Raw genomic sequence first — 144,179 nt, forward strand, 5'->3', positions numbered from 1 at the left:
TTACATATACGATGTCCCTAGACTTTTTGAATATTCTTTACATATTTTATGTGATCGGCTGCCTGGCCGATCGATCAATCAGTCAGTCAATCAATCAATCAATCAATCAATCCACAGCTTGCCACCCCACCTCCTCTAATAGCTGCGCAAGCCCGAGCTGACGCCGCGCGCCTGTTGTATATAAGCGCGCTGTCAGTGACGTCATATTCACCACGTGCTCCCCATACTGGGTTTGTTGCAGGAAGTGAAGATGGCGGCGTTAGCTACTGCGTCCTCGTTTTATTCCGAGAGTATCCTCGGGTGGTCAGTTTTCGGAATTGTGCTACTGGTAGGTGTTTGTCTCTTCGCGTTTCAAGTCGCTAATTATAGCAAACGTCTCTTTATAAGTGGACAAGTGGTTTATACGTAGAGGGCAACTTTTACGATGCCGTAACTGACTTCAAAAGCTGCGCGTCTTATTTAATAGTTCTGTGATAGATTTCAAATAATTCTCGGGTAGTAAAGCGTTCAGGAGGTGGTGTATGCATTTTCATTACCCAGAGTGTTGTGTTGTTGTCTTCGTTTTATAGTTGGAGAATGTAAAATGTAAAGTTTTTAAACGCCGCCTTTTGTTTACTGGTTCAAATTAATTTTGGTGTTCAAGAGGCCGCGAATTGCTTAGCACAATGATAGTAGACCTGGCGACAACATGGGTCTCTTTGCAATTTTCTTGAGCTTCAAGTTGTCTAGAATTGTCCTTTAAACGTGTCATGAGGCTTGATGACAGGTAACAAGTGACGCGGTGGTGTCTTGTGTTTTAGGGGTTTCTTGCAAGTGTCCTTGCAATCGGGAGACTCATGTCAAAGCATGAAGAAGTAACAAGTTAGAAGTGGCGTAACATTCAGGTGCTTTCGGGTGTATTTTACATTTTTTGTTACTATATCAAAGAGTCAGTTGTCACATTTTTGTTTAATAAAATATTTAACCGTAATTCATACTGAAAAGTAACGGATAATGTAATTTACATATGCTAAACTACATTAAATCGCTGCATTTTAACAGCACTTTACAATGTAATGTAGTTAAAAGTGAAGCACTGATAGACTTATGGTGGTTCAATAGCTTTCAAACACAGAAGATTTGACTTCAAGTGAAGTGAAAAATGGCATTAGTTGATGTGATGTTAATAGCTGTGGAAGGTCTGTGACTAATGGTACTTTTTTTATTACAAAAAGGTGCCCCCCCTCCAAAAAATAACCAGATTAACCACCCAACAAATATTTAGTACAGTGAATGCAATCCCTAGTAATACCACACCACTCAGTTACCTACTAAAAACAAACTTGTAATGTATCAGCAGTAAAATGATATTACCAAAACAAAAATAAATCTAAGAAAACGAGCAATACAAGTTTAAAATTAGATTACTCCATGAAAGAAAAGCACATGCAATAAGTTCCCAGTCTAATTATTATTAGTTAAAACACAGTAATTTATTAAAACTAAATAATAACTAAGAAATTGAAAAGGAACTGATTTATACATTAACAGGAATACCAAAAGTGACACTCATGTAAAAGATTTGAATTTAAGCCTTGAAATACACAGAAGGGGGAAAAAGCAGCTTTTCAGGCCATAGCACCCGCTCAGTTCGGAACAGTCTGTTCTGGGTCTGCTTTAAGACAGACGGAGGGTTTTTAAGTAATCAGTAGATGTTGGGACAATACCTGTGCAAATTATTTGCTTCAACTTGCAAGACTTAATTTACTTTAATTGCTGCAGAACATCTGTAGGTTGTAACATAGTAGTTTTTCCTTGAAGAAGGCATATTTGTAATATTCTGAAATTTCCTTTTTTCAGTTTTTGCTAACCTAAACTTTTAATTTAAACCTCTGGCAATTTACTGCTTCCCTTTTCACCATTTTAGGTCATTCATTGCATTTCAACTGATTTAAATTTGAAGAAAAACAGAGTGTTATAAAACTGTTGACCGGTAGTGTAAATATTTGCAAGTGCATTTGTATTCTGACCAAGAGAGAAAAGCGCTATATAAATGTAATGAATTATTATTATTAAGAGGCAAATAGATTTTAGCAGAATATACTGTATAATATACAGAAATTTAAAGATGATCTGGTGTGATAACCCCTAACTGGAGCAGCCAAAAGAAGAAGAAGATATACAGAAATGTCCTTTTTTTCAGTTTTTGTTAACTTACACTTTTAAATTTAAACCTGGCAGTTTTTAGTTCATTCATTGCATTTCAATGGATTCAATTTGAATAAAACTGGAAAAAACTGAGGTGTTTTAAAACTTTTGACCAGTAGTGTATCATGTGGATGTTTAAATAGTAGAGTAGGTGGGATTTCCACAGTCCTGCACAGAGGTCCAGACCCTGAATTAAACAGAATATTATTTGCCAAATAATTTTCTGGGAACTCAAAGTCATTAAATAATTCTTTTTTAGGTTTCATGCCCTTTTAATTTATCTTCAAGAGTAACAAAGCATTATTCAGGAGTCATTGAGTTTTTAATTGTTATATACACGTCCTACAGCTAAAGGCTACAAGATGGGGATGTATATTTGGAGGAGGAATGCTATGATGATTCCAGACCATTTAGAACTTGCGTACCTCTTTAAATTTGACTTTAAATGTAAAGCTTTTCTGGATGATGATGATAATACCACTTTTAATGATATGCTTGTGGAACTTAGCTGGGCATCTGTTGAAATGTTCAATCTGCCAGTAAGATTGGAGTTGCCTCTTTCTCATCCAGATTAACATCCATCTTTTCATTTGTGAAGCAAAGTATTGCTTAAACTTACACCTTAATACAGTAAATATGTAATTTTACTCAGAATGAGAGTTAAATGGCTATTCTGCTATTTAAAAATCCTGCAGATATGGGTTTCTGTGCACACATGCTTCCTATGCCAAATTTATCACAAAATGTATGTTTTAAAAAAAAAAATTAACTGTCAAAAGTATAGAAGTGCATCCATTTAGTTTTTAAACCAGCTTATACCAAGATTTAAGATTGCAAGGAACCAAAGCCTATTTTGGCAGCAGGTTCAATACAGGAACTAAGACTTAATGGAACAATAGACCACCGCTGAGCAAACTCATTTATAGTGGGCCAAATTAATACTTGAATAGTGTACACATCCTTGAGATTTGGTAGGTAAACTGAAGTATAAAATGGAAAGTGTCAAACAGATATGTGTGGCATATGCAAACTCTGAGTTGACAGAGTTGCTGGGTTATGAACTGACAACAGGATCTTGGGTCTATGAAGAAGCAGCTTTGAACCTTATGGAGTTTTTGACATTCTTTATGTCTTTGCATAGATTTTCTTACCACATTCCCAAAGACATGTAGGTTTTGTTTATGCTTCGACTAGACTTTGCCCCCAATACCCCCATACTGGGAGATTCTAAATTAAATATATGTAGATGGAATAGATTTTTTTTGCTACTTAAGTTAAAAAAAAAAAAACCCCTAAAAACTAAGAGGATGACTCTGGTTTCATGCCACTGTTGACAGATAATGCTGTCCAGCACCTTAGTGACACAGGAAGTTTACTCTATGTACTGAGGTCAGATCTGCAGTGGACCAGAATCCTGTTCATGGTTGAGTTGGGCCTTCTACATCTCAGTTCCAGGATATTATTATTCAACAGTAAAAAAAGTAAACAGTTTTAATTAGAGCAAACTGCAGCACCTGCTGCTGTCAGGGTAAGCAATTTTAAGGCATAATAACTTATACAAGTGGTACTTCTTAAAGTGTACTCTCTGAGAGACAAATTTAAATGATATTAGTTCTTTTCAGGGCTCAAAAGGCACTCCCTTAAAAGTCTCACTGTAGTAAGAAACAATCTAACCCCACTACCCCTAGGGTCCAAATTTTGGGTACAAAAGTAGTTTGTCTCTCTGTGATAAATTGAGGTATGTGTTGAATCTTTTGTTGAGGTTCGATCAAGAGTGTGTAATTTGTATAAAGAACAAACAAAACATTGAGCTTTATATATTGGACGTAATGTGTTTTTCTGGGACCGTGAAAGTGGTATCTGTCTGCCCTGTATGTATTGCATTCCCTGTCTGTTTCTCCCTTTCTCTGTTTAGGAGTGGGAAATGCCAAAGATACAATATTATAACTCCAATATTTGTACCTCGTATACTATAAATTGTTTTATTGATAAATTATGGAAGGGACAGATGGAGAGACTGACTTCTGTTGTTAATGACTGGTTTTAATGAGTGTTTTCTGGTAGATGGGATTTTGTTGAGGCTAAGTGAATCCAAAATTAAACCAATTAGTTGAGAGCCAAAGGGTACAGGCCAGTAACCTATAGAATATCTATAGCTGAAGAATGTGAATAATGTGTTGGAATTTTAAAACTGTGTTGACCATCAAAGTAATAGTATTTGTATTAAATAAATGACTGATTTGCTTCATTGATAATTGTTTTATGCATTGGAACATATTTTGTCACAAACCTTTTTAAAATGCAATTTTTACAGTATAGTGACTTTTAGTTTAGTGCATCTTTGTGAACAGTTTGTTTAATGATATCGGAAGCTCTTATTATTTTTCTGGATACCTGTGTATGCCTTCATACAGCCTACAACTGATACATATCTTTTTAATTTTCAGGTAATTTTAGCATTTTGTTGGATTTATATCCGCAAGTATCAGAGTCGTCAAGAAAGTGAAGTGGTTTCCACTATTACAGCCATATGTGCATTGGCTATTGCCTTGATAACTTCCGCTCTTCTTCCAGTGGATATTTTTTTAGTGTCCTACATGAAAAATCCAAATGGAACTTATAAGGTATGAAATAAATATATTGATTTTGAAGTGTTAGGTCAGTTTTTCAAGTATGTGTTATAGAAAAGTATTTTACATTTAATATGTTACAAAGACCAAGCATATATTCATTCTTTTTTGGCTGAAGTTGGTTGCCCTGCTCTGACAGGTTCACACAGAGCAGGAAGAATCAATGAGTTAAGAGTTTTTTGAGAATTTGCCAAAAGCTAGTGCTGGGCGGTATGACCAAAATTCTATATCACGGTATTTTTCAAAATTATACCGGTTTCACGGTATTGGACGGTATTTTTTTTTCCATGCATGAGTGGATGTTAACCACATTTTCCACTGCAATTACTGGCTAAGAATAACCTATTCCACTGTCATGAGAATTGTACATTGTACAAAAAAACATTTTAATGTGCACACAGGTATTAATACAGGTTTGCATGGCCCCATAAGGTGATAGTTTTCAAGGGGGTGGCACTAATGAAGAGAAGAAATCACATTGCATGACAGATGCAGTCAAAAATATAGAGCCTTTTTATTGAACAAAGTTTGCAAGCAACCTAAACTATAATTTTGACAACATATTTTCAACCATCCAAAGAGGCATTTAGACTTAGTAAAATATCCAGAGGTGCTTGTCAAAAGTTGTATTTTTGAACATATCTTAGAAAAGGAATAAATTTAGTAAATATGTTTTGTAAACCAACTAAACTTTAATGGTAACAATCTCTGTCCTCTGACACGTTAAAGTGACTTTTTAAACAACTTTACCATCACTAAACTACATAATATTTAAACTAATAAATAATAACAATACAATAAATAATAGTGCAGCTTCCAGTAATAATACTATTACTTCCAAGACTTCAAAGCCCAGGTGCATTACACAGTGTTCACCAAAATAAAATAAAACAAGTGCAACTTGGTGATGACATCTTTACCAACTGAACCATCATTAAGGCAAACTGCATTAATATGGACCTTGCTTCAAGCTAAGCTATATACATAAATAATTAAACTGCAACTTGCATTTGTAATGCTATTTGTGGTATAGCCCTACGGAATCATATTAAGGCCACGGTGAAGAAGAAAAAAACAAACTATATGTCGAGATTAAAGTCAACATTTCCACATTATTCTCATAGTTTATTTTGTCATTAAAGTAGAATGTCATAAACTAAACTTCATCCTAAAATCAATGTTTACTAGATTTTCTCAAATCCCGTCATAAGTTAACGTAGCACATTAAATGCTTTGTGTTAAGTGTTCCCCGACCCAGTTGTTAATCTATGTAAACTGCCTTCCTCTGCACTAAGTGGAGGCGCCGGCAGCGATTGCTGCACAGAATACATTCACTTCATGATATTCCTGCTTTCTGAAAATGTAGAATGCTAAGATAAATTTTCATGATGAAATGCATTAAAACCGGTATTAAACATGCACGGTAGTGCTGCTCCCTCACAGTAAAGGGTCCCCAGGTGTCCGTTCAGTGTAGAGAACTTTATGGCAGGTGTGACGAGGCTCCAGAAAACTGTATGTATGAATGGGTATCACACAGGTTTAACTTAAATATTGTGTAAATATTGGGTTTGTGATCTGGTGGTCGGAGACAAGAACACAGAATTCAGTGGATGTTCTTCTGAGCGGGCTTTCTTTATTGCATGCGTGCCGACTCTGTCTGATGTACCAAACCCGCAGTTCCTATCTTTCCTTTTTCTTTCTCCACATAACCAATCACCACACGATAAACGTCTTTGTGAAATTAAACATAGTTATAAACTTAGACCACGGAGTGCTCAGATCTTAACAAAAATCTTCGTTATACATGTTTAATTATGCCATCCATTCAGGGTTGCACCCATCCCAGTAAGCATTGTGGGCGAGGCAGGAGCAAATCCTGAACGTGGCACCAGCACATCGCAGGGTGAAAACGAGCAATACATACACTAGCAGCGTTAATATAGCATAACAAAACCCCACATCCTACATAACTTTGAAAGGAAACTGAAGCACGCCGAGTAAACTCGCCAGAAAAACATGCAAATTCAAAGCGGGGAACAACCGGGACCCCATTGCTCCAAGGCAGCAGTGCAACCTCCACGCTACCTGAGTAATACATGCTTTAATGCATTTCATCATGAAAATTATATCAAGTATTTATCTTAGGATTCTAAATGTTCAGGGAGCAGGAATATCATGAAATTAATGTATTCTGTGTGCTGCCTGCACCTCCTCTTAGTGCAAGAGGAAGTCAGTTTAAGAAGCACACAGCGATTAACATGGCTCTGGGAGCACTTAACACAAAGCATTTAATGTGCTACATAACTTATGATGGGGTTTGAGAATTTCTAGTAAATTATTCATTTTAAGATGAAGTTTAGTTTATAATGCTCTACTTTAATAACAAATTACTAGAATAAAGTCAACATGTCGACTTTAATCTCTACAAATGGCAAGAATAAAGTAGAAATGTCGAATAAAGTCGACATGTTGTCACACTATTACACAGTACCCAGGTACATTACACAGTATTGAAAAAAATAAAAAAGTACAACTTGGCTTGCAGTATTATCCAGTAGTATAGAAACAGTATTCACACATTTGAACATAATGGTCCACATCCGACCTTTTAAATCCAAAGTATCTCCAGACAACAGATGGTGTTTTCTAGCAAAAGTTCTTCTGTGTCATTATTTTCAACTTTATCATCTGCTACAGCTTCAGGTTCGGAATGTTCTGTCTATTTTCACCATGCAATACCTCCACTACCCCATGTACTCCATTGCATGCCTGTTTAGTGGTGTAGCAGTGAAAAGAGCCCCTGCGCAACACCGGTGTAGCAGTGAAAAAGGTCCCCCTTAAACAGTTTCCCACAGCGCCACATTCCGAACGTTTAGGCAGTTTAAACCGGTGTTGCGGTATAAGAAAAATCCATATCATAACAAAAATAAAAAATGTTTTTCGGTATGAACCGGTATACCGCCCAGCACTACCAAAGGCCATTCCAGCTTTCTGTCTGACCAGCATGTATTTTGGTAATTATAGACTTTTGGACATGTACTTGAAAAGCAGATGCATGACAGAAGGGAGTTGTAATAGAAATATTTTTAAGAATTAAGTAGTGATGGGCACCTTCATTTGTGACATTTGCTCAGAATTGTATCCTTTATGCTAGTTCCTGATTTTGCACAGATGCCTTTTTATTCAGTAACTTTTCAATGAAGGAGAAATGCAATATTTAGATTTCTTACAACTAAACATTTAATAAGTAATGTGGTAATTACTGATAAAATATTAATAACCATAAACTGATGCAAACTGTCTGTTCCTGAAATAGTATTTATTTTTTAAAGAAAATGTACAGAACAAAGTATAAATGTTATGCATTTTGTTTAATTTGACTTACAGGTAAATGTCTCTCAAATGCTTGACTATTTAAAAATTTAGAACACCCTAAATGCACATTTAAAAAAAAAAAAAAAAAAAAAAAAAAAAAAGTCAGTTTTTAGGCGCTGCAGTAGTTTGTGCAACTGCCTCCTGGACTGGAATCCTATGTCCTAGCATTATCCGTTATGGACATAGGCTTTAGAACCGTGCAACCCTGAACTCTGTTACAAGGATTTGACAAAGTTATTGGAAGATTGTAAATGGTGATTAAAATGTGAAGGAGTATTAAGTACCTGCCTTGGGTGGAAAAAAAACAAGTGCCCTCATTGAGTGAAAAACTAACTAGTTATACATTTTTAACTGCAAGTGCTGTAGACAGTGACAATATTTTTTTCTATATCACGCTTTCATGCAAAGAAGTTGTCATGGCAGCATAGTAGTCGTGCTGCTGCCTTGCAATAAGGAGATCAAACCTCAAGTCCTGAGTTTGCCGTGTGTCAGCAAGCGTTTTGTCCAGGTGTTCTGGTTTCCTCCAAAAATGTGCAAAATAGGTGGATTAGTAATGTTTGATTATCCCTTGGGGTGGGTGGTTGGGTGTGTGTGTGTGTGTATATATATATTCACCCTTCGATGCACTGATGCCCTGTTCACCTGCCTTGTGCTTTCTGGGATAGGCTTCAGCTTCCCCATTACCTTCCTCTGGATGAGCAAATTTGTAGTATACAGTCATGGCCGAAATTATCGGCACCCCTGGAATTTTCCCAGATAATGCACCATTTCTCCCAGAAAATTATTGCAATTATAAATGTTTTTGTATATACATGTTTATTTCCTTTATGTGCATTGGAACAACACAAAAAACCAGAGGAAAAAAAGCCAAATCTGACATCATGTCACACAGAACTCCAAAAATGGGCCGGACAAAATTATTGGCACCCTTTCAAAATTGTGGGAAAATAGTTTTATTTCAAGCATATGATGCTCGTTTGAACTCACCTGTGGCAAGAAACAGGTGCTGGCAATATAGCAATCACACCTGAAGCCAGTTAAAATGGAGAAAAGTTGACTCAACCTTTCTGTTGTGTGTCTGAGTGTGCCACACTAAGCATGGAGAACAGACAATTCTCTGCTCTTCTTTCTGAAGACTTGAGAACAGAAATTGTGGAAAAATATCAACATATGACTGTGTGCAAGGCATCATGAAATCTGAAGACTACCAAAAGATATTGGGGCTCAATGTAGGGCCCAGTGTCAGAATGCTGGGTCTGCGTCAGAGGTCATGGGCGTTCCAGCAGGACAATGACCCCAAACATACCTCTAAAAGCACTCGGAAATGGTTGAAGACAAAGCGCTGGAGAGTTCTGAAGTGGCCAGCAATGAGTCTGGATCTAAATCCGACTGAACACTTATGGAGAGATCTCAAAATTGCTGTTGGGAGAAGGCGCCCTTCAAATCTGAGAAACCTTGAGCAGTTTGCAAAAGAAGAGTGATTGGAAATTCCAGTTGAGAGGTGTAACAAGCTTGTTGATGGTTATAGGAAGCGCTTGATCTCAGTTATTTTTTCCAAAGGACGTGCAACCATATACTAAGTAGAGGGTGCCAAGTAGATGTGTTACAAGATAGGGCAAAAAAAATCTGTATATATGTACAGTATATTTAATGTTCAGTACTCCTTGCTTGACTTATCTCTGTTGATAAAATATTACAGATTCTTGGTGATTAAAATGCAAAGGCCACCTCACCAGATCTTTATGCTTCATTCTAGGAACATTGAGTAAACCAGTGATTACAGATATGAGATTACGGTGAGTGATGTAGGTGGATAGGCATTCCAAAATATAGAAAGGTGCAAGATTGATCAAATCCTTATAGACAGAGTATTTTAAAATCTATAACAAAGGACAAACGCAGTCTAGTTAACTACACTAATATTTATGAAATGTCTTCAGATTTTATCATTTTGTTTAAGGTTCTTGCTGCTGCGTGTTGTACAAGCTGCTGTTGATTTTATATCTTGACAGGAATGCAGCATAGTAGTTTAGTCAGCTAAAAACAAAAGCATGCATTCATTGTTCAGCATCTTGCAACAGTATAAAGACTGATGTTGTATTGTTTTTAAATGGCAAAAGTAGTCTTTGTAATATGGTTAATATGCAATTTTACGTTTGATCTCCACCGAGAGCCAGATTTCTTTACTTCTGACTTAATTTGCAAGGCAAGATGATCAAGGTTCCCCTAAGATCCTTTTTTTATTTAACCTGCTTCCAGTAATTGGTTTCTGTTTTTTCATTGTTTAGGTTAAAGGGAATTACTGCTCATACATTCTATAATACTTGAAAGGCAGTGAATCCGAAGGTTGAGAGCCTTGGGTTCATCTCTTGTGATAGATTTATATAGTTGTGTCATCCGTATTGCTTTGGTAATTTACCTTTTATGTTTAGAAATCATCAGTCCTGAAGGGAGTATATAAAATGGGAATAGTAAAGGGCTTAGAATTTATCCCTGAGACATACTAAATTTATTATTTTCTGTTTGTTAATGTGCAGTCACCAAGGTTTTCAAAGAACTTTCTTCCTATTTTGTATGATTTTAAAGCGGCTTAGCACAGCATTTGGAAAGCCAGCCCAGTAAAGCAGTTAATGAGCTATACTGGATATCATAGATCTCAAGTATAGGACAGATAACATTTTTCGCGTCAGTTTTAAGCAACAAGTCATTAATTACTTTCAGCAAAGCAGTTTCAGTGCTATGATTTTATCTGAAATCTGATGGTTCTTTTCAAGATTTTTTCTTAAAATAGTAGCTTAGAGAGCAGTGTGAATTTACCCAAAATGGAACAATAAAGGTTATTTTTCTTCAGCAAAGTTTATACTACTGTAGTTTTAGAAGGATTTATGGGAAAAATGTCAGAATCTGTTAAATAGTTAAGTTTGTCTGACACTTCAGTCAGGTACTACTTTGAAAAAGCCTGGATCAAGAATACAGGGTGGACAGTTTAAGATGAAAAATTATGCTAAGTTTTAGTACATTTACATTGATCAGCCACAGCATTAGAATCGCTGTCTGATAAAGTGAATAACATTGATTATCTTATTACAGTGGCACCTGTCAAAGGGTGGGATATATTAGGCAGCAAGTGAACAGTCAGTTCTTGAAGGTGATGTGTTGGAAGCAGGAAAAATAGTTCAGCGACTTTGACAAGGACCAGATTGTGATAGCTAGACAACTGGTTCAGATTTTCTCCAAAACGGCTAGTCTTCTGGGTCGCTTCCAGTATGCGGTGGTTAGTACCTACCAAAAGTGCTCGACACTGCATCACAGAGGGGCTGTGTAGTCGCAGATTGGTCTGAGTGCCCATGCTGACCCCTATCCTCTGCTGAAAGTACCTACAATGGGCATACAAATATCGGAACTCGACCATGGATCAAGGTGGCCTGGTTTGATGAATCGTGTTTTCTTTTAGATCACGTGGATGACTGGGTGCATGTGTATCATTTACATAGGGAAGAAATGGCAGCAAAATACACTATAAAAAGGCAAACTGGAAGAGGCAGTGTGATGCCCTGGGCATCGCTCCTTCAAAGCAATTGTATACATTGATGGCAGTGGCCCTTTTCAGGAGAATAATGCACCCTATCACACTACAAAAACTGTTTAGGATTGGCTTGAGGAACATGACAGAGTTCAAGGTGTTGACTTGGTCTCCAAATTACCAAGATCTCCGTCTGATCAAGCAGCTGTGTTTGTGCTAGAAAATGAGGTCTGATGCATGGGGGTCCCACCTCTCCACTTACAGGACTTAAAGGATCTGCTGCTAATGTAATGGTGCCAGATACATCAGAACACCTTCAGAGGTCTTGTGGAGTATATGCATCAGCATGTCGGTGCTGCATTGGTAGCAAAGGAGAACCTACATAATGTTAGACCAGTGGTTTTCATGTTATGGCTGATTGGTGTATTTTGCTGAAGAGGTTTAAGTTGATGTGTTGAAAAAAAGGTCGGTAAAATAACTCCATTCTAGTGGGCTTCAATATTTAATTACATTTTATTTATTTATTTATATATATATATATATATATATATATATATATAGACCTACTTAAAGCACTTTACATAGACAGTGCCACTTTAATTTCCACTAATATGTAGCATACACCTGGCCATTTTTGCAAAAGTACACTCACCACACATCAACTATTACTTGGTGAAGGGGTGAAAGAGAAAGTCAGTCAGTGAGGAATAGGGAATGATAAGGGAGCCAGAATGACCAGGTGATGGTGGCCAGTTTAGCCAGGACATTGGAAACCCTGTGCTCTTTTCGAAAGATGCCAGGAATCATAGTGTAAGGGCCTGGCTAATATATCTCATCCAAAGGATGGTGCCACTTTTTAAGAATACAGTGTCCCTATCGCTGCACTTGGGCATTGATTTCTACAAACGGCCCGTAGGATAAGTGACCTCTACTGGTCACACCAACACCTCTTCCAGCAGCAACCTAAACTTTTCCTAGATGGTCTCCCATCCAAGTGCTGGCCAGGCCTATATGTACGTTGCTTCAGGTGGATTATCTATTCCGAAGTGCTGGTAGTGTGATTGTGGGCTTTAGTTTCAATTACTTTTTTACTGTTTAAAAAGCAATGCTGTACCATCACTTGAAGTTTTAGAGAAATAAAGCTGTCTGTCACATTACACTGCTGTATTTTTTTCCCACCTATTTAAAGAATGGTGTAGGTGGCTGGTTAAACTACTCATTTCGGGTTCTGTTGCAGCAAAGGTTTAAGTGGTGACTTCAAGAAGATTTTTTTTTTTCCAATAATCTATATTTCTCTAACTTTTCTAATGTTAGCTTTCATTTGTGTTTTGAGTTACTGTGTTTGTGCATGAGCTAAACTTGTTCTGTGCATAATGACAAGTTGTCATAGTCCTGCCTTAATGAAGACTTTCATAACCAAACTATTAATGCTGACATAATTGACTGGTGATCTGCTATTGTTATATTTTAATAGTGTATTTAGCTTTTTTTCCCCGGAAATAGAGCAGAGCACACATTTGTCTAAAAATTTCACTTTTTACTCATTTTAGAGTACTTTGCTCCAGAAATCTTGAAGATCATCCATATAAATCTTGGCATACTTAAGACATGCTGTTAATTACATTAAAGAGAAATGGTTTCCCTGCCCAGTGACTTCTATGATAATGAAGTCATGAAGGAGTGAGGTCTACATAATAGTATGTTATTCTACGGTTCTTTGCAACTTAATGAACAGTTTTACACTTTGCACTTAAGAGAGATTTTGGCAGGACAACTACAGTATTGATTACTGTCTGAGATTTTAGTCAGTATGGCTTTTATTGTGGTTTATTAGTGACTTAGAGCTATAAAAGTTATTTTAAATCCCTTTTCAGATTGACAGACATTGACTAAGTTTATCCAGGGTTTTCAGAGTTTTTTTGTTGTTCATTACACCATGACAAGTCTAACCTTGAGCTGATATGTATTTTTACTCAGATAGCATTGGTCATCAGTTTGGTCTGTAGGGGGCTGGCATGAAAAAGGCCTGATTGTCAGCATAAAGGTTTACAAATGATGTTTTAAAAGGCATTCTTGATTAATTTTTAAATGGCTTACCTTAATTACTTCTGTGATTTTTAGTTAGTTTAATTAAAGAGAGTAATAGTGTTTTTTTTTTTTTTTATATATAAATATAAACTTCTGGAGACTAAATGTTTGATAACATAACTGAACCTGTAAATAAGTTTAAAGAGGTACCAAACTCTCATTTATTTATTTATTTTTTAATTTTTTATTTATTAGTTTTATTGTAATCATTCCATACATATAGATTAATTTATAACAAAAAAGAACTGAAGACAAATCAGACCCCACCCCTGTAGAAGGAGAGCATTCACATTTTGCAGAAATCAAAATTGCTTTTGAACAGTGTAATATTTTGTTTGGGGTTGCTCATTATTCTTGAACCTGGGCTGTTTGCTGCCAAGAAGTCAACAGGCCATTGATCTATAATGCTTAGAGACAGCCTCACCATAATGCTCAAAACAAAAAAAAAATAGAGTTTTTGTAACGTAGGTGTCAAATCTGTAGGACTTGGCAGTTAAATCATTCCCAAACCCTGGACCTTGGATCCTTTCAGGGAACAATGAACCAGACACAACCACTGCAATCAAAATCTTATATTATGCAGTGCATTCTGACACATTTTGTTAAGGATCTAAATCAGAGGTCTACAAAGTTGGTCCTGTAGGTCCTGGTCCTGTAGTGGCTTAGGGTTTTTGATCCAACCCGGTTGCTTAATTCGAAACCAGTCCTTGCCAATAACAGATCTTATTTAATTGTATGGCTTATTGGTATTTTAATTATGTTCTATCAAGTCATTGTTCTATTTTTTTTCCTTTCCAAGAATATCATCCAAATAATGTATAGCCGAAGCAGATTCTTCACTTTTTTCTGTACATTTTTCTTCTAAATGTTTTATTAAACCAGATAATTCACGATTCACACAGTTAGATGGTGAACTACTGGTTCTTTGTCATTTGCATCTTATTTATAATAAGCTATTAAAACAGTGAATGTATCTGTTTAAAACTAAAATAAGCAATTAAGGGTCGGGAATCGTAATAAGTGAGACAACTGAAATGACGTAAACAATGCTGCTTGAGTAGTAAGTGCTTCAACAGCAATAATTGACTTCTCATTAAGAACTTTGGTTAAAACAAAAACCTGCAGCCACTATGACCCACCATGACCCTCCAGGACTGACTTTACAGACATCTGGTCAAAGGCAGTGTACAAATAATTTTTGAAAAATATATGTTTAAGCAAAAACATTGAGGGAGATACTGCAGTTTAGAACAGGAAGGTTCAGTTCCTATATTAGATTCTCTTCTAAGACAGTAATCTATAATTGGAGACATCTGCATGGTTAAAGTGTAATGCAATGTTTTCTAGTCATTCAGGTGACCTTCTGAGAAGCAGTTTTCACAGAAATCCTTAGGGGCAAAAAAACAGATACTGGTTAACAGTGATAATTTTTTGTTACAAGAAATGAGATTTGCAAAAGCCTAACAATTCTAAAATTGAATTCTTATTGAAATGCTTGAAGGTGGGAAGGATTTCAAAAAATTATTAATTAATACAAAGCTGTAGTACTTTTTATAGTGAAATGAGAAGATCGTTTGTCTGTGTAAGCTGCCAATGGTGTGATTTAAGTGATTTAAGTCAGCTTTGTGATACTAGAGAATAGGAAATTGAGTGTATAATTTTATATTGAAAATGCGCAATAATTGCAAAATGAAATATATTTTAGGATTATTACTTGGATGGGGTGTAGTGAGAAGTCCATCAAAATTACATCTTTTAGTGGCTAACTAAAAAGATTACAATATGCAAGCTTTCGAGAAGGGGCCTGAGTTGCCTTGAAAGCTTGCATATTATAATCTTTTTAGTTAGCTAATAAAAGATGTCATTTTGCTTGACTGTGTAATGGCTAACACAGTACAACACCATAGTACTACTTGGATTGGGATAATTTAAACAATACAATGATGGCTGGATTTCTTTATGCATGCAAAATAAAAACTTGTGAGATCTTTATACTTATGCAGACAACATATTTCAGATTTTGATAGTAAGTCTCATTTATTTCTTGAGCTTGTGAATTTTCTATAACATTTCAGACTGGAGCAAGATATAGAAGTATTGTTTGTAATCCAGTAATGTGTCAGAGGGTATGAGTACTTGTATAAGGCACTGAATGTTTCAAAGGGGTGTGCTTACAGTTGCTTTTTTTATAGGACTGTACACAGACTTGGTTAAGTCGTCATCTTTTTCATGATGATGTTTTCCTTCTTTCCAGGAATGGGCATCTAATAATATGACGAGACTGGCAGTTGAAGACTCAGTGCTACATGCATATTACAGTAAGTATCTGAATGTTTTAAATCTGTTATTAAAAGATATGTTTTTTAATAACAAATATTTTACAAAATCCGTGTCATTTAGAAAATTTGCTGGTTTAATACAAAGAACGTCTTAAGTGATATTGATATCTCTTGGGGATTTTTTTCCTGAATTATTAGGAATACTTTAATCTGTTACACTTTCTGTGTATTTGTCTGCATATCAGTGAGACAATCCACACTCTTGGCACATATACAAGGCCCGGTGTGTTATTTATAGGCCTACTAGTCTCTGGACCACTTTCTGCTGTTTCTGAAGAGAAGACGATGATTCGGATGGTGCTAGTAATATTTGTGTTTATGTAGAAACTTTCACAGAGACGTTGCAAGTAATGTGACATACATGCAAATGTGTGGTTAAGGGATGTTACAACTGCTATTACCGACGCTATTGGAAATAATGCTTTTATTTTTTCCATAATTTACTGTAAATGCAGCATTATTATAACAGAATATACCATCTACAGTGCTATTTTTATCATGTATGTGATTTTCGTGTCAGTTTGCTGACGCTGAAGTTTTTGATTAAAAATTGCAATGCATTTGCTAGGTTAAAAGCAATGTGATCTTTCCTCTAGATGCTGGATTTAGGGAATTTGTTAGTTTATATGCCTTCATGCTGTTTTTGTGTATTTCTTTTGTGCAGAGTATTTAACTGTTGAAGAATTCAAGAACTTTACATATTTACATTGTTTAGAGATAATATAAAAGATAAATGAGATTTACCATAAATCATGTTAGGCTAATGCTGTTTAACAGAACATTCTTGAGTACTGTATAGTATCATACTTGGCACTCAACTTAGGTAACCTCCCTTTTAATTTCACACAATACTATGTTTTTCTCTTGTATGTCAGTCTTCACTAAGTGTGGGTTTTAATTTTTTACCCATATATGCAATTTCAATATACAGTAAAGTACAAAACATGACATTTTGACATATACAGTAAACAGTGCATCAGAAATTAATATTAAAAATGGTTACATTTAAACAAAAGTCATAGTAGTACAAATTCCTGTTAAGGCTAGGTCACATTACGTGACTTTCCAGCTGTAAAAGATGACACCGACCAAGATAAACAATTGTGGCACCACCGTGGTGATCCCATATAACTGAATGAACGACAACAAGAAATGGCACCCAACGATTGCGAAGATGTCTTCTCAGATGTGAGTTTGTTATTGAACTTGAAACAAGATGGCTGGTTACTAGGATAAGTGGTCATGTGGCAGGAAGGAATGCATTCAAGGGATGGACAAGTGGATGTCAGTCTTCATTTCTGAGAAGGGAGCAGAAGAGAAGGCATTAGAACATAGTGCCAGCCACTGGGTAATTACCATCACCAAAGCAGTTAAGATGTCTCTCATGTGCATGTGCTTGACAAGCAATATTCAGTTGTAGCCTTCATTTACATAATCCTAATGTGTCAGAGGCAGTTGGCGATGGGCATCTGTGAAGCTGGTTTCGTAATGTGACATCCCAATTGACTTAGTCCAACTAGTCACTGACTGACTCTGGTGAAATTAAATAGGTTTGATTTCGTCTTTAGTTTTAGGGATGGGCTGTCTTTGTGTGAGAGCTAACAACCAATGTATGCTTATCCGGAAATGCAATTCATGTAATGCAGTGACAAAGAATTGGGTGTGCTATCTCATGTTTTATGTACCACCACAGAATGGATAAAGGGAAAAAAAGCAGACACTGACTGAACACACTGTGAATGTTAACCCTTCATACAGCTTTAGGCCTACCAGGCAGGATGCTACTGACTGTCTCAAAAAAGGAGTGAGCTGGAAGGTCAGCACTCAATTGGTAAAATGGATATGGGCAACTACTTTCATTTGTTTAAATTGACCTGGTCCAGCGATGAGATCAGCAACTACCGTTAGCAAATCTGACATACACAATGACAAGAAGTTGCCTCATGTGACATTTCTTTTAACATACGAATGTAGGTATGACCAGTACACAGAAGTATAACAGTTTATTCCAGTTAACAGCATTTCTGTTGAAAAATAAACCACTTCGGTGTGAAGTTTGTGGTCCATGATTATTGATAACAAACAAAATAATAGTTTTGCTGATCTAGTCCAACAACTTATTCTAAATTACCCCTAGAAACTGCATAGCTGGTACACAACCAAGGTTACAGCTTTGTGCTTGGTTAATTTTCTTAACCTTGTGCTTTCAATATTGGAAAATATTACCTTTTTGTATTCAGAGTTTTATACATGTTTCAAATGCTGATTTATAATTGCTTTTGTCTCTCTAAGAGGTTCTTCGCTTCTTCTATTTTATACTGCCCAGCCATAACGCGGTGCTTTATTTCTATGTATACTACTTTAATCTACATGTATAGTGGATGTCATGCCTGCACTTGCAGATAAAGCCCACATAGGAGAAAATTAAGCAGCTGTAAACACATTGTGTTGCTTTTCAGTTATTATAATAACATTGAGAAGGGCATAACTGAACAACAAAACATTGCATGTACAGCATCTTATGTGGGGTTCTGCATTCCCTGTGTCTGCATGGGCTTTTTTTTCTGTGAAGTCCATCTTACTTTCTCCTTCCCAAAGACCTAAGGTTTAGTTACAAATTAACCTAATACAGTCCAGAATGGGTTTGTACATGAGTGTGCCATGCAATGTTCTGGTACTCTGTGTAAGATTGGTTTCCCAAATTGTGTCCAGTGCTTTTGGGATAGACACCTTTACTCTTAGCTGGATAAGCAGATTATACATTGGATGGAGGATTTATCTTTCTAAGAAGATTTATGAGGATGGGCACAGGTGTTGGCTTCATGTCTCCACAAGAGTTTTAAAAGCAGCGGACTGTGACTTCACAAAGGAAACGAGCGATAATATGCCTAACCAGCAATTGGTTTATCATTGTTTTCAGAAAAAAACAGGTTTAAAATTGTATGTTCGCAAAATGCTTTTCCTCCGTTTCCAATATTGCAGTCAGCATACTATGATAAGATGAACGATTTTTCCAACCCATTAAGCTATTAATGTGTTATATTAAAATGTTGTTAAAAATACATTGTCTTTTAATTTGTTCTAATTTTATGTGGTCATTATACGTATTTCTCTATTTGTTGGAATTCTTTGTTAGTTTATAAACAATTTAAAAAGCAAAGTGAATAAAAATCAGATTTTCAATTCATGAACCTTTAATTTACAGTGTGACAATTGTACCTTTGCCAACAGCACCAAGCCTAGAGCAGAAATCCGTACCGGGTGACACTTCAGTCCATTGCAGGGCAAGTGTATGCACATAGGGTTTCCTGTAAATCTGACAGGTCTTTGGAATGTGTGATGAAATCAGAGTTCCTGGAGAAAAGCAACACAAAATATCTGAGATTTTCAGGTTAGGAAGGCAAAAATCCAGAGGTTTCAAGGTAAGGTTCACATTTGACTACTAATACTTGCCAGTCGTGATGATACTAGACCATGTACACGTGACATTTATAAACTTGAGCTTGGTGAAACAGGTGGCAAAATGTAAATTGTACACAGAGTACATTCTTACCAAGAATTACTCAGGGTGATACGAGATGCACTATGCCACACTGACAATACTTTTTTTTCATTTATAAATATTCTCCTACAGAAACATTTAAAAGCATTTCAAACTTCTGCTGTTTATGTAATAGTCGCAACATCCTGAAGAATCTAAATGAAAAATCCAACAAGAAGTTTATTGTTTTGCGTAAGGTATGTGTGAAAAGAGCATCATGGAGTTATCTTGAATGTTATTTGTAAAGCACAAGCTTGCTGTAAAACCCTATGATGTTTTGCATTATAAACCTAAGCAAGTCATTAAATGTCTGTCCCACAGTTGTTGGAATTGGGAAAAGTTTGTGTTTTACACTTGTGACCAGAAAGTTCCTGTAGATAAAGGGTTCAAAGAAAAAGTAAAAATTATTCTTGTTTGATTGTTCAATTTGTGTTTTTACTAGTTATTCATTGAACTTCTGTGAAAACCAAAATTTCAGTCTTGGGACAAATGTAATGCTGTCTGATTTAATTGTTTTAGAGACTAGTGTATGATTTTGTGTTTTCATGACTTATTGCTTTTTTGGCCAGTAGAGGGAAGCAATGTACTTCCGTACTTTCTAAATAGAAGCAAATAAGACTAATACATTTAAATGTTTTTTCTTCAAACTTTTTTTTTTTCTTTTAATATTACAGGGTTATGTCTTTACAATTTCAGTCACCCTTAAGAATTCTTTGTAGACACAGTGGTTAACCGTGCTGCCTCACTGCTTGAAGTGATTGGGGTTTGAAACCCAGCTCTGTTAGTGGCTATATGGCATTTGAATATGCTGTCTTATCTATATGGGTTTTTCTCTGGGTGGTCTGGATTTCCTCCCAAATCTGACAGGCTTGTGCTTGTTTAATTGAATTGCATTGAATTGAACTTAATGTAGTTTAATGTACAGTATGTTTTGTATAAGTGTGCCTTGCATTTTAGCACAGTTACTCCTTCATGTTCTGTGACTCATGTTGCAGTGATAGATTCAAGTACAATACAATACAGTACAGTTTATTTTTGTATAGCCCAAAATCACACAGGAAGTGCCGCAATGGGCTTTAACAGGCCCTGCCTCTTGACATCCCCCCAGCCTTGACTCTCTAAGAAGACAAGGAAAAACTCCCAAAAAAAACCTAGTAGGGAAAAATGGAAGAAACCTTGGGAAAGGCAGTTCAGAGAGAGACCCCATTGCGTGAAAAATTTAAACAGGGGTGACACATGTGAGATTCAGTGCATCTCGCAGCACAGGTCGGTCTTCCAGCAAACACAAAGTGGAGTAGAGAAATTTACATTCCATTTTATTTCAAATGTTAAATACCTCTTGAAAATAAATTAATATTGACTTCAAATTTATATGTGACAGTTGTAGTTGAAATAAACTTTCTATGTGGAATAACGCTGCATGATCTCAAAGGTCAAACACCTAAGTTAAATCCTACATGAGCACATTGTGATTAACGGGAATTATTTTACACATCTAGGGCCTCATGTATAAATGGTGTGTCCACACAAAAATGCTGCATACACCCGTTTATACAAATACTTCGAGATGTATAAAAGCTAAACTTGACTTAAAGCCACGCACATTTCCATGCAGCCTCACACTGTATGTACGTAAGTTTCTGCTCGGTTTTGCAAACCGACGGCACCTGGCTTCAAAGCAGTGCTACTGTTTCAGTGTTGTCTCCTTTTTTTCAGAATTGTATCAATGGCACTGGATTTATAAAATACACCGAAATTGATTGCATATTATTTACAAATTCACTTGATTGTAATCATTCTGTAAGAATATAATGGTGCACGGAATGGCTAAACTATTCCAAACACCATAGCTGCTTTAGTGTTGTTGGAAGACATCGCGAATGGAAGAATTCAAAGAGAGAGCATGTTTATAGGTGAGGGTGACTGGTGTCTAAGTCGATTTTGATTTCCAAGTGCTATCATCTTGGAGCAGTTTGTTGAACTGGCGCTGGCTTTAGAAAGGCAGAATTTGAGGAATTGTGCTCTACCTGCTCCTTTTCAAGTTCTGTCCACTCAGTTTTTAGCCACTTGAGCTTTTCAGTGTGCCCTTACTGACCGATCGGGTATTTCACAAGCATCACTGACTTGTGCCATGCCAGCTGTATATTGTGGTATTATCTGCTTGTCATCTAGATATTAGAGTTCCTTACACTGTGGTTCAACTGGCAAACACGAAAGTGCAATTTGCAGCAGCATCTGGTTTTCCAAAGGTAATTGGAGCGGTCAGCTGCACGTGCATTGGTATTGCAATGACGCTGGACAAATTACATCAGTCAGGGATGAATCGCTAAAAGAATGAGCTGGCATTACATCAACTATAGCAGGAGAGCTTCTAAAAACCATAACTCCACACAGTCAGAGGTGCTTTTTCTAACTAGTGCAGCAAAAGGCAAGCAGTCCTTTTAAGGATAGTGTGTCACCTCAGAGAGCCATGAAAAGAGCAGAGAATCTATCCATTATGGTGCTTGATGCCAACGCTACACTATAACAACACCTTCAGAGAATGAATTTGCTTATCTGAATAGAAAGCATTTCCACACAATTAATGTGTGGCTCTATAGTCCACAGAAAGTGTGTCGCATTGTGCAAGCAAGTAGCGTACCGCATAATGTGGTACACCAGGGGTAGGCAACGTCGGTCCTGGAGTGCCACAGTATGTGCAGGTTTTTGTTCCAACCCAGTTCCTTAACGAGAACTCAATTATTGCTGATGAAGCACATATTGCTTAAGTGACATTTTAATGCTTCATTTTAGTGGTCTCGCTTGTTAAGGTTCTCCAACCTTAATTGCTTATTTCAATCTTAAACTGCTGCATTCAGTGTTTTAATTGCTCCTTATTAGCAATAAGATGTAAAACACAAAGCCAACAGTTCTCCAGCTAGCTTTTTTCCAATTACATCTGTGTGTGTTCATTATGCACGGTTTGATTTAATAAAACACTTAATAGAAAAATGTGACAGACTGAAAATGATCTGTTTTAGGCTTCAAATCATTTGGATGATATCCTTGGAAAGGAAAAAAATCTACGATATAAAAGCCTTACATTGCACAGACTAACAAGCCATAAAATTAAATAAGGTCTGAGATTGGCAATGATTGGTTTCTAATTAAGCAATTGGGTTGAATGAAAACCTGTAGCCACTGCGGCTCACCAGGACCGACATTGCCTACCCCTGTTTTACATCTTATTGCTAATAAGGAGCAATTAAAACACTGAATGCAGCAGTTTAAGATTGAAATAAGCAATTAAGGTTGGAGAACCTTAACAAGCGAGACCCCTAAAATGAAGCATTAAAATGTCACTTAAGCAATATGTGCTTCATCAGCAATAATTGAGTTCTCGTTAAGGAACTGGGTTGGAACAAAAACCTGCACATACTGTGGCACTCCAGGACCGACGTTGCCTACCCCTGTGGTACACAATAGTGACTTGCCCCTACCTGAAGAGATGCGGAATGATGAACCTGACCCAACAAATGATCAGCCAAATCGGACAGTGTTAAAACACTGTTTGAATGTAATTAGCAGAATGTGAGAATAGGTAATCAGCATTTATTTTTTTAACCAATTCATTTAATTTGTGATTAATATCACATAGTATGGCCCTCATTTTGTGACTCCAGAGCAGCATCCGTCTGGAGCACCATCACTGCATGGATTTGCGTCCTTGGCATGGAGGTCCACTTTTGTAATATCGTCTGAAACAGAATAAACAGACTGTAGGCTGTGACTCACCTTTTCACGTCCACTTTTATATCAGGCCAATTCTTTCTTTCTTTTTTTTTTCTTTTTTTTTTTTTTGTTTATTTCGGGCACTGTACGACTTTCTGAACTTTAACTTTTGAGTGTCTTCACTACACTGTATCACTCCATAATTTCCTTATGTTGCTTCTACCACTGCTTATGCCAACAAATAGTATGTTTTTTCCTTGCCTCCACTTCGCATTTGCTGAAATTTTTTTTCTTTATGTTTTTGCCATTGTCTTTTGCACAAATGCTGAACAGAAGGGGCTATTTATATTGCAAATTCAAATATGCAGAATTTTGGGAGGAGTCAGGGTGGAGCTGTAGGTACGTGCATGTGCGTTAAATTTCATGTTCATTGTGATTTATAAAGGGAAAGTGTGTGGTACATGCCTACGAACAGTTTTATGCATTTGGATTTTTTTGTGCCTATGCACATTTCCAGTTTTGTCCGTACGCTGTGTTTTAGTGTGAATTCCACACACGATGTTATACACAAGGTCCCTGGTGTCCTCATTTTTCCGGGGGGAAAAAAATTCTTATTTTTCTACTATTCCATGCTCTTCCCTTTTTTGTATGAGTGGAAGATTCTTTTATTTACTGATATACTTCTAGCCAACTTAGTTTTGCATCATTTTGTATTTTTACATCACACTCTGCACACCCTGTGCCTATTTAACTTTTTTTCTGCCTCACCTTTGAGTCCAATAGTGTTTTTGGTAAGTTAGACTGAATTAGCATAGAGGTCATTAATATTATGAACTAAAGATCTCTGTGCTGTGGTGGTTGTGAAATTCAGACTAAAAGCAGTTAGAGATATAATTGATAGGTACTGTTATCAGTTAAAATACAGTAATCCCTCCTCGATCGCAAGGGTTGCGTTCCAGAACCCCCTGCGAAAGGTGAAAATCTGTGAAGTAAAAACCATATGTTCATATGGTTATTTTTATATATTTTAAGCCCTTATAAACTCACCCACACTCTTATAAACATTTCCCGCACAATTATACAGCATAAACCCTTTGTATTCTCTTAGATATTAGGTAAGATGCATTGAAATTATGTATGTAAACACACTGTTTATATACAGTAAAACCTAAATATTATTTTAAAGATCTCGAGCGTCTCTGATATCCCACATGTTACAGCCATTACGACAGGCAGGCCACCAGCAATAAATACGTACAATGCAAGAAAAATTGTATACTGTACAGTAAAATGTGTGTGCAGTGATACTAAACTATGTACATGTAATAAGTACTGTACGTAGAAAATTGTTACCAACAATGACACGGCGACTTGTCCGATAACGATGAGTTTAATTTTACTGCACAACAAAGGAGAGTGTTACAGCTCTTCTAAAGGAGCCTCTTCAGGCGACTGTGTAGCACCGCAGTTGTTGTTCTTCTGGCAGTCTTCAATCCAGATCCCTAAAGCAGTTTCCATCCGGACTATCGCCTTATTACATCCACTTACAACTCGTTTTGCGCCCTGGTTAAAGGACACTGCGGCCATAGATCTTGTATTCTTTTCCTCCTTTTTTTAAATAAAAAAGAATCGTGGACTCATTGATTCCGTAATGGCGTCCTGCAGCGGTGTAGCTGTTCCCTTCCTTCAACATATCAAAAACATTTACCTTTTCGGAAATCGTTAGCATCTTCCGTTGGCGCTTGGGCACGGCCCCTGAAGCAGTAGCAGGAACACGTTGATGCTGAATGAGCGAGACGAGACTTCCTGGTTAATGCAGCGGAATTGAATTCTGTGCTCCGTCGCTGAGCCAATCAGCACACAGGAACTTAACTACATGCTCTGATTGGGTAGCTTCTCAGCCATCCGCCAATAGTGTCCCTTGTATGAAATCAACTGGGCAAACCAACTGAAGAAGCGTGTATCAGAAGTAAAAAGACCCATTGTCCGCAGAATCCCGCGAAGCAGAGAAAAATCCGTGATATGTATTTAAATATGCTTACATATAAAATCCGCGATAGAGTGAAGCCGCGAAAGTCGAAGCGCGATATAGCGAGGGATTACTGTACTTGACACACCTAAAAATATATAATTTTAGTGAGTTATGTGGACCGTAAGTATTCGTTTGTGAAACACTACAAAAAATTAGAGCAGTGTTTGTTTATGTAGCACATTTTTGTACAAAAAGTAATTGCAAAATAAAAATCACAATACAAATAAGCAAACAAATTATATACAAGCAAAGATAAGCATAACTTGACAGTACTATTGCTGTAGCTAGTTTAAGTATTCGTGCAAGACAGAGTTCAATGATCTGCTCTGTTGGCAAAGGTGGAGAGAACAACAAACTAGCTGACAATGCTAGAGAAAATAAAAGTGTAGAGGTTTTAAAAACAAAAGACCAACTAGCCATCTCTGGGCATTTTACAACATTTAAACATGATATTTACTCATTACTGTAACGATAGACTCTCAAATTAGATTTAATATAGCAGGACTCCTCGTCAGTTGGGGTAAATTCAAATATGCACTGATATAAAATAGTTAAAAGAATTTCTCATGTTTTCCAAAAATGTCTTTATCTTGTGAGATGGCTAAGAATATGTCAGGCTTGGTTTTAAAATCTCTCGTTGAGGAACCACAGCCATTCCATGTATTTGATAAGTTCCATCAATAGCCAAAATGATTAAAATTATTAAATTTGATAAACTTCATTAACCCCAAGGGTAAATTCACATACATGCAGCAGCTAAACATAAAAAAACAGGGATATAGACTCACAAGCCATATAATACAGCCAATCAATCAACAGATAACTAATTTATATGGTGCAGAATTCAAAGTGAACTTAATGAGTATGTTGGGAAGATGCATTGAATTACCTGATAGCAGTGGGCAGAAAAGATCCCTAGAGGTGCTTCTTTGCACAACATGGTTGAATGACCATGTGGCAAAAAGTGATCCAAGAGAATGCCTCCTGGAGGGGATGGAGGGCATCTTTTTAAAGACAACTTTCAATTTTGCCACCATCCTCTTTTTCACAACAGCTTCCAGTGCATCCAGGGTTTGCACTGTGATGGAGCTGGATTTCCTGATAAGTTTGTTTAGACATTCTGCTTCGTTTTGAGCTCAAGTTGCTTCCTCAGGTGATTGTTGCATAGAGCACCACACTGGCTACTATGGACTGGTAGAACATTTCCAGTAGCTAACCTAATGCATCAAAAGACCTTAGTCTCCTTAGGAAATACTGTCTGTTCTAGCCCTTCTTGTGTTGTCAGATCAGTCCAGTTTGTTGTTTATGTGAACCCCCAGGTACTTGTATCTCGGTACCACTTCATTGCCTTGTTAAAGTATCCCAACTTACCAAAAACACAGATGCACTGTAGCCATAAATGGATGCGCATGACGAGTGTGTGCTGTGGCATTTAAAATATGGTAAATTGGTTATAAATTGACCGTATAGGTGATAGTTTTCCCCACATCATTGCACTATCACCAGCAGCATTTACCATGGGCACCAGGCATTATGGACCTACCAATTCATGCTGTTTGCATCACACTCTGACCTTAACATTTACATTTTATAGCCAAAACTGATATTTTTGTGAGATCAGTTAACATTTTTTGTTATCAGGTTTTGATGACCCAGTGCCCATTCTGGCTTCAATGACTAATCCATTGTTATTTCAGAGATAACCATTCTGCACAAAAAATGCTGCAAAGAGATGTTAAAATTTGTGTATTTGTTGCTGGTCTTTCTATTAGATTGGCCGTTCTCTTTTGACCCATCTATTTATTAAAGTGCTTTCACCCAGAGGAATGCCACATTCCCGATTTTTTTTTTTTTTTTTTTTTTTTTTTTTTTTTTTTAAACAAATTATTTTGTCTAAATTACAAAAGACTTTATGGAATGGAAAATAATAGAGTAGCTGTTTGAAAGATGAAGGAAATTCCACATCTGGTATCAACAGTCATACCATGGTCAAAGCTGCTTAGATCTTGCCTTTGCATTAGACATATACTGTATGAATGAAAGACGTGTGTGTATGTATGGAGCAGTCCGCTTTGCTCACACTCAACCACAGCCACGGGAATAGGTGTGAATTCTACGGAAGATGTAGGAGCTTGTACAAGTGTGGCTTGCACTTGGTAAAACGGCACATGCACGCACCTCATTTCTCATTCAACCCAAGCAGACAAACTCTGCTTTGTGGTACATACACATTGTACAATCACACAACGATGTAGCGGTCCGGTGCCGCTAAGATTCACACTGTCAAGAAGACGGTTATTTATTTTTATGGAGGAGATCCAAGGGACCCGCTCACACTCGCAGAGACAAAATCATGCACACTGTAATCAAACAACAATTAAAGAATATAATGAAATTAAATGAAATAAATGAAAACAATACCACCCCTGTACCCCTATGGCGTTATTACATTAAACACACAAACAACCCCCCACAGCAAAGTCCATGGAAAACAGCACTGGATGTAATGAAATGATGAAGATAGTAAGTCCAGTGATCTATATGTTGAAAGGGAATGAAAAAACAGTCCTACCCGTAGTCCCTGAAAAAGGTTAAGACAGGTAGACGGTTCAAGAGCGCTCCTTTTCTTGTTGAAAGGCCATGAATCCACAATCAGTCCTCGGCACACAGGTAGACAGAAGACAATCCAGACCCCAACAACGAAACAATCCAGGACACAATGACCAAGTATGTTAAATCCTGTAAAAAAAACTTTTTTTTCCCTCTTTGGACACCTGCCCTCCTTTTTAAGAGCCACTCTAACCACCTTTGACCCCAACACCTCCTGCACCCCAGACAGAAGACCAATCCGAGCCTCTGCAGGGACTGCTGGGGGATGCGGTTTTACCTAATAGCAGCACTGCTACAACAAGCTACCATATGTTTGCATGAGACAGTTTCCAGCTGGTCCCACTCAGTTTGTGCCACAGCTGCACTCAGCTACATGTCAATCTCAGATAAGATGTGACCTGTCCCGGCCCACTTAGCTGACACCTCTGCAAGTTCACTACTGTGGTAAAACTGCTAGGGAGTCTTCGGGTTGTTTGTCCTGAAGACCATGTGCAGCTAGTATTCTAATATTTAACAGAAGAACAATTAAACCTCATATTTATCTCTGCAAGCTAACTACAAAGGTACCTAATTGATTTTTTGGGCATTAACTTATTTTGCAACAGAATAAATAATGTATCCATATTCTTCCACTTCCTATTTGACAGAATTCTTTCTGCTTATCAGATGCTTATAAAATCCTTTTTTACTTTCTTGTATACGAAGTATAGGGAAAATATTGTAATTGTCCAAAAATTCAACCTCGAGATCTTGATGATACCATTACCAATACCATTTTTGGAATTATGTCTCTGTATGTGTGTGTATGAAAACACGATTACTCGAGTTTGCTTTGAGTTACGTCAACCAAATTTTGTATACAAATAATAGGTATAAAACGTAGATTCCTATCGACTTTTGAGGTATTTCCGCTAAACAGAAGTGGTACTTTTTTATTCATGCAGCTGTAGAGTCCCAATTTAATCAACTTTTATAAAAATTGTTCAATATATTAGTAATTTGATTTGTTGTTGATGGTTCTTTAATGTACATATAATAAAAATATAATCATTGTATTACGGTTTACTCCTCAATTATCCATCCCCATATGAGTATATGGAAGACCACTTATGATCTTTTTTTAGTAGTCGTCATCCACTCTGTGCGTGAAGGATTTGTAACTTTTAATATGAAGTCATAATTACAAATTCTGCCTTAACATCCGATAAAAGGGATTTTATGTTCATGCAACCCTAGATTTTTGTAACCAGGCTCCGCTCATTTTTGATTGCATATCAGCTCCATGTTTTTGCGCTCAGCCATTTAATTCTACCCACATACACTGGGTTATGACTGCAAAAATTTATCCCCAAAGGTGAATACATAATGGCATTGCAGAACAAATAAATATATACAAGCCTGTTCTTTTTTTCACTCTTTTTATTTTTGCAAGGGTGTTAAATGAATGCAAATTATTATGAGTAATGATCACTCATAACATATGTCAATTTTCTTGTCCGGTAAAATTTGATCATTTTTATTTTACTATCAATTCTTAAGACCACTCTATATATCTAATGCATTATCAAAAACTGAATTAGAAATTACTAAATTAGTTAAGGTCTGTCACCTGTTACTATAAAGTTTAAAGCAATGAGTGTATATTTTTATTTCTGATGATTAGTCCATTTAACCTAAATAAAATTATACTCCTGGTTATTGTAGGCATTGTATCTAATTATGAGTTCAGTCAGATGTTTGTTTGTTTGTCAGCTTGGGTTCGTTTACAGCCCTTTGTCTCCTAACCAATGATGGAATTGGAGCATAGACAATTAATCTGACTCTAAATGTTTGCTCTGGAAATGATTGATTTTAGTCTAAAGTGCTCATTTTGTCTTAATGAGATGATTTAAGGTTTTCTCACACCTGCAGTATTTTTTTTTTTTTTTTTTTTTTTTTTTAGGTAGACTTGAACATATTAGTTGAATCCTGGTGCAGACCAAAACAGCCAGACTGAGACCATGCAAAAACGATAATCTTGGTGTAGTGCCAAACAAAACTTAAAGCTGTTTACCAGAAGAAATGTGATCCAACACGGAATCAGTCTAATTATGGGAAACACTATGCATTATGGGGAAATTTGTGTATGCTGTGGCAGTCCTGCTGCACCATTACTGTTGGTAATTTATGGTTTACATTTTAACACAATTCGTATAAAGTGGCTCACCCAAGTATATATCAATCAGAGCAAGCCAATCACCTGATCAAGGCATAGAACCTTTCTGTCCCTTATGTGACAGGATAGCAGTTTACCAAGTTAAAATAAATAACTAAAATTCAGTTGTGATTGGATCAATCACACCACTTACAGAGGAGAAAAGAAATGAATGGTAGTGCCCTATGTCACACAGTCAAACCCCCTACTCTGCGCTGCTGTCATTCTTCAGGTGCGATGTCTATATTAATATTAGTTCAGTGCATTTTGAAGAGGATTACACTTTAAAAAGTTAGGTAAAATTTAACAAAACGTTTTTACTTTGTTTTTTGTTATTTTGTTTTGCAGGTTTATACTCCATTATCCTATTTTGTGTCTTCCTTTGGATACCTTTTGTTTACTTCTATTATGAAGAAAAGGATGATGATAATCTCAATAAGTGCTCGGTAAGTTTATGAGAAAAGTGTCCTAATTACTTCAATCAGTTTTGTATCCCTTTATTGATGATCCAGTCAGTCTACCATAGTGAAATCCACTTGTGCTGACAGTTGTTTGCAGATGCTTCTGACCTACCTCTTGTGTGAAGGTTTTCCTGTCTTTGTTGTTATTAAATGCTCATGCTAGAAATACACATGTGAGTGTTCAGATGATCTAACCTGTGGCGTGATTTGGCAGCTACATCTGTTACTAATAATGATGGGTGTTGTACCCTGCCATGAAAATATGTTCATTTGTAAACACAAGGTGGAGCAACCTTCACACAAGCACAGAAATGTCTGCTTTGATAAATTGCTAATAATATTTTGCCACAGCATGTCTCTGTCGTTACTTCCATCAGGGAAATGCTTGCATAGTATTTCGGCCATGATAAACCCTGTTATGACCGGATTTCACCTTGAGAAGAAGCCATTAAAATATTAGGATGTTTCCCAATGGGAAGGACAGTTTTCAGTTTATACTTGACTGTCATTGCTTTCTGTAGATTATAAATATAATATATGCTTGTAATGTTAGTATTTTCTCATCTTAAAAAAAAAAAAAAAAAAAGTGTTTTTTTTGGTGGGGGGGAGTTGTATTCTGGTCAGCAAACAGCAAGATACGAGAAATTGCATACGTTAAAGAGCATATTATTCTGGAAGTACACTCCAGTAAAATCATTTTAAAAGATGCTGCTGTTTTAATTGTGAAAAGCAAAGACTATGCAGTGCTTAACAGCAAGCTGGACAAACATAGAGATTTTTATTTTATTGCCTTTCACTTAAGTACAGTACTGTGCAAAAGTTTTAGGCAGTTGTGAAAAAATGCTATAAACAAAATGCTTTCCAAAATGGAAGTGTTAATCATTTATTTTCATCAATCAACAAAATGCAGTGAATGAACAAAAGAGAAATCTAAATCAAATCAATATTTGGTGTGACCACCCTTTGCTTTCAAAACAGCATCAATTCTTCTAGGTACACTTGCACACAGTTTTTGAAGGAACTCGGCTGGTAGGTTGTTCCAAACATCTTGGAGAACTAACCACAGATCTTCTGTGGATGTAGGCTTCCTCACATCCTTCTGTCTCTTCATGTAATCCCAGACACACTCGATGATGTTGAGATCAGGGCTCTGTGGGGGCCATACCATCACTTCCAGGACTTCGTGCTCTTCTTTACGCTGAAGATAGTTCTTAATGACTTTGGCTGTATGTTTGGGGTTGTTGTCCTTCTGCAGAATAAATTTGGGGCCAATCATACGCCTCCCTGATGGTATTGCATGATGGATAAGTATCTGCCTGTATTTCTCAGCATTGAGAACACCATTAATCCTGACCAAATCTCCAACTCCATTTGCAGAAATTCAGCCTCAAACGTTCAAGGAACCTCCACCATGCTTCACTGTTGCCTGCAGACACTCATTATTGTACCGCTCTCCAGCCCTTCGACAAACAAACTGCCTTCTTTTACAGACAAATATTTCAAATTTTGACTCATCAGTCCAGAGCACCTGCTGCCATTTTTCTTCACCCCAGTTCCTATGTTTTCGTGCATACTTGAGTCGATTGGCCTTGTTTCCACGTCGGAGGTATGGCTTTTTGGCTGCAACTCTTCCATGAAGACCACCTCTAGCCAGACTTCTCCGGACAGTAGATGGGAGTACCTGGGTCCCACTGGTTTCTGCCAGTTCTGAGCTGATGGCACTGCTGGACATCTTCCGATTTCGAAGGGTAATAAGCTTGATGTGTCTTTCATCTGCTGCACTAAGTTTCCTTGGCCGACCACTGCGTCTATGATCCTCAACGTTGCCCGTTTCTCTGTGCTTCTTCAAAAGAGCTTGAACAGCACATCTTGAAACCCCAGTCTGCTTTGAAATCTTTGTCTGGGAGAGACCTTGCTGATGCAGTAGAACTACCTTGTGTCTTGTTGCTGTGCTCAATCTTGCCATGACATGAAACTGTCTTCCACAACCTCACCTTGGTAGCAGAGTTTGGCTGTTCCTCACCCAGTTTTAAGCCTCCTACACAGCTGTTTGTTTCAGTTAATGACTGTGTTTCAACCTACGTGTGACATTGATGATCATTAGCACCTGTTTGGTAGAATTGGTTGATCAGACACCTGACTAGAATCCTACAAAATCCCTGACTTTGTGCAAGTGGACCTATAAGAATTGATGCTGGTTTGAAGGCAAAAGGTAGTAACACCAAATATTGATTTGATTTAGATTTTTCTTTTGTTCGCTCACTTTGCATTTTGTAAATTGATACCAATAAACAATTTATTATATTTCTGAAAGCATTCTTTGTTTACAACATTTTTTGACACCTGCCTAAAACTTTTGCACAGTACTGTATGTGTTGGTTAAATACATACTGTTCTCTTGACTGTAAATGTTGACAAATAACTGGACCAAAATTTGGTCTGGTTATTGTGCCTCATCACAAGATGGCATTACATACTGTACTGCTGAATGATGGCATTACTCTGTGATGTCTATCTAATGTCAGTCATTGGCCCTTATTGCTTAAATGCGATCTTCCTCCTTTTATGCCAAATGTATTATAAAATTGTTCAAGGAAACTGCTCAGTGATATAGTTGTACACTTTACCTACAGTAATGTGTGATCCACCAAATGTGCAGGGTCTTTATAGTAGGAAAGGGCAATTCTAGCTCTCCAAATATCTATTTGTACTTTAATCTACCAGTGGGAAAGATGATTAATGCTGATTCTCTAACAACTGGTCCACTGGGTTCCCTTTTAAGAAAGTCAAGCACTATTGCTCTGTTCTACAGCTTTAGTGTCTCTTGCTGTCTCCCCAAGAAAGGTGATGATGCTGGACTTTCTTCTAGTAGTTCATGCTTTGAATAGCCTTGGCAGGAATTGCAATAGAAACTTTTCATTCAAAAATAGTTGCTTCACTCAGTACAGCATCTGTAGCAGCTTTATTCTTACACTGTTAATCTATCATTTCACAATTTGTGTACGAAATGGTGCATCCTTCATAGTTTGTCAACAGTTGCTTTCATTGCATGCTTTTTATGTTCCTATGTAGCTTATGTTTACTGAAAAGTGTCTTATTAGAGTCAGGGGGCACACACACACAGAAGTTTGCTGCTTGATGTTTTGCAGCTGTCCTATCCACAACAAAGGGTGGTCTCCTGTTGTTTAGTAAGATGCAGCAGCTTTTATATAACCCAAAAGTCTCAGCTTAATGATTGACCAGCAGTGCTTAGCTGCAACACCGCAGAGTGAATTCAGAGGCTGACACAGCCCTTTTCCCTCAAAGCATTTACAATATATTACAAAACATTTACTATTTTTTATATGCTTTGTTAATTCCCAAGGGTAAAATGTCTTCACATGACCTTTGGGGGTCTGACCTCAAGATCAGCCATTGTACAGCGCCCCAGGAGCAATTTTCAGGTTAAGGGCATTGCTCAAGGACAAAATGGAATAGGATTGCTCCTGGTGGTAACAGAATTTGAAATAGCCAACTTCTAGATACCAGCACAAATCCTTAGCCAAAGTGCTACCACTCTACCTTATTTAATGACCGTGAAGCTTCCTGGTGGCAAAGAAAAATAAAGGCCTTCTGTCAAAGCATCCCAATAAGCTAATTCAACTTAAATAAACAAAACAAAAATTGTATCTATATTAATTTTATTTATATGTCCTCTTTGAAAAAGCTAATTTAAATAATAAAAACATTTTTCATCAACTTGCAGCTTTATAATTAAGTTTCTTTGAAAATAATATATCAGAAGTAAAATTGATTTAATTTAGGTCTTGCACAATGGGCAAAAAGAAATGAGCCACAAATAACTGAAGAAACTTATTTGCCATTCAGTTTTCTGGTTTCTTGTATTCAATTTTGGCCAAGAATTTCCATTTTAATGCATCAGCAATATTTCAAATCAAACTTCAGTCAAATTGAATTCTATTTGTTATACACAAATTATAGACACAGTACAATATGTAGTTACATTCTTAGTTGCTTAACTATATTAAACCATATAGGTAAATAGACAAAGATATAAATATACAATAACACCTTAACTTGTGTGTGCTGGCATTGAAATATAAAATACAATAGAAAGAAGACAAATTAAAAACTGCGTATCATACACTTTTTCCTATAATCCTCTCGAAGTATGTCATACTCTTGGGCAGTCTCACTCACTATGATGTGCAGTGACACAGGAAAGGAGAAGTGTGTCTCCTGCATGCTTGCTTATGTCATCCACAGCGGTGTGAGAAGCAAGACATGTTCTTTACCATACTCCCCTTGTGCCCCACTCACCTGGTGATGAGAAAGAAAACCGCCTCTCAGACTCTTATTCTCTTACATTCACCACTGCTGAAGGTGGCGTTTGAGACCGAGTGAGATGTGATCTTCCCTTATTCTCAGTGTTCATGTACTGCCTGTGGGGAAAAAAATATTGGAAGTGTGCTTGCATTCTTCTGTTTGTTGGATTGAGGGGTTTTGAAGGATACTTAGGTTACATGTACAGTAGAGTGGTGCTTAAATGTTTGTGAACCCTTCGGAATTTTCCATATTCCTGCATAAATACAGTGCATCCGGAAAGTATTCACAGCGCATCACTTTTTCCACATTTTGTTACGTTACAGCCTTATTTAAAAATGGATTAAATTCATTTTTTTCCTCAGAATTCTACACACAACACCCCATAATGACAATGTGAAAAAAGTTTACTTGAGGTTTTTGCAAATTTATTAAAAATAAAAAAACTAAGAAATCCCATGTACATAAGTATTCACAGCCTTTGCCATGGAGCTCAAAGTTGAGCTCAGGTGCATCCTGTTTCCCCTGATCATCCTTGAGATGTTTCTGCAGCTTCATTGGAGTCCACCTGTGGTAAATTCAGTTGATTGGACATGATTTGGAAAGGCACACACCTGTCTATATAAGGTCCCACAGTTGACAGTTCATGTCGGAGCACAAACCAAGCATGAAGTCAAAGGAATTGTCTGTAGACCTCTGAGACAGGATTGTCTCGTGGCACAAATCTGGGGAAGGTTACAGAAAAATTTCTGCTGCTTTGAAGGTCCCAATGAGCGCAGTGGCCTCCATCATCCGTAAGTGGAAGAAGTTCGAAACCACCAGGACTCTTTCTAGAACTGGCCGGCCATCTAAACTGAGCGATTGGAGGAGAAGGACCCTTAGTCAGGGAGGTGACCAAGAACCCAATGGTCACTCTGTCAGAGCTCCAGAGGTCCTCTGTGGAGAGAGGAGAACCTTCCAGAAGGACAACCATCTCTGCAGCAATCCACCAATCAGGTCTGTATGGTAGAGTGGCCAGACGGAAGCCACTCCTTAGTAAAAGGCACATGGCAGCCCGCCTGGAGTTTGCCAAAAAGCACCTGAAGGACTCTCAGACCATGAGAAACAAAATTCTCTGGTCTGATGAGACAAAGATTGAACTCTTTGGCGTGAATGCCAGGCGTCACGTTTGGAGGAAACCTGGCACCGCTCATCACCAGGCCAATACCATCCCTACAGTGAAGCATGGTGGTGGCAGCATCATGCTGTGGGGATGTTTTTCAGCGGCAGGGACTGGGAGACTAGTCAGGATAAAGGGAAAGATGACTGCAGCAATGTACAGAGACATCCTGGATGAAAACCTGCTCCAGAGCGCTCTTGACCTCAGACTGGGGCGACGGTTCATCTTTCAGCAGGACAACGACCCTAAGCACACAGCCAAGATATCAAAGGAGTAGCTTCAGGACAACTCTGTGAATGTCCTTGAGTAGCCCAGCCAGAGCCCAGACTTCAATCCCATTTAACATCTCTGGAGAGATCTTAAAATGGCTGTGCACCTACGCTTCCCATCCAACCTGATGGAGCTTGAGAGGTGCTGCAAAGAGGAATGGGCGAAACTGGCCAAGGATAGGTGTGCCAAGCTTGTGGCATCATATTCAAAAAGACTTGAGGCTGGAATTGCTGCCAAAGGTGCATCGACAAAGTATTGAGCAAAGGCTGTGAATACTTATGTAGATGTGATTTCTCAGTTTATTTATTTTAAATTTGCAAAAAACCTCAAGTAAACTTTTTTCACGTCATTATGGGGTGTTGTGTGTAGAATTCTGAGGGAAAAAATGAATTTAATCCATTTTCAAATAAGGCTGTAACATAACAAAATGTGGAAAAAGTGATGCGCTGTGAATACTTTCTGGATGCACTGTATGACTTGCTGATTGACAACATCTGACTCTAATCTAACTGCAAACTACATGCTAGGTTCACATACATTTGCCACTGACAGATATGTAATACTGGGTGATATTTTTGTCATGAGTTTAGCTGGGTTCTCCATATCTACTTTTAGTACTTGTGTGAGAATCTGATGTTTTAAGTCAGATTTATGCAGGAATATGGAAATTTCTGAAGGGTTCAGTAACTGTGAAGCACCACTATAATTCAACATTCGTCTGGTTCAACTGTTTTTCAAACATTTACAGATATAGCACAACACTGTTGCTTTCTTCCTCAAAATTTTGCTGCATTTTTTTTTAAAGCCAGTTTTTTCTCGCAGATGTCCTATGATGCAATATGCATATAAAATAGAATACCTAAATAGTGATTTATGTATTTAAGAGCAGACACTTATAATGGTTCATAGGGTTACAGCCCTACATAGGCAATCCCGGAGAGATTCATTATTTTGGATTTTGGTCACTCCTGTCCAAAAATGGTTAATTTCAAGAGTAAATAATTAAACATTCATGAGAATTTATTTGCATGCTGTAGTTAGTAGTAGTAGTAGAATTATGACATGTACAGTGAAATTTATACTTGCATGTTCAAGAAACATGCAACACGTCATGTGCCAGATAAACAAGAATGCATTAAGAAACATAAGTGGATGTTATTTAGTAGAAATCACAAATGAACTTAAATAATGTATTCCTGTTTTAATGCATATATTTTTTCTTATGAAATAGCTTGATTTCTTTGTGTCGTATGGAATATATAGCTTCTTTTTTTCCATGCGGGCTTGAAGGCTGTATAAATATGTATACATACATATCCTTTTTTTTTTTTTTTTTTTTTTTCCTTTACAGCAAGTTAAAAATGCACTCAAGTACACTTTTGGTTTTATTGTGGTGTGTGCTGCGCTTCTTTTAGTAGGGTAAGTATTTTTAGTTTTTAAATAATGTTGCCAGTTTTCATTTGGATGTTGGGCTACACTAAGAATTTTGTTGACATATAAAGGCAAAAAATATCTTTCTTTTAGTTGTAGGTATTGAAAAGAATATTTTAAAAACAGATATGGTAACAACATAATTCATAAAAAAAAAATTGTTAGTCCTTACCTTGACAGATTGCTTGTTTTGTGGTCAAGAGAAACAGTCTAAAGTTGTTTAAGGGAGTGGTGTGAAAAGTGGAGGAGGGCTGGGAGAAAGGGCGTACTGTTCAGGTTAGAGACTACATAAACAATGGATAGAAAATAGAGACCTATATTAATTAATTGTTAAAAGGTAAATAGCAACATCAGAAATGTCAAGTTACAAAACCTATGCTTGGGGTAACATTCAGTTGTGTTTGGGAACTTATTTAACTAGTTGCAAAGTTGGAACATTTACATTTTTTTTCTTTAGTTGCTTCATCAAAGAGTCAGTTACCACACTTTTGTTTGTTAAACATTTTTGTAACAATGAGTCAAATTATATATTTAAAAAAAAAAAAAAAAAAAAAAAAAAAAGCTAAATTAGTTACATGCATCAGTAGACTACATTAAATGCATGAATTTTACCAGGGCTTTACAGTGTTAAACTCATCGTGGACCTTTCATAGACTGCAGATTCTAATTCATGTAATATACAAATGCTGCTCTTTGTGGAGGGTCTGTGACTAATTGAACTTTAAATTTCTTAAGCATAACATTTTTGAATTACCCCCCGATGCATAATTAACATCTCTTTTGAAATTGCAAGGTAAAATTGTTGGCTGCCCTAGCCCATGATGCAGAGCAGGTCTAGGGTTTTTGTTTCTGAACGGATTTAGTTTTTAAAATTGTTTCACTGGGATCTGAGTGTTCGTGAGCCTTACATGCAGGACAGAAACCACTCATACCTGTCCGATAACTGTCCATTACATTTCAGCATTACTTGTAATTTCTTTATTTAGGTAATAACATCTGTTATGTATGATATTTGTTTCTCCTGTTTCACTTTATATTGTTTTCATTAAATAAAGCATTGGGTCTCCCACCAAAGAATGCCTAGCGCCACAGAGAGTGAAGGAAACAGATTTGGGGGTCAGCTGGCTAACTTGAGTAGTAAACTTAGCCAATGTCTGTTAAACCAGTGATGATGTTTGTTTCCTTCTATAATCATCAGTTATATTGAATTTAATGACTTGGTGTTTTTGAGGTCTATACAAATTTAGGTGCAATATATTTTACATTTGAAAGATTTTCTTACTACAAATAACACATTTAGATTCTTAAATATTAATTTTAAAATACATAGATAGTTAGTTGCAGGTACTAAGTTCTATTTATATGCACTTCTTCAAACCATTTTCTCAAAAGACCAATTGCACAAAACGGCTTCATACATGTTTGGTTTTCTGCTGATTAGCTTCCTTAAGTGTAAACTCCATCCACTATGGCAGCTGTAAGCAGATAAGCAAACAAGAAATGTACTCTTACCTCAAGAAAAATGGATCCAAGAATCTGTGATAAAATAATTTCTGGTTTTCTTTATCTATCACATGGATGCCTCATAAACATGGAAGTCATGTTTTCTTAAATCTAAACCTTTGTCTCTTCAACATGGATGTATATTTTAAGGCTTTTTTCATTCACCTTTGAACCCTGGGGCTGTTCAGTCCCTTTGTAAGCTGGGTTCAATTTAGAAGACAATTTTATGTGATATAAATTAATATATACCATGATTGTGAAGAAAAAACTTGGAAAATTATTAACTTATCCTTTAAAACATTATTAAAATTCAACAAATTAGAACATTCTTCTCAGAAGTTGTTTCTCTGTATTTGTATATAATTTTAACCTGAAAAGCAATGACTTTTCATTCTTTGGTTTTTATTGTAGTTTATAATAATTATGATCTTTTCTCTAGACTGCCCTGCATATTTGCATATCATCAGGATAAAAAAATCAAAATATGTTTAAGATTTGTATAAGTTTTGTCTTCTACAAATTTAGTGTTATTAGGATGATCTATACATAAGTTAACTGTATTATTTTTTGGTCCAATTATCTGTAATTTGTAAAGTTTAAGTTAGTGAGAGGGTTAGTTCTTCTTTGCTTAACAATGAATGAAATACAGCAGTACACCAGTAGCTTTAAGTATATAGTTTTATAGTACAGGTATTGTCTTTTCTGGGCCAGGATTTTATTATATCCCAGTGTTGTAGTTTGCTCTAGAAGCATTTGCCTGGAAACAAGTCTGTAGATAATATTTGTTTTATTCCTCTCCCTAGTTAGAGCATCTCATAGAGGTAAAGAAGAGGTCAAGTTTTTGTTTTCAGCAAACATAAATTAAATTTTTCAGTGGTTGGTAGATTGACTGATTTAGCAGTTATAGGATGTTTTGTTTTGGTGATAGAGTATTCCTTCATGTTTACAACCAGGTTATTCAGTAGGTGAAAGTACAACATATAGGTCCTTTTTTTTTGAATGAGAACATTTAAGTGGCTAGTCAGTTGTGAGAGGAAGAAGCAAAAAAAAAAATGACATTAGATGGAATTGAAGAGTTAATTGCTTATTAGTGTGATAATGACTTGGTAATAATTGGTTTATAGTTCACATTTGATCAGTGTAAGTCCATGAGCACTTATTTGCTGTCTGTTTTAATGTTACTTTCACCACATTGCTCAATCTTGTAAGCAAATGTAAGAATTGTTTTTAGTGTAAATGAATTCATACACAAAATACATTTGAAATATTCCTCATCTAGATTTAAAAACCTGTGTTTGTGAGTCTGTAGAATATCCATTTCTGTACTACGTAATACTATTTTCCTAACCATATATATTAACAGGCCAGCCTAATTAAGAATTTTTTATGATACCTGGCAGGAAAAGTGATTTTTTTTCCCCCTTTTTTTCCCCCCTTTTACAGAGCATTTGTACCCTTGGCAGCACCAACTAATCAGAACACAACAGAGTGGGAGAAAATTAAACACTTGTTTGAAGAGTTTGGCACTAGTCGTAAGTACAGAGAAACAGGAAAAAAAAATTGTAAAAAGATGGTGCTGAAGTAAAAATAGTTGTTTAAGTCTAGCCTCCATATTTGAGTATTTCATTTCTCAAGTCTTTCGTGTTAATTACCAAAATAAGCATGCAGCTTTGCTGACTTGTGTGCACTCAATTAAAACCAGCTATCCTTGGATTTAGTTGTGAATTAAGCCAATTTTCAGGATATTAATTTTCAGGCAGGATGCTAACCCTAATGCTACTCAATATGTAGTGGAAAATTGTAAGGGTAGGGTATAAAGCCCAGGTGCTTAATCAAAACATGTGGTCATGACCAGTGAGAGCTAAAACACTTCTCTTCCAGGTAGCATCTATTCCAGAGTAGGTTTTGGCACTCTTTACTGAAGGAGATGTGTACACTTCAGTAACTTTGCTTTATGCTAAAAAAAACAAACATATTCTAAGCATGTGGTTTACAGTTTGATCAGCTTAACGTTTGTCACCGATTGCAAGGACAAAGACGGAAGCAAGGATCCACTTGGCTATTTCTACAACCCACCACCACTACCTGCTAAATTTAAAGATAGCTTACACAGGCAATAATCAAATACAATAAAGCCACATATGCTGATATTTAGGGTAAGTTCAAAAGGCTTAATAAGTTTGCAGACAGTTTCAGATCATATTGCTTAATTTCATTAGCACCCTTACATTTTTGCTAAAGTTGACGACACCTTGCATAACTGCTAGTGAGACGGGATGCCAAACTTGATGACTTCAGTTGCTGGTCTCATCGTCTTGAGGATGTCCGATGACACCACTATGAATTGTAGGGGGATGGCAAATTACATGATTCTGTGGCGATTTTCTATTGGAGTTTTAAATTTCTGCAGTGAGTTTGCTGACTGCCTATTAACCAGGTATGAACTTATTATAATTGCCATCTTTAAGTGCTTCCTATGTTTGTCTCATTGCTGTTTGAAATGACATTCAGTTGAAAAGTAACTCGACACTAGATTTATCTTTCTTTCATTTAGGTCATGATCTCTCAAATTGAGATTTAACAGTGATGTTTTTGTTATAAAACAATGCCACAGGGTAATATTTTTTTTGTCTTCGCTGTTCTTTATATGTTGTTATATTTTTCATATTGATTTATCTTCAGCTAAATTAAAAAAAAAAAAAAAATTTAGAGAAGAATCACAGATGGCCAAAGAAGTCAGACATTTTGGTCATCCTTATTTAGATATTGACATGTTTTATTACCATGCACATCAGTCTTCATTTATGGAATTATTACTACCCTGCTGGTGAACTCATCACATTAAAGGAATAAATTGGGTCTGTTATTAAGCTTTCTTTAATAATTCTGTGACACCAAACAGAGAAAGTTTATATATAAAAAAAAAAAAAAAAGTCTGTCTGCACAGGAGTGACCAGGTTGTGAAAATCTACTGTAACTGCATTCAAAAACCTAGAAGAATATCTTGGGAGCTACAAACCTCCTCGGCTATGATCAGTGTTGAAGACTTCTGCATCAGAGACTCTAAACAGTAGTGGTTTCCATGGCAAAAACAGTGAAGCAGAAACCAGTGTTCACTAATAAAAACGCTGAGTACTTGTCTCAGGTGTTTTTAAGACCTGAGTGATGCTCAGCACCTAGGTGATACCCAGCAGTTTTTTTTAACCATTTCCTGTTAGCCAAGGTCAAAATTGAAACTTATTGTTGGAAAAACTGCTGCTTACATGGTGTTTGCAAATAACTCATTTTACCCATTTTTTTCTGTTGCACGGCAATATTCACCTTGCAGTAATCGTGATGGGAGAGAACTGTGGAATAAAAAAAAGAACACTAAATGTTAAGTCAGGCTTGTAGCATTATACACTGCAGCCTTTGGACCCACGTTATCATACGTATGTAGGGAATTTGACATTGCCTTGTGCATTTTTATTAATTTAGATGTGCTCGTTTGACTGCTTGCTTGCATACTTTTGGGATTTAGACAATTAAGTGGTTTTTGTAATTTTTTTAAAAATCATACCTTTGTCAGACTATGAGTTATTATCACAGCTTTGCTCATTCTGATCTGCAAAGAAGTTTTGTTTGGTACTGACAGTACCCTTTCTGCTTATTACCTTCAGAGCTTGGTTGCTGTGCTGCAGAGTTGATTTAAGGTGGTAGTGCCAACCATTTCTCAGACTACAGTGCCTTTGTTATTAGTGAAAAAAGCTAATGTTTAATATAGGAAATGTTCAGGGCAGCATTTAAGCATTTGTGTGTTTGTTTTGCATTGTTGCATCAAGACATGTTGACCTTCTAACAGTGAAGAAACTTTTACTTTTGCTCTGCATCTGTGGATTATTCAAATGAAGAACCAGCTATCCGACCAACAATGAAACGAAAGAAAATCTCTTACAACGGCTTAGACAAATTCTAAACCTAACTCCTCTGTGGTGATATGGCAGAACTTTAAGCAGTCTGTTTCTGTTTGAAATTTCCAAAGTTGAAGTAGTTCTGCATGGATGAATAGGCCATTTGGTCTCCAGAGTCCCAGGAAAAAAAAATCAATAATTGAGAAAATAATATGACATATCCATCGGGCAAGGTGTCTAACTACTTAGTTCAAAGTGGCTTTTTACTTTTAAACATGAAACACTGGGTATAGTGTAACTTTATTAAATAAATAATAAAATACCAGGCTTTCAAGTTATTAGTTCCTTCTTTTCATTTTATATATTAGGTCTTTATTGAAGATCTTGTTGCACATTTTAGAGTGACTGTAAACTTAAAAAAAAAAAAAAAAAAAAAAAAAAAAATTCTCATTTAATATCAAATCTCTTAACAATATTGAAAGCCGTCAAGAAATATATAAACAACTGTATCATCAGCTTTACTTCTCATAATACACATAGAAAATCTAAAGCCTGCTAAGGTAACCTTTATGAACTTAAGCAATCATGCCACAATTCACATAAATCCCTCAAGACGAACAGTGAAATTGAAGAGGTCACATCAGAATTCACAAGTCCATTTCATAGATGGATTGAATTTTAGGTGTACTTTTTTATGGATTGACAGTAGTGTTCCTGTGAATCACAAAGCAAATGATTAGCCTGCCAACTAAGGAATTTTTTTTTCCACATACTTTTTTTTAATCCACTGAGTAATATGCATTTATGACCATCACAAAATAAGCTCTGAATTTCATAGTTGTTTTCTGAAGCTGTTTACAGATTTTAAATCCACTTCACAACCATCAGAGAGTAAAATCTTGCTTGCAACGATAAATTTGTTTCTTACTACCTTGGATTGAGCCTTGCATCAAAGTGCAGTTTCCATCTCTGAGCTAACTAAGAGGAGATTTGTAACAAACACACATCTTTAAACGTTACTCGTGTGTTGTGTTTTTTGCACCCTGTTTTCGTTCTATAGCCTCAGCTGCTATAGAGTATGCAGTATATGCTTTCTTTTTTATCTTTTTTTTTTTTTTTTTTCTAAAGGTAAGATGTCACTGTACTGGATACTCCAGTTTCTTTCGGATCTGACCTCTTTGTAAAAATGCAAAACTCTAGCCTGAATGACAGATTATCAGAATTTTGCAGTGTTTGACAATATTTTGCAGCTTATTTGTCAAATCAACCCCCCTATTTATATCGCACAGATCTCTCACCATCTAAGATGAAAATCTAAATTTGAAAATTTAAGATCTTTCATTTAATATTTCTGTCATGTTTTAGCCATAAGTTCATTCAGATGACTAACTTTTGTTCAGAGCATAACTAAACTATGGCTTCATCTGATTAAGATTACAGATTGTTCTTAAATTATCTTGTGTAGTTTTTAAAAAAAATAAGTATATAACTAAAATGTATGAATAACTTCTAAGTGAAACTTACTCTCTAAGTTCCGAGACTAAGAAAATAACATAGCCATAGTTTCTGTTCTAAATACATTCACTTAGTTTACGGTGATATGAGTATCATTTGTCTAAGTGTAAATAGTTTATTGCAGAGGTTCCCAAACTTTTTTAAGCCCAGGCCCTCCAATGCTACAAAGTAGAGCATGCTCTTGGATATAGTTACTGCTAACAGTAATAACTTGGCATGATTTGGGGATAACATTAGGCTTATCAAAAGCAAAGTAAATGCATAATTGACCACAGACCACAGACACTTGTGTGATCAAACATTGTTTGATATCTGTATGCCAAGGGTTCTCAACCTTTTTTCTTGGCATATCTTCTCCAGGAAGTGAATGTTTCAAAATTCCACAATTAAATTAAGTACTGAACCCTGATTAAGCACAAATAAATAAAGGTGATATTTTTTAAACCCCCCATCCTAATCTTGTATTTTAGGTTAGATTTTAACAAGTGATTTCTGATCATTTTTGCACATGTGTGTTTGTCTTTTAATTTTTCTTATGTAAGATGAATGATTTTTTTTTTTTAATTCACATTTATACAAGAACATTAGAGTGCTTTGAGATGAAGTAAAAAAAATTGAAAGTCTAAAATGTTCATTCTTTAAAAATACAAAAAATATACGATTACCGTATATACACACATATAATTCGGGTCTTGAAACCCAAAAAACTGATCATAAAATCGGATCCTGACTTACACACCCATTCAAAAATGCGACACTTAAAAAAAAAAAAAAAAAAAAAAAAAAAAAAAAAAAAAATGTAACATCTTACTTCCTCCAATCTCACATCAGTTTCTCAGACACATTGAATTTTGTTGCAGCAGTGCAGTTACCAATTTCTTTCGCCACTTCAACGACTTTTAATTTAAAACCAGCTTCATATTTTCATCTGATTGAATGCTCCATCATAGATAAGGGATGCTCTTACAATAAAGGTGTATGAGGGTGTGAGACGTACAAAACCGTGCAAACGTTGCTTCGGAATAGTTCGGCTATTACCGTGTGGTCACATGGGCACAATACACAGGAAAAAAAAAAAAAAGTAGTGTGCTCCGTGGTTACACTCTCAAGTGGGCGTTAGCATAATCTCTTGAACTAATAGCATGAGTTTTCCACATTTGACTTATACGATCAACATTATAAAATACCAGAAACTACATGTTAAAATCAAGTCCCAAATTATCTGTGGGAGAACTTATCCGCGAGTGTATACGGTACATGTGAATTTATATCAAAGTTAGTATTCACAACTTGCATACAACTTCAGGTTAAAAAAAGAGCAAAGTGACTCATGTGCAGGCTGAGTCTGCTTCTTGCCTATACTCTTTAGGTTCTCCCTGTTCCTGTATTTATTTTTAAGGAAGGATGAGGGCTTTTAACCATTTGCAATTCTGCCCAAAACAAACACTTTTTGTTGCTGATTAATTTTAAACACCACAATGTAATGTTGTTATACTGTATATGTTTAGTTTTATTAACAATTTTTAGCATTCATCTTTGATTCTCATTTTAATATTCCTGTGCATTAATCTATTTTTTAAAAATGTTATATAGTACAGTAGGTACAGTAAAATTTGATTACAAAACTAAACATATATAGTTACAGTAATTTTGCCGAATTGGGCCTGTGAAAGCGAGCGAGAGAGAATAACACTGCAAACTTCTTGGTTGAGAAAGGCAGTACTCGCCTGTTAAGATGCTCTTTTTTTCTGGTTGGTTTGAATGTGTGTTTTCCAGCTGGTCTAGAATCTGAGATAGTTGCAAAGAGGCATGGAACAAGTGAAATGGGTTACTTTGGACCCCAAGTAAACAGAGAGACTTCATGTTGGTGCATCTTTGGACATTAAAGAGCATGATAAAGTGGAGTAGCCAAGATGGGAATGATCTCATCCAGCAGGAGCACCATGAGATGATGCATAACTGCACTGTATTTTATAGTCCATCTCAGACAACTGGAATGGACATTAACAATGCAACATTTTTGTATCTGTCTTATGTTTATAACTTTACATGGACAGTTTTTTTCCCATTTGACTACTATTGGCTTGACATTTGTCTATCTCGAAATTCTTGCCACAATTAACAGCAGTCTTTTTACAGCTTTGTAATTGCTCATTCTAATGGAATAATTTTGTATCTTTCAGTATCAGTGGTGCTTTTTTCTTGTGAGTACATCAACCATGCATTTATCTTGAAAAATTTGGAATACAGTAGCCAGAATGAATGTTAGAAGAACTATTTAATGTAATTTTCTGTTATCAGTGAAACAAAGCATACATATTATTAATACATTTTATTTATATTATGCAAATAACTCCAAAAGACATAACAGTAGCCACTACACTGTCATTCTGTGTTCAGATAATATTGGAAAATTAGTCGACACAGCATTGTAGATCTTGCTAGGTGTGTATTCAATTTAAAATACAACTTTTGAATTGTTAAATGCAGGTAATTAATAATGCCATGTCAGCTGAAGGAGCACACCACGAACACTCACTGGTCAAGTGGTTATGTCTCCCTTGTAGAAAATTTGAGGTTTGGCTTGATTACATTTCTATGACCAATGTCTCTGTAAGATATGTCATAAAGTAAATGCAGTATTTTTAACTCACTTTCGATAGTTCCGCTGTAAATGATGACCTGCACCTTTAATCAGCACTGGATAAGAAGCCATTACTGGGGAACATGAAGCCAAACAGTCATTCAGCCAGTGAGATATCAACATGTCCTAATGCAGTAAAAGGAATTTGATTCTCTTCAAAGGACACTCGCACAAAAAACAGAGAGCAATTTCCTTCATGTCATTCAGAGAACTGAATCGAGTCCAAGGAAGATTTCATCATTTGAGCTGATTTCTGTCCACAATGGAACAAAGTTTTTATTTCTCAGCTGAATGCTACCTACCGTTTACTTTGTGCAAGTATTGTCAGAATAACTTTGATAATGCAAGTCCTCTATTTTGTATGGATCCTGTGGACTGTACCTCCGGCTTAATCATGGAATCAAGAAAACCAAAACAAAATCAAAAATAATTCTGTACTTCCTGCAGAAAAAGAGATCAGATCTTGGTCCTGGAATGGATACTTAAAATAGTTGTAGTTATTTGCTTTGAGGAGCACTGCTTTAGATTATGGTAGAAGAAAATGTAGTTAGTTATGTGGTCTAATACAGTGCATTTTTTCTGTGCTTTATACTGTATTGTCAATGTTTTACACCTCCTTGACCCAAAATATAATAGACAAATGTGTTTGAATGTGTGCAAAATATGTATTTTGCAGGTTTTCCTAAGGTAGATGAAGTGCTGTATTATCTATATAACTGCAGCTATGTATTGTACTGTTTGATTTAGTATGATGTTCTTAAGACAGTACAGTATAAGTGGGAAATGAGTTACTGTGCTATCAATTTGCACAACTTTCATCATTGAAGATTTCAGAATAAATGTGTACAGATGTACCTTCACCCAATAGTAGATGAAATTGTTAATTCTGTGCCATTTGAGGGGTAGCGTCAAAATGTATGCCAATTGGAAGCAGTAGACTGGGTATACAATATTTCCCAAAGATTGGGTCTAATGTTAAGTGATCCTGGAGTGGTGAATATGTTGTAAGATCTTAAATTGTTATAGTCTGTATCCAGAGCAGTCTTATTAGTAGATTTCTGCTTATCTGATAATGCCAACAAATTTTTTGTGAGAGCTATTGGTAATTAGTTTACTCTGAGATTATGTGGTAGTGTATTAAAAAAAACACACAAAGTAAATAAAGGTAAAAATTACATTTATTATAGCAATCAGGATATTTATTTTGGCTAGAAGTGGAAGATGTACTGTATTTTTGCAGGAGGTTATATAGTAGATACAGGAGAGTTATTGAAATGATGCCAAGGCAATGCCAATGTACTGTATAACATGAATAATCTAAAGATAAAGGAAAGACTACTTCAGTGCATGGATTAGATACACCAGATTCTCTGGAAGGTCTACCATAGTTCAGATGAGTTATGAAGAGTGTGTTAAAGGACATGTATCCCTTTCCCTTATAAACTTTGATTATAGATACGGCATGACACATTCTAAAATTATGTAACCCAAAATTTAATGTAGTAAACTAAATATTTGAGCATGTTTAATTTTTTTGGGGGAAAAAAACATTACAGTTTAGTCCCTGTTTAACTTTGGAAGAGAATCTCCTTACATTCTCTCACAATATGTTGCTCTCATGTGAATTTTGTTGTTTGGTTTGCAGGTGGATTATCTGCCTTGTCATTTTCCATTAGTTCCTTGACCTTGATTGGAATGCTGTCGGTGATCACCTATACTGTAAGTAACAGTAACTTGCATGTATTTAATTAAACTCTGTGTTTTAAAAAAGGTAGCCATAAATATAGAAATACTTAATGTTTGAATATTTAAAAATGTGTTCATTGGGTAATATTAAGGAATTCTTTGTCCTTTAGACTTGGCAATGCTTTACTACAAAACATTGTAGTGCCCACTTCAATTGAGTTTTAATTTGTTGGTAAAGGGTAGAAGGCTTATTTTTAATTTAACATTTTAGAAATTTAAGATATTTATACTGTATTTGTTTTAGAATCATTTTAAAAATATATTTTTAAATCAGAAATTTATTCCAGTGAATGTCAAAGGTAAATTTGCTTTTGGTAATATGCCAAAGTATGAAAGTATCCTATTTAAAATATACTTCATATATTTGTGTTTTTATGTGGGTTCTGTGGTGATTACATTTTGAAAGCTTACACTCCAACACTTTATTTCAAACTCAAGAGAGAGAAGTTAAAAAATGGGGGGAAAAAAGGAATAAAGATGCAACTTAGCAAAACCTAAAAGTGGCAATTTACATCACAAGAGTGCTCCCTCAGGCAGGCAGAACACTATATAATCACTTCTACCTCTTTTTTTCTAACCAGCTCTTTTAGCAGAGTTTCTGACAGCTTCCGTCCCGTGTGAACAGCAGAGCTATGCCAGGATAAGCCGTGTAATGAGAACAACTAAAGCCACTAGCAGAGGGATTTTTGCTGCACTTTTTTTTAGCTTCTCCACTCATGGCAATTGGTGCTTTGTTCACAATGCTATACATCATGATGGTGAACTCTTGTTATTAAAAAGTAGTTGGTGCTACAAAACCTGCAAGAGATGATTGTGTATCTAACCTAGTAAAGAGCAATAATGTACAGAAGAGAGTCTTCTGTGTCTGATATCTGCCGTTTTACACTAGAAATTACCTCGAGCTATCAAGTAACCAGCACTGAAAGTCAACCTGACTAATGTTTCCACTCACTGTAACAACGTAAAGTAAAATGAAGGCAAAGCCTTGTTCTCAATCCGAATCCTAAGTGATATACATAATCCTTAATGTCATTGTTTTTATATGTTAATATTGTTTGTGCATTTTTGATGTAATAAAATGCACATCTTTTTACTAGAAATGTATTTGTTTCTAATGTACACAATTCATATTACGTTAGGTCTTAAATATTTTCAGTATAGAAACAAGAAACTGATAGAAACAACAAGGCAAATATAATGCATCTACAAATTACCTAGTGACCTAGTGAACAATTAGCAAATCAGTAATTTTGCCTTTCTCTAATTATTTTTCTCTCCTGGGTAAACCAGTTTCGTGAGCTTTCATTGAAATTTTTTAAAAGTCGTTTGCGTTTTTTTTTTTTTTTTTTTTTGGCAAAAGAAATACATTTATCTGTCCTCTGGGGTACTTATCAGCAATTTGCATATGCTCCTGGGAGAAGTCATCTTGTTTAAGCCTCAAATGAGGTAAAATGTTCTATTCAAGAAGACCGATTTCTTCTAATCCTTGATAGTCTGGCTAATGTGCCCCTTGGCCTTTTCACATATTCTTACAAGCAGAGATATCTTTTTGGGTTATCAGTCAGATATTTTATTTTTAATAAATGATCATGAAATGACTCCTTCATTCCTGTAGTGTTTTATTAATTCCCCATTCCATTTATGGATTTGGCAAAAAAGGTCATTTTTTTTAAAACAAAACCTTGAGTAAAAGTAGAAATTATTTATTTATCTATGTTTACTAATTAAATGCATTTTACTTCAAAATAATTTTCATAGAGTACACATTTCATGTGTGTTGTAATTTTAATTTCAAATATATTTTGAAAGTATACTTTGTTGAAAGCTACATAATAGGAATATATTAATTGCAGAAGTAAACAGATGCAAAAATATATATTTCACCAATCTACATTTGATTGTTAATGCAACATGGAGATGGGATACTTGTAGACAAAGTCTCTGTGAAATGTGCTAGCTCTCAGAGTACAACACAAGATGGCAGCATTAGCCAATTATTCACATTTAATATACACCAGGGAATTATTTTTAAGATTTTTATTTTTATCTGTGCATTTTTGTCTTGCACTAAGCACATTATTTATGTTCAGGCTCAAAGTAAATGCTTTGTAATTTTTGAAATAATTTTTTTTTTAGGCCTATGGCATGTCAGTTTTGCCCCTCAATCTCATTAAGGGCACAAGAAATCTAGCATATGAGCGACTTGAGAACACAGAAGACCTTGAAGATGTTGAGAATCAGATTGAAAAGATTAAATCAAAGGTTTGTGCAAGTATATGCTGTTTGTTTAAAAGCACAATTTCAACATATATACCATTAAAATGTTTATTTTACTATACAGTATTTTTTACTACTACTGAAACCAATTATTCTGTTAATTTAAGGAAAACATTTTTAGTGTTAATTTTTAATAATATTCTCCCTCCTTTATCTCCCAATCTATATTCTAGTGTGCAGATGGAAGGCCGTTGTCCACAAGGGATAGGAGGTCACTGCACAAGTTAGAAGGAAAATTGCAAGTGCTTAAAAGAAGAGACCGACACCTTCAAAGTGCAGAAAAGAATGTTTGTTTAAAACTCTGCAGTATTTTACGTCCTTTAAAGGTGCTTAAAGTTTTTTGTGAAACTATTTTGTTACTTCTGTTAGTTACTACTGTTTCATTCATCTGGTTTGAGTTTTAGGAACTGTAGGAATTTTACTTTCATCCAAGTTGATTAGAGTTTCCACTTTTGGCTGCAGTTTGAAACTTGTGAAAATGTTTCAGTAGCTAAAGGAAAATGTTTGATTTTGTTATCTAGACAGTGCTGTGATTATAGCTGCGTGGAGAAGTAAAGACATGGGATGTGGTGGAGTTCTGGCTGCCTTTGGTAGAAATTTGCTCCTTTTATAATGCCATGTTGTCACATTTACCACTTTAGTAGACTTACAAAAGATTGAAGCATTTTATATTTTATATATAAATACTAGCATAGTGAAATGGCCATTTAAAAAATGGTAAGTCCATCTGTTTCAAACACATTGTTCTTTTAGGAACCTTCTTTTCACCAGGTATGCTAGCCCTTATTTCTGTCTTTCTTTGATTGTTTTGTTCATCACACATTCTAGCCCTTTAGTGGACGCCAAATGGTATAATGCTTGGGCACGGATGCTGAACACCTCTGTCATAATAATGTACACTCAATCCCTTTCCCTACTATATATATAATTGTGATGGACGTCTGGGGTGGATTCATGTCCTGGCTGAGATAAGCCCTATTCCCTTACCTGGCCTGTAGACCGATGTGATGGGTGGTTAGACACAAGGCATTCTCTGTTTCAGCCACGATGCTGGAATGGCTTGCCAGCATGGAAGGAGAAAAGGATGGACTGGCATCCTGGCGGAGTTGAAGATCCTTACCTGATCAGAAGGCCAGTGTAATGGATGGACATGGGGAGACAGGCTTTCCAAGACTGTATGCTACTGTCTACTGTGTCACTGTACACATGCCTGAAATATGTTTTGGGAATTGTCACATAGGGCAGCTCTGCTGTGTTCTGTTGGCATCATTGCATGGAAATACGGTGAATGGCTGTCCCTACTTTGTGGGGCTTCCATCTTACCTAGAAGTACTTCTCCATGCAGTGTCCCAACACTAGAAGTACTTCTGGGTCCTGCAAAAAGAAAGACTTCTCATGCAATTTGGGGAGTTGGAGTTGGGAGAAACAGGACAACACTTGCATAGAAGAGTGAAGGATTGAGGATAAGAAAAAGAACAGAAAGAAAGAAAGAGTTGGTTTTGTTGTGAGACCTGTAGAAAGGTATTTTGTTTAATAAAAACATTTATTTGCTCCTGGGACTGAAGTTGGTTCAAATGTCTAAGGTTTGGGGTTCTGTAACATCACATAGTAATCACTACATATGCATATATTTTTTTATATATATACTGTAGATTACATCTTGCCTGAAGAAGGGGCCTGAGTTGCCTCGAAAGCTTGCATATTGTAATCTTTCTAGTTAGCCAATAAAAGGTGTCATTTTGCTTGGCTTTTCTCTAGGTTATTGAGTGAAATTATCTACTTGCAAAATAAAAAATAATATTTAGAGTTAAAATAGTAGAGATTAAATTATTTGAAAGATTGGCTGATAACTATCTACTGAATATTTTATAAACTACCGTAAACATCTGGAGTGAGTTGTGACTTTAAAATTTGACTAAAATATTAATATCCAATTGCTTTTTAAATACTATCAGAAAACCCAAATAGAGTCTGAAATCCCCACTTGTTAAATTTTATAAATGTAAAAATTCAAATTAAATTCAGAAATGAATTTCAAGCCCTGATCATAAACAGCTGTAGGATGAATAGTGGCTCCCAGATTTTACATTTTTAATGGACATGACTGGCATGCTGAACAACCGCAGTTTAGAGCTGCAAGGCAAACAAAGGCAGGAATGTCATTGATATGACTCAAGTGAATGTTAGAATTACTGACTTCAAAGATAGAATATTATACAACGTCAAAGCTAGAAAATCGGGGAAAGGATTGGGCAGAAATTCACAGGGCAGTCTGTATAGTCCAATTTCTGAAAGTCTTGGTAAACTTTAGAAAAATTTCCAAGATTTTGCATTACTTATTGTAGCGTTCATTTGCTGGAGGAGCAGATGTTGATGCGCTGGTCTCCAAAATCATATTTTTATTCCACTTGGATACATCAGCACTGAAGGATGAAATTTTGTCACTGCACTTTGACATTTAGATGAAAGCAAGGGCCACTGCTAGACAGTTGTGGAACTTCTAACACCAGGAAAATTATCCAAATATGAGACTTGCTTGACAGTTTTTTTTTTTTTTTTTTTTTTGGCTTGACCTACTTATGTGAATCTTTTTTTTTTTCTTTTCTTTTTTTTTTAACCCACACGAAATTCGTCAGACCTTGACTTGTACCCACCTGCAAGTCTGTTTGTGGATTGCCACTAATAGCTATTTTCATTATTGCACAAGTGGTCAACTCTCTTCAGAATAAAGTTAGGGTGACCCATACTGCAATATAATTAATAAACATTTGTGTTAATTGTAATACACGCAAGGCTAAACATCAGTAGGTTTTTTTTTTTTTAAATAAACGTACTGTAAAATAGTACGATCTCCCCTGCCATTGTCTTGTCATTGGGACATAATGGGCATACAGTCACTGGTAGTAATTATTGCAGCAAAAGATGAATTAAAATATATATAGTGTAAAGCAGTCAGACTTTTAAGAACCATCTGAATGTTCTGATAATGGGCTTTTATCTATTTTTTAAATGGCTGTATTACCATTTAGAACTGTATAAAAGGTTTATTAGTACCTTTTGTAACCTAATTAGCAGCAGACTGTCAAAGATTTGAGTTTTGATTCCATGGTTTTTATTTTGCAGAATTAGCATGTTCTATGAATGCATCAGTTTTATTTTATTGCAAATAAAATGGTGGTCTTGACTTCATGTGTTTTTTCAAGTATGTGGCATCTACTAACACAAACGTGTAAGTTTTGCTGTTTTGAAAAAGTGCCACAAGTCTAAATATTCGAGTTTACTATCTTTAAGAGCACATCTTTAATGTATTAAGCTTTTGGGTATTTTGAAGTATATATCATCTAATAAAAAAAAAAAATATTTCAGAAAAATTCAACATCTGAATTTCTTAAACTAATTGCCTTTTATCATATATGCAGAATACTTTTTTAATTATGATGACGCTGTATTGGAGAATAAATACTAGAAAAATGAAAGTCAAGTATTTCAAGTTAATTTTTGTGACAGTTATTCGGGTGAGTCCATTAATGGTTAAATGTTTAACTATACTAATGTGCCTCTAGCTTGTTTTGACATTTAAAATGTTCATTATTATTGATGTCGCCGCTTTTCTTCCATTAATTCCTACCAATGTACATTCTTGGTTTGACTTGTACTTTTAATTTTGATTTTTATTGATTTTTGAAAACTTAGTCCTCATAATATTATCACTGCCTAAATTAAATCGCTCACAAAATAAATTGTGTTGTACCGCCTGAGATAAACTTTTTTTACAGAAAAGTACAGTACAACTTAGGGGATTGTTTGGAAGCACAAAGTTATAATAGTAGTATAGGTAGTATTTTCACTTATACAGAGCACAGTGAAATTCTTACTTGTCGGCCTGAACAACCAGTTGCCATGATAAGCTTAATTTTATTGGACCGAAAAACACACGTCATTTTGCCAGATGTTTAGTTATGCTCCCAGTTCATGTGGAAAAACCCCTAAGGAAAATGATGGTATAGCTTAGTGAAACTTTGAAGTAAAACACACACATGCATCTGAATATATGCTTATAGTATGTAGAAGCATATTGCGTTCCATTACTGAGAGGTTCTCTGTATTTGCTGTATTTTTGTTTGTACTTATAATTGTACTTCATAAATGATAAAACAGTGATCTGAAAATACAGTAATGATTTAATTACTACGTAATACAGCTATCTATTGCCTATTTTATTTTTAAACAGTATACTCCTTGTTTAAAATCTTTTACAAACTAAAATGTGCTAAACAATAAGGAGATTTCCATTTTAGTAAATATGCACAGTACAATCAATTTACCCTAAGTTCTTGTCTATAAGCCGGACTCATGTATTAGCCGGAGACCAAAAATCATACGAATTTTTAAAATAAAATCGTATCATAGATAAGCCGGACTCATGGATAAGCCGAACGTACTATAACCTATAACTAATAGAAGGGAGGGAGGTCAGTGGTCTCACTCGCGCCCATTTAATTTCTTTAAGGGGGGAGAGAGTGTGAGATATTGCCGTCTCTCTCACTCCCCGCATGGCGCGGTTGGAGCGGCCGGAGCGCGTTCTTTCTGCTCTGGGCGTCGCCGAGTCAACACGAGCGCGTAGCGGTCATTTAAATTGTGATTTTATATGTAAGCATATTTAAATATATATCGCGGATTTCTGCGGACAATGGGTCTTTTAATTTCTGGTACATGCTTCCTCAGTTGGTTTGCCCAGTTGATTTCATACAAGGGACGCTATTGGCAGATGGCTGAGAAGCTATCCAGCTTACTTTCTCTCTCTCTCTCTTTCTTGCGCTGACGTAGGGGGGTGTGAGCAGGGGGGCTGTGTGCAGCTGCTTCCTGAAAGAAATGCTGCACGGAGCTTCGCATACTTAAAAGCTCAAAGGGCACGTATTGATTTTTTTTATCTGTCTCTCTCTATTTCTCTCTATCTCTCTCTCTCTCTCTCTCTTCCTCTCTCTTCCTGCTCCTGACAGAGGGGGTGTGAGCTGCCGCCTTCAACAGCTTTGTACCGGCGGTGCTTCGCATACTTAAAAGCCAAAAAACCCTATTGATTTTTTTTTTGACTGCTTGCTTTGCACTCCTTTGAAAAGGAAGATATGTTTGCATTCTTTTAATTGTGAGACAGAACTGTCATCTCTGTCTTGTCATGGAGCACAGTTTAAACTTTTGAAAAAGAGACAAATGTTTGTTTGCAGTGTTTGAATAACGTTCCTGTCTCTCTACAACCTCCTGTGTTTCTGCGCAAATCTGTGACCCAAGCATGACAATATAAAAATAACCATATAAACATATGGTTTCTACTTCGCGGATATTCTTATTTCGCGGGTGGCTCTGGAACGCAACCCCCGCGATGGATGTATAAGCCGGACTTATGTATAAGCCGATATTCTATTTTTTCATTTTCACAACTTTTTTCCTTAGATAAGCCGCGGCTTATTGACAAGAACTTAGGGTATATGTGTATATATATTCTGTAGAATTTATCGATATTCATTTTAGTTAGAATATTATGACAAACTCTGGGATTAAGGACACTAAAAGCACTTAAAGTATCTTGTGTATAAAGCTCTGTGTGTGTGTGTGTTTGTTCTTTATACAATTCCACATCCTTGGTCCAATCTCAACAAAATATTGCAAAAATATCCCGCTTTGTCTACAAGAGACAGAAGTTTGCTTTTTGGACCCAAAATTTTGACTCTGGGAATACCTTTTAAAATTTTTAGTGAGTTTTAAGGACAGTGCCTTTTGACAGATTTTGAGGCCTGAAGTAAATTAAAGGACTGCAATGGCAAAGTGTTTTCTGCTGCCAAATAGAAGTTAGATCATTCTGCCTTAAAATTACTTACCCGGGCACCTCTGGGTGCTGCTACTAGCTAATTAATAACTTCCTACTCTGTCCTGCAGACCGTGACATTTTCCTCCACTCTCCTTCTGTTAGCACTACAGAAGACACAACCAAAATAATCTGGGTATCGATGATCTCCTTCTGGCTCTAACTGTGCTCTCCACATTGATTGGTATCAGTACTTTGGGCCTTGTACTCTGCCTACCCATCTGCCACTTTTATTCATTTACTGATATTATGTGTGCAGTGTATTAAAACACCTGCACTGGAGTGCTAGTACTCTGAACTTTTCTAGTTGTCATATTGCACTATAAATTTGTAAAGCTAAGGGCCAAGTTGCAACAAAAAGGAAATGTTTCAGTTTGTACAAATCAGAGAAAAAAATGATGTATTTAGTTCCCATAGATATTACCAAAATTAAAACTGATCTGTTTGACCGTTGCCTCTCACGGTGCACTGTGGTGTTGTCTAGTATATGTGATTTTGAGTGAGTACCACAGAAATTAGCTACTAGCGCCATTCTGTTCATGGGTCAATTAAAGTAAAACTGAACAATTTAGTTTAATTCAATTTTATTGCCCCAAGAGAGAAATTCGGCTTATCAGCAGGTTTTACAGAGAAACAACAGCATATCATTAAAACTCAACAAAGATGAACATGTAAATTAGTAATAAATAACCGACCACATCTTTATTTAAAAAAAAAAAAACAAAACAAAAACACGCAAGTCATCCATCTTTGTTAACACAAATTGGCAGTGCTTGTGGTTAAAGTTTCAATCCATATATTTAATAGCATTAGAATATGTACTGTGTTTCTTGTTTTTCTTCTGTTTATTATTATTTTTCTCACAGCTTATTTCTTCCTGTTGACATTCGAGTCCTTTATGATATGCAGCATCTGTAGCTAATGATGTTTGATTGACTGATGGAGACTCTGACAGCAGTTGAAGTCAACAGCTGTATAAATACATTTCGGTGTGAAACAGTGTGCACTCCAAGGACTTTGTTGTTTACCACCAAAGTGATAATTTACTGTTTTTTTTTTTTTTTTTATAAATATAGTACAATTGCCCCTTTCATTTGATTTTTGATTACCTCTTTGTATTTGTTCAGAAAGATAAAGAAATTGTATCTTACCTTGATTCTTTTCCTGATAGGGTAAAGTGAATTTAAAGTAAAATAATTATTTAAGTATGTTAAATTGGTTAAGAAATGCTTCAGTGAATATTTTATTCAAGTGGACACTATAAAAGTCTTTAATCTCTTTTTCTAGATTTTGTTTGGAATATGTTTTATCCTGGTGGCATTCCTGTTTACCATAGCACTATTTATTTCAAAGTAAGTAAAATCTGATACAGTAAGTGCTTATTATGTATATTTATTCTGTTAGTCAGTACAGAAGAGGGAAAAAAGGCAATTCAAGCTAGACTGTTTTGCATTTCTTAATATTTAATGGTTGCTTTTGTTACATATAAGGCTTATATGTTTTGGAAATATGTGCTTCTTATAAGCTTAATGTAAATTTCAAATTCTACTCTCTTCTCTGTATCAAGGATAAAATAACCATTTATATTTCTTTATTCCCAATCTAAATTTTATTGTATTGAAATGCGCTTTACTTAAAGTTATTGCCTTGTTTTTCCTTCTTTCGTTGTGTGTTTTTGCATAACAGACAACAAAATAAACTTTTTTATAAACAAACAGATATCGCTAGCTAAGCGGAGGCAAGGTGCACTCCAAAACATGGCGACAGGTAGACAGACTCAAATGAAGGCTGACTCATGAGTGGGTAGGGGCCTGCCCTGCTCCCCCACTCCTGACATCACGCTTCCCTTTCCCCTCGGCCCGCAGCCTCTGTCTCAGATTAGCGTGAATAAATCGCTCCTGCAAGCGAACTGATACTTAGCAAAATGAGAGTAGTCGCGAAAACAACCAGAATATTCAAGCAAATTATAGAAAAAAAACAGATCTAAATCCGTTAAGTAGTTCTCTTGTGAAAATCAGACAGACAGATGTTGGATTTTATATATATATATATATATATATAGATAGATAGATATAGATATATATATATATATATATAGATATAGATATATCTATAGATCTATAAGGCGGCACGGTGGCGCAGTGGTAGCGCTGCTGCCTCGCAGTTAGGAGACCCGGGTTCGCTTCCCGGGTCCTCCCTGCGTGGAGTTTGCATGTTCTCCCCGTGTCTGCGTGGGTTTCCTCCGGGCGCTCCGGTTTCCTCCCACAGTCCAAAGACATGCAGGTTAGGTGGATTGGTGATTCTAAATTGGCCCTAGTGTGTACTTGGTGTGTGGGTGTGTTTGTGTGTGTCCTGCGGTGGGTTGGCACCCTGCCCGGGATTGGTTCCCTGCCTGATTCCCTGTGTTGGCTGGGATTGGCTCCAGCAGACCCCCGTGACCCTGTGTTCGGATTCAGCGGGTTGGAAAATGGATGGATGGATATATATCTATATATAATCTTCATTTGGATCTTGATCTTTGTCCGCGAATGAATTAGAAGAAGAAGCACTAGTTGGCAGTAGAGAGACAGTTAAAACATAGGCATTACATTAAGAATCTCCTCCAGGCTTATACTACTGAAGACTGTAGTACTCCAGTCACACCTCAAAACACAGACATTCAAACTAAACAAATTGTTGTGCTTTAAATGAACTAGTCTTTATATATAATCTTCATTTGGATCTTGATCTTTGTTTGTCCGCGAATTCCACGCATGCGTAGACCACCTTCCAGTTTAGTAAGTTGTTGTTACTCACGGATGTCAACAGTGTGCCAGAATAACAAAAGGGGTGGTGGACAGTGTTACGCTGGTTAGCTCCTGAGGCCTGGTTAGAGAATGAGATTGCCGAAGATAAAAGGTATGTGCCTACGTAACATATGAATGAAAGAAAGACGGGTAAAATGAATGACAACGTAACAGCATGTTCCGGAAATTATTATTGTTACGTTGTAGCCGGCGAGTGCTGCGCGTCTCACAGTTGTACCCTGGCTTGCTCACATGTCAGTGAAGTGATCCCTATTTATGCTTTAAAGAGCCTGGATACCTATGTGTCCCCTTTTTATAACCATTGCTCCGTGTATATTGCCTTACTCTTTGGATTGCCACAAAGCAACCTGCGAGATTGGAGAAAGGTTGAGAAGAGATCGTGAGAGGAAACGACAGCGTCGTGAAAACGAGATGGACTGTGAACGGAGAGAAGCAGAAATGCTCCTACACCACCACATAATTACTATTCGGACAGTGATTCCGAGTAGGCCGTTCCTATCGAATCAATGTCCAAGGGTTTTCTTTTGTAATTTTGTTTCCCTTATAAAAAATCATAATGCTGTGCGACGAAGGGCCCAGTTCACGACTGGCAGCCGCGTTTAAACAGGGAGCCCTTCACAGACAACTTTAACACACGCAACGTAGTTGGGCGCACATGGCTAGTATTTATAATATATATTTATTTATATATATATATATATATATATATATATATATATAATTAGAGAGAGAGAGAGAGAGGAGGTATCTTGGAGATGCACATGATAAAGTAGGTAAATGCAACAAACTGGCTAAATGAAAACTCAGATGTATAATACTTCCTATCATTGAGTCATTATTTCATTGTGCATTGATGTGACGAACACATTAAACCTCAAAAGTGATGAATATGATGTACAAGACTGTATTTTTGCTCTCTTTCAAGAGGGCCAATGCTCTGTATTTGCCTCTAAGAGCTGTTTTGTTTTTTTGTCAGTTTATATAGGCTACCTGTTGTCACTTCTCAGGGAACTGACTGACAAGTTAGTAATATATCTGCCAATCTTCAATCCATTGTGCCTGCTGTGATGGAAGTCATTAATCAAGACTGACAGAGCGCTACATTGTTTTCATTTGTTGTGGTTGTACATGCATAAAACTTTTTTTTTTTCCCCCCCAACATTAAAGGGCAATTTGTAGCTGTTATTTATTTTCCCCTAACATTATTTGTGCACCTTACTGCACTCATATTGCAATAAGGGCACCTGCTGAGACAGAAGCTGCTTTTGTTAATCCTAAAATGTGACTTTCCACTAAGGCACAAGTCATCTGTGATGACAAGATGGGTTTTGAGAAGCATTCACATGCACACATTTACAAGATTATACATAAAGAAATTTGCAAACGCCAGGCTTTATAAATCCAAAGTTTTATAAATGAGTCCTTTTATATAGAACTTTGCAGTTGTGGCATTCTGTTTTGTGCCGTGGATTTTTGAACTGCCATGCAGGTATTATTGTTTCTCTTCCCCACACTGATAGGTGATCGAGTGATGGTTCTTTGTGCCTCACACTGGTTTACGGGGTACAATAAATGCACATATTTGGTGTTCTTAGTGAAGGGCTGCATTAGTGTATATTTGCAAAAGGAAAAAATAGGTAAAAGTAATTACACCATCGTTCTTCAAGTACTACAGTTATTTCCTAGCAAATAGTAAACTTCTAAAAATACACAATTTTTGCTTTTTGTGATTTTATTTGACAAATTGCGGTTTCAGCTGCTTCTTAGTAGATGTTACTGTTTAAATCTCATACAGAAGTACTTTTTTTTTGCTGTAGCAAGAATAGAGAGTGGTAGAGGAGATTATGCATATATTTTGAATGACAGATGATAGACAGGTCAACACCATGGGGTACAGCAGTACTCCATTCCTCTCCATTCCAGTTCTACCTTGCTTGTGAATTCAGAGAGTTTTGGGGTCTTATTTTAATTGCAGTTTTTTATTCCAATGAATAACTTGCTTTTAGAACACAACTAAGTACAAGAAAAGATATCAGTAATTTAAGTATTTCTTAACCTATTTTAACTGATGACTGTTGATCTTCTTTATTTATAAGCAGCAATCTGGTTTGATTTAGAATACTTAAGAGCCCAAGTCTGTTCCTTTGCTGTTACCTTTTCCAGAATTTCGACATTTTTGAATAGGTCTTGTGAATGTTTTGGAAAAACCATTAAATATTGTAAATGCAAGTGTAGAATTCTCCATTACTTTGGACTAACTGGTAAAATTATAGAAAAATCAGACATGTTGGGTGGTTTATGTTTTTTTTTTTTTCTCCCAACAAATTGTTGCAGGCAGCTCTGTGTATTTTTTTTATCAGAATTTTATGTCAAAGAGTGCGACATTCAAAGAATCCCATTTGTGGTGTTAAAATATCATCAAATCTTTGTTAATTGTAATTTCTTCTCTTATATTTGTGTAAGCTGAGGTATAATAACAAGAATTAATATACTGTATAGAAAAGGTGCTTGTCTCCAGTAAAGATACATTTTAAATTATGCTTGATATTAAAGATAACATGTTAAACAGACTGTTGAAGGAAGACCATTTTTCTCCAGTGCATGCATAAAAATTTTATTTTTTAATTTTTTTAATGCAGCCTTGATAAAGCTCTTCATTCTGCTGGGCTTAACTCTGGATTTATCATCTTTGGGACTAATATAACCAATCCACTAAATGAAATACTACTCCATTTGCAGCCCGTAAGTATTTATATAAAAAAAAATAAAAATTACAAAACTTTTTTTTTATATCAGATGTTTAATGAACCTTTAAAAAAATTTCTTTCATTCTAAATTCCTCCAGTTCATAATTGTAATATTTCACATATAGCATTATTGATCTGCCTTTTTATATGCTAGTAAATTTTACTGATTTTAATGATTTTGAAAAAAATGAATTTATCATAACATTTTGATACGATTTCAGTATTTAGTAGGATATAGACTTTTTTTATTCAATATTTAAACAAGTAAAACAAAAGTAATTTAAAATCGGCTCCTCTTCTGTTAATTATATTCCTCCAGAAAGGAGAATACTTATTGGAATATTTCATGTGCTGTATTTTAGGTGGCCATTAATTGCAAAGCAATTCTGCTTTACATACTGAGACTGGTTCTTGTCTGTGTCATAAAAACTATTTTAATGTACTAATAACTGTTTTAAAAGATATTAATAACTAATAATTGCAGAAGAATCTGCAGACATTGTGCACTTCATGTTAACTTCATTTTTTGGTTGAAACCAAACTGTTAAATAGTTATGGTTGAAGACGAGAAGCCTTGTTATTATTCCAAACAGGATCATCACTAATGAGCCTTGCAGCACATGCTCCAGAGCTTCTACCAATTAATGTTAACTTCAATAAAATGAATGATGACGTCAAGGCCGCTTCACATAGGTTACAAAGAAATGCTGATATCTGTTTGTATAATAAGTTCACAGCTGCAGTTTAAGGAAATCATCAAGCTTTATTTTAGATGGAAGTAATTGAAGATTTGTGCTTAAAAGTGTTTTGGCATTGCTTTTAAACTAAGCTATTTTAATTACATTTTCTCAGAGTTTCATTAACAAGATGATTTGCCCCAGCTCCTACCATTTGCTGTTTTTATCTTTTGTATATTTATTTTGCATGTGTGTGTGGTTATAAAGCAATGCATGAAGTATGAATTTGACTTCAGATTTGTCAGTCTTAGATGCATATTTGTATCATGTATTTGTTCATTGATCTAAGTGCAGAAGGGGCCCCTATTGCTACAGAGTTTTGTTCCACCTAACTTGTGTGTGTGTGTGTGTGTGTGTGTGTGTATATATATATATATATATATATATATATATATATATATATATATATATAATATACATTTTTTTTTCTTTATTTGAAAGAAATCTAAAGCTGAAGTAAGCTGTGGCCTTTCAGCATTCAGTGTCATGTGCCTGAGTTGCTGCTTAGCTTTTTGTTAATTGTCATTATTAAGATACAGATTAAGGGAGCAAATCCTACAGAAAAAAAAGTCAGTTTAATAGGAAAACAACAAAAGAAAGTTAAGCAGTTAAATATTTCTAACTGTCTTATAAATGTAGATGTCATACTGCTTTGCTTTTCTGAACACAGAATAAGAGAAGAAGAAAAAAGCCAATTAAATGAGACCATTTTGAGGTATAGTGACTTAATGATTTTGAAACTGGTTGGAGCAAAAACCTGCAGCCAGAGGAGTTCTTCAGGACTAAGCTTGAGGACCAATAATCCATAAATAGTTTTGGTTGTGACAGGCAGGAGTGTTGGGTAGCACCCCATGGGATACTGTAGTTTTGAAACACAATAAAAATACAAGTCTGTTAATTATCTCCGTACCATCCTTGCTAGTAGCTATAAATGCAAGATATTGCAATGAATAAGAAAAAGTCATAAATCATTAAAGATGCAGTTGATAGTATGACATAGAATTAAAATGTTTATGTTCATACCAAATTCTCAGTGAGTTTGAAACACATGCTGTGTATTTTTCTGTACCAGCAATAGTTTGTGAGTAATTTTGTATCCCAGAAAATGTGCAGAAAGGAAGACATACTATATTTCCTTTCCATTATAGGAAATTCTGATGTATACAGTCTCTTCCAAAAATATTGCAACAGCAATGTCAAATTAATTTGTGTTTGTTACACACTGAAGACTTTTTTGGGTTTGAGATTCAGTCATGAATATGAGAATAGAGTTCAGAATTTTAATTTTTAGATGATCACTAGATGTGTGTTGAAGATAGCACTGTTTGTAGAAGACCACCCAATTTAATTTGGGAAGCAAATGTATAAGAAAAGGTAGTCGTAAAGTAAATAACACTTAGTATTTGGTTGTGTATTCTTTGCTTGCAGTAACTGTATCAAGACTGTGACTCATTTGCATCACCAAATGGTTGACTTTTTATTGTTATTTTTCCTGGCTATAGCCACAGCCTCTCAGTTCCCCCTCCCATCATCAGTCTACTCTTCACAAGGTAAAAGACAAAGGTCTGGCGATTGACTTGGAAAGTCTAAAAACCCTTCACTTTTACACCCATGAAATTCTTTGTTGAGTTGGCAATGTGTTTGGATCATTGCCTTTCTGCATGATGAAGTTTCTCCTGATTATTTTGGATGCATTTCTCTGTAAATTTCAGCCAAAATGTTTTAGATTTCTGAGTTTGTTCTGCTGCTCCCATTATGAGTTATACAGTAGTGAGCCTGTTCCAGAAGCAGGCATACAAGCCCACGACGTGACACTACCTCCACTGTGCTTTACAGATGAGATGTTATGTTTTCAATTATGAGCAGATCCCATCCTTGTCCACACTTTAGTCTTTCTATCATTTTGGTTGAGGTAAATGTTGGTTTCATCAATCTGTAACACTTTGATCCAGAACTGCTGTGGCTAATTTGTGTGTTGTTTTTTTTGTTTTTTTGCAAATGCCATTCTGGCTTTCTGATTCTTACTGCTGGATAGTGGTTTGCATCTTGTGGTATGGCTTCTGTATTTTTGCTCTTAAAGTTTTTTTTGAGCAGTGGATCGTGATACCCTCACCCCGGCCCTGAGTATGTTTTTTGGGTTGTTCTTCACAGCTCTCGCAATATTTCTATAATCCATCAATCTTTTCTGTCCCATTCATTGTGTGTTGTTCAATACACCAGTGATTTCGTTTTTTTTTTTTTCTTCTTTATAACATTCCATATTGTTGTATTGGTTATGTCTAACGATTGTGCATTTCCTCTGAGTGATTTTTGCCCTCTTTTTTTCAGCTTCAAAATGACTTGCTTCTCGCTGGCCTTAAAGTTGGTTTATACTTTTTAACAACAAATGCGGTCTTCACATGGGACATACAAGACCTAATTATTGTTTACATAATCAGTTTAATAGGACACACCCGGGTAGCAAGAAATGCCTGTCAGTCGCATGTTCCTATATTTTTGCTTGCCTAAAAAATGGGATGGTCTTCTACAAAACATGCTATCTTCTGTATTGTTAAATGCATCTACCAGGATATAAAACCTGAAATTCTGAGCCCTTGTCTCATATTCATCTTTTAATCTCAAACCCAGATGTCTTTAGTGTTTAGCAAAAACAAATGATTTGACCTTGTTGTTCCAATACTTTAAGCAGGCTCACGAAATTTAAGTTCTATAATTTAAGCCAGAATCGACAACCCTGAGAACTAAAAGTGGATGTATTGCACTGCTAGTTCTCCCTCTTAATTTTCTGAAGCCTTATTTTCTAAGCTGATTATTCAGTTTGCATCACAGGGAGTTGGTGCCTTTCCAGACAGAGGTGGATGCAAAGCAGGAACCAACACTTGATGGGCTGCCACTCAATTGCAGGTTACTCACAAATGCACAATTAATCACATATAGACATGCTTATCTTTTGGGAAGAATGTGCAAACTCCACAAACAGTCAGACCCAGCACCCTAGAGCTGTTATGCAGCAATGCTAGGCACTGTGTCATTCATTTTTGAGGCAGTGAATCTTCACAAATCAGCATTTTTTTTTTTTTAAATTTTGAATTAAATAGAACTCTGTTAAAAAAAAGTTTAAACAAATACACTGAAAAATTGAGTAATGTTAGAAAAACGTTAATTTTAACTACAATGGAGAAACCAATTAGAAAGGACATAACACTCACTATTCTAAATAATGAACAAGGAGTGATATAGTTTCTGTTTTAATTAGCTGCTCTTCATCTGCATTCTACTTTTTGCTTTTTTTTTTTTTTTTTTGCCATATTAACTTTCCTTCCTACAGCAGCCTTTAATTTGAAATAAAGAGTTTGTTCTCTCTTCTACTTAGCCCCTTTTTGCTTTGCTTGGAAAATTACGGAGTATCTTAAGTCACAGAGTGGACCGTAAATTCTGCATGAGATTGATTTTTCGATCTCACTTCTGGATGTTCCTGTCCATGCAACACTTTACTTTTAAATGAATAAAGATGATAATTTTGCCCCCCATTCTACACTCAATAACCCATAACGACAAAGTAAAACATGTTTTTAGAAAGGTTTGCAAATTTCTCATTCATGTAAATATTTAGACACTTAATTCAGTACTTTGTACTGCAGATGCCCCTTTGGCTACAATTAGTTTCATGTGTTTTTGGGTAAGTCCCTACAAGCTTTGCACACCTTGATTTGAACATATCACATTCTTTCTGGCAGATTATGTTAAGCTCTGTCAGTTTAGATGGGAAGTATGTGGAAACTGCCATGTTCAGGTCTTTGGCCGGGCCACTCAAGGACAGTTAGAGACTTGTCCTGAAGCCACTCTAGCATTGTCTTGGCTGTATGCTTCGGTTCATTCTCATACTGAAAGGTAAACTGTCATTCCATTCTAAGGTTATATGCACTCTGGAGCAGGTTTTCTTCGAAGACTTCTCTGTATTTGACTGCATTTATCTCTTCTTCAATTCTGACCAATCTCCCTGTCCCTGCTGCTCAGGTGCATCCCATACCATGATGCCACCACTATGCCTCACCTTGCCAGATATGGATCTTAGAGTTCTGCCCAAAGTTAATTTTTTTGTCTCATCAGATCAACAAATCGTTTTCCTCAGGCTCATTTAAATGCTGTTTGTCTTTTACTAAAGAGTGGCTTTTATCTAGCCCCTCTGCCATAAACACCTGTTTAATGGATTGCTGCTGAGATGGTCATCCTTAATTATTTATTTATTTTTGAAGAAGTAATCTAGGCTCTGGACACCTGTTCCCAACCACACGAGTAAAGACTAACCACCCACATCCACATATAATGTACATTTTAATTCTGCACCACAAAACATCCAAGAGAAACTGTCAATTTTGAACACCTTCCCCTAGTGTGAGTATCTTTGTCAGTACAGTTTGTCAATTTTACTAAAATTTTAATATGAAATTAAAAGCCAGTCAGGTTAGCATGTGAGTATATCAGTGATGCATTCAAGTTCAGCTGAAGCGCTCGCATGAAATCAAATTAAGATGATCAGTATACGGTGTATAGGATTGATTAGTCTGTAATATGTTCGGCTAGGTCAGATTTTGCTTAATATTGAATTTTTTTTAGTGCATGATAGTGTTCTTTTATAGCATATGTTATTTGTCTATGTACTTTATTTTTCTTGAATGAGAACCTATTGCAATGATTTATATTAATATTGAGTTTACAGTGTTTTTGCTCATTTTGTTGTCATAAAGTTGTTTTGCAGATTCAATCTTTTTATCAGAATTCTAACAGCACTTCTTTTTTCTTTCTTTTAGGTTTTCCCTTTGGATTACATCTTGATTGCAGTCATTACTATGTATTTTGTCTTCACGTCTATGGCAGGAATACAGAATATGGGCATATGGTTCTTCTGGATAAGGGTAGGAATTTGTACCTATAATATGTCAGTAGCTGTAAGCTGAGCAAAGGAATAGTAAATTAGACCAGGCAGTTGGAATAATATTGTTTTTAGCTGGTGCATGACAACCTTCTCCTGCAGCTAGCAGCTTTAAGGGGGGAGGTGTGTGGTAAAAGGAGGTCCTGGCTGGTTGACAAGTTTTAGTTAAATAAGTAACAGTTGACACTTGTGTCTTTGAGTGGGGCATGGTAGGCATGGTCTGAGTGGCTTCAGCGAAACATGTGTGAGTGGATACGTGCAGGATCACCCGTGTCCTTTGTTAGAACTGGAACTGTGATAGCTGCACTTCGCCCTCGCTTTAAAAAGAAAAGTGCCAGGGTTAGAGGAAAGAAAGAAGATGGGGGAGAGAGAATAGAAATGGAGTGTGGAAAGAGGAGAGTGAGCATCAGATGGAGAGAAGACCTGCCAGCCAGCTAGTGGAGGAAAGGCAGCGAGATCAAAGGCCCTGCTAAGAAACAAAGGAGTGACATTCCAGGGGCTGGTTTGCCTCACTTACTATTTGTGTGGAGTAGGGGTGAGCACAATGGAGTCTTCCCCAGGAATCTGAGGTACGACTGCAGGAGCGCGAAGGATGATGGGAGGACAACCAACCCTGAGCGGTTTGGATGGAGCCATATGAGGCAGCTAAGATGGGGGTTGGGTGGTGAGGACCGTGGCTGTTAGCATCTCCGCCAGCTGAACACAATCGATGGGAGATGGTGATGCAGGGGTCATGGAGTTGTGCTAGGATCATCCGACTGCACATTAAGGACCTGATGCCTGTGTTATTTTGTTTCTCATTTTAAGATTGGGTTTTAACCCATTGATTTCACCTTTGTATTTTATTTATTGAAGACATTTGAGCACTGCAATTTTTGGACACTTCTAACGGTTTTAAATAAAAGCACTTTATGTATCTTTCACTTGCATTGTTTCCTCATCTGCCGGTTCATCTAGTTACATTATCAACAGTGTTGTAGGAGTGTGGAGCCAAGCCACACCCATCACATATTTTTCTTTAAAGAAATGGTAGTCATAAACTGAGAATATGGAATCTGAGCAGTCATGCTGTGCATGGAGATCAACAACAGAGTGTAAGAAAAGAGAGACATGTCAGTAGAAATTAAGAGAATAAATTCAGACCTTTTCATTTTTTCAGTTAATTAAAACACAGTATATGTCTGTGTGTGGATGGTGAGCAAGCTTCTGTTTAGTAAAGCAGTTCACATTTTTATTAGAAAAAGGACAGATGAAGAGTTTGCTTCTGCTGCTTAGTAAACAGTGGGTTTTTTAGCTTAAAAGCCAAATGTGTCTATTTTATGCATAAACTTTTTGTGCTTGTTAGCCTTGTATTTTCTTGATCAGCATAAATGTTTTATTAGAATTGGAATTATAACAAGAATTTTTATTTTCTTTTATTGCAAGTGTATTGTATTGTAGGATTTTTTGTGGTCACGGAACCTATAAGCCTACAGAATTTCATTTTGTAATATAACACAAATAGGTAATACCTGTGGCATGCAGCTTCAATATAATTTATAATTTAATATAGAATATAAGGTTTCTACATGGCTGGTTTTACAAGAGTTTAGTGTATAGAATAAATAAGGATGAAGAAAACAAATTGGAATTGTCTAGTTCTAGTAACATGAAATCAGTGATTGATATCTGCCCTATTTATATAAAAAAAAAAAAAGACACTGATTGGAGCATCCCTACTAACATCTGGATGGGAATATGTCTAAGGTTTGCACTTCATTTTTGTAACATTTTGTTTAGGTATTCCTCCTGATGATGTGCTGATGACTAAACTGTGATCCAAGCCAGCTATCGCATGTGCTCTTGGAGTTATGTACACAAATTCTGACCAGGTGTAAAAGCAAAACACTTTACTTAGTGTTTATGTGGCTCTCAATTTTGCATACCTTAGTTTTCAAGTCTAAATTAACTAGGATTTTGTTTTTCTGACATGAACCTTTAAATTAGTAGAATATGCCGAGATATGCTTACATAATTTTTAGAGAAGCATGGAATAAAAAATAAAATCTAATTGTTTTGTTTTAATTTGGAAACTATGCAACATGCAAAAGTCATTATAGAAAGGTACATACTATATAAGCTTTTCATGACCATTGTGCTACTGAGTTAACTTCTGTTGTAAGACAAATGTAACTTCAGGGCATAGCTTTCTACTTGAAAAATCAAGATTATTTTGAAATCGTAGTACAGTGTGCTGAAATTAAGGTAACTTCTGTGGTTGGTAAAAGACCTTATAATTTCATATTACTATAGTTGTTAAACTCTGACGGCAACTTGTCACATATTTTGATTTAAAACTATATTAACATTTTTGTTCCAAAACTTGAATTTGCCATATGTATGGCCAGATGGACTTTAACTTGTTTCACCACTGCACATGAAGGCTGCAACAAAGGTACTAGTTGACATTGATCAATCACACCTTGAAACTCTTATGCTAAATTGACTGCCAAACAGTTTGAAGATTAACTTTAAGATTTGTGTTGGCCAAAGCTGATTCAATTTCAGACCACTTCAGTGTGTTAGTCTTTCTCAGGGGCAGTTTTCTCTTGCCAGTAAGTTGGTGCCTGAGCTGAAGCAAGCAGCTTTGCATTTATATTCAAAGAAGTCTGTTCACATCAAGAATATTAATAACTCTTCACTGAAGCATTTGCCTAAAGTGTCACTTATGATAGGAAAAGAAAAAATGATAAACTATTTCGAAAACAACTTTAAAAAGTCTTGTTACTGTATACAGTTTTCTAAGAGCAAGTGTGATGGGTGGCCACGGCCATTACCCAGCCAGGACGCTAATGGAATTGACCAGGGGAGAGAGTATCAAAGAAGCCGTGCTTCCCCTGAGATGCTAGAGGGCAGCCCACTTTGGCAGCTATGGCACCATGGATTCCCACAGGGCATGCTGGGACTTGGAGTTTAGTACAGCCCTGTTGTGTTCCGTTGGGGCCGGCAGGGGGTGCTGCAGAACTCTATACTGGACTTCCATCACACCTGGGAGCGATTCCAGGTAACACTGATGAGCCACCTGGAGCACTCCAATAAAAGGAGCTGCCTCACTCCATTCGAGAAGCCAGTACAGGGTTCTGCAGCTCCCCCTGGTGGTCCCATAGAACCCAACAGTGCTGTACTAAACTCCAATTCCCAGCATGCCCTGTGGGAATCCGTGGTGCCACAGCCACCCAGGAAGGCTTCCCTATACCCATTCCAGAGGTGGTACTGCTTCATCGATGCTCTCTCCCTGATCCTTCCATTCCGTTGGTGTCCTGGCCGGGTAATGACCGTGGCTGCCTGTCACACAAGCTATCAATTAAAGAGCATGATGTGACCTTCTTTTTTTCTTTCCAACAATGAAATACTATGCTACTGTGATATTTTTATTGTTTTCTGTATACCCACATATGTAGTTTGTTGGCTATGCATTTAAGTTCTACTTGAATGTAATTGCAGTTACAGAACTTAAACCTAAAACACAGGGCACCAAGATTCAGTTTTGGTTGTGAGTGCTATCATAAATTTTAGAATATTTCTTTTTTTTCCTATATTTGTAATGCATTACAGTCCTTGAAATAGGAATACAGGGCATGGTTTCAATGAGATAACAATGGCAGCAGCTTCTTGGGTTCAAATCTCGCACCCAGTTGTTGTCTGTGTGAAGTTTGTATATTCCCCACTTGTCGGTGTTGTGTTTTCTTACAGGGACTACTGTTTTTCTCTCTCGCACACCCAAAGACTTACAGGTTGAATTTGCCCATCATGAGTGTATGTGCATGAGTAGACCATGCAGTGGTCTGGCACCCTGTCAAAGACAGTTTCCTGCTTTGTGCCCAGTTTTGCAAAATTAGGTTCTGACCCTGAATTAGATTAAGTAGGTTTGAGAATGTCATGTTAATTTTGTGATGATTTGCGTTTTGTGTTAAAGAATATTAATAATAATAATTTGCCTTATTTATTTTATTTTTTAAACAGCTGTATAAGATCCGACCAGGGAAAACTCGACCACAAGCACTCCTCTTTTTATGCATGATTCTCTTGTTGATTGTTCTTCACACTAGCTACATGATATATAGCCTTGCTCCGCAGTATGTCATGTATGGCAGTCAGAATTACATTTTACAGGTAATGGATGCAATGTCAATTTCTTCTTTTTGCAAATTTTCAGTAAGGAAGAATTAGTAAATCGGCTGATATTGAGTTTTAATAGGTGAAATAGTGTACTTTTTTTTTTTTTTTAAATATGCTGCAGCAATTGCATTAAGTGTCTTGAATAATTGCTGTGCAATAAAATGTTTAAATATAAGTAGAAGTAAATTAGTTGCCTAAACTATGATTATTATTGAATAGCTAATAAAATTCAGGATATTTTATTGTGCCTTTTTCTTCACTTTACTTTGAAATTAAGGTAATCTATTTGGTTAAACTTAGAGGCTCCTAAATATACTTAGTAGTGGAATTTAAATACAAAATTGCATTTGCTGGAAAAATACTTTTTAAATTACCAGTTTAAGATGTACATTTGTTAAATCTATAAAATGTCGTCTTGTGTTTTTGTTTTAAGAATAAATTGCCATCACCTAGTGAAAATTCAACATTAAGTGTGACAAGGTTTTGTGATGCGGATGCTCCTGCAGGTTGGTGTGATGCATTTACTTTATGTATACAAAATTTTGTTTTATTTCACAGATATAGTATGTTGTATTTTTTTAATTAAGACTTCATTAATCTTTTTATGAACAGTGTGTTTCTAATTGTATTTTTATTTTTTGATTGTATTATTTGCATTTGCTGTAGCTATATTGTACATATTTAACTTTATTTTAATTTCAAATAGAAGTGGTTAAGTATGATATTTACATCTACAACCAAACTGGTAATGTATCCTTGAAAAATATAATCGAAATATAACTTTTAGAAGAAACCCATTTAAATATTAAAGATCAGGCTAGGTCAATGAACGAATGATGCTGACAAGCACATTATTTAATTCCCATCACTGTCTTAATATAAGAGGGTCAACAATATGAATTCATGAAGCAAATTAACCCTAAAGTAATTTGAATCAGAAGGATTCTGTGTTACAATATTGAGAAAGCTAAATAAAATCAGGCTAGAATACACACACCCGGAATGATAAGGGAGTTTGTACAGAATGTTCTTTTGTTAAGTCCCCAGGATAACCGTAAACTTTTTATGACGGGAGATTTTAATTGTGTACTAAACCCTTCTTTAGACTGATCACTACTCTAAACCGTGTTACATAAGAATCTGGGAATATGTGCCAGAACCTACTGGGAAACCAAGCATATCTGAGGAGATAAGTAATTTCTTACATTTCATATAAAAATTGCAGACCAGAAGGGCAATAAAATTAATCACATCTTGACAGTAAATATACAAAATCAGCCACATCTAAGCTCTATGGAGAAAAGGCTGACTTTGCAAACAGAATTCAGCTTATTGACTACAAGAGAAACAGAGCAATTAAAAGCTGTTGCAAAAATCATTATAAGCAATATAAGAAAAGTTTCTTTATCAGAATTTAAAGTACATGATACATTAATTGAATATTATTTAATGAAACAAATTCTATAGCTCCAAGCATCATGTATAAATGAGATGGATAAACCTTCAATGATATCCAAGGTCTTGGATTTAGACAATGGATAATTAAATTTTTGATGTATGTTTAGTGTGATGTATGCTCCAGCAGAAGCAAAGCTTTCAGTGGCCGTGGTATGGTGGCATGCAAAAAAAAAAAAGCCTTTGGTAGCATCAGTTGGAGTTACATATTCATCATTAGGGGGCTCTACCCCCTGCTCGCTTCGCTCGCCCACCCCCAGGTTTGTTTTACCAGATATACAATTTAAAGAGATTATTTTCATGGGAATTATTACATATGCATTATTTTCAATTTTACTTTAAAACTTTTGTAAAAGTAATACTTGTACCTTATTTCTGGCCCCGGACATGGTTAAATCTTTCTTGCAGGACGTATAACGCTGCTCGCATTGTGAAGGGGGGGCGGCTGAATGCATGCTAAGGAGATGCCGTCTGATTATGTTGTCTTGCTGCTGCTGGCAAGCTCTGTGGTCTGCTTGTCGCGCTGCGTGTCGATCATTTAAAAGCCTGTACAGCAGCTGTCCTTTTACCACTTCTCGTTTCTGCCGCTAACGTTGTGAAAGGGGGCGAGGGTGCTGAATGCACGCTAAGGAGAAGCGGTCGGATCATCTTCTGACCTTTTGCTGCTGCTCTTGGCGAGCTGCATGTTCTGCTTCTTGCATGTCGTTTTTAAGAGCATGTGAGCACATGAAGCATGTCTGCCAAAATCATCCCAACAACTACTAGGTTAGATGTCCGTGAACTTGTTTCAAATGTCTCACTGCCTTGTCTCACGTGATGTTAAAGTGTCTTCCGAGAAGATCACGTCTTGTCTCCCTATTCTCCCTCCCAAGATTTTTTTTTTTTATAATTGAGAGATATTATGAAAAAGTGGGCTTGGGCTCAACCTATCTACATTGATTAAACTGTTCTACTCAAACTGAAAGGCACCAGTTTATATGAATAATGTGAATGTTGATTGTTTGTTTTATATATAGAACATGGAACCAGACACTGATTTTATTTGCCATCAAACCCCTTGACATCATCTTTTACATTTACTTATTTGGCTGATGCCTTTATCCAAGGTGACTTACAAAATGTACGATTTTAGTTGCATTTCTTTTTTGGTTTTCTAATTGGAGCAAAGGCAGATCAAGTGACTTGCCTATGGTCATGCAGTGTCAGTAGCAGAATCTTATTTAAACATCCAGGGGTTTATGGGACAGTAAGGGAAGAACTTAAACAAATATTTATGCCCATATGGTTCTTTATAATAGATATCTGTGCTAATTGCATTCATTTGTACTACTTAGATGTATTTAAGGAGTTTTGCAAAATTTCAAGAGTTAAGGATTAATTTGAATAAGAGCATATTATTTCTTTTGAATAGCATTGCAAGCCTTTAAATTTGATCTGTTTTGTTTAATAACAGTATGTCACTTATATGATTTATAAGAACAATGTTTTACATACCTGTTCAAATTTAACTTTGACAACATGATGGAATGGATTTAAAGAACATACTATCAACTGGTTATGTCATTATTTTACATTAAAATTAGAATTAACACTATTAAAGGAGAAAACAGTTGTTTTTTTTAAATCTTTTAATAGCATAACACTCATTTTCATGATGGCTCTTTGAAAAACATCTTGCTGTGAAATGATACCATTGTTGTTATATAAATCGGCAAAAAACAGCAGAGCAGTGATGTCACTAGTCTAATATTGAGCAGGTAGAAAACTCAAAATCTCAAGAATAAATGCACTGACGTTAAGCTGTGTCCTGCATGGTCAGCCTGTTCTCTAACTAACTAAAACTTAGATAGATACTTTATTAATTAATTAATATATTATTCGCCTTTATAATGAATTTCCTCCCAAAGTCGTCTTCCAGTGTATGGTAACAAATCCAGTTATAAAAAATCTGAATGATCATGTACCATCATTTACAATTGTAATTGTCATTTTGTATTAATTCCTTCAGAATACAGAGATGCCTTTGATCTTAAGCATGTAAGAGAATGGCTCTGCCTAATTTTCAGTTCTGCTTCTGAATTTTGAGGCTTTGGAAGGAATATGAAAGAAAATAACTCTCTGATTTTGCTTAGTTAGGGAGAAGGAATCATGCACTTATTAATTCCTACCTTTGTGCTTTTCTCTGTGCATCAGTTACCATTAAATACTGCCAACTAATTACACATCTGTTGGCCAATACTCACTTAGAATGTGGTGCCAATGAGAGATGTTAGTTATTTTCACCATTACAAGACAGTTGTATATTTCCATCATTCTTAAAGGTGCACAGTATTTAACCACTTTTCCATACACATATACTGTATTATTGTAAATCTATAGTAATAAAGTAGTTGAAAAGTGTAAAAATGTTCATTATGTGATCCCCAGCAGAGAGACTGGCAAGTGCATGACAGGTGCCTGCTGAACTGATAATGCATAGGTCATGCAGTAATAGGTTATGACAAGCAATGTAGAAACATCATCCTTGACATGTGATGTGCTCAGTACTTCGTGATTACTTTGCATGAAAGCTCAGTTTGAGTACAATTTTGTGTGATGTTTTATACTCCCTCACCAGTCTTGATACACTTATTTATCCATGTTCTTATTTTAAACATTTTATTTCATTCATCTAACTGTAACTTTAACTGTGCCATGAAGAAAGCAAATTATTTTTTGTTTTAATAGTACTGAATAATTTACTATATTTTAATTACTTCAGATGTGAAAATCAAACTGGAAGAAACATTTTTTTTCTCTAGATTCTTAGTCAACAGAGTATGATTCCTGGCACATTAAAGGACCATTTTATACTGTCAAAGAGCCGAATGGAAGAGACAGACTTTTCAGTAGTTATGTGCAAAACACGAGTGCCCAACATTTGCCTCAGAAATCTTGAGGTGGCTGTATAATGTATTCTAAAGGAGTAATCTAATTTAAAGTACAACGTACAGCTAATACCTTCTGCCTGCCCCACATTGTAGACATTTGTATCCTGCCACACTATTTTGTTGCCAATGACAGATTAAGCTCATCACTGTGCCAGCTCCCTGGTGTTCTTTTCTAAAAATGTTCTGTATATTCAGTTTTGTCCCAACCAGTGACATATTACTGCATAGATATACTACTGTGCAATGAGGTTTCCGGTGTTTTTTTTTTTTTTTTTTTTTTCTTTTAACGTAGAGTTATTCCATTTCTTAATTAAATGTACTGTGTCTGGCATCTTTGCTGTTCGGTGGTAGATGTTTTATCTAGTTTGATGGTAGCTTGAAAGTTATACTCTAGGATACTTTTTAAATGTAACATTTTTTGAATTTCAAATTCAGGTATGCCTTATCAGTTTTTCTGCATATGTTATAGTAACACATTTGTCAAAGGATTTGAATGACTGACTATTGTATGCTGAATTTAAAAAAAACAAAACACTTAACTAGCCAAAGTAATGCAACTGTAGTTAGGAGCCAAGCTACTTGGTCTTGATGTTTGTAATCCTATGCTGTTGGCTTCTGTGGGTTTTGCATGTTTCTCTTTCTCAGGTAGTACAGTAGCTGCCCTTTGCCTAATTATTTTTGTTGTGACTAGCTAGATTACTTGTAATAATTTTTACTTTTTTAGAATTTGTCATTTTTTTTGTAATTTTTGTTCAATTGAAAATACTTAATTTTAGGTGACAGATATTATATAGCTTAATATTTTTGATAGTGTGACCAGTTAATTAAAATCTGTTTTTACAGTCAGTTTGTTGCTTTGATTATGTATCAGGTGGCTTTCTTCATTATAGTTGCAATAATTTATCTTTGGTTTTGTATTTTTACAATGTCTTAGATAATTCATGTATGAGATTTTGTATGCATAACTTTATATTATTCCTTTCAGTGTTTTTGAGGGTTATCAGTTTTTTCTGAGAAGTATTAAAAATGATCTGAAATTATATGACCTCAGACTGACATCTTAGTGTGACCTCTTTTTTTTTTTATATAAGGCTGTAAAACTATATAAACTAAACATTCATGTAGGAAGTTTAGTGCTTATTGCATAATGTGTTTATGTAACATAGTGGAGGAGTGAGTACCAAGTTCTAACTGTACTTGTCAGACATTCGTGAAGAAACTGACCAAAAATCTTAAAAATATTTCCAGAGTGAAATGGCTGTATGCCATCTTGTACCCAACTGAATGTATTCACAGGAATTCTTACCAGCATGATCAAATTGATCTTTAGTTTTCACTAGTTATGTAAAGTGCATTTCATTATAGGCATATTTTTTCCATATCCATTAAAGAAGCAGATATAGTGCTCTTATGCTTTAGATTTGTTGTATATGAGACACACAATTGTTGTCTAACTGTAGTGCATTATAAAACTTAAGTGGAGAAACTGTGGGAGGTTGCCTTGTTTGTGCATAGGATATACTATTGTGCTTTTGTCATAAACATCTTCATAATGCATGTTCTGAAATGCATTATTGTAATGGTTTTTAAATGCTTTATTTAATTAAATTAAAACTAATCTTGCTTCATTTTTTAACCATATGGATTTTATGTACATTGTAAGGAGGTAATAGCTTATACATATGCTATTTTTAAATCTACAAACATTTTAATGAGAATATAATTCGTACCTTTGATTATTCAGTGGTCTTGTTTTTATTTAGCAGAAACCCTCTATATTATGTTCCATCCTTCCCAAGCATACAGATTTACTGCTCTAAATAATTAATTAGTGTATTTGGTTGTTTTTTTTATCTAATAATTGCCTCCCTGCTGACTTATCTTTTCTCTGTACATTTAACCATAGTTATTGAATTTGTTCAAATTATCAGATTTAAATAACAGTTTAGTGTAATGAATAAGTGTTACTGGTATTGATTCAAAGTAATATAGTTTGTACAGTACCTAGAGAAAGATAAACATCCCAGTGTTTATTACCATTAAGTTCAATTTGTGCAAGATTCTCATGGACTGAGTTTGTTTCTATGGCTACAAGAGAGTAAGTGTTCTATTATTTTCTTAAGCTTAGTATTTCAGCCTAATTCTCTTTGGACCAAAAAATAAAAAGTAAAATGCAAGTATTTGTGTTTTTTAATGTAATCATATATTCTATTAATTTATCATATACTCTTTTTTTAAGGTTTTAGGCTCATAATTGTTTTTGAAGGTTAAGAAAAAGCTTCTATTTTCGTAGCTACCTATTTTCACTTAGACTTGCATATACACAAGTGGTGGTCCCATAAATTTATTTAGTCTATTTTCATACAGCAAGCTTCACACTGACATTTGATAAAAACTTGAACTGTTCTTTAATTAAAAGGACGTGGAGGATGGGAAACGCTTAATTAAAGGCACGCTGCAATTCCTGCAGTTATTAAAAAGCAATGTGAACATCCTCACCATTTTTTCTGTAACATCATCACACTGTGCTAAAATGGTGGTTAGCCTTGATTTTAATGTTGATTGAGAATTTGTTGTATCGGGTGATACATATTTCCATAATTTGGGAGTGCTTTAGGTTAAGGCACAACATTCTAAACTAGTTATTTTTGAAATTACAAGAAGTCTTGCATCATGTTGTTGCAGTGTATGTGACACAGTATAAAGGATTAATTAGTTCTGCAAGATAGGTGGATTGATTACTAATGAAGCCATTCCCGACAGTATTTCAAAAGAATAATTTTAAACATTTCCCCTAAACCTGTTGTTACAAATACCAGTCCTGGGATTCCCCTGTGAGTAAAGGTTTTTTTTTTATTCTAACCAGTTCCCCAATCAGTGAGTCATTTTCTACCTGTAAATAGATTATCATGGTTTAATTAGCTAATATTTTTTTTTCATTTTTTCTTCTTTTTTTCATCATTCATTGTCCTTTATCTTGCTGTCTACTCAATCATTGTGAAAGTTTGCCTCTACTTGAATGTCAGACCCGCTTCCATGCTTTATTAGTAAGTAAAGGCTAATCGGAACTGCTGGAAAATTGGAATGAAGATCTAAATAATGAATCTTTTAAACCAAGACATCAAAAAATCAGATTCTTTATGTAAAATGCAAAAATACTTTCTACATTAAATTAAAATTTAGCACACGCAGGTTTGAAATTTCTGGTGTCAAGCCTTTCATCATTCAGTGTCATTTGTTCCTGTGTCTACTTCAGTCATTGTTAATTATAATTATTAAGATGCATTTAAGAGGAAAACTCCACAGATAAAAGTGAATTCATAGGAAAATTTTAAAAAAGAATTAAAACTGGGGGGAAAAACATGAATATTTCTAAATTTCTTATAAATGTAAATCTCACACTATTGCCTTTTTTCTAAATGCACAATATGAGTAGAAAAAATGCCAGCTAATTACAAAGTGAGCTAAAATGACTCACGGTGATTATGAAAGTGGTCAAAAAACAAACCTGCAGCCACAGTGGTCCTCCAGGACTAGGATTGGAAACCACTGCTTTATACCTAAACTGGAACCCAATATAAAAGACTTGCAAACAATGGGTATGGTCAGACTAAGTGAATCCATTTTTGGTCCTTTTTATACAACTGTTTTAAATTGGCCCGTAACAAAACAGTGTACTTCATCAAAAGCTTAAAATAAAAGGATTCAAGCTTTATTGGTACAATGCATTTTAGAAGAATACTAAATCTAGAATCAAAACAATAGACAACTGCACATCAGTAAAATTAGTTTTTAATATTCTGATTTATTAGTTATAAATTTTTGCAGATATATTGCAGCTATAGGAAATTTACCTTCCTTGCAGTTTGGATTTATATTACTCAAATATATTCTGTTACATAGTGCAATTAACAAGTAGTGGTTCCATTTAATGAGCATGTATTTTTAGTAGCCAAGACCACGTTAGGTATAACTCCCTACTTAAAAATCAATTTTATGGCGAGGTAAAAACAATTAAGTTAAATTTTGAAACAAATACTGCAGGTAAAAAATTTTACAAAATTACTTTAGCCATCTGCATATAATATGAGCAAGTGCAATAAAAAATCAAGCAAAGATGGTCTTTGCACGATCTACTTTTTATATACATGGTGTCCCAAAAGTCACTATACACTTTGTAACTTTTTTTTGTGGGGCTATATCAAAAGCAAGGTGTTTGCCACTAAGCCCAGTTAACTGTCACAGCTTGAGGAAAGAATCCACACGGCCTGCAGCGAGGTTGGGGAAGAGATGCTGCAAAATGTCGGAGATTCTTGTGTCCGAAGGTGGCTGAAAGTTGTCGAAAATGGAGGCGCTCATGTGGAGGTATACAACTAGTCTTCAAAGTGTTGGAACGTAATGGCAGGCCTAGCAAGTAAAACTGCAACGACTCCTTTGTTGATGATAGAAATATTAATAAACTCAGATTCTTATGTAATTTTTAGGAATTTATTAAAAGTGTATAGTGACTTTTGGGACACCCTGTATATTTATGAGTCTACAAATTAACGTATTTTTTTATGCTGTTGGTATGGTGTATAACATTTTGTGTTGGCATGTCATAAGCTGATAAACTCTTCTAGCTGTGTGGTGGGATCACACAAAAACACCTTCCCTACTCCAGTTTCACACTTGTCATTTTATTATTGCCTCTATAGTGTTCAAAATGGCTCATTGACCTACTGATAACAAAAGGAGGGGTATATATTTAACAGGTAATTTTAAATCCTCCATTAAGCTGGTGTTGATTGATGAATTTTCATTTTAGTTTTCTCACCATAGCCACAAAAGTAGTAGATATTAAGATGCAATAAGCAAGTCTGTAGCAAATGCAACCTAACACCAGACTGTGTTATTAAATCCAGTGAAGTGACTCAACCTGTGTTAAAAAGTGTTGAGAATGAGTGTGTAATAATGCAGTGATTTGTTTTTATTCATTCATTTATCTTTGATTAGTTAGTCTCCCGGTCTAATTGAACTTTTGTTCTATACAGTTTTAGGGCATTCTGTCCTAAACCATTGTTTTAACTTTTGCTACGGTGCATCAGTTTGTTTACTACTGGGCACTAGCTACTCTATTCATACATTATTTATTCTTAAATGATCTCAAAAAGCACCTTCTGCTCTCGGGATTTGTGTTCTTTAATAGACAATTTGAATTACAGTAGAGTTCAAAAAATTTACAGTTCATCAAGTGAGAACAGAACCCCAGGGATCAGAATATCTCTGAGTCAGGGCTCAAAGATGAAATATAAAGGTATTTGACAGGTATGGAGGACAAGTTGTAACTAAACTCAGCAGGTTTTACTCTTCATATATACTTCCTTGTTGGTCTAAATTTTATTCCTTTTGCCCATGAGATAGTCTTACCCTAAGGGCTTGAAATGAACAAAACGATGCTGTATATAGTGTTAAAAGTCACACTTTTATTCTGTTTAATTGAGTATAGTCAAATACATGTCTGTAGGAATATAATTACTGCTGAGTCACTGCACATCTTACAGTTTCCAAGATTAAAGGGTTTATGGTAGGCTATTTGTAATATCTACAGTTTCGGCTTAGAAAATAGCTCAAGGATTCTTCTATTTGAATATCCAAGTTGTATATTTGAGCTTCTCTTGTTAATAAAAAGTGATTTTTCAAGGTGAAAGAGGTCAGTTGAGTATGCCATAATTTGTTTAGGCAGATCACTGTTGAGAACCATCTGTGATTCACATTTAGAGCGTCTGTAATTCAGGTGAGCAGCTGGAGAGTTGCAGATGGCAGGGGAGGTAGAGCACCATCCCCATTTGTTCCTTATCAGTCTACAAGCTTATGGTTGGCTCAATGGCAAATTAATCCTTTAGATTCTTGTTTTTAGTATTCACAGGTGGCAGAAATATAGACACAGTGTATTTATCTGGATTAGATTCTTTACTGCTCAGATGAAAATTTTCTTATTTTTGGTGAAAACTGCATTGTTAGCAAAGTGTTAATGCTGCAGCATATTTGCTAATTGCAAAATCATAATTGAACTACAATAAACCTGTGTTGTATATATCTGTTCCTATATTTGAATTTTAAACAAGGTAACACTGAGCGTTTTAAATTTACTCATTATTAGCTCATTAATCTTTTGGTATTAGTAAAATTTTAATTAAAAAAAAAAATTCTATCATTTGAGAAAAAAAACAAAAAAAAAAACCATAAAAACCAAGGACCCATAGTATCTTTTTAACACCTGGAGTACTGTTTCATTGTTTTTAATATAGAACAACAGAATTGACTTAACATGATTCCATTTTGGCAAAGTTGATGGGGGGTACTTGGATTCATAGGAACTGAAAGTTTTGCCAGTTGTCTGTATTCAGTTTTTTGTACATCTCAATAATGCCTGTACAGCTAGAAATGTTGTTAGAATTATTAAGACAATATTGTAATCAGAAATTCAAATATTGTCCTTATTTTATTCATGGACACCAGTGTCACTTTGCTTCTGTGTCTTGGTCAGACAGAGATTCACTTGTTGGCCAGTCTGCCTTTTACTTTTAAGGAAAATTCGGTGCACTTAGTTATTATGTTATTTCAACAGTAGTGCTTCTTAATTTTGTGGTATTTATTCCTGAAGTGGTTCTAGGAAAGCATTTTAGATGTTGACTGGGTGATGCATTAAAAATGTCCTTAGGCTGCAGCTAAAACCCCTTTTATAATGAAACATTCTCATTTTAAAGTGCAAGTGGTGTAGCATTGAGAGTTTTTAAGGAGTACCATTACATAGAATAATACATTTTCAAACTTGCCTAAATCAATTTTGAGTTCCATGGGCCTGAGCCTATCTTAGTAACATTGGGCTCAAGACAAGAAGTAGCCCTGGCCACATTGGCTGTTCATAACAGAGCCTGCTCACACAAAATATTAATTTTAAGGATTATGTTGGACCTGGCCAATGGCAGGGGAGGTCTACCTATAATTATTGATAAGTAGAAATGATGACACCAGCAAGAGTAAGATGCTGATAGAACTTAATTTGTCCCCAGGGAGAAACTTTGCTTTTCAGTTAAATACATAAATTGACATATATACACACAGTATGGTCTGAACACACACCAGAATGACAAATAAGGAAGAAAAAAGTTAAAAATAAAGATGTTTACACACATGCAAATAAAGAGGAAAGGGGCTGAAGGTACATGCAAGGCAAGAGATAGAATTATTTAAAAATATTAGCTATTACCTGTCTTCGACAGATACCATGGCTAGCAAATACATAAATAAATATGTGTAACCAAAATGACTAAAAAAGAAAGAACATGTAAAAAGAAAAAACTTTTTACTTGGCAGGCCCAGTCCCTGTGAAGCACTATACAGGCATATTGCTGACAGTATAAAGGAGCCACCATAGAATTCACCATGTGAATTTCCCCTTGGGATTAATAAAGTTTCTATCCTATCTATCCTATCTATCTATCTATCTATCGTTTCTTGATACACTTACGCTAATAATTTGTAAGTCCTTAGTGTTAATGTGTTGGAGAGAGGATGCGCAGCATTGTTCATAATGGCACTCTGTTTTATTTTAAATGTTTCCTTTGCTGTTGCTGCTACTACTACTACTACTACTACTACTACTACTACTCCTCTGGGGATCCAGAGTGTGCCCCATATCTGAGTCTGCCCTTTTAATTAGCTTGTTAGCACTAGAATCCCTGAAGCCTATGAAAAAAACTCGCAATTCCTGGCCACCTTAAATTTCTTTGCACCTCTCCATTAGCATCTTTTGTTTTGCAAATGTGTTGATCAGCACCCGCAGCAGGCAGCCTGCTATCTCATCCCCACCCCCCACCGACACAGCTTGTCGTGCATGATGTTCTCCCAGCTCAAGTCTGTTTATCTGGGTTTGCGGTGCCTGCAACACTAAAGCTACTCTCGAATGACTTAAAAGGAGGGCTGAATTTTGAGTGGCTAGGCTGATAGGAAGTTAAGATTCCTGTAATAAATTGTAGCCCAAATGATCTGCATTTAGAACAATTAACTAATGAAAAGTGAGAAAATGTTGGCCCTAAACAATTTGTAACCTAGGTAACAAATCTGATTGCTACAAAGGGGCAGCTACCAATTATTAAATGCCATAGGACTAACGAGGTGTTTTTGAAAGCTGGAATGATCATTTTTGTATTTTTTTAAATTTTATGTTAAATGTGATTAGAACCCATCAATCCATAAGTCATGTTTTGTTAAATATTTAAACAAAAACATTGTCACACCACAGGAAATTGTGATAGTTTTTGGGTTGGGTAAATACTTCCTACATCCAGTGTGTACTATAAATAGTTACAAATCATTTACAGTCCTTAAACTCACAAGCAGCAGATTCTCATTATGAAACTATTATGCTTGGTTAATGTTAAAGTTGAAATATGTTCAGTTTGAGAGAATGTGAAAAAGTTCTTACTACTATTAGTGTGTTAGAAGTGTAGTGCTGGTGCTTTTTAATAAGTGTCAGAAGGTTGAGTAATTTCCTAATCCTTTAATAAATCCTTGAGGCAGCAAGTGAGAGGCAACCTAAAATGTTTTTGTTTAGCCTTTGGAAATAATGCAGGACTTCTTGTGTACAACTATTCATTGCAGTCAGTTTTTTGCCAACTTTCTTGACTATGGCATGTGAAGGTGACAAGAACATGAATTTTGGGTCTTGGCCAAAATGTAAAAAATTCAGAGATAGCATAATGAGAAGTTAGAAAATATATACTATAAACCAGATGTTCTTAACACATTTCAGTATACAGGACGTATTTGGCCACTTATAAATTCAGCACTGTAAAATACCCTTTTTACTGGTGGTTCAGGCATGTGTGTGTATGTATGTCTGTATGTGTATATGTATAGTGTGTGTGTGTATATATGTATGTATATATATATATATATATATATATATATATATATATATATACAGTGGTGTGAAAAACTATTTGCCCCCTTCCTGATTTCTTATTCTTTTGCATGTTTGTCACACAAAATGTTTCTGATCATCAAACACATTTAACCATTAGTCAAATATAACACAAGTAAACACAAAATGCAGTTTGTAAATGGTGGTTTTTATTATTTAGGGAGAAAAAAAAATCCAAACCTACATGGCCCTGTGTGAAAAAGTAATTGCCCCCTGAACCTAATAACTGGTTGGGCCACCCTTAGCAGCAATAACTGCAATCAAGCGTTTGCGATAACTTGCAATGAGTCTTTTACAGCGCTCTGGAGGAATTTTGGCCCACTCATCTTTGCAAAATTGTTGTAATTCAGCTTTATTTGAGGGTTTTCTAGCATGAACCGCCTTTTTAAGGTCATGCCATAGCATCTCAATTGGATTCAGGTCAGGACTTTGACTAGGCCACTCCAAAGTCTTCATTTTGTTTTTCTTCAGCCATTCAGAGGTGGATTTGCTGGTGTGTTTTGGGTCATTGTCCTGTTGCAGCACCCAAGATCGCTTCAGCTTGAGTTGACGAACAGATGGCCGGACATTCTCCTTCAGGATTTTTTGGTAGACAGTAGAATTTATGGTTCCATCTATCACAGCAAGCCTTCCAGGTCCTGAAGCAGCAAAACAACCCCAGACCATCACACTACCACCACCATATTTTACTGTTGGTATGATGTTCTTTTTCTGAAATGCTGTGTTCCTTTTACGGAAGATGTAACGGGACATTTGCCTTCCAAAAAGTTCAACTTTTGACTTATCAGTCCACAAGGTATTTTCCCAAAAGTCTTGGCAATCATTGAGATGTTTCTTAGCAAAATTGAGACGAGCCCTAATGTTCTTTTTGCTTAACAGTGGTTTGCGTCTTGGAAATCTGCCATGCAGGCCATTTTTGCCCAGTCTCTTTCTTATGGTGGAGTCGTGAACACTGACCTTAATTGAGGCAAGTGAGGCCTGCAGTTCTTTAGACGTTGTCCTGGGGTCTTTTGTGACCTCTCGGATGAGTCGTCTCTGCGCTCTTGGGGTAATTTTGGTCGGCCGGCCACTCCTGGGAAGGTTCACCACTGTTCCATGTTTTTGCCATTTGTGGATAATGGCTCTCACTGTGGTTCGCTGGAGTCCCAAAGCTTTAGAAATGGCTTTATAACCTTTACCAGACTGATAGATCTCAATTACTTCTGTTCTCATTTGTTCCTGAATTTCTTTGGATCTTGGCATGATGTCTAGCTTTTGAGGTGCTTTTGGTCTACTTCTCTGTGTCAGGCAGCTCCTATTTAAGTGATTTCTTGATTGAAACAGGTGTGGCAGTAATCAGGCCTGGGGGTGGCTACGGAAATTGAACTCAGGTGTGATACACCACAGTTAGGTTATTTTTTAACAAGGGGGCAATTACTTTTTCACACAGGGCCATGTAGGTTTGGATTTTTTTTCTCCCTAAATAATAAACACCATCATTTAAAAACTGCATTTTGTGTTTACTTGTGTTATATTTGACTAATGGATAAATGTGTTTGATGATCAGAAACATTTTGTGTGACAAACATGCAAAAGAATAAGAAATCAGGAAGGGGGCAAATAGTTTTTCACACCACTGTATATGTGTATATATATATATATATATATATATATATATATAAGAGAGATATATATATATTACACACACTATAATACACACACATCATATATCTAAGAGAGAGAGATAGATATATGATGTGTGTGTATTATTTTTGTGTGTGTAAACTTGGGAGGGAGACGTGACGTGATCTTCTTGGAAGACACTTTGACGTCCCGCGAGACAAGGCAGTGAGATAAAAAGACAGCTGCTGTACAGGCTTTTAAATGATCAACGCACAGCGCAACAAGCAGAACATGCAGCTCGCCAGCAGCTGATTCGACACATCTCCTTAGCGTGCGTTCAGCCCCCCTTCACAACGCGAGCAGCATTATACGGCCCATGAGAAAGAGATTTAACCACACCCGGGGATGGATATAAAGGACAAAGAATAGATGACAAAGTAGAACATCGTAAAGAATTAAAAAATGTTGGCACGGTACACATACACAACAGGTTAGAAATAATGGAAGTACAAAAATTCCTAAGTCTCAAAAAACGGATTGGAAAGATCGCATTAGCGCAAACAAATGGAAATTATTACTTGGTGAAATAATGGTACAGCGAAAAGAGATCGAATATATTTTTTCGGATTTAAACTTTAAGTCGGAGACTTGTAGATAGATCATCTAATTCGTGTTGCCAGTGAGAAATTAAAGATTCCAATATCGTTGGTGCGGTATGAAGTCCTGTGAGTCGGAGACTTTTAACATGAGATTCTTTCAAGTCACACCCTACTTGCAACTATTTTCAAGCAAGACCACAGTCATCTAACCTCAGTTGTGTGAATGCTTTTGTCAAAGCGAAGAAGGCAACAATCGACAAACATTAGAGAAAGTCGTTTTATTTATTAGAGAGAAAGAAATGATATTCAGTCACTGGTAGTTATACGTTGCGTTGTCACGATGTAAGTCCAAACACAGTATCAAAATTCAATGCTATCTTGAAGAAAAGTTCTTTCCAAATATTGTTTTAAAGTAAAAGTGAAAATAATGCATATGTAACAATTCCCATGAAAATAACAATCTGTTTAAATTGTATATCTAGTAAACCAAACCCGGGGGTGGGCGAGTAGGGGGTGAAGCCCCCTAGTGTGTGTGTCTAGATAGATATAATATATATATATCTATATATATTATATGAGAGAGAGAGAGATAGATATACAGTGCATCTGGAAAGTATTCACAGCGCATCACTTTTTCCACATTTTATGTTACAGCCTTATTCCAAAATGGATTAAATTCATTTTTTTCCTCAGAATTCTACACACAACACCCCATACTGACAACATGAAAAAAGTTTACTTCCTGTCCTGAAGCCACTCCTTTGATATCTTTCCCTTTATCCTGACTAGTCTCCAAGTCCCTGCCGCTGAAAAACATCCCCACAGCATAATGCTGCCACTACCATGCTTCACTGTAGGGATGGTATTGGCGTGGTGATGAGCGGTGCCTGGTTTCCTCCAAACGTGACGCCTGGCATTCACACCAAAGAGTTCAATCTTTGTCTCATCAGACCAGAGAATTTTCTTTCTCATGGTCTGAGAGTCCTTCAGGTGCCTTTTGGCAAACTCCAGGCGGGCTGCCATGTGCCTTTTACTAAGGAGTGGCTTCTGTCTGGCGCCTCTACCATACAGGCCTGATTGGTGGATTGCGGCAGAGATGGTTGTCCTTCTGAAAGGTTCTCCTCTCTCCACAGAGGACCTCTGGAGATATATATATATATATATATATACACACACACACACACACACACACACACAGTATATCTCTCTCAAATATTATATATATATATACTGTGTGTGTGTGTGTTCATCTCAATATATCTCAGTGCAGAGCAAAATAAGAGTTGGAGACCTCTGAATACCCTTTTTAATTATTTACATCAAGAAAAAGGTTTATATGGCTGATGGGGTGGAAGGGGCAGGGTTTTTGGGCTGTTCCCAGAAGTGAGGTCACTGCTTCTCTAGTGCATCATCTTTTATTTTGCAGGGAAAGACATATGAACAGCCAAGTTACCCTGTCCTCTCAAACTGGGCAACTTACCTTTGCGTGGCATTTTATTCGGAGTTACACAAAATTAACCAGCTGCATACATTTTTTTTTTAATCCAAAATGTTTTCATTGTCATGTTTTTATTAATAAGTTTAATCATTTTCATAAATATTAACACTACTTTATATCTTACAGATCAGTGTACTGTAACTAGGACATATCTTTTCCTTCACAAGTTTTGGTTCTTTGGTACAATTTACTACTTTGGCAACTGGGCTTTTATTGCTGTAAGTATTCTTATTATTAAATGTGCCATTTTATAGCTATGTACTTATTTCACTATTTTCTAAAAGAAGGTGAGAAGAAGTTTGGTTAAAAAAAAAAATGGTTAAAGTCCAAAAAGTTTGTTTTGTGTTAACATTATTTGTATAACATTCTCACAATCGCATTTCACCTTATACTGATACGGTTTTCAAATATCTTGGCTTTCATTAAAATAAATAATTGGTGTTGAGTGTTTATTTGATTAAATTATTGATTACAAAAAGATAATCAATGGCTTATACTTCAAATTCTAAATGGAGAACAATCACAAGTATCTTTGTCTTTTGAAATGTGTAGCTTGGCAAGTTTCACAAGGCAACTTTATATACTTGCATAATTTTGTCGAGGACTTCCCCCAGTGCTACACTGAATCATGTATATTGTGACTTTAGTAATGCATTATGTTTCCACCATTCAGAAGATGGTTAGTACTTCTAAAGACCATTATTGTGTGGCAACTTCCCTCCAACACTTTTTTGCAGCAAAGTACTATGCCATGTCAAAATGCTCCCAGGTCTTTGCAGACACTCCAACAACAACAACATTTATTTATATAGCACATTTTCATACAAAAAGTAGCTCAAAGTGCTTTACATAATGAAGAAAAGAAAAATAAAAGACAAAATAAGAAATTAAAATAAGACAACATTAATTAACATAGAAAGGAGTAAGGTCCGATGGCCAGGGTGGACAGAAAAAACAAAAAAAAACTCCAGAAGGCTGGAGAAAAAGATAAAATCTGTAGGGGTTCCAGGCCACGAGACCGCCCAGTCCCCTTTGGGCATTCTACCTAACATAAATGAAATAGTCCTCTTTGTAGTTCGGGTTTTTCACGGAGTCACTTGATGCTGATGGTCATACAGACTTCTGGCTTTTAATCCATCCATCATTGTTGGAACATCATGGTGCTTTGGGTAGATGGTGGTGGTGCGCCACCACCAACAGGACACCGGAAAAGGAAACAGAAGAGAGAGTAGGGGTTAGTACAGATTTTGAATGAATAGTTATTATAATGAATTGGATATACAGAGTATCAGGATTAAATTACAGTGAAGTTAGGAGATGGCCATTTTAAAATAATGTGTTTTCAGTAGTTTTTTAAAGTGCTCCACTGTATTAGCCTGGCGAATTCCTACTGGCAGGCTATTCCAGATTTTAGGTGCATAACAGCAGAAGGCCGCCTCACCACTTCTTTTAAGTTTTGCTCTTGGAATTCTAAGGAGACACTCAGTTGAGGATCTGAGGTTACGATTTGGAATATAAGGTGTCAGACATTCCGATATATAAGCCGGGGCGAGATTATTTAAAGCTTTATAAACCATAAGCAGAATTTTAAAGTCAATTCTGAATGACACAGGTAACCAGTGTAGTGACATCAAAACTGGAGAAATGTGTTCGGATTTTCTTGGATAGAGTTCTGTGGTTTTTCCTATTGGTTTATTTTTGTGATATTCTTTTATTATTACAAACTGTTAGACCATGAATTATTAATACAAGTAATGTAAACCCAAAAATAGGTATTAAAAGGTAAATCAGTGCTCCCCCAACATCCCCAATACCCTATATGCTAAGTCTAAAGCTTACAAATTGAAAAATAAGCACAAAATATCTAAGAAAAGAAAAAATACACAGGACAAATCCAGTCTAAGGAAACCCACTTCCCATACAACAAGGTCATGAATGGTACATCTATCGTCTAACTGTGACACAAGGGTTATCAGCCCTAATTTTCCTAGCTGCTTTCTCCCAAGTACAGTTTTCAAAGATGCTTTATTAGTATGCTGTTGACACCTCCAAGTTCTGTCCATCTGGAAACTAGTAACAGTTTAGTAACCTTTGGGCCACAGATCTTCCAGTGGAAAGATGATAACCTTAGTGAAGATTATTCTAATGAAGATAAGTAATGAATGGATTAAAATTACATTGTAGAGACATTGAGAACAATTAACAAAAGGAAAACACAAACATTTATGTATAGCATGGTACCAGAAATAAAAGTAAAAACAAAGCAAAAGACCTCAAACGAAAGTTCCATGACCTATTAACAATGACTGATTCTCTTCCTACCCATCCAGTAATTATTGTAGAAAAGAGACTCTGTGAGCTCTACTGACTGGGTGATGAGAACTGCTAATCAGTAAAACCCTGAACCTGAGAAGACATTCAGCTAGTGGAAAGTCATATACTTGATGTTTGTTAAAGACATGTTTAGATCCAATAAACTGCTCAGCTTGACGACTGACAATATATATAGAATGATATCCTTGATGAAGGTGAAATAATCATGACCTTTGAACTGAAGTGTTTTAAGGTGACTGAAAAGCTTTTTAGTGGCATTTATTTGAAAGGAAATCCTTTAGGAAAATTTTACAACTGACAAGATTGTTGGAATTAAGAAGTTTGAAATGCCAGAGATATGTGGGTTATAGACAAATTAAACAGCTGATGGTAATTTTCATTTGGAATATGTATTATTAGTGGTTAAACAGCAATGCTGAAGTGTTCTTTAGAGGAATTTGTAACATAATGTTCCTTATACTGAATGTTTAACATGGACTGCTGTCTTTGCAAATTTGGTAACTATATAATATACAACTATTCAAATTCTGCTAATGAATGTGTGGATCTTACACTTGCAGGTATTCCTTATTGGATTAGTGGTGTCCTGCTGTAAGGGTAAGAAATCGGTGATTGATGGAGAAGTGGAGCCTGATGACTCGGATATTAGTGATGATGAATTTTTGCCATCTTAAAATTCACATTTTTGTGTTGAAATATAAGTAATGCTGTTTATTTTAGATTCACATTTAAATTATTTAATTTCCATACTTTGTATCTTTGCTTTCTTATTTCTCAGTTGTTAAAAATATTTATTTGCCTGTTCATGTTTCTTTTAATTTAAATAACTTCTAGTGTGCAGTTTATATTCTCAAAAGAATGTCTGGAGACTTTGCTCTGTGAAAGACTTCTATTTTTCTGAAAAGAAAGATAGATTTTTCCTTACATTTCTGCTCATATTTTACACATTTAACCATTAGTAGCTAGTGTGGATTTCCTAATCTCATGCCAGTTAAGTCTGAGTGATCTGTTAATATTTCAGTAGGGAAGGAAGAATGAATAATGTATAATTTTTTTTAAAAGGAATAATTTTGAAATCGCAATGTAAAATTACTCTTATGTATATAAAAACTGAGATACTTTTACATAGACATGCAAAAGTGTGAAAGTATGTATATTCAAAATAAACAAGTTTGCATTTTTCTTTTTTTATATTTCAGTATTAAAAGATTAAAACTTTTCCAAATTTTCATTGTGAATTTGCAGTTTGTCTATATCTGAATATGATATTGACCCATACAAGAAGCAAGAGCTAGCGTTTGCATTGGGGTATACAGTATATTTGTAAAATTAATGAACCACTAGAACAAAGAAAATGTTTTCAGCAGAATAAAATTCAGGTGTTAATGATTAGTTACAACTCTTGTTTTTCAGATGTAACAAATGTGAAATAAGTGATACACTGATGGTTAATGAAGGCATAAAATTATTAATGAGACTGTAAATACTGTTAACCTAGCAAACTGAAATAGTGAAATGCAGGGTTTTGAAAAAAAAAAAAGAGCTTCCCTTTAACAATTTACAGGACATACAAGGTGCTTCAGTCATAAACCGCTGCATGTAGCTAATCTGTTTGCTGCACACTTTCACAATGCTTCTTTTCATAAAAGTATACATTTTTTAAGAAGTACTCTTACCAGTCATTAAAGAAATATTCTGCAAACAGCTTTCACTACAGATTCATTATAATTAGGCTGGCTTAATTTTCAAATGTGAAAGATTCTGTGCTGAACTCTTGGCTGGCCTCATGTCCTTGGCAGTGTTTTTTTTTAAATCAATGATAGAATTTCTTTGACTGTTTTGCATTTTTCTTAAGAAATGTACTTTTTGCTCAAAACTATTTCATGTAAATGGAATAAATTACCTTGTTGAGACCTTTGTGTGTTACAGATTGAGATTTGTTATTTTGTACACTTTAATCATATCTGAAAAGAGGCAATCATACATTTTTAATATTTTTTGGGTAAGTCATTTTCACGTTGTTTCCAGTACCTGATATTAGTGTTTAAAGTACAACTTTAAAGGAACATGATGGAAAAATGGCTTGATATTAAAGTGGTTTAGTTGCTGTAAGAAAGCCAATTTCATTATTCTGTTTCCTCATGGAGGTTGCAATCACTTTTTTTTTTTAACATTTAAAATTTGTGTACAATTTTAAATTTATACTTTAATCATCATTTTGTCAAATTCTTGCAAGGATCATGGCAACAAAACGTTGTGCTGGGTGGTACATGCCCTCCTATCCTCAGCGATGTATTTGAAGATCAGTATAAGCAATCAATAAGCAAATAGTAATCGTCAGTAAGCAACAGTCAGTATAAACATCAAAGCCAAGAAATCTAAATTATAAGCTCTATTAAAAGTTGTGTGCCATAGATATGTTCCATATAGCCCTTTTTTTGTTTGGTCAGTTGCAGGGAATGTCATATCCCTAGAACCTGTGTCTGACCAACGAGATATTGACAAAGATCAAATATTTGATGAAGACAGTGTGTCGGATTATTCATAAGGAGGAGAGGTACATTTTCCAAATCAAACTCCACTCTGATCAGTCCCATGTGCCCCAATCACATTTGGAAATCCTAGGTAATGAGAATGTTAGGCTGATTGTGAGATTCTTCATGGAACTGTGGGTGTTTTTGCCTGTTTATTACCTACCTGCAATGGCATGAGACGCCTCTTTTATTGTCTGCACACGCAGGTGTCCAGGAAACACTATGAAAACCCGAAGGAAATATTTCAGAGCCAAACAGACTTCACGAATTGGCTGGCAAACTGCACTTTTAGATTGATTTTCCACATCGCCTACAGTATATAAAAAAAGTGCCGCTTGCAAAAAACCGCAAAGCAATGCATACTGTCTGTGTGGTTGTGAGAGCCCAACTTTGCTGAGTTTGACTTTGAATATAAGGTCCTAATACATTTTTGAGGTACAATATTCCCCCTCGGCTAAAGCAGTATCTTTCGAAAAGAATTTCCTCTGGGAGCAATAAAGGATCTTGCCGATGGCGCAAAACCCTCTCTATATGAAATTCTCTTCTTATAATTTGCGTACCGATATCAATTGGTCACTCATTCATGTACGGCGAAGTCATGACTGAATGAATTCCACGCAAGGACACTGATTAAGTGTGTGAGCTAATCCTTGTTTACATAGAGCAGGTTTGAGGATTTGGATGTGTTGCTATGACAACACATCCAGCAAGAGTTTCGAAAAACCGACAGATCCAGGATCAGGCCAAATAGTCAACAATTATATCTGGCTAAACGAGTAATCCACGTACGAAAAATACTCCCCAGGTGCTTATGAACAAAGAAGAGGCACAATCGCTAATGTTGCTTCCTTCATCCTACAATTCTGAGTCACAAGTTTGGACAAATGAAGTGTATTAGAAGGATGTTCTATTGAAATGTTAGAAACATTAGACAGCAATCAGTCATTAAGTCCAGCAAAGCTCATCAGTGCTTTTCATCCAATTTCTCTTAAATGATGTTCAGTCGAGCTTCGAAGGTCCATAAAGTTATTCCATGCGTCTGCAATTGTCTGGGTTAAGAAAAGCTTTCTAATATATGTGGGAAATTTGCCCTTAAATTTCAATCTCAGTGGCCATTTTATTGTTGAAGTACTTAATTTAATAGCTTGTGCCCACAGCACCAGTTCTCTTCATCTAAACACAGGAGGAAGTTATGAATATGAAGCAATGGTAAGTTAAGAGTCAGAGTTTCTGAAGAGAGTGAGCGAGAAAGAGATGGCAAAGATCATCAGCCATGCATTTTCTAAACCACTTATGTTGCTAGAGTCATAGCTTGTGTTTATTCTGGTAGCTCTGAACGTAACTGGGTATCAACCATGGATCTAGAGTCCGCACCATCTTCACACTATGTTCATCTTACAACTGCTGATATCGTAAGTACACTTTACTATTATCTTTTACTTTGTCTTTATGCATGTATTGATTATAGTAATAAAAATAATACATTTTGTTTATATAGCACCTTTCTCATGCTCAAGGTATAGGTTTTAAGGATTTTTATTTTTCGTATAACAAGGCTCATCTTGCTTGTTTTGGTGATATTTGGTCCTGTCTTTTAAATTTGATTTGCAGCTAGAACACCATATTTAATATTCATGCGTAACTTGATGGTATTTAGAATTGGATGTCATATAACAGCCAAGGTATTTTACAGTGACTTACTTTACACACTCAGTTAAAACTGCTGTGTGACCTTTACAGAAGGAGAGTTGACATTTGACATGTGACTAATCGTGTGGCACTGCCTGGATGAGGTTTACACATTCATCCTTGCCTGCTTTGGATTTTCTCCAGACACTCCATTTTTCTTTCCACATCCAAAAGACATGCACTTTATATCAATCAATACAATGTGGGAGAATGTACTGTGTATCATATCTATGATTGAGACAATGAACTTGCATTTTTCTGAGGTTCTCACATGTGCAGAAAGTGGATAACCTCCCAGAAGTAAAAGGGACTGCCTAAGAGGTACTTAGTGATTTAGAAATTGTAGAGCGAGAAGTGCTGCTTGGATTAAATAGGCTCAAATTGAACAAAATACCAGGACCAGATGACATTTATCCCAGAGTGTTTAATGAAGGTAGTGAGAGAGAGCCAAAATATGCCCTAAGTCTAATTCTGGAGGCATCAGTGGCTACAGATTTTCATTCAAATTGTTTTGTTAATTAGTGACCAGTTTGAGTCTTAAAAACAAGTCATTTAAAATGAAGGGAAAAAAGCCCATTAACAGCAGAAATTGGCCACTAATTAAAGTATCAGGAAGGAAAAACTGTATCCTCTATGTTCCTCCAGGATCAGAGTTCATTGATCCTGGCATATCTGCACCCTTGATGCTTATTTTAAGAAAGTCATTGTGTGTTGGAGAAATTCCTATGGAAATTAGCAAATATTATACTATTATGTAAAAAAAAAAAAAGATGAGCAGATCTCAGTAAGCTTAATGTGCATCACAGGTTAATTAATGGAGTAAATTAAGGAAAAGATTGAGCATCACATGTCTAGAATAGGAGTGTTGGAGATCAGTCAACATGGGTTCAGACGTGGGAGGTTGTGTTTTACCAATATGCTGGAGTTCTAGGAGAAAGCAGCAAAAGCATGCAATCAGAAAGGTGCATATGATATTATTTAACTTCATTTTCAGAAGGCATTTGTAAATTCCTGCATGAGAGATTGGGCATCAGACTAAAAGAAGTGGGAATTTCAGGACTTAGTTTGTAAATGGTTGAAAAACCCTGGAAGCAAAAGGTTATGGTGTGGGGAATCTTATCAGAATTATTTGACAGCTCTTTTATTAATACATATGAATGATTTGGATTGAAATAAAAATAAGTGACACCAAACTAGGTGGAATGGCAGCTATTCTAGAATCGTCCGAATCATTACAGAGGGACTTGGACAGCATACAGTCTTGGGCAGATGTAATGGAAGTAATTGTAAAGTATTACACATAGGAAATAAAAAATGTTAGTTTTGATTACACAATGGAAGGTCAGCAGAAATTTAAAAGTACCTCTGATGAGAAGGACCTTGAAATCTTAGTTTGCTTGTCACTATGTACGTCCAGACAATATACTGAAGCCATTAAGAATGCTAGCAGGATTTTAGGTTATTTAGTGCCCTGATATGTGGGAGGTGACGTTTAAGCTTTATAATTCACTGCTGAGGCCTCATCTGGAGTACTAGGCTGCAACTGGGCTGATTCCAGGACTGAGGGCTACGAGTTATCAAAGATTGAAGGAGTTATCCTTTTTAGCTTAAGCAAACAGAGATTAAGATTTTACAGGATCAAGTGTTTAAAATTATGAAAGGTGTAGGTTTGCACAGTGGATTCAGGATTTTACTTGAAAATTAGTTCAACAAGAACACAGGGACACAGTTGGAAACTTGTTAATGGAAGATTTAGAACAAATGTTAAGTTTTTCTTCACACTGAGAAGCATAGGCACATTGCATAAATTACTAAGTAGTGCGACAGAGAGTGGGACTTTAGCATCCTTTAAAATTTGAGTGTTATTTTCAACAAATAAAGTGGATAGGTCCGGCTAGCTTTGTTGGGCTGATTGGCCTTTTCTTGTCAAAATGTTTCTAATGTTGTATACTGTTGTCTCGATAGTAAAGGACTTTTAAAACAAATATATTTTCAGATTTCTAAGAATTTTGTTCAAATTAAAAAGGTCCACATTTTGCAAAAGGTTTCCTTTCCTTCTGTAGGATAAGATCTTGACTCGTCATCAGCTATGTGGCACCAAATGCACAATACTGAAGCTCCTGGGACTAATTAATTTATTTGAGAGTTCGTTAAAAAAGAAGTCTCTCAAAAATGGCCATACACGCTCGGGCTGAATTGACCTTCCATGACTTAAAGCGGCCCAATGGCTTTATAGGTCAAAATGCATAGGCAAAAGGGATCAAAGATGATTGCTTTTGAATTTGCTAAATCATAAACAGTTTCATTAGTGACTGCAGTAATGTTATACACATTTAATTTTACTGATTGCTGAAAATGCACAGATTACACCACACATGAGGCTTACTGCGGTGTCTTAGCTGTTGGCTTTAATTAAGGCTTTTATCATCACAAATTAACCCATCCTCATTTCCACATTTGATTGGAATCCAGGTGCCTCACCCTTAGACCGTGGTTTTTATGTTTTTGAGTGTTTACAGCAGTTTCTTGCAGTTTTGTATTGTATTGGTGACTCCCTTCATTTTTATTTTTTTCATTAATGATTCTTCCAGGTTAGACTTCAGTTCCTCCCCCCAACCCCGTGCTAAAATGAGTGTGTGGCACAATGGCTAAATAGTTGACACATTTCCACTCAACTTGTGGTTGTAAACCTGAAGATAACTAATCCTGTCCTCACTGCCCTGCTGTTTAATCTTTCTGCTCTTTTGATTGGTAATACACTTTTGTCAAAACAAGTCTGCCAATTAATTACAAGTAAATTAAAGCACTGGACCATGAGGGAATTTTGAAAAGCTTTGGATTCTTTTATCCAGTGCAGTATGTTACAATAAATCAATCGGAAAATGGGTTGCTGGTCCCTGGTCTGCCTGAATTGGCATCAGGTCATTGTGATGCCCTTTAAACCTTGTCCTCAAAATACAGCCAAACAGATTTAAATGCTAAGTAAAGTGAGAGCCTCATGGCCACCCACTGCTCAGGGAAATCTACTGACTTTGAACTGCCTACATTTAAACAGCACACTTCAAGTTTAGAACTAAAAAGGGACAAGGCACTGTAACAATGAATGAACGTGAAGACACTGCACCACATTCAATGCAAGGCCAGCAAACACTTAACTTTTTTTTTTAATTTTTCATAGAGAACTGTTCAGGATTATGCCCTTTGAAACAAGACCATCAAATTGCTGGCTCTTTGTCCACGAAATGGAACAAGCACTTAGTTTTAAGCTTAGTTGGTGGCTTTTTCGAAGGTAGTGCTGTCCTCCTCAATGAGTGCTGAGTGAAAATGGAGATGCAGCATATTGTCGCATTCCTGCCATTGATCACCTTTGTTATTAAAGTTTTACAAATTTACTAGTATTACTTTTAGTAGACCAAATGAATCTAGACCTTCCATAGCTCATTGCTGGTAGCAGTGAATTAGAGAAGTCAAAACAAACCTCTGTGCCATTATGAGCAATGCTGCACATCCCCTCTCTGGCACACTAACACTGAGGACTTTCAGACAACAAATCATTCAGTAGACGTGTATCAAGAAACGTGACCAGGGCTCTTTTATACCAACAGCAATATGCCCGAGTAATGCCTTGCTGGGACTGCCAAATCAGAATTTTTCTTCCTTTCTTCCTAGTCATTCTGGTTTTTTATTCAGACCAAAGTATATACCAAATATATGTGTATATATACTGTACATATATTTATTTACAATGTATTTACTAGCCATGGTAACAAATATTTCCTATCTCTTGCCCTGCATGTACCTTCAGCACCTTACCTCTGTATTTGTGTGCATGTGAACATCTCTTACCTCGCGCCTCCTCACTCGATCACATTCCCGTAAAGCTTGCTTTTCAGTCTCATTATTTTGGAGGCTCCTTGCAGTCTTTGAAGGCAACCCTCTGTGCATGCCTCATATGCCTTTTGCACTTTCTCGTTCATCTCACATCTCGCGTTTCTTCTTCTGTCTCATCACCAAAGCCAAACTGACCTATCATATTGCTCAGATGGACTGGACACACAGACATTAATATTTTATTATATAATAGATTTGTTTAAAGAGCTTCTATAAAAAGTAAAAAAAAACTCCCATTGGTTCCATTCCATCTGAACTAGTGTGGTGCTGAGGTGTCACCCGTCGCATGGCTGCATTCGGGTCCTAATCTGGGATCTTGAGGTAGTTTGTCATGTGGTGGGTGCGGCAATGTGCTGTATCAGTGTGTGCTCCTAACCTCCCTCTGTCTCAATCTCTCTCAAAAGAGAAATTTCCCCAGAGATCTGTCTGTCTATCGACCTGTCTCTTTGATTAGTTCCTTTTCTATCTGTGTAGTATATAGTGCCTTTCATGTCTCTCTCTGATTCCTTTTCTATCTGTGTAGCAGTGCCTTTCATGTCTATCTCTCTCTGTCTCAGTTTTTTCTACCTTTCTCTCTATCTGGCTTAAAGGGAGATTTCAAAGATTCGAATAACTATTAAATCAGGGATGAAACTTAACTCCTTCCAATATGTAGGGAGGGCAAGGTAGTGATAAAAAGGGTGTGTGTGTGTGCGCGCACTAGGCTAGGCAAAGGCCAAGACACCTCTCCACCTTGTGCCATATTTCCAAAGTCAAAGCTGAGGGGTGTTATAATAAACATTTGTGTAATAATGTAAATGCCTGAAGGGAGCTCGATACTTACTGTATTTTTCATCTCCACTGGGACTTTTTAATCCACTGGCCTTTAATTCACTGACTTGAGGTGGCATTTGGTGTGTATGAAAGCTGTTTTAGTCACCACAAGTCTGTTTGGGTTTAAATTGAAATTAAAAGTGTGTTTTATATACTCGTAATACATGTCACTACATTCCATTATCACTGTTATATTTGGTATGACTCACTAAGAGCAATATTTAATAAACAAAAATGTGATCTCTGTCATTAATGAAGTAGATAAGCACAAATGAAAACTGCTTTAATTTTCAAACAAGTTAAATATTCCCAGAATGCACTGGAATGTTAACTTTTTTTTTTTTTTAAACCTTGTGCTTATGAAACGTCTGTTTCCGTTTTTCTCGGTCTGCTTGAAAGTCATGTAGTTTTCTTAAAAGGACTTGGCTAACTTTTCCGACAGCGTCTCTGTGATACATGCTCTTTTTGTTTTGCGAGCCTTCATGCTAAAACATGTCTTTGTCTTTTTAAGTACAAGTTTTCAAGGTTGTCTTGGTGTCTGACCCAGCATTCAGACAAACAGCTTTTCTTTGCCGTTGTTCACTCTTCATTATCTGGATATCTCTTGTGGGAATTGTTTCCTAATAAGGTGACAGTCTGCATTTTTCTTTTTCTGCCCTCAAGCTATTATGGCAACTGAAGCTTGTGATCACAAGGAGGAAAACATATTGCATATAACAGACACAAACAATGAAAGCAAACATCACACCCACAAGTGTCAGACGCGTCACTGTGACCACCGAGTGCCAGTTGGGGCTTTGATTTCTTTGATTTTTTTCCACGAGCAGGCAGAAGAAGACGACAACACAAAAAGTGAACTTCAAATCTTGAGACGGGCAGGGTCCACCGATGAGCTGAACTTTCATATGTTAGGTGAAACCAGAAATCAGTGTTGTAATATCATGGAAAATGCATTGTTTTTCACAGTGACGCTAAACCTTCAAGAAGTGTCCACCTGCAGTCAAGACAGTTTTAGGTCTCTGACAGATCTGATCACTTCAGACGCTATGAGGCCTGGAACCTTTTCATATTCGTGTGAGAAATGCGACATTTATTTTTACCTCTTGTGTAAGTGTGCAAGTAAATAATTTAATAATTAGATTCAGTGGACATTTTTAATGTTATGAGTTGCTTTACGTAGCAAATTGATTCATTTTATTTTTATTTCACACAAAAACTTCGACTTCTGAAAATGCACACATATATATACAGTACATAGTGTGTATATATTCAGGGAGATTCACTCGAAAGAGGCCCCAAATATTCTGTAATAACTCAAGCTAGGACAAAGCAACGTGCAATGTGCTCCTCCATATATGGAGCTTCGAACAAGCCGGGATGCCCCTGTGTCGGAGCGATGAGGTAGGCTCCGGACAGCCATCGCAATGTTTAATCTCCGTTTGCAACTTCTGGGTGCATACCGCCCATACACCTCCACTCAGTCAATGGTGGTGTAGAGTATCAAGCAGCACGTCATCTTCAGGGTGTGAACCTATTGGGTCACCAATTCAATTAAGCGATGTCAGAATTAACTGAATGATCGTGAGTTAACGGAAGTGCGACATGTTGCTTCATCTTGCTGGAAGTGACCATCGGCAAGGAGTATGGAAGAAATTGAGTCCTCTTTGGTAACGGTAATTTCAAAGGGGCTTTGGCCACCACGGTTGCTGAATCTGACACCACCAGGCTTATTCCTTTGGGGGTCTGCTCAAAGGAAAAGTCTATTGGAACAAGCCTTGCATTGTGGTAGATTTGAAGGAAAACATCCAACGTGAAATTACTGCTATCGCCCAAATGCCCCCTTCACCCCCACCCCCAAGACACTAGTCCATGTGGCATGCGGCTGTGGGTGGTACCCAGCTGGGACGCCCAGGAGGACTGGAGGAGGGAGGGGGCGACCGCCCTGGTTGTGTTGGGGGCCACGGGTACAGAGCTGGGAAGCTCAACCCTGTAGGGGCCCGTGGGCACCCCGATGCCTTGGGAGCCCTGGACCTCAGCACTTTCGCCACACCCGGAACCACCTGGAGCCCATCCGGGGGTGAATAAAAGGGGCCGCCTCCCTCCATTCAAGGCTGGAGTCGGGTGGAAGTGAACGGAGGAGAGGAGTGGAGGCGGTCTGAAGAGTGAAAGCATAGTGTGTATTGGCAAGGACTTGAAGGGGTGATTGGTGCTGAGGCACTGGGATTGTGCTCACTACTGTAAATAATTAGTGTAAATAAACGTGTGTGGTGATTAACAACATGTCTACCTGTCTGTGTCCAGGCTGGTTCCCACATCCGATACACTGAGGTACATGGAGCACCTTGTCGAAATGTGTCTGGCAGAAAATGGAAACCACTTCCAGCATCGCATGTAATGCAATCGATTCCACACATGTCAAGGTACAGAGCGTTTTTTTTTTTTTTTGGTTCAGATTGCTTCATCCTAACAGGAGTTACAACATAATATTCAAGGCGTCTTTCGAGTGAATCTCCATGTGTGTGTGTGTGTGTGTGTGTGTGTGTCAATGACATCACCAAAGCCAAACCAACCAATCGGATTGCTTGGTGGGACTGAACACAAACACACACACATGCACAGAATAATGTTTTATTATATACACAACCAATCAAAAGTTTTAGAACACCTCAGTTTTTCTTCCGATGAAATGTGAAAAAGGTAAGAAGTAAACTGCCAGTGATTTAAATGTAAAGTTTAGGTTAGCAAAAATTGAAAAAAAGGAAATAATCTGAATATTGCAAATAGACTTCATCAGGGAATAACTAATAGGTTACAACCTACAGATGGTCTGCAGCAATTAGGGTAAATTAAGCCTTGAACGTTGAAGCAAACAATTTGCACAGGTGTCCCAACTTTTGTTGAGTACTTAAAAACCCTCTGTGTCTCAAAGTTTTAAGAGTTGGAGCCGACTGTTACTGCACCCTCTGAAGTCCTACTTGGACAATAGCCTGGTGAAAATGGCAAGAAAACAACTATTAATAAATGAAATGAGACGGAGTATTATTACTCTTAAACATGTAGGCCTTTCATTTAGAGAAACTGCAAAAAAAAAAAAAGTGTTGGTGAATCCAGTGGTGTCCTGCACAATCCAAAGCAGGGCTGTCTTACCAGCATCATAGCCCCACCTCTGGGGCAAAGTAGTGCACTGGGACCCCCTGTTTTGACAGCAAAACAAACCTACATAGGCATCAGAAACATCTTGGGGGGGCCCTGGCCAGTGCCCATCTGTTAAGATCCAAAGGCAATTGGGAACTGGAAGAAACCTTGATAGGATGAGAGTCATTAGCCAATCAGAAGATGAGTTTATGAGGGTCACCATCTGAGGGTCAACAGCACAACAGCTTCAAGCACAGCTTTCTATCTATCTATCTATCTATTTAACAGTGCAGGTTGACAAAAGCCATGTTTGTTTCTACTGTGAAGAGGAGACTTTGTGCTGCAGGTGTGACAGGCCCAGTGGCAGGAAGAAAGCCATTCCTTAAAGGACAAAAATGGGGCATTGAAATACCAGCTGTGGACTACTACAGCCTGGAAGAAAGACTGATGAATCCAAATTTGAAATCATTCAGGGTGTCTGTATGCCATCGAGTTGGTGACACCAACTGTCAAGCAAGGAGGAGGAAGCGTGATGGTCTTCGGTTCTTTTGCTGGTGGCACAGTTGGTGACTGGCATTCGGAATCCAAAGGGTTACCACAGTTTGGCTGTTAAATCAGTGAAAGATGCAGGCTACTTTGGTGAATCCAAAATTTGAATACAATTTGTTTCACTTAATGATTTCTTGACTTATTTTTATTTGCCATTGTTTATTTGTTCTTTGTCCTGATTTCATGAAACATTAAGACATTAAACTGCATGCATTTCCATGTAAAGTGAATAAGACTGGTAGTGTAGTGGGTGCTTCCTATAAAAACACAATTTTCCAGTGCAAATCACTGTAAACCACAAATGTGAAAAAAAATTTCAACTGGCAAAATAGCAAATCTGCGGTAAGTTCAGTTGCATCAGTATTTAATTCTAACTCTCTCCTTTATTACTTCTGTTAATTTAGGTAATGACTTGTATTATTAGCAGGCTAATGTGAAAGAATTGTGACTGTTATGTTAGCCAACTACGAATGAGGTTAATGTAATTGGGAAGCTGTTATTATATAAATAGAATCCAATGGAAATATTAATCAAAGAGCCCTCTGCTTTGTCAGTTGTGTACTTTTGTGCAATGTTTAAAGTGGGATGTGCAGATGTTGGCTAAATACGACTTACAAATATAATCACACACTCTAGGGAACGCTATTTTAAGCACACGGGCTTTACAGTGCAGGCAAGTAAGCATTTCAAAAGGAAGCTGTAAATATTTGATTATCTTGAAATGTACACTTGGTACATGAAGAATTTGTAAATACACTGTAACAGAAGGACAAGAGAGAGAGAAAAGTTTGGGGGTCCACCCCGTATATTGTCAGGAAACAGCAAAGCAGAAACTGAGTAGTCACAAGTAACTCAGTCCAAATTGACTGACTGTGGAAGAAAGGTGTGGCTTTTTCTAGCTGGTGTGCAGGAAGGGGGCGGGGAATGGCAGAAATGAGGTTGGGGGCGTGGTCTGGACAGGAGGGCGGGGTTTGGTGCCGTTTTAACTGGGCTTCCCTTCTGTTGACCTGTAGAAGAGGGAGAAGAGAGGTTGGTGTACCTTATTAGCCCTCGAGCTGACATCTTACCCTCCGTTAAGCCCTTTGACTGCCTCCTATGTGTGACAACACTAAATGGGCAAAAAAAAATGTGTTCAGCCCTCCAAATTATTGCTCACAAAAGGACTTGATGATGATGGTCATACAGACTTCTGGCTTTTAATCCATCACTGTTGGAATATCACGGTGCTTTGAGTAGATGGTGGTGGCACCAAAAGGACACCGGAAAAGGAAACAGAAGAGAGAGTAGGGGTTAGTACAGATTTTAGAGCCACCATGAATTGTTATTATAATGAATTGGATATACAGAGTATCAGGATTTAATTTACAGTGAAGTTATGAGAAGGCCATGTTACAGTAATGTGTTTTCAGTAGTTTTTTTTAAAGTGCTCCACTGTATTAGCCTGGCACTGAATTCCTACTGGCAGGCTATTCCAGATTTTAGGTGCATAACAGCAGAAGGCCGCCCACCTCACCACTTTTTTTAAGTTTTGCTCTTGGAATTCTAAGGAGACACTCATTTGAGGATCTAAGGTTACGATTTGGAATATAAGACGTCAGACATTCCGATATCTAAGATAGGGCGAGATTATTTAAGCCTTTATAAACCATAAGCAGAATTTTAAAGTCAATCCAAAGACATGCAGGTTAGATGGATTGGCGATTCTAAATTGTCCCTATTGTGTGCTTGGTGTGTGTGCGTGAGCGCACTGCGGTGGGCTGGCACCCTGCCCGGGGTTTGTTTCCTGCCTTGCGCCCTGTGTTGGCTGGGATTGGCTCCAGCAGACCCCCGTGACCCTGTAGTTAGGATATAGCAGGTTGGATAATGGATGGATGGATGTCTGAGTTCCCAAGACTGACTGATATCTCTTCTGGAATAGAAATCGGTGGGAGGTGAGGAAAACTGGGCAGATTTTGTTAAGTTTGTAATTTGGAAATAGTGGAAAAAATTGTGTTGATGGCAGATTAAATTTGGAGTGTAATTGTTTATAGGATGCAAAGACGTTATTTGTATTCAGATCTCTCAATGATTTAATCCTGTATGTTTTTTCAAACTTTAAAAACTCTGCTGAAGTGCATTTAGTTGCTGTCATGTGATTGGCTGATGAGGTATTTGTGTTAATGAGCAGTTGAACAGGTGTGCCTAATAAAGTAAATAAAATTTAAATTTAAAGTAAATAAATTTGTGAATTTCCCCTTGGGATTAATAAAGTATCTATCTATCTATCTATCTATCTATCTATCTATCTATCTATCTATCGAGGCCGGCAGGATATTGGAGTGGACTGCAAATCACAGGGGAAGTGGGAGTACAAACAGTTACCACAAGGGGGCGACATGCCCACCAGAGGCAGCAGATGCTCCAGTTGAACACCAGGGGTGCTCATTTACTTAAAAAGAACTCGTGGATGGGACAGACGCTGGTGACATTCTGTCTTGGGAAACTCTTTATAAAAAGAAAATCTGTGTGTGTCCTGTGATGGCCTGGCATCCTGTCCAGGGTTTGTTTTTTTTTTTTTTCCTGCCTTGTGCCCTATGCTAGCTGGGATAGGCTCCAGCAGACCCCCATGACCCTGTTCAGGACTCCACAGGTTAGAAAATGACGACTGACTGAAATTTCAATAAGAGCTTGTCTCTGTGTGCTGGCTGTACTTGCATATTAGCATTTTGAGGATAAATCATCTGGAAAATAAATGAGCAACGATGCGATCCCGTATTTTTTTGTTTGCTTGTTTAGCTCAGGTACTGTTTCAGTTTTCATCAGTTGATCACATTTTGAGTCCTGGTTGCCCAGTTCAATTTTCCACTTTACTTCTGACTGTGGCTGACGCCACCCTAGAACACCGTGACCGTTTTTGACAAGTTCATTTGCCGACGGAAAAATGGAGAGTGTGGCACTGAATTAAAAATACAGAAGAAGAAGAAGGCTGCGTGCCAGAAGGCTTTCAAGGATGCTGCATTAGCTCGTCTCATGCATTATATAAATGTCATTTTAAGGCATAAATTGTGCAAAAGCTATTCAGTCTGGGGGTCCTGCGTGGTTTTTTTTTTTTTTGTCATATTTGTCATGTGTAGTCGGTGCCAGGGAACAAAGACTGAAGTCATTGTTTTACCAAACGAGAAGCTTTAGTTCGAAAATGTCTGTTGCTGAAGCGGAAATCTGCTCAGTGGCTGCTGTTAGGGAGAGCAGCTGTCATTTTTAGGGTCTCTTGGCTGCTGCTGCATCATGCGATGTTGGCCAGGTGGGCTTGTGGCTATCCCACTGGACGCTTGCAGGACTCCTCTAAGGAGGTCGAGAGGGGGCGCTGTTGTTAATCATGCCCTCTGCCATTTCTCCTGTGGCACCAAGGAGATGCCCAGTGAGGACACCTGACTCCACCCAATCTGCTTTCTCAGTTCTAGATCACGAGTCGGTGGAAGGAGACATCACACAGAGGATGCAACCAAAACCTAACATGCAGCCCGGCAGGGGCCATTTTGCTTTGTTTGATTTATTACCCTTTGCACCACTGGGCGCCTGTATGTTTTTGTTAAAACGGTTTGAAGTAAACTGGGACCACAGGGTGGGTTGGCACCCCAACATTTCCTTGTTTTTGGACTTGCAATTCTTCATTCATCCACACTCTTGATGTGGACCACAAGTGTTTGAGGAGTCTCCACGACAGGCTTGCTGTCTGACTCGGCATGAGCGTCTTAGCCTGCCAGGGAGACCGCCAGAGAGATGGCGACTGTTCTTTTAGGCCATGCCCACAGTTACCCTTAGCACTGGGTGATATAGCCAGGTTTCAAGTTAAAATCACTCACCCCTCCAATCCTGAGTTAACGCTGATGCTGGAGGGGAGATGCAATAAAGCATTAAACAGTCAGGATTATATAAATGGATTTACTCCAGTACAGCAGATGGCAGTAATGCACCATGGAGTGTAAAAATTTGCAATAAGAAAGAACAGCAGCTGCGCCATCTGCTGAGCATAAAGTACACGATTGTAGAAGACAGACAAGCTGACCGGTGCTCCTCTCTGAACACCAAAGTGATCCTTCTGATCGCAGGATGCAGTGCTACCCACCAGAGGCGGACTTTGGGGGGTGGCGACTATAGGGCAATCGTCCCAGGCCCCGCGATAGGAGATTCTTTTGTCACCGTCAGCTCATCATACAAATATGCGGGGCCTCTGCAAGACATTCAAATCCGTTATAGACTGAAATGCGGTACATGGTGGATTTCTTCTAATTCCTGTGACCGTTGCGAGCGCGGAAAGAAGATTTTCAAATTTGAAACCTATCTACGATCAACAATGTCGCAAAACGGCTATATTTTGTCAATCGAAAAGGAACTTGCCTCAACATTGGACTACAGTAATCCCTTGCTATATCGCGCTTCGACTTTCGCGGCTTGACTCTATCGCGGATTTTATATGTAAGCATATCTAAATATATAACGCAGATTTTTCACTGCTTCACGGGTTTCTGCAGACAATGGGTCTTTATACTTCTGGTACATGCTTCCTCAGTTGGTTTGCCCAGTTGATTTCATACAAGAGATGCTATTGGCGGATGGCTGAGAAGCTATCCAATCAGAGCACGCAGTTAAGTTCCTGTGTGCTGCTGATTGGCTCAGTGACAGAGTGCTGCATTAACCAGGAAGTCTCATCTCACTCATTCAGCATTAACGTGCTCCTGCTACTGCTTCAGGGGCCGTGTCCAAGCGCCAACAGAAGATACAAATGATTGCCGAAAAGATAAAAGTTTTGGATATGTTGAAGGAAGGGAACAGCTACACCGCTGCAGGACATCGATTCTTTTTATTTAAAAAGGAGGAAAAGCATATAAGGTCTACGGCCGCAGTGTCCTTTAACCAGGGTGCAAAACGAGTTGCAAGTGGACGTGATAAGGCAGTAGTCTGGATGGAATCTGCTTTAGGGATTTGGATTGAAGAGTGATGGAAGAACAACAAGAGGCTCCTTTAGAAGAGCTGTAACGCTCTCCTTTGTTGTGCAGTAACATTAAACTCCTCATTATCGGACAAGTCACCGTTTCATTGTTGGTGAGTAACCATAATTAATTATCTACGTACAGTACTTATTACATGTACATAGTTTAGTGTCACTGTACACACATTTTACTGTATACAATTTTTCTTGCATTGTACATATTTATTGCTGGTGGCCTGTCTGTCGTAATGGCTGTAACGTGATATCGGAGACGCTCGATATCTTTAAAATAATATTTAGGTTTTACTGTATATAAACTGTGTTTACATACATAATTTCAACAAATCTTACCTAATATCTGAGAGAATACAAAGGGTTTATGCTGTATAATTGTGCGGGAAATGTTTATAATAGTGTGGGAGAGTTTATAAGGGCTTAAAATATATAAAAAGAACCATATGAACATATGGTTTCTACTTCGCGGATTTTCACCTTTCGCGGGGGGTTCTGGAACGCAACCCCCGCGATGGAGGAGGGATTACTGTACGAGGATCTTATCAACGATTTTGCTCATCGAAAAGCCAGGAAAGTGGACTTCCGTCTGTGACTGTCACAGCAGCTGTTTGGTAAGTGTTCGTTTTATTTCAAGTGTTCTGGTTCTCCGTAATTAAATAAATTTGCCAACTCCAGCGGGTTCGGCAGAAACGACTGTTATCTAGTTTGTTAATTTTGCATGCAAAATGTTTCTGAATCATTGATTAAGTTGGTTAAAGGCCACTAAACCAATATAAGAACAATTATAATACGTAATGTAATCAAACGGCCAATGGTACCTACGTAAGGCACCAAGTTTTTTAACAATGATAAGGCGTACAGCATTAGAGGCGGACAAGCCTGTGAGCGTGGTGGTACGGTATATGGCCTACACTTATGGCTCTCGGCCCCGCGTATGACACTCGCCCAAGGCCCCCGCGTACTCCTAAGGCCGCCTCTGTACCCACCGTAGTGAGGCGACACCTCCCGAGCGTCACTCCAAACACGAGTGCCACTTCAGTCCCTGTGAATGGCATAGCCATTGAGCAGCTGGCTAACACTCTTACTCATCGACTTGCCGACACATACTTCACGATACACAATGGAAGAACGACAAACGAGGAGGTCGTCGAATACTCGCAGCTGCCAACGTTGCCTTTCCCTCCTTACGTCGATATTTGATTGGGGAGAACAACTTTCGAAGTTACGTTGGAAACAAAATGATGCGTGCAGGGACATCTTAACAGCATTATAGGCTCCCGGGCAAAGCAGTGCACCTGGCGCCCCTACCTACACAACTACTCAGCAAGTCACAACATACAGTGGAACCTCGGTTCACGACCATAATTCATTCCAAACCTCTGGTCGTAAACCGAATTGGTCGTGAACCGAAGCAATTTCCCCCATAGGATTGTATGTAAATACAATTAATCCGTTCCAGACCGTATGAACTGTATGTAAATAAATTTTTAAAATATTTTTAAGCACAAATATAGTTAATTACACCATAGAACGCACAGTGTAATAGTAAACTAATGTAAAAACATTGAATAACACTGACAAACACCCAGGCTCCCTGCTCAGCTGCACGCACGCGCTCTCTCTCTCTCTCTCTCTCTCTCTCTCTCTCTCTCATCAGCACACGAGCCTGCCTGCTCTCTCTCTCTCTCTCTCTCTCTCTCTCTCTCTCATCAGCACACGAGCCTGCCTGCTCTCTCTCTCTCTCTCTCTCTCTCTCTCTCATCAGCACACGAGCCTGCCTGCTCTCTCTCTCTCTCTCTCTCTCTCTCTCTCTCTCTCTCTCATCAGCACACGAGCCTGCCTGCTCTCTCTCTCTCTCTCTCTCTCTCTCTCTCTCTCATCAGCACACGAGCCTGCCTGCCTGCTCTCTCTCTCTCTCTCTCTCTCATCAGCACACGAGCCTGCCTGCTCTCTCTCTCTCTCTCTCTCTCTCTCTCTCATCAGCACACGAGCCTGCCTGCTCTCTCTCTCTCTCTCTCTCTCTCTCTCTCTCTCTCTCTCTCTCTCTCATCAGCACACGAGCCTGCCTGCTCTCTCTCTCTCTCTCTCTCATCAGCACACGAGCCTGCCTGCTCTCTCTCTCTCTCTCTCTCTCTCTCTCTCTCATCAGCACACGAGCCTGCCTGCTCTCTCTCTCTCTCTCTCTCTCTCTCTCTCTCATCAGCACACGAGCCTGCCTGCTCTCTCTCTCTCTCTCTCTCTCTCTCTCTCTCTCTCTCATCAGCACACGAGCCTGCCTGCTCTCTCTCTCTCTCTCTCTCTCTCTCTCATCAGCACACGAGCCTGCCTGCTCTCTCTCTCTCTCTCTCTCTCTCATCAGCACACGAGCCTGCCTGCTCTCTCTCTCTCTCTCTCTCTCATCAGCACACGAGCCTGCCTGCTCTCTCTCTCTCTCTCTCTCTCATCAGCACACGAGCCTGCCTGCTCTCTCTCTCTCTCTCTCTCTCTCTCTCATCAGCACACGAGCCTGCCTGCTCTCTCTCTCTCTCTCTCTCTCTCATCAGCACACGAGCCTGCCTGCTCTCTCTCTCTCTCTCTCTCTCTCTCTCTCATCAGCACATGAGCCTGCCTGCTCTCTCTCTCTCTCTCTCTCTCTCTCTCTCTCATCAGCACACGAGCCTGCCTGCTCTCTCTCTCTCTCTCTCTCTCTCTCTCTCTCTCTCTCTCTCTCTCATCAGCACACGAGCCTGCCTGCTCTCTCTCTCTCTCTCTCTCTCTCTCTCTCTCTCATCAGCACACGAGCCTGCCTGCTCTCTCTCTCTCTCTCTCTCTTACATTGCAGCAGTTCACGTCTGACCAAGAACAATGCAACACGTGCGGAAATCATCAGCGCGCACAAACCGAAAGGGAAACTGGCTTGTTCGTATACCGAGTGTGTGGTCATGAACCGAGGCAAAAGTTTGGCGAACTTTGTGGTTGTAAACTGAGTTGTACGTGTACTGAGGCGTTCGTGAACCGAGGTTCCACTGTACATAGATTAGCATGGGACTCCCCAGGCAGCTTGCCCAGTGTGCCCATGTGTTAAGATGGCCCTGGATGTGTGGCCAACATGGAAATGTTTACCTCAGTCTTGTCACGCGTGCCATGTGCGCCTGTGGGTCGCCTTCAGGGCTCCTCTAAGGTATGTGGTACCACCCCAGGTCGAGAGGGGGCGCTGTTACTAATCATGTCCTCTGCTATTCCTTCCAAAGAAGACACCCAGTGAGGGCAGCTGACTCCGCCCATGCCAGCTTCCCAGTTTTATATCACGGGGTCGGTGGTAGGAGGCGTCACCCAGCAGATGAAGCTCTGGTGATCCTAACACGAAGCCCGACTGGGGGTATTTTGTTTTGTTCGGTTTATTACCTTCGTGCCATTGGGCGCCTGTATGTTTTTTGTGAAATAAACGTGGACGGCTGATATGGCACCCCAACATTTCCTTCTTTGGGAGTTCTTCACTCGTCCACACTCTCTATATGGACCACAGTTATTGAAAGACTGGAGGTCCACTTGTTTCTGAGTTACAAATTATATTATATACAGACATAAACCAAGAATAATAATCAAGAATTATGACAGGTATGGCGTGCGTTTCTCTATAGTCACGGTCCAAGTTATTTTATTTAACGAGATAAGCTGTTAAAGGCAAACCTCAACTCCTCAGGCTTAAGTCAAATTGAAATTTTCGTTTTTTTTTGATTTGAAATCGCTTCTTCGTTTTCAGAATTCTGAACGAGGATAACAAATGGCATCTGAGATCAAATTTAAAATAAAATATGCAGACAGGAATCCTGAAGCCGCGGTTCTTTCGAATGACATCCTCCTGGAAGTGCAATTTTGTAACAGCATGGAACTGAGCAAATGACATGTAAATTAGCGCTCGCATTTACACATCCAGTCAGCTTTGTCCTGCTTATTTTAATCGCTGCATATGCTGCTCTTCGTTTTATGTATAAAGAGCAGTCGATAATCCATATGCTTGCTTTTCAAGTGTTAAATAAGCTGCCTAATTAGCTCACTTTCCCGGCTTACGCTGAAATCACGGAGTAATTCAATTCCACCTCCTTGGCCCTCCTGCATTAAGGCAGAACAAATATACTTTACCGCTTTAATTACTTTTGATTTGTGAGGTCTGGAATTAAACCCGGATAAGCAGCACACGGATTTACGTCTCAGTTTTTAACACTTGCCTAGCACGTTGTTCAGTTTCTGAGTGAATATTCCCAGATTACAAAGGTAATGAGCACCACGTGTCCCGTCCATTCATTATTGAGCCCTTCTCGTCTGATTTGAGGGTTACGGGGCCCTGGATTTGGGCACCAGACTGACACCATTTCTTGAGGACCAACACTCATGTGCATCATTGGAAATTGGTAAAAATGTTCTAGAGCTTGCCAAAATCAGCCACAGTAATAAATAGTTTGTTCTTATTACTATTTCACAGGGTCTCGTATGTTTTCTGACTCTTGGAGGGCCCTTTAGGATTTGTTTTGATCAGCGCTGCTCCGCGTGGCTAATTTGTGCATATCTGGTCCACACCACCTTCCTTATACCAGTGTTTCTCAACCTTCATGGTCCTGCACCCCAGTTTGACCTTTTTTGAAATTAATTGATGACCCACTATTATTATTATTAATATTTCACAGGGTCTTGTATGTTTTCAGACTCTTGGTGGGCCCTTTAAGGTGTTGTTTTGATCAGCGCTGCTTCACATGGCTAATTCTTGAGTGTTTTGCCCACATCGCCTTCCTTATATCAGTGCCTCCCAACCTTCATGGTCCTGCAACCCAGTTTGACCTTTTTTGAAATTAATTGATGACCCACTATTATTATTATTATTATTATTATTTATTAATAATTCACAGGGTCTTGTAAGTTTTCTTATCCTTGGAGGACCCTTTAGGATTTGTTTTGATCAGCGCTGCTCCACGTGGCTAATTTGTGCATGTCTGGTCCACACCACCTTCCTTATACCAGTGTTTCTCAACCTTCATGGTCCCGCACCCCAGTTTGACCTTTTTTGAAATTAATTGATGACCCACTATTATTCTTATTACTATTTCACAGGGTCTCGTATGTTTTCTGATCCTTGGAAGGCCCATTAGAGTTTATTTTGATCAGAGCTGCTCCACGTGGCTAATTCTTACATATTTGGTCCACTCCACCCTCCTTATGCCAGTGTTTTTCAGTCTTTATGGTTCCCACACCCCAATTTGACCTTTTATCAAATGCATTGGCGACCCACTATTATTGTTCTTATTACTATTTCACAGGGTCTCATATGTTTTCAGACTCTTGGTGGGTCCTTTTAGTGTTTGTTTTGATCAGTGCTGCTTCACATGGCTAATTCTTGAGTGTTTTGCCCACATCGCCTTCCTTATACCAGTGCCTCCCAACCTTCATGGTCCTGCAACCCAGTTTGACCTTTTTTGAAATTAATTGATGACCCACTATTATTATTATTATTAATAATAATAATAATAATATTTCACAGGGTCTTGTATGTTTTATGATCCTTGGAAGGCCCTTTAGGGTTTATTTTGAACAGCGCTGCTACACGTGGCTAATTCTTACACATTTGTCCACTGTGCCACCTTCCTTACATCAGTGTTTTTCAGTCTTTATGGTTCTCACACCCTAGTTTGATCTTTTTTCAAATGCATTGGTGACCCACTATTATTATTCTTATTACTATTTCACAGGGTCTCGTATGTTTTCTGATCCTTGGAGGACCCTTTAGGACTTGTTTTGATCAGTGCCGCTCCACATGGCTAATTCTTGAGTGTTTTGCCCACATCGCCTTCCTTATACCAGTGCCTCCCAATCTTCATGGTCCCGCAACCCAGTTTCACCTTTTTTGAAATTAATTGATGACCCACTATTATTATTATTATTAATAATAATAATAATATTTCACAGGGTCTTGTATGTTTTATGATCCTTGGAAGGCCCTTTAGGGTTTATTTTGATCAGCGCTGCTCCACGTGGCTAATTCTTACATATTTAGTCCACTCCACCCTCCTTACATCAGTGTTTTTCAGTCTTTATGGTTCCCACACCCCAATTTGACCTTTTATCAAATGCATTGGTGACCCACTATTATTCTTATTACTATTTCACAGGGTCTTGTATGTTTTCTGACTCTTGGTGGGCCCCTTAAGGTGTTGTTTTGATCAGTGCCGCTCCACATGGCTAATTTTTAATGTATTTGTCCCACACCACCTTCCCTACACTGGTGTTTCTCAATCTTTATGGTCCCACACCCCAGATTGACCTTTTTCAAATTCATTGATGACCCACTATTATCATTATTATTATTTTGAAGGGTCCCGTATGTTTTCTGACCCTTGGAGTGCCCTTTAGGTTATGTTTTGATCAGCGCTGCTCTGCGTGGCTAATTTGTGCATATTTGGCCCACATCGCCTTCCTTACACCAGTGTTTCTCAACCTTCATGGTCCTGCACCCCAGTTTTACCTTTTTGAAATGAATTGATGACCCACTATTATTATTATTACTATTATTTTAAATAAATAACAAGAAATAACTTTAAGTAAGTAAGTGCATCGTGGATGTCAACGTTCACTTTTATTCCTGGCTGCCTCACAAAATCAAAATGAGGCGGTGCTGGTTTATTTGAATCAGGGTCAACGGAAACCCAAATGCGAGCGTCACTTTCAGTCGCCAGGATTGCTTTCGGTTTCCCTGTCCATTTCAGTTTCACTGCCTTAAGAGAGAGTCGCTTCGACATCACTGCTCGTATCGTTGTCACAGGCATGCAGCACCCGGGCTGCTGATAAATGTTTCTTAACGAGATGCCATTATGAGGTTAGGAGAAACGAAACCTTCGCTATTGGGATGAAACCAACCCTCGTGAACTTCATCAGAGACCCCCACACAGATAGATAGATACTGTAGATAGAATATTAATTTTAGTATAGTAGGCAGGATAGATAGACAGAATATTTAAAAGGCACTATATAATAAATAAATAGATAGATAGATATGAAAGGCACTATATGATAGAAACTTTATTAGTCCCAAGGGGAAATTCACATACTCCAGCAGCAGCATACTGATAACAAACAACATTAAATTAAAGACTGATAATTATGCAGGTATAACAGACAATAGCTTTTTATAATGTTAACGTTTCCCCCCCCCCCCCCCCCCCCCCGGGTGGAATTGAAGAGTCGCATAGTTTGCAGGACGGTGACAGCAGTCTGTCGCTGAAGCTGCTCCTCTGTCTGGAGATGATCCTGTTCAGTGGATGCAGTGGATTCTTCATGATTGACAGGAGTCTGCTCAGCGCCCGTCGCTCTGCCACAGATGTCAAACTGTCCAGCTCTGTGCCTACAATAGAGCCTGCCTTCCTCACCAGTTTGTCCAGGCGTGAGGCGTCCCTCTTCTTTATGCTGCCTCCCCAGCACACCACCGCGTAGAAGAGGGCGCTCGCCACAACCGTCTGATAGAACATCTACAGCATCTTACTGCAGATGTTGAAGGACGCCAGCCTTCTAAGGAAGTATAGTCGGCTCTGTCCTCTCTCTCTCACAGTCGGTGTGTTAGTTTGGTGTGCCATTGCACAATTTGGCATTGTAGGCCCATACCTTTTTGAGGAGAGGGAGGCGATGGTCACCGTCACTTCAGAATGTTACATTGAAATGCTGGAGAATTTTTTTGTGGTTTGGGGGGTTAGAGGAGCGTAGACTACAAAGTGAAAGTGGTGATTTCTTGCCAAAGTTGCAGGATGCGGTGAAGCATAACCTCCGTCAAAACACCGCGCACATGCACCGAGTTCAAATTATCGTGGTGATGAGATACATTCAAAAAAGTGAACCAGCTGAAAGCGGGGACGAAATTTTAAACCGGGCACATGTTTCTGAGTGGGGACAGTTGTCCGAAAAAGGGGACTGACCCTGGGAAACGGGGACAGATGGTCACCTTAGTTCAGTTCGCCGACAGAAGATGTCATTTTGCTGGACTTTTCATTGCTTCCTACTCCATAACCTGAAGCACTTTCACCGTTTTTGAAAAAGTTTAAAAATTTCCATTTTTTGTGACAATTCCAACAACACACGCATACGTTTATCGTCCATGACAATGTACAGTATAGTAGATTAATAATAACAAAAGAGAGAAGCTACGAGACACTATTAAAACTGAAGGTACGTCACTGACGCTGAGATTTCAAAATGCGCCCCGACACGACGTGTTTGCCAGTGAAGAATGCCACGCGCTACTAGCAGAGAGGGGGAGCTGTTCTGACGTGCGGAGCTCACGGCGTAACAGTGATAGGCAGGCACAGGCGTGCACAACGCCCTAACGGTGAATCGAGGGACGGATAATCGAGGTTTTACTGTAATTTGGTCATTACAGTAAAACCTTGATTTAAAATTCGACTGGGTGATAACTGCAATAAAATGATTATTATAAACAAATACGTCTGGCATGTCCTCTACCTCAAGAGCCCTGCCCGAGTCGACAGTCAGTTAAACTCCCGTCCAGTGACCAGAGGGTTTGGTTTGCTTTGTTTACTGAGGCCAGTTGGAGTTGGGGGTGGCACGGTGGCACTGCTGCCTCACAGTAAGGAGACCTGGGTTCGCTTCCTGGGTCCTCCCTGCGTGGAGTTTGCATGTTCTCCCCGTGTCTGCGTGGGTTTCCTCCGGGCGCTCCGGTTTCCTCCCACAGTCCACAGACATGCAGGTTAGGTGGATTGGTGATTCTAAATTGGCCCTAGTGTGTGCTTGGTGTGTTTGTGTGTGTCCTGCGGTGGGTTGGCACCCTGCCCGGGATTGGTTCCTGCCTTGTGCCCTGTGTTGGCTGGGATTGGCTCCAGCAGACCCCCGTGACCCTGTGTTTGAATTCAGCGGGTTGGAAAATGGATGGATGGTTTCTAACAAAGGATTAATAAAGGCGGAGTGGTGGCTCTGAGACTAGGGATCTGCACTGGCAATCGGAAGGTTGCTGGTTCGAATCCCGTAAATGCCAAAAAGGGACTCTGCTCTGTTGGGCCCTTGAGCAAGGCCCTTAACCTGCTTTGAGTAGTGAGAAAAGCGCTATATAAATGCAAAGAATTATTCTTATCATCTTTTTCCATCTCTTCCTGTCCTCGTCATCTTGCTCTGTCACACCCATCACCTGCATGTCCCATCACACATGCATTCATCTGGACGTTGGCCTGGCACTGTCTGTGGCCTCCCCACCAGAGTTGTTTCCTACCTTCATCTGGATGCTGCAGGGAAAGGCTTGGCACCTCCCAGACCCAGCAGTGCATGGTGGGCAAAGATACAGGAGGACGGGCCCCCCCAAACACAGGACGCTTCTATTTGATTTATGTTAACCGTCAATTTTTAATCATTTTATCCACCCACCTCCAACACTAGTCTTTAAGATGGACATAACACCCACCCCCCCCCCTGCAACCAATCGTCAATTAGTCAAACTGCGCTATACATCAAGGAGACCACGCTGGTTCTGCTTATGGCTCGCCCTCCCAGTTCTTTCTGGGGCGGACTATAAATAAGAAGGCTCATCAATGTAATGGAAGGCCAATTAAAAAGACCATTTGGATTAATTAAAAAAATAAACGATGATCACTGGGCTCTTTGCGGCAACATTTTGTTTCCAAGTAGTGCGCTTTAAAATCTTGTGTGATGTTTAAAACGGGGGATCAGAGCATTAGAGAGGCTGAGCTCGTTCTGTTAATTAGCAGGCAAGGGCTGAGGACGTGAGGCATTCAAACGGATTAAACGTAAACTCGAACATCGTGTAAACAATTACGGCGTAACGCGCAGATAAGGGAACGGCAAAGCCTTCATTATTTTTGAGGCTTGACCGTGGATGGCGGTGCACCACATCCAAACCCACATCCAAGGAGATAATAATACACCCCGATTTTGCTAATTCTGCTGAAATTGCGGATTCTAAAGCTGGAATTGCTATTTATCATCCTCAGGCATGGGCAGGAGTCTTCATCAGGCCTCTTTGATGCCATAATTACGCTAATTGCCGCTGATCTTCAATAAGCCATTATAGTAAGTGAAAAATTCCTCTGCCCGTTTTCGACTTGATTGGTATAACTCGGCTGTTAGTAAATGTAAGTGTGTCGCCTTAACAGCAGAAGATGTTGTGGGCACAGCACAATGGTGGCATTTTAATAGCGGAAGCCATCATACTAGGAAACCCAGGAATCCCAATGACAGGGTGAATAGAGAGGAGCTGTGGTATCGTATGAGGAAGTCGAGAGTAGCAGAGAAGTACATAGCAGTTGTACAGGAGATGGACGAGGGAAGTGTGACTGTGTTGAGGTTTGCGGTGGGAGTGACGGAGGTGGGATTACATCAGGGATCGGCTCTGAGTCCTTTCTTATTTGTAATGGTGATGGACAGGATGACAGATGAGATTAGACAGGAGTTCCCATGGACTGTGATGTTTGCTGATGACATTGTGATCTGTAGTGAGAGTAGGGAGCAGGTTGAGGAGACCCTGGAGAGGTGGAGATCTGCTCTGGAGAGGACAGGAATGAAGGTCAGTAGGACCACCAAGACAGAATACATGTGTGTGAATGAGAGGGTGGTCAGAGGAATGGTGAGGATGCAGGGAGTAGAGTTGGTGAAGGTGGATGAGTTTAAATACTTGGGATCAACAGTACAGAGTAATGGGGATTGTGGAAGAGAGGTGAAAAAGAGAGTGCAGGCAGGGTGGAGTGGGTGGAGAAGAGTGTCAGGAGTGATTTGTGACAGACGGGTACCAGCAAGAGTGAAAGAGAAGGTCTACAGGACGGTAGTGAGACCAACTATGTTATATGGGTTGGAGACGGTGGCACAGGAGACAGAGCTGGATGTGGCAGAGTTAAAGATGTTGAGATTTGCATTGGGTGTGATGAGGATGGAAAGGATTAGAAATGAGAACATTTGAGGGTCAGCTCAGGTTGGACAGTTAGGAGACAAAGTCATCCATCCATCCATCCATTTTCCAACCCGTTGAATCCGAACACAGGGTCACGGGGGGTCTGCTGGAGCCAATCCCAGCCAACACAGGGCACAAGGCAGGAACCAATCCCGGGCAGGGTGCCAACCCACCGCAGGAGACAAAATCAGAGAGGTGATATTGCATTGGTTTGGACATGTGCAGAGGAGAGATGCTGGGTATATTGGGAGAAGGGTGCTAAGGATAGAGCTGCTAGGGAAGGGGAACAGAGGAAGGCCTAAGAGAAGGTTTATGGATGTGGTGAGAGAGGACATGCAGGTGATGAGTGTGACAGAACCAGATGAAGAGGACAGGAAGATATGGAAGAAGATGATCTGCTTTGGCGACCCCTAATGTGAGCAGCCGAAAGAAGAAGAAGAGTCGTTCTCATGTTAGTTACAATTGGATTGTTGAGTAAAAATCATAATAGATAGCCCACCTGTGCCAGTTTTGGGGCCATCCCAACAACACCGGGTATAAAGGAGGAGCCAACTTTGGACCGGGCATCGGTGTACTGCTCATAAAAATGGGGTTCATGCTGCTCAAATCATTTACCCATAATGCATCGCTATTATGGAGTGGTGCATTATGGTATCCTGCCAATGTTTTTTTTAATCAACATCTGTGCTAAAAGTTGACCTGCCGTGTTAAAACCAAAGAAGGGTCTACAACAAAATTTGACTTCGAAATCGGCATAAGACAAGGGTGGGTTCTGTCGCCATTCCTGTTCATCCCAGCCATCGATTTCCCTATGTGATGGGCGAGTTGGCAACCCTTTGGACCAATCAAGACCGACTCATTTTGTGGATGGTGGGCTTTTAGTTGAGATGAACCAAACTCTACAGGATGCAGCCACGCAGCAGACTGGTCAGTTATCCTCGTGAGGGGTTAGCACAAGTGCCCTCTGTCATCCCATCGTGGCACCAATTAACTCCAAAGAGCCTGGAAGGTGATCTCCAGACGCACACGCAGGACTATGTAGTCGCTGGGTGCAGGAATGACAGTTCAAAGCAACAGAGGAAAAATTTGGACACCAGTCGGATTGTCCTGTTTAATGCTCAATCCAAAACAAACAACACGTCTTTAGATGATGAAGCAAAATAGCCCCTCGGGCAAAACTACAAATATTAAGCTCTAGGTAGTCACAATAGAGCCGTTCACAGGAGCGCCGTCCGGCGGGTCGCTCGTTGTGGGATAAAACATCTCCTTCTGGCCAGGATGCTGAGCTTCTTATGGTGCGTCAATCAGAAGAGGCGGGGCTAAGTGACCTCACTGGGCGGGTTCTCGGTGCTGCAGGAGAAAACGAGAGGAGACTGTTAGTGACAGCACCCCCTGTGGCTCCAGCAGGTTATCACATACACCCTGAGGGGATCTTCTGACGCGCATGCATGACTATTGTCACAAAAGATTCAACAAAGAGCCAAAACACAAGGTTTGGGGCAGCCACCCCAAATTCCTATATTATTATTGCAGAATGGAGGCAGTAATCACAGGAGATGTGAATAGGTTGGAGTTCAGTACAGAACTGCCTTGCTGGCAAAAAGAGGGCCGTTTTAAGGCAAACCGGAGGAAGGCCTGGGCCAGAACCAGAAGTGACGTCATTGGGGCCGGAACCAGAAGTGACGTCATTGTGTCCCTGGGACCAGAAGTGACGTCATTGGGGCTGGAACTGGAAGTGATGTCATTGGGGCAGAATTTCCCATAACTGGTCTGTAGAGGAGTGTGAGATAAAGAGTCAGTGCCCTCTGCCACTCCCTGGTCTGGCATGGAGTTACTCTCATTCAGGCCCTTTAATTGCCTCCCATGCGCACGTGTGTGACACTATATATAGAGTGAGAGAGCGGGGTGTATCTATGTCTTTATTTGTGCGTATTCAATGGCGCCATTCCTGTGCCTCAGCAGCATGTTTTTGTGTTGTAGTTGTGTGTCACGTTGTGTTCTTTTCTAACTACACGGTATTTACAAGCTGATATAACGGGCAGAAGTGTGCTGCCGTACTCTCGTAAGTAAAGAATCAAAATAATCTTCATCCTCGCCGATTGAACAGAAAACGTCAAAGAAAAGGTAAAAACAAATGTATTTTATCAGACTGAATATACTTTTACTATAATTTGTCAAACGGTATTGTGCCTGCACACTTTAAGTGATGTCTGCCCCAAGGCTCATTTCAGTAGTTTTGCATTGAGAGTCAGAAGCAAAATAAAACCCCACAAAAACGGAAGAAACAATTTAATGAAGCCCGCACGCCATAACGAATTCACGCCAGACATGAATATTATATAAGGGGAAGGTGTCAGGCATCGCCGTGAGGTAAACACCTCCTATAACAGGCCAGAGAAAAAAAACGCCAAACCTCGCATCATTAAATTTAATTAATGATACTTGCAGTAGAGGAGCGTTGCATCGGGCTTCTTAACAAGTACAACGGGAACGCTGCAAGTTTTAGAGGGACTTTGAGGTGGTGACAAGTGTCACGTTTCAGAGTCGCATGCTCCGTTTGCTTCATTTTGGTGATTCACTGCAACAGTATAAAGCCCCCAGAACACGTGAGGCATGTAAGCTCATCTGTACCTGCTTCTCCAGGTCCTTACAAATCCATCTTTTGGTTTTCTTTTCCCATCACCAACTGAGTCCTCACAGATAATACCCAATACAATGCAATTTATTTTTGTATAGCCCAAAATCACACAGGGAGTGCCATAATGTTGTATGATTGGCGATCCTAAATTGTCCCTAGTGTGTGCTTGGTGTGTGGATGTGTGCCCTGCGGTGGGCTGGCGCCCTGCCCGGGGTTTGTTTCCTGCTTTATTTCCTGATTGACCCCCATGACCCTGTAGTTAGGATAGAGCGGGTTGGATGATGGATGGTTCTTTAATGTACATAATATAAAATTATAATCCTTGTCTTGTGGTTTACTCCTCAAATATCCATCCCTATATCTGAGCATGCAAGAAAGCCGAGCGGAGACCACTCCTGATTTTCTTTCCTTCCTTGCCAGACCTTTTCACCTCCACTCCTCCTCAGAAGCTTCATCCTTCTTCCACCCAACTGTGGCCTCTGAGGAGTGACGTCTGGCCCCTTTTGATTGGACTCCCAGAAGGACTCCGGGTGTCCAATGACCTTCTTCCGGTTCAAACTGGGCTCAGTAAACTTCCATGGCGCCCCCTGGTGGTGGTATAATCAGAATAAGTTTAATATGTCACTGTGCTCTGTGCAAATATTTCAAATCTGTCTCGCTGCATGCTCAATAATCCAGGTAAGGAAATTCTAGAAAGTTGATTCAGTTCATCTGGACATACTGTAGTTCTTTTCCAGGGTGATACGTTACATCACTCATCCAAGTGACTTCCTCAGTCTCGGTTGACTGCAGGTTTCTCCAGTGACCAAAACTAGCAGCACTGACTAACAATGGGCCGTGTGATCGATGACATGCAAAATGTCTGTTGATCAATGGCCATGAGGACCATTCACAGAGAGAGAGAGATTTGCACACCAACCCTGTTTTTGTCTCCAACTCAGATAAGTACATCAACCTTTACATGGAGTGGTGGGCGACTGGGCGACGCCGAGAAGGACCGAGTGAGGGACTATACCTCCCCCGGACCATGAGAGGGCAGCCGCCCTGGTCTGTATGGGGGCCACGGGAACTGAGCATGGAAGCTCAACCCTATAGGGGCCCGTGGACGACTGTGAAACCCTGGACGTCAGCACTTCTGCCACACCTGGAGGTGCTGGCTGAAGGACTACCAGGGAGTGCTTCCGGAAAGCTCATATGGAACTTCCGCCACACCAGGGAGTGCCACTGGAAGCTCATCAGGGGGCATCTGGAGCACGTCCAGGTGGATATAAAAGAGGCCGGAGTCGGGAGGAAGAGGACGAAGGAGAGGAGTGGAGTGGAGGCGGTGAAGCAAGGGAAGGATAATTTGGAAGGCCCGGACTTTGAGGGTGATTGGTGCAGGGGCACTGTGTGCTGTGTTGGCACCACTGGTGTCTGCCTGTCTGTCTGTCTGTGTCCAGGCTGAAGCTCCACAATGGATACGCATTCCCAGGTGCTTCTGGGATAGCTGGCCTTGGCAGTGATACACAACAAATATGGAGCTGTGGCAAAACAGTAAATATTTTCCCGTTTTTGAAATTACCATCAAATGAAAAATCGTTATTTTTTGATTCCTCGGTGTTCAAAACCCCTAAACGGACGCAGACTTACAGGAAATTCAACTACAAAGAAATGAAAACTGCAAACAGTGAAGAAAATCTGGGCATTCAACAAAGGGGCTTCATGACTTGCCTCCATGAATTCAAATTTCACAGCCGTCAGATCCGCTCCTCCACACTCCAGACTTTACCCAAAGTGCCAGCATGACATTTGTCACACCCTCGTCAAGGAGATGAAGTTTACGAAGTGAACATTCAGCATTAAAATCGCAATCTGGTGATGTGACACTTTTAGGCCGATTTTGCCAACCTGTCTTCATTAGCTGTGGGACAGCTTGAAGAACGTGGCGAGCGAGCCAGGGTGCTCCCTTCAGCAGGTGGCACGCAGGCTGTCAGATGTGTCGGGAGAATCCACGAAAGGAACGTCGAGTGAGAAAGAGGCGCCACTGCCGGGAGGGATATGCAGCGGCCCCACAACCCCTCATGGGAGCCATTCTGAGCTCTGCGAGTCCTGCCAAAAAGCTCTCATTGAGATTAGAGGCGCCAAGGTTGGCACAACACTGAAGGCTGGCAGATGACTCGCTGTACGTGAGTACACTTTGGTGTCTTAATTCTAGGCCATCTTGGCATGTTAGCAGTGGCTCTGCATTTCTAAGCACATTGCACTGGAGTACCAGAATGTGCGGATATTCTCACCGTGATAAACTGCTGCTTTACTGGGTTTTGGCTTAAAGGGGAACTGGAAGCCATTATAGCCATGATGGTCAATTTTCATTACTGGGAACCCGAGCGGCGATACCAGGCCTAGGGGATGCCTATGCAACAGCTGGCTGTGGCAGATAGATGGGCATTTCCAGAGGGTGGGACTGGACCATGTGTTTGCCTTTTTGCCAACCGGGACCCCGAGCTGTTTCGTTATGTAGTGGGTGTGGCAACGCGCTGTACCAGTGCAGGCTCCCCGACCTGACCTGACCTGACCTGTCCTGGTAAATTGTGCTGCGCATTGATCAACTGGTACATGGAGTGGTTGAGCCTTTGGACTTCAGAACCCGAGGTTGTGGATTCAAATCCCATTACTGACACTGTGTGACCCTCAAGAAAGTCATTTGACCTGCCTGGACTCCAATTGGAAAACCTAAAGAAGTGCAACCAGTTGTAAGTCTTACCTTACAGACAGACCTCAGTATGTGCGTCTCGGGAACTGCAGGTCTGACATTGTGGTCAGCAGCACAGGAGCTCCGCAGGGGACTGTACTTACTCTGGTCCTGTTCAGCCATCGGACTTCCAATACAACTCGGAGTCCTGCCACGTGCAAAAGTTCGCAGACGACACTGCTATCGTGGGCTGCATCAGGAGTGGGCAGGAGGAGGAGGAGTATAGGGACCTAATCAAGGACTTTGTTAAATGGTGCGACTCAAACCACCTACACCTGAACACCAGCAAAACCAAAGAGCTGGTGGTGGATTTTAGGAGGCCCAGACCCCTCATGGACCCCGTGATCATCAGAGGTGACTGTGTGCAGATGGTGCAGACCTATAAATACCTGGGAGTGCAGCTGGATGATAAATTAGACTGGACTGCCAATACTGATGCTCTGTGCAAGAGAGGACAGAGCCGGCTATACTTCCTTAGAAGGCTGGCGTCCTTCAACATCTGCAATAAGATGCTGCAGATGTTCTACCAGACGGTTGTGGCGAGCGCCCTCTTCTACGCGGTGGTGTGCTGGGGAGGCAGCATAAAGAAGAAAGACACGTCACGCCTGGACAAACTGGTGAGGAAGGCAGGCTCTATTGTAGGCACGGAGCTGGACAGTTTGACATCTGTGGCAGAGCGACGGGCGCTCAGCAGGCTCCTATCAATCATGGAGAATCCACTGCATCCACTGAACAGGATCATCTCCAGACAGAGGAGCAGCTTCAGCGACAGACTGCTGTCACCGTCCTGCTCCACTGACAGACTGAGGAGATCGTTCCTCCGCCACACTATGCGACTCTTCAATTCCACCCGGGGGGGGTAAACGTTAACATTATACAAAGTTATTGTCTGTCTGTTATACCTGCATTGTTATCACTCTTTAATTTAATATTGTTTTTTATCAATATGCTGCTGCTGGAGTATGTGAATTTCCCCTTGGGATTAATAAAGTATCTGTCTATCTCTATCTATATATCATATAGTGCCCTATCTATCTATCTATCTATCTATCTATCTATCTATCTATCTATCTATCTATCTATCTATCTATCTATCTATCTATCTATCTATCTATCTATCACTAACGGCGTCAGCCTAATAACTAAATGTCACGTAATGTAATGAAGGGTCTTCCTTATTCGCCAGGGGCTGTCATTTCCCCATCTGTAAAGTTATGTCCCGGTTTCCAGTATTAAGACTGAATTTCATTTTTCTTTTATTTTTTGAACATTTGTATCAATGTCTGGGCCTGTGCATGTTCTGTATGGGTGGGAGGATTGGCAGCATGTTTGGAATGTGGGTGTCCATTAGGCAGTGGGGGTACCCCTGTCACTTTGCTGTAATTGTAGTTAAGTGTCGTTATTCGTGTCAACATCGTGGATGCTCTTCTTGTTCGAATTGACCGATCCGTGCTGGACCAGGCTAAGGTGATGCCCATGTAACACCTGGCTGCAGCAGATACAGGGTCATTTCTGGAGGGTGGCACTGGACAGCATGTCTGCCTTGGGGGGCTTGCCAACTGGGATCCCAAGCTGTTTCGTCATATGGTGGGTGTGTCAACACACTGTACCAGTGCCTGCTCCCCCACCTAACCTGACCTGATGTCACTTTCTATCCTGCTTCATCCAGACCAGAGTCTTCCTGTCTTGCTCTGTGGCTGCGAGACATGGACGCTATCCAGTGACTGGAGATGAAGACTGGACTCCTTCATGTGTGTCTCTTCAGAGAATCCTTGGGTAACACTGGTTTGACTTTGTGTTGCTCATGGAGTCCTGAATGAGACCTGCATTGTGAGGGAGTGTCACACAGCCATGTGGCGCCATTACCTGAGGGCGATCCAGCTCATTGTTGAGGACCCAAGTGGCTGGACCAGGCCAGTGGGACACCTATGTACCAGCTGGCTGTGGCACTTAGAGGATCCAACCAGGATCCCGAACTGTTTTGTCTTCTGGTGGGTGCGGTAACACGCTATACCAGTCCATGCTCCCTGACCTGACCTGACCTGACTGTACGAGCTGGTCCTTGCTTAGGGACGTTTATGACTTAAGAAGATCAAGATAAGACACTTGCTGAGGTGTTTAGCCTCTTGTGGAAAATACCAAAGCCGAACAAGCAGGATCTGCCAGGCCAGAGCTGGACTGGGGGCGGCCGAGTCTGCCTCAGCTTAGTCATTCACATTCACTCCAATACAACACAATGCAACTGACTTTTTGTGTAGTGGTCTTCACTGACTACTGTGAACATTTCTCAGTTAAAATGCAAGTATGGATTATCCTAATTACTAAATAGAGAGCCGGCCCTCATATAAATGCAACTTTGTTAAAACACACAGAGAACAAGGTAGAAACTGATTAAACATTAAAAGGAACCCGTCGATATCTGTCCATTAATTAATCGATGAACTGGCCAGTCAACAACAAATGGATGAAAATCATAAAAGAGAAAGTCAGTAATACAGTCCGAGTCCTGGAGACCTCGGCCAACCTGCCGCCTACACGCCCCTGGGTTTTCTAGAGTGGCGTCGGTGCCAACCCAATGAGAGAGTCTTTCCATCCGATGATTCCAATACTCCTTTATCTGAGATGAACTTTCCATATGCAGGAGAGCAGCCGGGCAGTAGGGCAGTGGCACCGAGTGCCACATCCAGACACCAAGAAGAGATGCAGAATAGGTGAGGGTTAGTAACAGCTTATAAATATCGTATTACTTCTGTTGTAGCGCTAACACCTACCAAGCAGAGATGCGGTGTGCACAGCAGCTCTAGTCAGGGTATACTAAACTGAAGTTGTGAATCCTTAGAGGCAACTCGAAATCTTACTTGAAGAAGGGGCCTGAGTTGCCATGAAAGCTTACATACAAACGGGGCAAAAAAGTATTTAGTCAGCCACCAATTGTGCAAGTTCTCCCACTTAAAGAGATGAGAGAGGCCTGTAATTTTCATCATAGGTATACCTCAACTATGAGAGACAAAATGAGAAAAAAAAATCCAGAAAATCACATTGTCTGATTTTTGAAGAATTTATTTGCAAATTATGGTGGAAAATAAGTATTTGGTCACCTACAAACAAGCAAGATTTCTGGCTCTCACAGACCTGTAACTTCTTCTGTAAGAGGCTCCTCTGTCCTCCACTCGTTACCTGTATTAATGGCACCTGTTTGAACTCGTTATCAATATTAAAGACCCCTGTCCACAACCTCAAACAGTCACACTCCAAACTCCACTATGGCCAAGACCAAAGAGCTGTCAAAGGACACCAGAAACAAAATTGTAGACCTGCACCAGGCTGGGAAGACTGAATCTGCAATAGGTAAGCAGCTTGGTGTGAAGAAATCAACTGTGGGAGCAATTATTAGAAAATGGAAGACATACAAGACCACTGATGATCTCCCTCGATCTGGGGCCCCACGCAAGATCTCACCCCGTGGGGTCAAAATGATCACAAGAACGGTGAGCAAAAATCCCAGAACCACACGGGGGGACCTACTGAATGACCTGCAGAGAGCTGGGACCAAAGTAACAAAGGCTACCATCAGTAACACACTACGCCGACAGGGACTCAAATCCTGCAGTGCCAGATGTGTCCCCCTGCTTAAGCCAGTACATGTGCAGGCCCGTCTGAAGTTTGCTGGAGAGCATTTGGATGATCCAGAAGAGGATTGGGAGAATGTCATATGGTCAGATGAAACCAAAATAGAACGTTGTGTTTGGAGGAGAAAGAATGCTGAGTTGCATCCAAAGAACACCATACCTACTGTAAAGCATGGGGGTGGAAACATCATGCTTTGGGGCTGTTTTTCTGCAAAGGGACCAGTACGACTGATCCATGTAAAGGATAGAATGAATGGGGCCATGTATCGTCAGATTTTGAGTGAAAACCTCCTTCCATCAGCAAGGGCATTGAAGATGAAACGTGGCTGGGTCTTTCAGCATGACAATGATCCCAAACACACCGCCCAGGTAACGAAGGAGTGGCTTTGTAAGAAGCATTTCAAGGTCCTGGAGTGGCCTAGCCAGTCTCCAGATCTCAAGCCCATAGAAAATCTTTGGAGGGAGTTGAAAGTCCGTGTTGCCCAGCGAGAGCCCCAAAACATCACTGCTCTAGAGGAGATCTGCATGGAGGAATGGGCCAAAATACCAGCAACAGTGTGTGAAAACCTTGTGAACACTTACAGAAAACGTTTGACCTCTGTCATTGCCAACAAAGGGTATATAACAAAGTATTGAGATGAACTTTTGTTATTGACCAAATACTTTTTTTCCACCATAATTTGCAAATAAATTCTTTAAAAATCAGACAATGTGATTTTCTTTTTCTCATTTTGTCTCTCATAGTTGAGGTATAGCTGTGATGAAAATTACAGGCCTCTCTCATCTTTTTAAGTGGGAGAACTTGCACAATTGGTGGCTGACTAAATACTTTTTTGCCCCACTGTAATTGGTTCAGTTAGCCAGTAAAAGGTGCCATTTTGCTTGACTTCTCATTACATCCATAATGGCTGACACAACACAACACCGTCATACTATGAGCTTGGAAAGAAATCTCTCATTATTTAAATTCCTAAGGAAACCCGTTTGTTAATCTGATATTAAATAAAAGGAAATCGCGTGTGTGCGCCTTGCCACGCTAAGTGCGCCCAGGATGATGTCAGATGCTACCTTTACACCTGATTGGCTAACGGTGAACAACAGACAGCAGACAACAGAAGCCCAATAGCATCACATGGACGGCAAATCAAACTACCAAGACCTCCATGAAACTAAATGAACGCATGAGATGCCCTTCTTAATTTGAAAACTCTGAGATCAGCAGGAATATTTAAAGATTAAAATCCTGGACAGTAAGGAACTGAAAAGACAAAGAGTGCAAAAATTCCGAGATAGTCGTTGTTCGTGTTAACTCTAACACGCTAGTTGCATACACATCTGAATACATTTTCCAAAAAAAAAAATCCTCTTCATTTCTGATTTCTCAATTTCCTTGACATATCAAGGCGCAGTCAGACAGCCAACAAACACACACAAGGAATCAATGGGGGAAAAAATAACAGCAGCATGCGGCTCACTTAGTTACCATGGTGACTGCAAGCATACCACAGCCAGCGGGGGGGCTTAAACACAAAGCACAGAAATGATGAAGACCCCAGAATGCCTGTTGCTAGGGACGCATTGATAAATAGCACCATTGAGAAGTTTTTGTTTGGATGTCGTGTTTACAGCAACATGTTAGCAGCGCCCCCTGGTGTCCGTGCACACCACAGATAAGGTGAAGAGTTCATCTAAAGGGATGTGTTTATCTTAACTACAATTGAAAGAATAAATGTAAACTCGGGGGGGGTTCTTGAAAAAAGGGGTCTGGGCTGGCATTCACTGCAGTAAGCTGCTGGCCCGACTATCACTGTGCTGCTCCAGCCTGCATGTTCTTGAACGTACGTTTGTATTGTGTGTGCCAGAGTGGGCTCCAAGTGTCCATTTTGTATTAAAGTTCAACATGCTGCCGTCATTCGGTCAATGGGGCGCAGTGGGAACTCTTAAGGCTAAGGGACTGGCGCTGGGATCTGGAAGGGTACTGTCAGAAGGGATCCTACTCTGTTGGGCCCTTAACCTGAAAACATTGCACCAGGGGGCACTGCGTAATGGCTGGCACTGAACTTTGATATCCAAGAGGACAATTAGTCAAGTATGTCAAATTTAAAAAAAAAATGTATTAGTCTAGAGTGGCACGGTGGCGCAGTGGGTAGCGCTGCTGCCTCGCAGTTAGGAGACCTGTGGTTTACTTCCCGAGTCCTCCCTGTGTGGAGTTTGCATGTTCTCCCCGCGTCTGCGTGGGTTTCCTCCGGGCGCTCCGGTTTCCTCCCACAGTCCAAAGACATGCAGGTTAGGTGGATTGGCGATTCTAAACTGGCCCTAGTGTGTGCTTGGTGTGTTTGTGTGTGTCCTGCGGTGGGTTGGCACCCTGCCCGGGATTGGTTCCTGCCTTGTGCCCTGTGTTGGCTGGGATTGGCTCCAGCAGACCCCCGTGACCCTGTGTTCGGATTCAGCGGGTTGGAAAATGGATGGATGGATGGATGTATTAGTCTATGAGAACGCATGTGAAAACACACACACACACACACACACGGTAGTATCTGCCAAGGACACATAGAAATAAAAACATTCAAGGCACCAGGAAATGGACATTAACTGCAGCAAAGTCTAAGGACAGACAAAAGCCAGTAACTTTTATCCATTAGAAAAAGGAGAGACCGCAAAGTGAAAGAGTTGGGACCCCCATGTTCCATCCATCCATTATCCAACCCATTATATCCTAACTACAGGGTCACGGGGGGCTGCTGGAGCCAATCCCAGCCAACACAGGGTGCAAGGCAGGAAACAAACCCTGGCCAGGGTGCCAGCCCACCACAGATATTATATTATATATAATACCCCAAACCCCCCAAAATGGGTCTTTTTGAATTTTACGACAGAATATGGGGGGGGGTATGGGGGTCAGGGGCGCGCCTTAAACCAGTTTGGTGAGTGTTTCTCTGCTAAAGTCTTTCAACATCCCACAAGAAATCCAGGCTGCCAAACTGCTAAGCTCTACCTTAACATATGGTTTGGGGTGGGGTTGGGGGGTGTCAGGTGTTAAGATGTTCTATTTCCCCCATTGGTCTGAAGTATGGCTGTTTGGAATTGGCTTGGATCAGAAGCTTTTAAGTACCATGACGTCCTATTGGCTGTAGGGGTTGGACAGAACATCTATAAATCTGCTTGCTCAACCACACTCTCTCTCTCTCTCTCTCTCTTACTAACCTCTGATGATGAAGAAGCATCTCTTTTATTACCATCTGATGATGAAGAAGCACCACCTCTCACCATGAACTGACAAGAACAACACAATGGAGAGCACAGCTCGGCAGCCATATTGAGACAGGCATTCGGCCCGTTCTGAAGAAAGCTGAGCACCAATGACGACTTAACTGGAGACGTTTTTAAGTAACTACACATCACCATTTATCAGGTTGTATGGTTGCCAATATTCAAATGTACTTTGCATTTTGTTATTATTTATGAATATTATCAGTAATACATTATTTTATGTGTAACTTAACTCCTGCTTGTCTTTTACTACACCTAATTGCCTGAGGTTATAGATATAGAAGGGAAGGTGGGGAGAAGTTATATACAATAATAAGACCTTATAAAGAGTGGTAAGTCTGTGAGATTAGACATTCTGACAAAGGCTACTTATTAATAATACAACAGGGGAAAGTAGAGCAAAATAATACTCTACCAAGACAAAAAAGATATAAATATATATAGTGGCGGATGGCCGGATGCCCCCGCAGTATATGTTCCGGGGGAGCAAGCATAGGCTACCCAATACCTCCCCCGGGAATCTCCTCCATGCCCATGAGACTGTGCTGGGAGACACAGCAAACCTTCTGGGAATGAGAGGCACGTATTGAGCCCTCTGTAGGGGCCGGGTATCGCCCGATTCTGCTTTGACCCACCGTGAGTGCGAGTTTGGCTGTGGGCCCAGCAATGGACTGGCACAACGTCTATGACTGACTGTTGTTTTGCTGGGGTTGGCCGCAGCCCTCCTGGCCCCTGAATTGGATTTTGGAGGATTTTTTATTTTTTTATTTTATAGCTCGATTGGATTAACGTTGGCATGGTAGCCGAATGCATTAAGACATTTTATCTGTCAGCTCCAAGGAGTGGAGGCTCTCAAGGGACCTCATCTTTACACCAACTCAGTCACCAGGAAACAAGAGTCTAATGCATCATAATTGAAACAGCTGCTGATATTCGTATCGTGTCACGGCGCTTTGTCACATTGTGTTGACAATTCCCTGATAAAATTATTCAGGTAGTTTTATGGCCTCGTCTGGAGCACATAAACAGCTTTTGGTGAGAGCTTTGGCTGATTTAAGTGCGTTAGAAATCAGGCATGTACAGTAATCAATATATCATGACATCCAAAAAGTTGTCGTTTATTATCTACAAGGCAGGCAGCTTCTAAAAATTCGCGGATCAAAGGAATGATAGGAACGCAGGACCCAAAATGTTCTTAAGGTCTACGGGGAGCCAACAAGCTGAGTGGCCTTTAGTGAGAGCCAACATCCGCTAATGAGGGGCGTCTCTCAGGAACAGCGAGTGTCAGGCAGGCACTTGCAGCAAAGCAGACACCAGCTCTTATGATGTGGGGGATTAGATAGATAGATACTGTAGATATGAAAGGTGCTATACCATAAATAGATAGGGAGATATGAAAGGCACTATATAATAGAGATATGAAAGGTACTATATTATAGATAGATAGATACTGTAGATATGAAAGGTGCTATATAATAGAGATATGAAAGGTACTATATTATAGATAGATAGATACTGTAGATATGAAAGGTGCTATACCATAAATAGATAGGGAGATATGAAAGGCACTATATAATAGAGATATGAAAGGTACTATATTATAGATAGATAGATACTGTAGATATGAAAGGTGCTATATAATAGATAGAGATATGAAAGGTACTATATTATAGATAGATAGATAGATACTGTAGATATGAAAGGTGCTATACCATAAATAGATAGGTAGATATGAAAGGCACTATATAATAGTACCTTTCATATCTCTCTATCTATCTATCTATTATATAGTGCCTTTCATATCTCTATCTATCTATATTATAGATAGATACTGTAGATATGAAAGGTACTATACCATAAATAGATAGATAGATGTGAAAGGCACTATATAATACAGATAGATACTGTAGATATGAAAGGTACTATATTATAGATAGATATGAAAGATACTATATTATAGACAGATAGATACTGTAGATATGAAAGGCACTATATAATAAAAAGATAGATATGAAAGGTACTATATAATAAAAAGATAGGTATGAAAGGCACTATATAATACACAGATATACTGTAGATATGAAAGGCACTATACCATAAATAGATAGATAGATGTGTAGGGCACTATATAATAGATAGATATGAAAGGTACTATATAATAAAAAGATAGGTATGAAAGGCACTATATAATACACAGATAGATACTGTACAATACAATCCAGTTTATTTGTGTATAGCCCAAAATCACACAGGAAGTGCCGCAATGGGCTTTAACAGGCCCTGCCTCTTGACAGCCCCCCAGCCTCGACTCTCTAAGAAGACAAGGAAAAACTCCCAAAAAAACCTAAAAAACTGTAGATATGAAAGGCACTATACCATAAATAGATAGATCTGAAAGGCACTATATAATAGATAGATGTGTGTAGATCCCCTTAAATGAAAGTCTGTAATGTGCACTTGGACCAGGATGACTGAATGTTTGGTTTTGTCATTTTAAAGTGTGAAGCAAACCGATGAATCAGAGTTTCTTTGTCCCAATCATTCTGGAGGGCCTCGTCTAATATGACGAAGTTCTCATTTTACTGAAGCACTTGTTTTACTACCGGATTCTGTGCCTTAGAAGAGCTCATGATTTGTAAAGTTTATTGTGACCCCACCAATGGGGTTTAATCACTGGAATGCACTGATGGCCCCCCCGAGTGTCACATGTGAAGGCTTCACCGACACCCTGAAAGCCGATGCCAATGACTGGGTGGAAGATTAGCAGTAGGAGCCGCGTTTGAAAAGACAGCAATGTGGCAAATATGAATGGGCATGACCTAGCAAAGTGGGCACGACTGAGCTAAGTGCCGTTATGAGTTGTCCATTAGCACAGCAGGTGTTTGTTACGCTGTGTGTGAAAATGGCAGCCATCTCTGCGGACACAGCCCAGCTGTTTATTATTTTTTAACAAATGTCTAAACCAGGGGTGTCTGACTCTGGTGCTGGTGGGCCGCAGTGGCTGCAGGTTTTCATTCTAACCCTCTTCTTAATCAGTGAGCCGTTTGTGCTGCTCATTCACTTCTTCTGCCTTAGCTGTAATTGACGTGACTCAGAATTTAACCAGCTAAGTAGGAATTGCATCCAGTTGACAGGTAGAGGGCTTGGATTTTCTAATAATACCAAGTATTTCCTCCATAGTTGAGAGTTTAAAAACTGGTAAGAAAAGAAGAACGGGGATCATAACGCACTCCATGTATGGAATTTCCATAACTAGTCAGCCGCTGGTGGATATTTCCAATTTTCATTTTAAAAGTCAAGGGATGTTAAGCTCAGAGTGTATAAGAGACACAAGTGTGGGACTTCATCTGGAGGGTCGTGTGCAGTTCTGGGGTCTCGTTTGTAGAACTTTGTGTGGATTTGGCTGTGAAAAATAGACGCATTTTAGAAAAACAGGAAAAGGCATTCGCTCAAAAAATATCAGATTTGTAAAACCCGGCGTACGCACATTTCTATGCAATCAACCTTTCTAAATCCCAATCGTCTTGTGAATGCACCTCAATGCTAATCGTCCTGAACCCACCGTGGCGAGACCCCGTCACCCTCATTCAAGAACATCTGGCTGTGCTCCTCAACTGAGAGGGCACGTGTGGCATTATAGCGCCTCTCCTCTGCATTCTATGGGAGCAAGGTGCCAGTGTCTGAGCGGGTAGCCACTATTATCTGGTACGTATAATGACGCGATCGCTTCTGTAATGAATAATAAAAAACTTACAAAACACCGAGAGTCCAAACAGGTACCTTACCTACAAGACGGCCACCATCAGAATAAACAAATCCTGGGCCACCACACCGTGACGTTTAACAGTTGACAGAATGTCGTTGAGCTACATTTCCTGGCTCGATCGACGGTGCCATTGTTTCCCAGTCCCAGCATGCGGGTGGGTCAGAGTTGCCGTAAATTTCCACAAGTTCACCTTTTAAATGGCGAGGTTTGCACGGAGAGTCGGTCCGCACGTTTCAAGCCTTCCATTGTCCCGTCTTCATTCTCATAATAATCTTCAGACACGTCACCGGCCACTTTATTAGGTACACCTCTCTAGTATCGGCTTGGACCCCCTTTTGCCTTCAGAACTGCTGTTAATTCTTCATGGCGCAGATTCAACAAGATGCTGGAAATGTTCCTCGGGGATTGTGGTCTTCCATATTGACATGATGGCATCACGCAGTTGCTGTAGATTTGTCAGGTTGCACATCCATGATAAGGATCTCCTGTTCCACCACATCCCAGCGGTGCTCTACTGGATTGAGATCTGGTGACTGTGGAGGCCATTGGAGTGCCGTGAACTCCTCGTCATGTTCAAGAAACCAGTTGGGGATGATGTGAGCTTTGTGACATGGTGTGCTATCCTGCTGGAAGTGGCCATCAGAAGATCAGCAAGGGATGGACGTGGTCAGCAACAATACTCAGGTAGGCTGTGGCATTTAAACGATGCTCAGATGGTACTAAGGGGCCCAAAGTGTGCCAAGAAAATACCCCCCACACCATCACCAGCAGCCTGATCTGTTGATAGAAGGCAGAATGGATCCCTGCTTTCATGTTGCTGATGTTCAAATTCTGATCCCACCATCTGAATATGGCAGCAGAAATTGAGAGTCCTCAGACCGGGTGACGTTTCTCTAATCTTCGGGTGTCCAAATCTGGCGAGTCCATAGCCGCAGTTGCCTGTTCTTAGTGGACAGGAGTGGGGTCTCCTGCTGCTGTAGCCCCCCACCTGCTTTAAGGTTCGCTGTGTTGTGTGTTCAGAGATGCTCTTCTCCATACCTCACTTATTTGAGTTGCTGTGGCCTTTCTGTCAGCTCAGACCAGTCTGCCCTCCTCTCCTCTGACCCCTGGCATCAACAAGGCATTGCCGCTCACTGATATTTTCCCTTTTTCAGACCATTCTCTGTAAACCCTGGAGATGTTTGTGTGTGAAAATCCCAGATCAGCAATTTCTGAAATACTCAGAGCAGCCCGACTGGCACCAACAGCCATGCCACGTTCAGAGTCACTTCAGTCCCTTTTGTTCCCCATTCTGATGCTCAGTTTGAACTTCAGCAGGTCGTCTACAGGCCGAAATGCAGCGAGTTGCTGCCCTGTGATTGGCTGATTAGAGATTTGGGTTAACAAGCAGTTGGACTGTCGTACCTAATAAAGTGGCCAGCGAGTGGATATTCCAACAATCCCAAGGTCCAGTGTTTGTGACCTGCTAATGGGGGGCACTAGCAGCCTCCGGGTGGGGACATCGCCCTGAGTGAACCGAGGTGGTGCCGTGACTTGGATTTGGCCAGCAGGTAGGGGCGAGTGCTGCAGCATGAGGGGGGCGGCCTTGTGAAAAGAAGGCCATTGGGCTGAAGAGGCTCTCCTCCTGCTCCATTGGCTCAAAGGGCCGCTCGTTAACTTTGTGAGCCCGAGTTCAAGTCCTGCTACTGCCACCTGAGGGGCGACGTGTCACCCTGAGCAGAGACAAAGTGGTGCCATGACGGGGGCTTGTTGAGGATAATCAGCGGGGCGAGTGGAACACCTCAGAGAGGGAGAGGAGAGACTGGTGGGGGGCAGACGTGTGACTGGCCGTTGCACTGAAAAGACGTTCTCCTTGGGGTCCGCTGGTTAAAAGACCCAGAGTACACGTCCTGCCGCCATCACAGGGAGGACGAGCAGCTCATAGGGACTCTGATTGCTCTTAAAATAACAGAAGAGGTTTGTCGTACAGGAGGAAGTCCAAAATTGTCCACACGTTTGTGGAAATCTCGTTTGGGTTGGCCGTGTGGCTTTCCCCGCACACACGTGGACAACATGGTGCGTCTGTGGTCACAGTGGTGAAGTTTTGACCGTTTCTCTCAGAGTGAACATGGTGAGCAGGGGGGTCTGCATTTTACGGGTCCCCGTCCATTTGTCAGAATCACGGCACGGAGCTGCTCAATGTTGTCATCGGTAGAGGACGTGTGAACCTCTTCTTTGTGCTTGACATCTGTGAACTTCTCAGTCCCTCTGCAAACAGTTCACGGTGGTAAAACACCAGCGGCATTTGGTGCAGAGAGGAGTCTTCTGCGGATCTCCATTCACCGCTCTTCTTTGGTGTAAACGGAGAGTGTGGCGGGCGGCCAGGTTTACTCCTGGAAGACAACAAGAGAAACTGACCAATCAAAGGCACACCTTGACCACCGTGACCAGAGACGCACCGCGTGTCCACATGTGTGTGTGGAGGAGACCCAAAGACACTCATCACAAGAGCGCAGATACATTTATGCTTACTGTCGTATTGCAGATGAGACAACATGAACTTTACTTGAACGCATATTTAAAATACCTTCAGAACATTTCAAACAAAACACCACCGGGCCAGTTTGAGATGAAACGCGTTTCCAGAGAACGGTAAACTCTTGCTATGCGAAGATCCCATTTCTATAAAAGTTTCCTCGACACCCGTGGTCATCTTGCATCTACTCATGAGTGAGAGTCCTATCACGGGACTGAACAATAACACGTCTGTGATGTCCTAGGACATCTATATGGGGGGGGGGGGAAGTAGGGGCGTGTGCTCTGCCCTGAAAGGACCACTGAGAGGCAGGGATGGGGAAGCCATTGAACCAAATTTATGATGGGGGCCGGGGGCGTACAATTGTTCACCTTGAATGAGAAATTTCCAATAAGTGTGTGTGCACTGATTAAGATCCAGGCTATAAACCTGGGGTGGGACCCTCAACCCCCAAAACACATATCTGATCCTCCAAACCCATCCGAAGCCCCCCTCAACCCCCCATATCTAATCCTCCAAACCCATCGGAGCCCCCCTTAACCCCCACCCGACCCCCCTCAAACCCCAAAACCCACCCAACCCCCCTACCTCCTCCATCCGACACCCCTCTCAACCCCCAACCTCCTCTCTCCAACCCCCCAAACCCATCCAAAGCCCCCCTCAACCCCCATATCCAATCCTCCAAACCCATCGGAGCCCCCCTTAACCCCCACCTGAGCCCCTTCAACCCCCAAAACCCACCCGACCCCCCTCAATCCCCCCACCTCCTCTATCCAACCCCCCAAACCCATCCAAAGCCCCCCTCTATCTGACCCCCCCCAACCCCAAGAGTGCTGTCCCCTCCATTCTTCTATTTTTGGGGGTCCGAGTACCTACCTGTCTGCTTCGGCGATGTCGTTTAACGACTTTGTTCTCGCGCAGCTCCACTTTCTTATCGTATCCTGCATGTTCTCGGGGTTTTGCGCTGACACCCGTTTTAAATTTCAACGAGAGCAGTGAAGCGTAGTGCTAATCAAAGCGGGTTTCCATATGCAATGGAACACAAACTTGTGCGTTTACAGTTACGGGTATCAAAAGTGAATAGTCAATAGAATTTGCCGGAACCCTTTTTCTTCCTCATCGGATCAATACTTCGGTATCCAGGGGGATTTTCAGGCACGAAACCGGCGCGGATGACGAGAGTTGAGTGGATCTTAAAGGGACTTCCGGCACAAATCGCTGATTCAAGGAAGCCGTAAATCCCAAGGCGCCGAGTTTCAGCTCCACTGCTGCTGGCTTTAGTCGTCCTGAATGGATTCCTGAGAAGCAAACCCCTTTGATTTTGATTCAGACCTAAATTACCAAACACTTTAGAACGTGTTTTTCTACACATACAGAAATCTGAGAGGGTTGGAAGGAATCAATTTTAATAGATTAAAAAAAGAAAAATTAAATACAACTACTTATCATTCCAGTCAGCAAACATCAAAGAAATAGAATCATTTATTGAGGTTAAAGCTGGTTTTACAATGTACCATATGACTGTAAATGGCTGCTAAATACCTTAGCTCAATGCCTACACCTTTGCCCATCCTCATGGCAGGTATGGCACCTAAAAGAAGAAGAAACAGACCCACCGGCTTGGGACGCCATACACAGCAGTAACAGAACAGCAGCTTCAAAAATCAGCTGACATTCACTTTGGCTGCTTACATGTTTGACAGTCTTGCCACCGTGCACAGGACCACCCTCACACAGTCTAGTATACAAAAGAAAGAACAAACAGAGGAGGAGGAGAAGAAGAAGAGGATTCTAAACAACGTAAAGGTGATACAGTAAAATCAGCAGGGGACATGGAAAAAACAAGATGGCAGCTGTGGGGCAGGGACGGCACTGGAGAAGGTGCAGGTTCAACACTTGTAGTTCTCATGTGCTGCCCACATGTAATTTAACAGCAGCAGAGGAAGAGGAGGAGAAGGGGAAGAAGAAAGAGGAGAAGATGAAGAAAAGGAAGGAAGAGGGGAAGTACAAGATGAAGAGGAGATGAAGAAGAAGAATAAAAAGGAAGAGAAGTAGAAAATGATGATGAAGGAGAAGTGGAAGATGAAGAGTAGGAGATGAAGAATTAGATGAAGGAGAATAAGAAAAAGGAAGAGACGATAATGATGAAGAAGGAGAAGGAAGAGAAATAGAAGATGACGGTGATGAAGGAAGAGAAGCAGAAGATGATAAGAGAAAGAAAAAGGAAGAGAATTAGAAGATGATGATTATGAAGAAGATGATGAAGAAGGAAGAGAAGTAAAGATGATGATGAAGAAGGAAGTAGATGATGATGATGAAGAGAAACAAAAAGGAAGATAAGTAGATGATTATGAAGGAAGAGAAGTAGAAGATGATGATGAAGGAGAAAAATAAGGAGAAGGAAGAGAAGTAGAAGATGATGAAGAAGGAAGAGAAGTAGATGATGAAGAAAAAGAAGGAAGAGAAGTAGAAGATGATGAACAAGGAGAAGGAAGAGAAAATGATGTTGAAAAAAAGGAAGAGAAGCAGAAGATGATGGTGATGAAGGAAGAGAAGTAGAAGATGATAATGAAGAGAAAGAAAAAGAAAGAAGTAGATGATTATGAAGATGATTATGAAGAAGGAAGAGAAGTAGATGATGATGAAGGAAGAGAAGCAGAAGATGATAATGAAGAGAAAGAAAAAGGAAGAGAAGCAGAAGATGACGATTCTGAAGAAGATGATGATGAAGGAGGAAGTAGATGATGATGATGGAAGAGAAGTAGATGATGATGATGATGATTAAGGAGAAGAGAAGATGATGAAGACAAAGAAAAAGGAAGATAAGTAGAAGATGATGATTATGAAGATGATGATGAAGAAGGAAGTAGATGATGATGATGATGAAGAGAAAGAAAAAGGAAGAGAAGTAGATGATGATGATGAAGGAAGAGAAGTAGAAGATGATGATGAAGAAGAAAAATAAGGAGAAGGAAGAGAAGTAGAAGATGATGAAGAAGGAAGAGAAGTAAATGATGAAGAAAAAGAAGGAAGAGAAGTAGAAGAAGAAAAATAAGGAGAAGGAATAGAAACAGATGACGATGAAGAAGAAGAAGGAAGAGGAGGAGGATCAGAAGAAGGAGAAGAAAAAAGGGGAGAAGAAGAAAGATGAGAAGGAGCAGGAGAAGTAAGAGGAGAAGAAGAAGAAGATGGAGGAGGAGGAGGAGGCGGAAAACAAAATGGCCATGTCCCTCTTCAGCTGTCTGTAAGTGAAGTAGTCGACCAAATAAAAATGAAAACGTCTGACGTGAGGCTCATTTCATTCCGTCACCCTCTCCATTAGCCACATTTTTTTTCTTTGTCTGCACACCCGGGGGTCTCCTCACACCCAAGTTGTCAGTCTCTTCCCCCCTTAGTGGCGGAGACGGATTGAATATTTTTCTAATGCACAAATTCTTGGACAGAACTTATTATTATAATTTTTTTTTCTTCAAGAAAATCGACTGGAAATCTTGTCTATAAAAATAACATTGTCATATTGTATACCATATACCTGATGCGTTACTTTTGCTAGTCAATATATAAGTCTTTATATAAAAAAAGACAAATGAACAAAATACATAGCATCATATGGCAAACCAAAAATTTAAGTATGAAGCAAATGTAATAATAAATTGTAGAATTCCATAGAATTCTTTTGTTACAGTACCCTGGGATACACAAGATTTATGGCCAAAAGATCATCACAGCCAAAGATACTAAGCTTAGTATTGAGTGACAAATCCTCTCAAGCAGTAAGAACATAACTTTCTCTTTATTTACATTCCTTTTTTTTTGTTCCAGTGTTAACATGTTCTGTCTTAAATTTACCTAAAATAAAGGGCACAGGTAAAACATATATGTAGACAAAAGTTTATTTACACCCATACAACATTTTAAATATATCATACAGGGGCTGCAGTCTGGAAAGCCAATTCAAGCTTTCATGTGAAAGCTGCAGTAATAAAGATGTGAAATATATTATTCATATAAAAGTGAGTATTACCTTTATTGCATTTAAAGCAATGAAGAATGTAGCTCAACAAACATTCATTTAAATGACAGAAAAAACATTTGCTTTTTTTCTTCTTTTTTTATATTATAAAGTAAAAAGTGTAGTAATGGCCAAACAGACTGTTATAAACTTTAAAAACCTGCATAAATATATACATTGTGCTTCAGGGTGAAGTCTCTTTTGGAGCTCGACCCAATGAAGCGATCACAACGTGTACAGTTGCTTGAGGTTTTCTCTAGAAGGATCATCTGACCAATTCATTCCACTGGTACTTGAACACATGATGGCAATTATTGGACACCTGGTAGTCCCACTAAGAACACTGGTGAGAATACGGAAAAAAAAAAAACCCAAAACACTGACATGAATTTATTGGCACATCGTTTTTTTTTTTCCCTGCCACACTCAAAAGTCCATATAGTTATGCCAGGCAGCAAGAAAAATCTTTCGTATTGTCAGTGCAAAAAAAAAAAAAAAAAATAAAAATAAAAAAAAAGGAAAGAAAGAAAAAGAAAGAAGAAGAAGAAGAAGATTGTTCTTTTCTGTTTTATTTAAACCTCAGTTTGGAAGTCGCCTTCCTGGACGTCTAAAGGTAAGCTGACACACTTTTCCCATTCTGCTGGTGTCATTTCTAACGTATCCTTTACATCCGTCTCTAATACATTCATTGTTGGGTAATTCTGATATTCGCAGGGGGTGCTGAAACTGTCCCAGGGGTGCTTGTTTGTCACCGCTTTATCCTGTAGGGGGAGGAAGAAGAAGAGGTGGGGGAGGAAGAAAAAAAAAGAAAAAAAAGAAAAGCAAGTATGAATCGGAAAGTCTCCAGGCACCGGCGTCCTTTGGCGAGATCGAAATCGAGGCCCCCGCCACTTCTTTTATTCCATTTTATTCTCACACTTGGTTGGACGTACTTCACAATGTAATTATTATGCAATTTCATTTTTTTTTGTTTGTTTTGTTTAGCTCTTTTCAAAAAAAATTAATTGTAAGAATATTGA

The 144,179-nt window shown here is 38.6% G+C and overlaps 2 protein-coding genes across 5 annotated transcripts in view; one reads left to right on the forward strand and one right to left on the reverse strand.

Annotated features, from left to right (window-relative positions):
* Nucleotides 1-206: 206 nt before the first annotated feature.
* Nucleotides 207-93,988, forward strand: lmbrd1 (LMBR1 domain containing 1). The gene is made up of 16 exons (XM_028820308.2): nucleotides 207-328; nucleotides 4,635-4,811; nucleotides 16,058-16,121; nucleotides 30,579-30,676; nucleotides 37,795-37,862; nucleotides 40,821-40,909; nucleotides 49,072-49,145; nucleotides 51,309-51,434; nucleotides 51,623-51,775; nucleotides 58,597-58,661; nucleotides 62,756-62,858; nucleotides 68,412-68,516; nucleotides 72,536-72,685; nucleotides 73,125-73,197; nucleotides 89,870-89,961; nucleotides 92,638-93,988. The coding sequence occupies exons 1-16, from the start codon at nucleotides 251-253 to the stop codon at nucleotides 92,749-92,751; spliced, it is 1,629 nt and encodes a 542-aa protein (XP_028676141.1). The 5' UTR covers nucleotides 207-250; the 3' UTR covers nucleotides 92,752-93,988.
* Nucleotides 93,989-142,921: 48,933 nt separating this feature from the next.
* The window catches only part of adgrb3 (adhesion G protein-coupled receptor B3), an 872,307-nt gene continuing 871,049 nt past the window's right edge, over nucleotides 142,922-144,179 (reverse strand). For all 4 annotated transcript variants that reach the window (XM_051919125.1, XM_051919127.1, XM_051919124.1 and 1 more), the window contains one exon: nucleotides 142,922-143,921. In XM_051919125.1, coding sequence (XP_051775085.1) covers nucleotides 143,733-143,921 — 189 coding nt within the window. In that variant the 3' untranslated portion in view covers nucleotides 142,922-143,732. The remainder of the gene's footprint in view (nucleotides 143,922-144,179) is intronic.

The sequence above is a fragment of the Erpetoichthys calabaricus genome, chromosome 15 (assembly GCF_900747795.2).
Source record: "Erpetoichthys calabaricus chromosome 15, fErpCal1.3, whole genome shotgun sequence".
In the NCBI taxonomy this organism is placed as follows: Eukaryota; Metazoa; Chordata; class Cladistia; order Polypteriformes; family Polypteridae; genus Erpetoichthys; species Erpetoichthys calabaricus.

Bases quoted from the DNA above. Each gene is read 5' to 3' on its own strand.
- lmbrd1 (XM_028820308.2), top strand. From the start codon at position 251: ATGGCGGCGTTAGCTACTGCGTCCTCGTTTTATTCCGAGAGTATCCTC. The intron at 4,812-16,057 runs GTATGAAATAAA...CCTTCTTTCCAG, and splicing joins ATCCAAATGGAACTTATAAG to GAATGGGCATCTAATAATAT. The intron at 89,962-92,637 runs GTAAGTATTCTT...TTACACTTGCAG, and splicing joins GCAACTGGGCTTTTATTGCT to GTATTCCTTATTGGATTAGT.